Source organism: Phyllobates terribilis, unplaced genomic scaffold (assembly GCF_046119375.1).
Source record: "Phyllobates terribilis strain yellow unplaced genomic scaffold, ASM4611937v1 Scaffold_279__1_contigs__length_2497574, whole genome shotgun sequence".
NCBI lineage: Eukaryota > Metazoa > Chordata > Amphibia > Anura > Dendrobatidae > Phyllobates > Phyllobates terribilis.
In genome coordinates this window covers 246,807-390,985 of record NW_027363039.1, presented here as the reverse complement: position 1 = coordinate 390,985, position 144,179 = coordinate 246,807, and the positions used below count along the sequence as shown (strand labels likewise).

The following is a 144,179-nucleotide window of genomic DNA, read 5'->3' as shown; positions in this document are numbered from 1 at the left end:
ATATACAGACTGCTCCTGAGGGCATGCAGAATAATGTACACCCTGTCCTAGGAGCTTACAATCTAATATACAGTATACAGACTGCTCCTGAGGGCATGCAGAATAATGCACACCCTGTCCTAGGAGCTTACAATCTAATATACAATATACAGACTGCTCCTGAGGGCATGCAGAATAATGCACACCCTGTCCTAGGAGCTTACAATCTAATATACAATATACAGACTGCTCCTGAGGGCATGCAGAATAATGCACACCCTGTCCTAGGAGCTTACAATCTAATATACAATATACAGACTGCTCCTGAGGGCATGCAGAATAATGTACATCCTGTCCTAGGAGCTTACAATCTAATATACAATATACAGACTGCTCCTGAGGGCATGCAGAATAATGCACACCCTGTCCTAGGAGCTTACAATCTAATATACAATATACAGACTGCTCCTGAGGGCATGCAGAATAATGTACATCCTGTCCTAGGAGCTTACAATCTAATATACAATATACAGACTGCTCCTGAGGGCATGCAGAATAATGTACACCCTGTCCTAGGAGCTTACAATCTAATATACAATATACAGACTGCTCCTGAGGGCATGCAGAATAATGCACACCCTGTCCTAGGAGCTTACAATCTAATATACAATATACAGACTGCTCCTGAGGGCATGCAGAATAATGTACACCCTGTCCTAGGAGCTTACAATCTAATATACAATATACAGACTGCTCCTGAGGGTATGCAGAATAATGTACACCCTGTCCTAGGAGCTTACAATCTAATATACAGTATACAGACTGCTCCTGAGGGCATGCAGAATAATGTACACCCTGTCCTAGGAGCTTACAATCTAATATACAGTATACAGACTGCTCCTGAGGGCATGCAGAATAATGTACACCCTGTCCTAGGAGCTTACAATCTAATATACAGTATACAGACTGCTCCTGAGGGCATGCAGAATAATGCACACCCTGTCCTAGGAGCTTACAATCTAATATACAATATACAGACTGCTCCTGAGGGCATGCAGAATAAGGTACACCCTGTCCTAGGAGCTTACAATCTAATATACAATATACAGGCTGCTCCTGAGGGCATGCAGAATAATGCACACCCTGTCCTAGGAGCTTACAATCTAATATACAATATACAGACTGCTCCTGAGGGCATGCAGAATAAGGTACACCCTGTCCTAGGAGCTTACATTCTAATATACAATATACAGGCTGCTCCTGAGGGCATGCAGAATAATGCACACCCTGTCCTAGGAGCTTACAATCTAATATACAATATACAGACTGCTCCTGAGGGCATGCAGAATAATGTACATCCTGTCCTAGGAGCTTACAATCTAATATACAGTATACAGACTGCTCCTGAGGGCATGCAGAATAATGTACACCCTGTCCTAGGAGCTTACAATCTAATATACAGTATACAGACTGCTCCTGAGGGCATGCAGAATAATGCACACCCTGTCCTAGGAGCTTACAGTCTAATATACAATATACAGACTGCTCCTGAGGGCATGCAGAATAATGCACACCCTGTCCTAGGAGCTTACAATCTAATATACAATATACAGACTGCTCCTGAGGGCATGCAGAATAATGTACATCCTGTCCTAGGAGCTTACAATCTAATATACAGTATACAGACTGCTCCTGAGGGCATGCAGAATAATGCACACCCTGTCCTAGGAGCTTACAATCTAATATACAATATACAGACTGCTCCTGAGGGCATGCAGAATAAGGTACACCCTGTCCTAGGAGCTTACAATCTAATATACAATATACAGGCTGCTCCTGAGGGCATGCAGAATAATGTACACCCTGTCCTAGGAGCTTACAATCTAATATACAATATACAGACTGCTCCAGAGGGCATGCAGAATAATGTACACCCTGTCCTAGGAGCTTACAATCTAATATACAATATACAGACTGCTCCTGAGGGCATGCAGAATAATGCACACCCTGTCCTAGGAGCTTACAATCTAATATACAATATACAGACTGCTCCTGAGGGCATGCAGAATAATGCACACCCTGTCCTAGGAGCTTACAATCTAATATACAGTATACAGACTGCTCCTGAGGGCATGCAGAATAATGCACACCCTGTCCTAGGAGCTTACAATCTAATATACAATATACAGACTGCTCCTGAGGACATGCAGAATAATGTACATCCTGTCCTAGGAGCTTACAATCTAATATACAGTATACAGACTGCTCCTGAGGGCATGCAGAATAATATACACACTGTCCTAGGAGCTTACAATCTAATATACAGTATACAGACTGCTCCTGAGGGCATGCAGAATAATGCACACCCTGTCCTAGGAGCTTACAATCTAGTATACAATATACAGACTGCTCCTGAGGGCATGCAGAATAATGTACACCCTGTCCTAGGAGCTTACAATCTAATATACAATATACAGACTGCTCCTGAGGGCATGCAGAATAATGCACATCCTGTCCTAGGAGCTTACAATCTAATATACAATATACAGGCTGCTCCTGAGGGCATACAGAATAATGTACACCCTGTCCTAGGAGCTTACAATCTAATATACAGTATACAGGCTGCTCCTGAGGGCATGCAGAATAATGTACACCCTGTCCTAGGAGCTTACAAACTAATATACAGTATACAGACTGCTCCTGAGGGCATGCGGAATAATGTACACCCTGTCCTAGGAGCTTACAATCTAATATACAATATACAGACTGCTCCTGAGGGCATGCAGAATAATGTACACCCTGTCCTAGGAGCTTACAATCTAATATACAATATACAGACTGCTCCTGAGGGCATGCAGAATAATGCACACCCTGTCCTAGGAGCTTACAATCTAATATACAATATACAGACTGCTCCTGAGGGCATGCAGAATAATGTACACCCTGTCCTAGGAGCTTTCAATCTAATATACAATATACAGGCTGCTCCTGAGGGCATGCAGAATAATGTACACCCTGTCCTAGGAGCTTACAAACTAATATACAGTATACAGACTGCTCCTGAGGGCATGCAGAATAATGTACACCCTGTCCTAGGAGCTTACAATCTAATATACAATATACAGACTGCTCCTGAGGGCATGCAGAATAATGCACACCATGTCCTAGGAGCTTACAATCTAATATACAATATACAGGCTGCTCCTGAGGGCATGCAGAATAATGTACACCCTGTCCTAGGAGCTTACAATCTAATATACAATATACAGACTGCTCCTGAGGGCATGCAGAATAATGTACATCCTGTCCTAGGAGCTTACAATCTAATATACAATATACAGACTGCTCCTGAGGGCATGCAGAATAATGCACACCCTGTCCTAGGAGCTTACAATCCAATATACAATATACAGGCTGCTCCTGAGGGCATGCAGAATAATGCACACCCTGTCCTAGGAGCTTACAATCTAATATACAATATACAGACTGCTCCTGAGGGCATGCAGAATAATGTACACCCTGTCCTAGGAGCTTACAATCTAATATACAATATACAGACTGCTCCTGAGGGCATGCAGAATAATGTACACCCTGTCCCAGGAGCTTACAATCTAGTATACAGTATACAGGCTGCTCCTGAGGGCATGCAGAATAATGCACATCCTGTCCTAGGAGCTTACAATCTAATATACAATATACAGACTGCTCCAGAGGGCATGCAGAATAATGTACACCCTGTCCTAGGAGCTTACAATCTAATATACAATATACAGGCTGCTCCTGAGGGCATGCAGAATAATGCACATCCTGTCCTAGGAGCTTACAATCTAATATACAATATACAGACTGCTCCTGAGGGCATACAGAATAATGTACACCCTGTCCTAGGAGCTTACAATCTAATATACAATATACAGACTGCTCCTGAGGGCATGCAGAATAATGCACACCCTGTCCTAGGAGCTTACAATCTAATATACAGTATACAGACTGCTCCTGAGGGCATGCAGAATAATGCACACCCTGTCCTAGGAGCTTACAATCTAATATACAATATACAGACTGCTCCTGAGGGCATGCAGAATAATGTACATCCTGTCCTAGGAGCTTACAATCTAATATACAGTATACAGACTGCTCCTGAGGGCATGCAGAATAATGCACACCCTGTCCTAGGAGCTTACAATCTAATATACAATATACAGACTGCTCCTGAGGGCATGCAGAATAAGGTACACCCTGTCCTAGGAGCTTACAATCTAATATACAATATACAGGCTGCTCCTGAGGGCATGCAGAATAATGTACACCCTGTCCTAGGAGCTTACAATCTAATATACAATATACAGACTGCTCCAGAGGGCACGCAGAATAATGTACACCCTGTCCTAGGAGCTTACAATCTAATATACAATATACAGACTGCTCCTGAGGGCATGCAGAATAATGCACACCCTGTCCTAGGAGCTTACAATCTAATATACAATATACAGACTGCTCCTGAGGGCATGCAGAATAATGCACACCCTGTCCTAGGAGCTTACAATCTAATATACAGTATACAGACTGCTCCTGAGGGCATGCAGAATAATGCACACCCTGTCCTAGGAGCTTACAATCTAATATACAATATACAGACTGCTCCTGAGGACATGCAGAATAATGTACATCCTGTCCTAGGAGCTTACAATCTAATATACAGTATACAGACTGCTCCTGAGGGCATGCAGAATAATATACACACTGTCCTAGGAGCTTACAATCTAATATACAGTATACAGACTGCTCCTGAGGGCATGCAGAATAATGCACACCCTGTCCTAGGAGCTTACAATCTAGTATACAATATACAGACTGCTCCTGAGGGCATGCAGAATAATGTACACCCTGTCCTAGGAGCTTACAATCTAATATACAATATACAGACTGCTCCTGAGGGCATGCAGAATAATGCACATCCTGTCCTAGGAGCTTACAATCTAATATACAATATACAGGCTGCTCCTGAGGGCATACAGAATAATGTACACCCTGTCCTAGGAGCTTACAATCTAATATACAGTATACAGGCTGCTCCTGAGGGCATGCAGAATAATGTACACCCTGTCCTAGGAGCTTACAAACTAATATACAGTATACAGACTGCTCCTGAGGGCATGCGGAATAATGTACACCCTGTCCTAGGAGCTTACAATCTAATATACAATATACAGACTGCTCCTGAGGGCATGCAGAATAATGTACACCCTGTCCTAGGAGCTTACAATCTAATATACAATATACAGACTGCTCCTGAGGGCATGCAGAATAATGCACACCCTGTCCTAGGAGCTTACAATCTAATATACAATATACAGACTGCTCCTGAGGGCATGCAGAATAATGTACACCCTGTCCTAGGAGCTTTCAATCTAATATACAATATACAGGCTGCTCCTGAGGGCATGCAGAATAATGTACACCCTGTCCTAGGAGCTTACAAACTAATATACAGTATACAGACTGCTCCTGAGGGCATGCAGAATAATGTACACCCTGTCCTAGGAGCTTACAATCTAATATACAATATACAGACTGCTCCTGAGGGCATGCAGAATAATGCACACCATGTCCTAGGAGCTTACAATCTAATATACAATATACAGGCTGCTCCTGAGGGCATGCAGAATAATGTACACCCTGTCCTAGGAGCTTACAATCTAATATACAATATACAGACTGCTCCTGAGGGCATGCAGAATAATGTACATCCTGTCCTAGGAGCTTACAATCTAATATACAATATACAGACTGCTCCTGAGGGCATGCAGAATAATGCACACCCTGTCCTAGGAGCTTACAATCCAATATACAATATACAGGCTGCTCCTGAGGGCATGCAGAATAATGCACACCCTGTCCTAGGAGCTTACAATCTAATATACAATATACAGACTGCTCCTGAGGGCATGCAGAATAATGTACACCCTGTCCTAGGAGCTTACAATCTAATATACAATATACAGACTGCTCCTGAGGGCATGCAGAATAATGTACACCCTGTCCCAGGAGCTTACAATCTAGTATACAGTATACAGGCTGCTCCTGAGGGCATGCAGAATAATGCACATCCTGTCCTAGGAGCTTACAATCTAATATACAATATACAGACTGCTCCAGAGGGCATGCAGAATAATGTACACCCTGTCCTAGGAGCTTACAATCTAATATACAATATACAGGCTGCTCCTGAGGGCATGCAGAATAATGCACATCCTGTCCTAGGAGCTTACAATCTAATATACAATATACAGACTGCTCCTGAGGGCATACAGAATAATGTACACCCTGTCCTAGGAGCTTACAATCTAATATACAATATACAGACTGCTCCTGAGGGCATGCAGAATAATGCACACCCTGTCCTAGGAGCTTACAATCTAATATACAGTATACAGACTGCTCCTGAGGGCATGCAGAATAATGCACATCCTGTCCTAGGAGCTTACAATCTAATATACAATATACAGACTGCTCCTGAGGGCATGCAGAATAATGCACACCCTGTCCTAGGAGCTTACAATCTAATATACAATATACAGACTGCTCCTGAGGGCATGCAGAATAATGCACACCCTGTCCTAGGAGCTTACAATCTAATATACAGTATACAGACTGCTCCTGAAGGCATGCAGAATAATGTACACCCTGTCCTAGGAGCTTACAATCTAATATACAATATACCGAATGCTCCTGAGGGCATGCAGAATAATGCACACCCTGTCCTAGGAGCTTACAATCTAATATACAATATATAGGCTGCTCCTGAGGGCATGCAGAATAATGCACACCCTGTCCTAGGAGCTTACAATCTAATATACAATATATAGGCTGCTCCTGAGGGCATGCAGAATAATGCACACCCTGTCCTAGGAGCTTACAATCTAATATACAATATACAGACTGCTCCTGAGGGCATGCAGAATAATGCACACCCTGTCCTAGGAGCTTACAATCTAATATACAATATACAGACTGCTCCTGAGGGCATGCAGAATAATGCACACCCTGTCCTATGAGCTTACAATCTAATATACAATATACAGACTGCTCCTGAGGTCATGCAGAATAATGTACACCCTGTCCTAGGAGCTTACAATCTAATATACAATATACAGACTGCTCCTGAGGGCATGCAGAATAATGTACACCCTGTCCTAGGAGCTTACAATCTAATATACAATATACAGACTGCTCCTGAGGGCATGCAGAATAATGCACACCCTGTCCTAGGAGCTTACAATCTAATATACAATATACTGACTGCTCCTGAGGGCATGCAGAATAATGTACATCCTGTCCTAGGAGCTTCCAATCTAATATACAGTATACAGACTGCTCCTGAGGGCATGCAGAATAATGTACACCCTGTCCTAGGAGCTTACAATCTAATATACAATATACAGGCTGCTCCTGAGGGCATGCAGAATAATGCACATCCTGTCCTAGGAGCTTACAATCTAATATACAATATACAGACTGCTCCAGAGGGCATGCAGAATAATGTACACCCTGTCCTAGGAGCTTCCAATCTAATATACAATATACCGAATGCTCCTGAGGGCATGCAGAATAATGCACACCCTGTCCTAGGAGCTTACAATCTAATATACAATATATAGGCTGCTCCTGAGGGCATGCAGAATAATGCACACCCTGTCCTAGGAGCTTACAATCTAATATACAATATACAGACTGCTCCTGAGGGCATGCAGAATAATGTACACCCTGTCCTAGGAGCTTACAATCTAATATACAATTTCTGAATGTAGCTTAGCGAGGGGTGGTTGCGGTGGAGCGCGGTCACAGGAGGCCTGTGTCGGCGGGCCCTGGGCTCTCATAAGATGTTGGCGCCGGTGAGCAGAGTAGCTTTTCCCATTCATTGCCCTGCAGTAGGCTTTGGGAAAATGGACGCTTGAGGCGGCGCATGTATCTCCCGAGATCTCAATCTGCACATGCGTCACCTCCAGCAGCCATTTTCCCAAAGCCTACTGCAGGGCAATCTATAGGAAAGGGGACTCTGCTCACCGGCGCTGACATCTTATGAGAGCCCAGGGCCCGCAGCATCGCCCCACTCCTGTCGTCGCCGACTGCCTAAAGCAGTGGCCCTGCCTCCTGTTACCCCGCTCCACCACCGCCGCCCCCTGGTAACCTACTGTTAAACGGACTATAAGAGGCACCACCATTTTATTTAAAAAAATTATTTTCCACCCCAAAATTTGGGGTGCGTCTTATAGTCTGCAAAATATGGCAATGGCAATGCAAGTCTATGCGCTTGTGGAAAAATTGGACCGCGCTTTGACATCGGAGTGTGGTGCGATTTTCACCGACTTGCAGAAGGGAGAAGGTGAGAAACCTTTTCTTTCTCCTCTCCATGTCCGAGAAAACCTGATACCACTCTGATGAAAGTCTGATCAGAGTCTGTCCCTCTATTATACCAGGTGCCGCTGCTTCAATTCTGCTCTTGATTTCCTGTGGTTCCAGTTCTGGTCTTCCTGCTGCCATCAAGCCACGGCGTTCTCCGTTGTTTCTGCTCGGCCATCCTGCTGCGCCGCCGTCATCTGTCCGTGCTTCATTACTGCTGCTCATCTGAACTAGGTGAGACATAACACCTATCATTACAAAAAAGAGGATTCAATGATAGGTCCTATTTAAGGAATCATCCTGATGCACAAGAGAGAACACGTCGCTCAGAGATGTTTGCTGAGATTATTTTAGGGGTAAATGATGAAGTTCTAAACTTCACCACAAACTCCCCACAGCTACACAATGTGTGAACAGGGCCTTAGTGCTAAGTGAAGAGCTACCTACATAGACTTGTCTTCCTCAAGATGCCGCCTCTGGGACACAAGATGGTTCAGGATTAGAACTTTACACATTCTGTACCAACTGTGATGTCATGTGATATCTATGATGTCATGTCCCCTGTGATGTCATGTCCCCTGTGATGTCATAATAACTGCCACTGCTGTGTTATGTATCGAGTTTCCAACATCAAGGAAGAGTTGAATTAATAAAACGAAATCACCGGCTGCAAATAACCACCGGCCTCATTATTAATTGAGTCATGACGCAGATAATAACCGAAACATTTCCACTCTTTTATTCTAATCCGCATCATCTACTGCTCTATGACCTAAAGGGAAACACCGGCGCCATCCTGCAACTCCTGATCACCATAAACCGTCAGCTCCCGGTCACTCCTGATCCAGCAGGACCATGAGAGCGGATAATGGAGAACTGGACCAGTCTGCTATTAAATGGATGTTCTGAAAACGCTAGGTTCTGACAACATTAATGGCAAAGCTGCCCAAAAATGGAGCCAAATGGGGGGGTGTCAGTCGGCGCTCCCCTTTCTATATGCTTTTATTACAGCACATGGGTGTCATAGAGGGCAAAGCCAGCCGATTGCTGAGGGTCTTCAAGACCAGTGATACATGATCAGGTGATCGCCAGCAAGTCCTCATTCAGGGAAGGGTTTGTCCAGATTGGTAGCCCCTGTTAGGCCGGGCTCACACTGCTTTACTAAAGCCCCCAAATGATTTTCCATGGAATCTGCTCAATAACATTTTTTTGTAAATCATAGACTCATTCTAACAATCCCAGCACGGGACACAGGATCCAGCGCCATCTGCTGAGATTTTCAGGTTAATGATGCAGTTCTGAATCCCACTACTAGCCCCCCATCTATACAATGTATGAGTGAGGTCATAGGTGAAGAGTTCCCGACCTGGACTTGTCACCTTCCAGCAGTCAGCCTGGAATGACACAAGATGGCTCAGGAGTTACACTCTGTACATTCTATACCAATTGTGATGTCATAGGATGTCTATGATGTTTATGTGCTTTGTGATGTCATCAGAACTGCCTGTTTAACCCCTTCCAACCCAATGACATACTTTGATTTTGTGAACAGGTTATTTGGATGCAACAGCGCAGACAATGAAGGGACAATAGTAATCATCCAAAACTATAACTATAGGGACACATACACACACAGCTGAAACCAGAAGTTTCCATACACTATATAAAAAGACGCAGGTTTTTCTCAATATCTGACATGAAATCAGAATAAACCTTTCCCGTTTTAGGTCAATTAGGATTTTACCATCATTTTTAATATTTGCCAAATGCCAGAATAATGATAGAGAGAGAAGGTTTTCAGGCATTTTTATGACTTACTGATTCCAGTGATTCAGTTCCAGGTGCGATATCACAGTGTTCAGGATCCAGCAGGATGGATCAGTGTTCTGGTCAGTATGAGGAGTGATCCGCTGTCTGCAGCTGGAGAGATTCAGTGACCCGTGCACTGCTCTCCCGGGATGTCTAATGCTGGGAGGAGCAGTCAGCAGCACTCAGCGCACTAGCACATGACATGCTGCAAGCACGGCAGCTCACACGTGTCACTGATTACTATTCACCGCTCCTCCCAGCATTAGACATCCCGGCAGAGTACGGGAGTCACTGGATCTGTTCTGCTGCAGTGCAGACAGCAGCTCACTTCAGGGACCGACTGATCGCTGTTCAATAATGCTGGATCTCTGCCTCTGCGATACCGCACCTGGAGCAACCAGGGAGAGCGGTGCTGCTGCTGGTAAGTCTAATAGTGATTGGCAGCATCGCAGCCAATCAGTGTTAGTTTTGTTTGTGGCCTCTTCCCCGTGTTAACAGCAGAGCTGAGGTAATGAGCCATGATGTGCTGAGTAACAGCGCTCCTCCCTAACTGTGTCCCAGGCTGACAGTGAGAAGCACAGGGAGATGGATGGCTGCCTGCTACATCACTCACCAAAGGTCAGATATATGTAGCTGAGCAGGATTATCACATAACTAAGTGACCCCCATCAACACCAACAGTGAGGGGCTTTACTCATTGGTGATAGAGGGTGAGAGGGCTCAGTCACTAAGGGAGGATTTCCCTCAATGTTTTGCTTCACCCCTGACTGACTGAGCCTCCCCTGTATTACCCCTGAGTGCCCCTGTATCAACCCTGACTGATGCCCACCCTGTACCACCCCTGACTGATATAATGTCGCCATTTTGGTATAATGTCCCCCATCCTGGGCTCCATGCTATAACCATGTCCCCCTTCTGGTATAATGTCCGCCATTCTGGTGTAATGTCACTCATCCTGGTATATTGTCCCCATCTTAATATAATGTTCCCAGCCTGGTATCTTATCTCCCATCCTGATATAATGTCCTTCATTCTGATATAATTTCCCCATCCTGATATAATGTCCTTCATTCTGATATAATTTCCCCATCCTGATATAGTGTCCGACATCCTGATATAGTGTCCGCCATCCTGGTATAAGGTCCGCCATCCTGATATAATGTCTGCCATCCTGATATAGTGTCCGCCATCCTTATGTAATGTCCGCCATCCCAGTGTAATGTCCGCCATCCTGGTATAAGGTCCGCCATCCTGGTATAAGGTCCGCCATCCTGGTATAAGGTCCGCCATCCTGGTATAAGGTCCGCCATCCTGGTATAAGGTCCGCCATCCTGGTATAATGTTCCCCAGCCGGTAGCTGACTTCTGCGGGCCGCCAACACCTGCTGCTTGCCTCTGATTGGCTGGCAGCATGTCTTGAAGTGCAGGGAGCCGGCGGGTCTCTGCGTCACAATACATTTCAGCAGAATGTGTGTCAGAGAATGCACATCCAGGTGAAATTGGTGTCGTCGGGCCACACACAAGCATGGGTCTGGTCCCGGTTGTACCCTCTATGACCGCGATCATTACGCCCCTGCTTGTTTTGTATGTTTTAATATAACAGTAACAGTATTGCAGTATATAGTGGAAATAATGATCCCATATGAATCCAGCCTAATGCTGGATATCACAGGAATATCAAGATGGCTGCGCACAGCTGAATGGTCACCATACAGGCACATGCCCGCTGTATGTTGCGTGTGCACAGCTGAATGGTCACAATACAGGCACATGCCCGCTGTATGTTGCGTGTGCACAGCTGAATGGTCACCATACAGGCACATGCCCGCTGTATGTTGCGTGCGCACAGCTGAATGGTCACCATACAGGCACATGCCCGCTGTATGTTGCATGTGCACAGCTGAATGGTCACCATACCGGCACATGCCCGCTGTATGTTGCGTGTGCACAGCTGAATGGTCACCATACAGGCACATGCCCACTGTATGTTGCATGTGCACAGCTGAATGGTCACCATACCGGCACATGCCCGCTGTATGTTGCGTGTGCACAGCTGAATGGTCACCATACAGGCACATGCCCGCTGTATGTTGTGTGCGCACAGCTGAATGGTCACCATACAGGCACATGCCCGCTGTATGTTGCGTGTGCACAGTTGAATGGTCACCATACAGGCACATGCCCGCTGTATGTTGCGTGTGCACAGCTGAATGGTCACCATACAGGCACATGCCCGCTGTATGTTGCGTGTGCACAGCTGAATGGTCACCATACAGGCACATGCCCGCTGTATGTTGCGTGTGCACAGCTGAATGGTCACCATACAGGCACATGCCCGCTGTATGTTGCGTGTGCACAGCTGAATGGTCACCATACAGGCACATGCCCGCTGTATGTTGCGTGTGCACAGCTGAATGGTCACCATACAGGCACATGCCCGCTGTATGTTGCGTGTGCACAGCTGAATGGTCACCATACAGGCACATGCCCACTGTATGTTGTGTGTGCACAGCTGAATGGTCACCATACAGGCACATGCCCGCTGTATGTTGCGTGTGCACAGCTGAATGGTCACCATACAGGCACATGCCCGCTGTATGTTGTGTGCGCACAGCTGAATGGTCACCATACAGGCACATGCCCGCTGTATGTTGCGTGTGCACAGCTGAATGGTCACCATACAGGCACATGCCCGCTGTATGTTGTGTGTGCACAGCTGAATGGTCACCATACAGGCACATGCCCGCTGTATGTTGCATGTGCACAGCTGAATGGTCACCATACCGGCACATGCCCGCTGTATGTTGCGTGTGCACAGCTGAATGGTCACCATACAGGCACATGCCCACTGTATGTTGCATGTGCACAGCTGAATGGTCACCATACAGGCACATGCCCGCTGTATGTTGCGTGCGCACAGCTGAATGGTCACCATACCGGCACATGCCCGCTGTATGTTGCATGTGCACAGCTGAATGGTCACCATACAGGCACATGCCCGCTGTATGTTGTGTGCGCACAGCTGAATGGTCACCATACAGGCACATGCCCGCTGTATGTTGCGTGTGCACAGTTGAATGGTCACCATACAGGCACATGCCCGCTGTATGTTGCGTGTGCACAGCTGAATGGTCACCATACAGGCACATGCCCGCTGTATGTTGCGTGTGCACAGCTGAATGGTCACCATACAGGCACATGCCCGCTGTATGTTGCGTGTGCACAGCTGAATGGTCACCATACAGGCACATGCCCGCTGTATGTTGCGTGTGCACAGCTGAATGGTCACCATACAGGCACATGCCCGCTGTATGTTGCGTGTGCACAGCTGAATGGTCACCATACAGGCACATGCCCACTGTATGTTGTGTGTGCACAGCTGAATGGTCACCATACAGGCACATGCCCGCTGTATGTTGCGTGTGCACAGCTGAATGGTCACCATACAGGCACATGCCCGCTGTATGTTGCGTGCGCACAGCTGAATGGTCACCATACAGGCACATGCCCGCTGTATGTTGCGTGTGCACAGCTGAATGGTCACCATACAGGCACATGCCCGCTGTATGTTGCGTGTGCACAGGTAAATGGTCACCATACAGGCACATGCCCGCTGTATGTTGCGTGTGCACAGCTGAATGGTCACCATACAGGCACATGCCCACTGTATGTTGCGTGTGCACAGCTGAATGGTCACCATACAGGCACATGCCCACTGTATGTTGCGTGCACACAGATGAATGGACACCATACAGGCACATGCCCGCTGTATGTTGCGTGTGCACAGCTGAATGGTCACCATACAGGCACATGCCCGCTGTATGTTGCGTGTGCACTGCTGAATGGTCACCATACAGGCACATGCCCGCTGTATGTTGCGTGTGCACAGCTGAATGGTCACCATACAGGCACATGCCCGCTGTATGTTGCATGTGCACAGCTGAATGGTCACCATACAGGCACATGCCCGCTGTATGTTGCGTGTGAAGTGGTCTCCACTCCTGAGCCAACTCCGCACACGTGGACCCTGCTGTGGACGTACTGGTACTGTATGTTCATGTGTGCCAAGGGATTAATATATTTCTAATTGATTTTATGTATGTTCCTGGGGACAGGAGCACCCTGGCACTCGCTGTCTTAAAAAAGGCGCGGAACAAATGCATTCATATTAAAACCATTTTTAGTTGCATAAAAAGTTGCAATTTGTGCAAAATTATATTACTATGCAACATTTGACCCACTGGATGTCAGCTCTTTTTTAGCATTGAGACGTGTGCTACCATGCTTAAAATGTTCTGCTTAAATAATTTGCACCAAATGTATCATTAGTGACGAAATTTGATAAATATGGAATAATGGAGTTGAAGTGAGTACAAAAGATTTTGCTCAAATTCTGCCATTTTTGATAAATGTGAACCATTGTATTTTTATGTTACACCACAATACTAGCATATTTTATCTCACAATTGGTGGGCTTGTATTATTTCTATGTAGTTACATATTGGGCCCCAGGAACAATTTCCTCTGGTGGGCCCGAGGCTCAGCAGTACGAGGCTGCACCTGAGTATGGAGCTAGCATTGGAGAGCCCCCCTCTGCTCTGCGATCTTGCCCCTCTGTCTGATACACTGTGACTGGCAGCCGCCTACAGGCCTGTGTCTAGTGTCTCTGAGGGGGCAGCAGCCACCTACAGGCCTGTGTCTAGTGTCTCTGAGGGGGCAGCAGCCGCCTACAGGCCTGTGTCTAGTGTCTCTGAGGGGGCAGCAGCCGCCTACAGGCCTGTGTCTAGTGTCTCTGAGGGGGCAGCAGAAGCCTACAGGCCTGTGTCTAGTGTCTCTGAGGGGGCAGCAGCCGCCTACAGGCCTGTGTCTAGTGTCTCTGAGGGGGCAGCAGCCACCTACAGGCCTGTGTCTAGTGTCTCTGAGGGGGCAGCAGCCGCCTACAGGCCTGTGTCTAGTGTCTCTGAGGGGGCAGCAGCTGCCTACAGGCCAATGTCTGGTGTCTCTGAGAGGGCAGCAGCCGCCTACAGGCCTGTGTCTAGTGTCTCTGAGGGGGCAGCAGCCGCCTACAGGCCTGTGTCTAGTGTCTCTGAGGGGGCAGCAGCCGCCTACAGGCCTGTGTCTAGTGTCTCTGAGGGGGCAGCAGAAGCCTACAGGCCTGTGTCTAGTGTCTCTGAGGGGGCAGCAGCCGCCTACAGGCCTGTGTCTAGTGTCTCTGAGGGGGCAGCAGCCGCCTACAGGCCTGTGTCTAGTGTCTCTGAGGGGGCAGCAGCCGCCTACAGGCCTGTGTCTAGTGTCTCTGAGGGGGCAGCAGCTGCCTACAGGCCAATGTCTGGTGTCTCTGAGGGGGCAGCAGCCGCCTACAGGCCTGTGTCTGGTGTCTCTGAGGGGGCAGCAGCTGCCTACAGGCCTGTGTCTAGTGTCTCTGAGGGGGCAGCAGCCGCCTACAGGCCTGTGTCTAGTGTCTCTGAGGGGGCAGCAGCTGCCTACAGGCCTGTGTCTAGTGTCTCTGAGGGGGCAGCAGCCGCCTACAGGCCTGTGTCTAGTGTCTCTGAGGGGGCAGCAGCCGCCTACAGGCCTGTGTCTAGTGTCTCTGAGGGGCAGCAGCAGCTGCCTACAGGCCTGTGTCTAGTGTCTCTGAGGGGTCAGCAGCCGCCTACAGGCCTGTGTCTAGTGTCTCTGAGGGGGCAGCAGCCGCCTACAGGCCTGTGTCTAGTGTCTCTGAGGGAGCAGCAGCCGCCTACAGGCCTGTGTCTAGTGTCTCTGAGGGGGCAGCAGCCGCCTACAGGCCTGTGTCTAGTGTCTCTGAGGGGGCAGCAGCCGCCTACAGGCCTGTGTCTAGTGTCTCTGAGGGGGCAGCAGCCGCCTACAGGCCTGTGTCTAGTGTCTCTGAGGGGGCAGCAGCTGCCTACAGGCCTGTATCTAGTGTCTCTGAGTGGGCAGCAGCCGCCTACAGGCCTGTGTCTAGTGTCTCTGAGGGGGCAGCAGCCGCCTACAGGCCTGTGTCTAGTGTCTCTGAGGGGGCAGCAGCCGCCTACAGGCCTGTGTCTAGTGTCTCTGAGAGGGCAGCAGCTGCCAACAGGCCTGTGTCTAGTGTCTCTGAGGGGGCAGCAGCCGCCTACAGGCCTGTGTCTAGTGTCTCTGAGGGGGCAGCAGCCGCCTACAGGCCTGTGTCTAGTGTCTCTGAGAGGGCAGCAGCTGCCAACAGGCCTGTGTCTAGTGTCTCTGAGGGGGCAGCAGCCGCCTACAGGCCTGTGTCTAGTGTCTCTGAGGGGGCAGCAGCCGCCTACAGGCCTGTGTCTAGTGTCTCTGAGGGGGCAGCAGCCGCCTACAGGCCTGTGTCTAGTGTCTCTGAGGGGGCAGCAGCTGCCTACAGGCCTGTGTCTAGTGTCTCTGAGGGGGCTGCAGCCACCAACAGGCCTGTGTCTAGTGTCTCTGAGGGGGCAGCAGCCGCCTACAGGCCTGTGTCTAGTGTCTGAGGGGGCTGCAGCCGCCTACAGGCCTGTGTCTAGTGTCTCTGAGGGGGCAGCAGCCGCCTACAGGCCTGTGTCTAGTGTCTCTGAGTGGGCAGCAGCCACCTACAGGCCTGTGTCTAGTGTCTCTGAGGGGGCAGCAGCCGCCTACAGGCCTGTGTCTAGTGTCTCTGAGTGGGCAGCAGCCGCCTACAGGCCTGTGTCTAGTGTCTCTGAGGGGGCAGCAGCCGCCTACAGGCCTGTGTCTAGTGTCTCTGAGGGGGCAGCAGCCGCCTACAGGCCTGTGTCTAGTGTCTCTGAGGGGGCAGCAGCTGCCTACAGGCCTGTGTCTAGTGTCTCTGAGGGGGCTGCAGCCACCAACAGGCCTGTGTCTAGTGTCTCTGAGGGGGCAGCAGCCGCCTACAGGCCTGTGTCTAGTGTCTCTGAGGGGGCAGCAGCCACCTACAGGCCTGTGTCTAGTGTCTCTGAGGGGGCAGCAGCCGCCTACAGGCCTGTGTCTAGTGTCTCTGAGGGGGCTGCAGCCGCCTACAGGCCTGTGTCTAGTGTCTCTGAGGGGGCAGCAGCCGCCTACAGGCCTGTGTCTGGTGTCTCTGAGGGGGCAGCAGCCGCCTACAGGCCTGTGTCTGGTGTCTCTGAGGGGGCAGCAGCAGCCTACAGGCCTGTGTCTAGTGTCTCTGAGGGGCAGCAGCAGCTGCCTACAGGCCTGTGTCTAGTGTCTCTGAGGGGTCAGCAGCCGCCTACAGGCCTGTGTCTAGTGTCTCTGAGGGGGCAGCAGCCGCCTACAGGCCTGTGTCTAGTGTCTCTGAGGGGGCAGCAGCCGCCTACAGGCCTGTGTCTAGTGTCTCTGAGGGGGCAGCAGCCGCCTACAGGCCTGTGTCTAGTGTCTCTGAGGGGGCAGCAGCCGCCTACAGGCCTGTGTCTAGTGTCTCTGAGGGGGCAGCAGCTGCCTACAGGCCTGTGTCTAGTGTCTCTGAGGGGGCAGCAGCAGCCTACAGGCCTGTGTCTAGTGTCTCTGAGGGGGCAGCAGCATTCTGCCACCCCTCTCACACAGCTCCAACAAGCGCCTGGGGCAAGATGCTCATCTCACCTCATGACAGAAGCAGCCCTGGTTGACATATAGAGAATGAGTAGAAGGAATGATGGTGCAGAGAACCAGTACAGTACAGACCAAAAGTTTGGACACACCTTTTCATTTTAAGATTTTTCTGTATTTTCTTGACTATGAAAATTGTACATTCACACTGAAGGCATCAAAACTATGAATTAACATGTCTTGAAGCTCATCAAGAGAATACCAAGAGTGTGCAAAGCAGTCATCAAAGCAAAAGGTGGCTCCTTTGAAGAACCTAGAATATAAGACATATTTTCAGTTGTTTCACACTTTTTTGTTAAGTATATAATTCCACATGTGTTAATTCATAGTTTTGATGCCTTCAGTGTGAATGTACAATTTTCATAGTCAAGAAAATACAGAAAAATCTTAAAATGAGAAGGTGTGTCCAAACTTTTGGTCTGTACTGTATATACAATGTGTGTACATTTCAATTCCACTACATTGCAGTCTATGAGGATCCGGGAATCTGCTCCATTCTGGACATTGGAGATGATTTTTTGAGGAACATCACTGTAGAAACTGAACTGTCTAGAATGGAGAAGCTGCAGAGAGATCATCAAGAGATCCACTCCGATCCAGTCACCTCCCCAGTGATCAGCGAGAGGGAGACGCTAAAATGAGGTCCTCAAAAACATGTGACTACAGTGAGGCCTCAAAAACTCAACTCCAATCCAGTCACCTCAGCAGTGAACCGTCTAGAGGGGAGATGCTGGAATGAGGACCACAAAGTATCCCCCCGATCCAGCCACTTCAGGGGTGAGCCGCCTAGAGAGGAGCTGATAAAATGAGGCCACAAAAAATCACCTCCAAACTAGACGCAACCATAAACTATAAAGTTATTATAATGGTGAAGGAGCTGTGATGAGGCTGCGGTCATGTGACAGTGATGACGTCACCGCAGCTCCTCCCCCTCAGGGGTCATTGCCCCGCCCAGATCTGCAGATGATCCCGGCGCAGTCGCTCCTCCGGCTCCTCCTCCCTCTGACGTCACATAGTGGCCGCTTTCTCCAGTGATGAGGATTTCTCTGCTCCCGGAGGTTCTGTAAGTCCAGTAGTCTCATCAGGTCCACATCTATAGTAAGTTCATCTGTTTCCCCAGTCAGGGCTCGCTCTCACTTGTGATTAAATCGGATGAATGCAATCAGATAAAACATCAGACTCCATTGTACCCATTTAGTCCTATGTTTCTCTGCTCAGTGCTGTTTTTTTTTCCAGCTCCGATCGGATTGCGATCGGGCTGGAAAAAAATCGCAGCATGGTGGATTAGGATCGCACGCATCTATATAATCTACGGGTGCGTGTGAAACATCGCACTGCACTCAGATACCACCCGAGTGCAGTGCGATTCCCACCAATGCCAGCACCAGAGGAGATGGAGATAGTGATTTCCGCGTCCCCTCCGCAGCCGTGCGAGAGGATCAGAGCATGGAGCACTGACATTCGGCTCCCGCTCGCAGCAGAGCAGCAGTGAGTGTCATTAGCATATCGCATCGGGGGGTCTCGCATCGCATACCGTACGCTAGTGGGACCCCGGCCTAAGAGATACGTCTGTGTCTTGTATAGCAGAGCGGAGTTGTACAGATACCTGTCTTTACGTAGGCTCAGGTTCTCCCGGGTGCGACTCAGCCTCAGCATCCTCCCGCGCCATCTCCTCCTCTCCATGTTGTTGTGCAGAGTTCTCGGCGCCATCTTGTGATGAGGGTCTGGCGAATTTTTCATATTTTATTTATTATTTTTTTTCTATTTTTTTAATTTTAAAATTTTTTATTAAAATGTTCTAATGCTGATAATTTAGTCGTCCGTTCAGATATTAAAATATTCACCCAATGACAAATGAAAGCAATTCTAAACCCATAACCCTTCTATGACCTGATCACTGTCTACATACTGAAAAAACAATGAGTATACCGACATTATCACAACATAAGAGCCGAAGCCACAAATAGTAATGTGAAAGCTTCTTCCCCGGAATCCAATGTTGCTCTATCCATAAAAAACCTTCATCAAATCTCAACTTCATTCCTGACCCCGATCATTTCTATAACCATAGATGTGTTAGTGCACAATGCGGTATCTGCGCTCCAGCGAGACCACCGTGTCTGTACTGTCTGCAAGAAGAAAGAAGAGAAAGGGAACATTTGTCCCCCAGCTCTACTGACGGACTCACATTATACTCTAGATTCAGGCCTTTAGGAGACAGACGATTTACAGTCAATATCCAGAAGGCTTCCCTCCTTAATAACCTTCTCTTAATGCCGCCTCCTCTCCGAGGAGCACTCACTTGTTCTATCACCTGGTATTTTGTCTCAGACAACGATATCTACGGACTTTCTCAAAATATCCACAAGTGAATTCAGGAGACGTGACTGGGAAAAGAATCCAAAAGGTGAGTCTCCTATGAACTTCATGCTGCAACTGTAATGGAATACTGTGGAGAAAAACGCCTATCGCGAGGACTGCGAGTCCATCTGCGCCCCACTCTGTTTTCAGAGGATGGGACTTTCTGCGATCAATTCGAGCAGATTAATAAGTGTTCCCTGGATTTAGTCTTGTTGACTGCTGATAGACTGCAGGCAGCAGATACAGATTTAAAAGTGGAGATTGCGAAAAATGTAAAATAAACAATATATAAATTAGGTCAATAATTTTTCCTTCCCATTTATGATATACAGAGGAGAATTAGAATGTGTTGTGGGTGAATTATGATATATGTTTTTTAGACTTTGGTGCGTATAGTTAAATGGTACGATGATTATTATCTTACTTGTTTTAACTTCTGCTTTCTCACATCTCGCCCGCCCTTTAACACATTCTGTGCACTCTCTCCATATCCACCCCTCCCTTCTCCCCTCCCTTATGTATAACTCTGAGGCTCTACTGATATTTCTCACCCCCTCCAAACCATCCACTACCTCCATACAGCACTCAAAACGTTCATACAAATTATTGCACCACCTGCTCTTTCTCTTTTTTTTCTCCTTCTCCGAGTTGCTGGTGACATCTCCCCCAATCCTGGGCCTCCCTGCACTAGCATGCACCACTCTCCTCCAGCTGCATATAGAAATCCTGCTAATCTTATTAACATTCAGTGCATGCCCTCTCCTATTGCTTTCCATTGTGCTCTCTGGAACGCACGGTCTGTGTGTAACAAACTAACTTACACTCACGATTTTTTCCTCTCTAATTCCCTTAACCTTCTGGCTATTACAGAAACCTGGATCCAGCATTCAGACACCACCGCAGCTGCTGCTCTCTCATTTGATGGCCTGAAATTTTCACATATGGCCAGACCAGAGAATAGACAGGGTGGAGGTGTTGGTTTGCTCCTTTCACCACAATGTGCTTTCCAGGTCACCACCCACCCCGGTTCCCTCACTTATGTTTCCTTCCTTTGAAGTCCACACCGTCAGACTCTTCAAACCCTTCTCCCTGTGAGTGGCAGTTGTATATCGCCCTCCAGGCTCCTGCCGCCAGTTCCTGGATCACTTTGCCAACTGGCTTCCTCACTTTCTATCCTGTGACATCCCCACCATCATCATGGGAGACTTTAACATCCCCATCAATGATCTCCTCTCCCAATCTGCCTTTCATCTACTTTCTCTAACCTCCTCATTCGGCCTCTCACAGGTTACTAACTCTCCTACACATGAAGACGCGAATACTCTGGACCTGGTTTTCTCCCGTCTCTGCTTGCTGCATGACTTTACTAACTCCCCTCTCCCACTCTCGGACCACAACCTTCTTTTCTTCTCTGTCAAGAACTGTCTCCTCACCCGGGACACCCCCACTTACCTCACTTATAGGAATACACGTACCATTAATACGCAGCAGCTTATGGACAATCTCCACACATCTTTAGCCCCCATCTCCTGCCTCTACTGTCCAGACTTGACATTGTCACACTACAATAATACACTGAAGAGCGCCCTAGATGAAGCAGCACCTTCTACACGCAGAAAGACCCGACACAGACAACGGCAGCCCTGGCACACAATGCAAACACGTTTTCTTCAGTGTTGCTCAAGGTGTGCTGAGCGTCAGTGGAGAAAATCTCTTTTAGCAGAGGACTTCATCCACTATAAATTCATGCTCAAAACCTATAACTCTGCCTTTCATCTGGCCAAACAATCCTACTTCACCACCATCATCACTTTACTGTCCAACAATCCAAAATGACTTTTTGAAACCTTACACTCCCTCCTGAAACCTAATGCACAGGTCCCCACCACCAACCTCAGCGGGGAGGAACTGGCCACTTATTTCCTAGAAAAAAATCAACCACATCCATCAGGACATCTCAGCCCAATCTCCTCAGTGCCTGGATCCCCTTCCCTGCCGCACTTCAAGCTCACTAGCCATCTTTGAGCCTGTTACAGAAGAAGAAGTTACCCAGCTCCTCACTTCTTCTCAACCTACAACCTGCAACAGTGACCCCATTCCTTCACATCTCCTGCAGTCTCTCTCACCGGTGGTCACCACTCACCTGACTAAAATATTTAACCTCTCTCTTTCTTCAGGTATCTTTCCCTCCTCATTTAAACATGCCATCATAACCCCTTTACTTAAAAAGCCATCCCTGGACCAGAACTGCACTGCTAACTACAGACCTGTCTCTAACCTTCCTTTCATCTCTAAACTCCTGGAATGCTTGGTCCACTCCCGTCTAATCCGCTATCTCTCAGATAACTCTCTCTTCGACCCTCTACAATCTGGTTTCCGCTCCTTACACTTCACTGAAACTGCCCTCACTAAAGTCTCTAATGATCTACTAACAGCTAAATCCAAAGGTCACTGCTCCCTGCTGATTCTCCTGGATCTCTTGGCTGCATTTGACACTGTGGATCACCAGTTCCTCCTCACTATGCTCCGGTCTATCGGCCTCAAGGAAACCGTTCTCTCCTGGTTCTCCTCCTTACCTCTCCTTCACTGTATCTTTTGCCGGCTCCTCTTCCTCTTCTCGTCCCCTTACTATCGAGGTCCCGCAGGGCTCAGTCCTAGGCCCCCTCCTCTTCTCTCTATACACAGCCCCTATTGGACAAACCATCAGCAGATTTGGGTTCCAGTATCATCTCTATGCTGATGACACCCAACTATACACTTCTTCACCTGACATCACCGCTAACCTAATACAAAATACCAAGGACTGTCTGTCCGCTGTCTCTAACATCATGTCCTCCCTCTATCTTAAACTGAATCTCTCCAAAACTGAACTTCTTGTGTCTCTCCCCTCTACTAACCCAACTCTACCTGACATTGAAATTACCTTGGATGGTTCAACCATAACTCCCAGCAGCACGGCCGCTGCCTTGGAGTCATATTCGACACTAACCTTTCCTTTACTCCCTATATCCGATCACTCACTCGCTCTTGTCACCTGCATCTTAAAAACATCTCCAGAATCCGACCTTTTCTCACCTTTGAAACTGCTAAAACTCTTACTGTCGCTCTTATTCACTCTCGTCTGGACTACTGCAACTCTCTTCTGATTGGTCTCCCTCTTACCAAACTTTCTCCTCTCCAATCCATCCTGAATGCGGCAGCCAGGGTCGTATTTCTGTCCAGCCGCTTCACCGATGCCTCCATCTTGTGCGAGTCATTACACTGGTTGTCCATTCGCTACAGGGTCCAATATAAACTCATCGCTCTCACCCACAAAGCTCTCCACAGTTCTGCACCGCCTTATATCTCCTCTCTCATCTCTGTCTATCGCCCTACACGTGCCCTCCGTTCTACAAAGGACTTAACATCCCCCATAATCCGAACCTCGCACCTCCGTCTCCAAGACTTCTCTCGTGGTGCGCCAGTTCTCTGGAATGCTCTACCCCAGACGATCCGACTGATGCCTAGCCCCCATGTCTTCAAGAGCGCTTTAAAAACCCATCTCTTTAAACAAGCCGACCACCTCAACAACTCAGTAAACCAACTTTCCCCTGTTCCCTCCTTCTAAATATTATTCAGAATCTGCTCCCTACTCTTCATCTGTCTCCTCACCCTCCATGCACGCGATAACTGCACTCGATACTTGATTATTGCACTTATACATACGGGCTGATGACCAGATCATGCAGCTTTATATGAAAATCCCTATTTATTATAATTGTCAGACCTGAAATAACAAGCACTTTTCACCTACTGTGTCCCCCCATTCCCTTGTAGATTGTAAGCGTGCGGGCGGCCGGACCCTCGCTCCTAATGTAACTGTTTACACTGTCTTACCTTGTATTGAATTTATTGTCTGTACATGTCCCCGCTTAATTGTAAAGTGCTGCGGAATATGTTGGCGCTATATAAATAAAACTTATTATGGTTTTTTTTGCATTTCCTATATACGCCTATATATATATTTGTGGCAATGTGTATTGGTGTAAAATTAAATATTTTATTTGATAGTTAATATATTTTGTTATGGACGTTTTTTCATCTTTGTGTATATACACGGCTCAAAAAAATAAAGGGAACAGTGAAATAACACATCCTAGATCTGAATGAATGAAATATTCTCATTGAATACTTTGTTCTGTAGAAAGCTGAATGTGCTGACAACAAAATCACACAACAATCATCAATGGAAATCACATTTATTAACCAACGGAGGCCTGGATTTGGAGTCACCCCCAAAATTAAAGTGGAAAAACACACTACAGGCTGATCCAAGTTTGATGTAATGTCCTTAAAACAAGTCACAATGAGGGTCAGTATTGTGTGTGGCCTCCACGTGCCTGTATGATCTCCCTACAACGCCCGGGCATGCTCCTGATGAGGCTGAGTATTGTGTGTGGCCTCCATGTGCCTGTATGATCTCCCTACAACGCCCGGGCATGCTCCTGATGAGGCTGAGTATTGTGTGTGGCCTCCACGTGCCTGTATGACCTCCCTACAACACCTGGGCATGCTCCTGATGAGGCTGAGTATTGTGTGTGGCCTCCACGTGCCTATATGACCTCCCTACAATGCCTGGGCATGCTCCTGATGAGGCTGAGTATTGTGTGTGGCCTCCACGTGCCTGTATGACCTCCCTACAACGCCTGGGCATGCTCCTGATGAGGCTGAGTATTGTGTGTGGCCTCCACGTGCCTGTATGACCTCCCTACAACGCCTGGGCATGCTCCTGATGAGGCCGAGTATTCTGTGTGGCCTCCACGTGCCTGTATGACCTCCCTACAACGCCTGGGCATGCTCCTGATGAGGCCGAGTATTCTGTGTGGCCTCCACGTGCCTGTATGACCTCCCTACAACGCCCGGGCATGCTCCTGATGAGGCTGAGTATTGTGTGTGGCCTCCACGTGCCTGTATGACCTCCCTACAACGCCTGGGCATGCTCCTGATGAGGCTGAGTATTGTGTGTGGCCTCCACGTGCCTGTATGACCTCCCTACAACGCCTGGGCATGCTCCTGATGAGGCCGAGTATTCTGTGTGGCCTCCACGTGCCTGTATGACCTCCCTACAACGCCCGGGCATGCTCCTGATGAGGCTGAGTATTGTGTGTGGCCTCCACGTGCCTGTATGACCTCCCTACAACACCTGGGCATGCTCCTGATGAGGCTGAGTATTGTGTGTGGCCTCCACGTGCCTGTATGACCTCCCTACAACGCCTGGGCATGCTCCTGATGAGGCTGAGTATTGTGTGTGGCCTCCACGTGCCTATATGACCTCCCTACAATGCCTGGGCATGCTCCTGATGAGGCTGAGTATTGTGTGTGGCCTCCACGTGCCTGTATGACCTCCCTACAACGCCTGGGCATGCTCCTGATGAGGCTGAGTATTGTGTGTGGCCTCCACGTGCCTGTATGACCTCCCTACAACGCCTGGGCATGCTCCTGATGAGGCCGAGTATTCTGTGTGGCCTCCACGTGCCTGTATGACCTCCCTACAACGCCTGGGCATGCTCCTGATGAGGCCGAGTATTCTGTGTGGCCTCCACGTGCCTGTATGACCTCCCTACAACGCCCGGGCATGCTCCTGATGAGGCTGAGTATTGTGTGTGGCCTCCACGTGCCTGTATGACCTCCCTACAACGCCTGGGCATGCTTCTGATGAGGCTGAGTATTGTGTGTGGCCTCCACGTGCCTGTATGACCTCCCTACAACGCCTGGGCATGCTCCTGATGAGGCCGAGTATTCTGTGTGGCCTCCACGTGCCTGTATGACCTCCCTACAACGCCTGGGCATGCTCCTGATGAGGCTCAGTATTGTGTGTGGCCTCCACGTGCCTGTATGACCTCCCTACAATGCCTGTGCATGCTCCTGATGAGGCTGAGTATTGTGTATGACCTCCACGTGCCTGTATGACCTCCCTACAATGCCTGGGCATGCTCCTGATGAGGCTGAGTATTGTGTGTGGCCTCCACGGCCCTGTATGACCTCCCTACAACACCTGGGCATGCTCCTGATGAGGCTGAGTATTGTGTGTGGCCTCCACGTGCCTGTATGACCTCCCTACAATGCCTGGGCATGCTCCTGATGAGGCTGAGTATTGTGTGTGGCCTCCACGTGCCTGTATGACCTCCCTACAACGCCTGGGCATGCTCCTGATGAGGCTCAGTATTGTGTATGACCTTCACGTGTCTGTATGACCTCCCTACAACGCCTGGGCATGCTCCTGATGAGGCTCAGTATTGTATGTGGCCTCCACGTGCCTGTATGACCTCCCTACAATGCCTGGGCATGCTCCTGATGAGGCTGAGTATTGTGTGTGGTCTCCACGTGCCTGTATGACCTCCCTACAATGCCTGGGCATGCTCCTGATGAGGCTGAGTATTGTGTGTGGCCTCCACGTGCCTGTATGACCTCCCTACAATGTCTGGGCATACTCCTGATGAGGCTGAGTATTGTGTGTGGCCTCCAGGTGCCTGTATGAGCTCCCTACAACGCCTGGGCATGCTCCTGATGAGGCTGAGTATTGTGTGTGGCCTCCACGTGCCTGTATGACTTCCCTACAATGCCTGGGCATGCTCCTGATGAGGTTGCGGATGGTCTCCTGTGGGATCTCCTCCCAGACCTGGACTAAAGCATCCGCCAACTCCTGGACAGTCTGTGGTGCAACGTGACGTTGGTGGATGGCGCGAGACATGATGTCCCAGATGTGCTCAATCGGATTCAGGTCTGGGGAATGGGCGGCCAGTCCATAGCTTCAATGCCTTCATCTTGCAGGAACTGCTGACACACTCCAGCCACATGAGGTCTGGCATTGTCCTGCATTAGGAGGAACCCAGGGCCAAACACACCAGCATATGGTCTCACACGGGGTCTGAGGATCTCATCTTGATACCTAATGGCAGTCAGGCTACCTCTGGCGAGCACATGGAGGGTTGTGCGGCCCTCCAAAGAAATGCCACCCCACCCCATTACTGACCCACTGCCAAACCGGTCATGCAGAAGGATGTTGCAGGCAGCAGATCGCTCTCTGCGGCGTCTCCAGACTCTGTCACATGTGCTCAGTTTTAACCTGCTTTCATCTGTGAAGAGCACAGGGCGCCAGTGGCGACTTAGCCAATCCTGTTGTTCTGTGACAAATGCCAAGCGTCCTGCACGGTGTTGGGCTGTGAGCACAACCCCCATCTGTGGACGTCGGGCCCTCATACCACCCTCATGGAGTCGGTTTCTAACCTTTTGTGCAGCAGACACATGCACATTTGTGGCCTGCTGGAGGTCATTTTGCAGGGCTCTGGCAGTGCTCCTCCTGTTCCTACTTGCACAAACGAGGAGGTAGCGGTCCTGCTGCTGGGTTGTTGCCCTCCTATGGCCCCCTCCACGTCTCCTGGTGTACTGGCCTGTCTCCTGGTAGCGCCTCCAGCCTCTGGACACTAATCTGACAGACACAGCAAACCTTCTTGCCACAGCTCGCACTGATGTGCCATTCTGGATGAGCTGCATTACCTGAGAAACTTCTGTGGGTTGTAGAGTCCGTCTCCTGCTACCACGAGTGTGAAAGCACAACCAACATTCAAAAGTGACCAAAACATCAGCCAGAAAGCATTGGTACTGAGATGTGGTCTGTGGTCCCCACCTGCAGATCCACTCCTTTATTGAGGGTGTCTTGATAATTGCCAATAATTTCCATCTATTGTCTATTCCATTTGCACAACAGCATGTGAAATTGATTGTCAATCAGTGTTGCTTCCTAAGTGGACAGTTTGATTTCACAGAAGTTTGATTGACTTGGAGTTATATTCTGTTGTTTAAGTGCTCTCTTTATTTTTTTGAGCAGTGTATACTGTATTTTTCAGACCATAAGACGCACCTAGGCTTTAGAGGAGGAAAATAAAAAAATAAAAATTTAAGCAAAAAATGTGGTCATGATGCACTTTTAAGGGGGAGGGGGTCTTCTGCTGACACTGGTATAGGGGTAATGTCCCCCAATTCTGCCAATATCCCCCATCCTGGTATATATGCCGTCCCCCTTCCTTTTATATGTGGTCTCCATCCCCATCCTGGTATGCATGGCACCCTTCATACCTATCCTGATATGCATGGCTCCCTCATCCTTATCCTGGTATGCATGGCACCACTCATTCCTAATCCTAGTATGCATTGCACCCCTAATCCCTATCCTGGTATGCATGGCACCCCTCATCCCTGTCCTGGTATGCATGGCACCCCTAATCCCTGTCCTGGTATGCATGGCACCCCTAATCCCTATCCTGGTATGCATGGCACCACTCATCCCAAATCCTAGTATGCATTGCACCCCTAATCCCTATCCTGGTATGCATGGCACCCCTCATCCCTGTCCTGGTATGCATGGCACCCATAATCCCTATCCTGGTATGCATGGCACCCCTAATCCCTGTCCTGGTATGCATGGCACCTCTCATCCCTGTCCTGGTATGCATGGCACCCCTGATCCCTATCCTGGTATGCATGGCACCCCTAATCCCTGTCCTGGTATGCATGGCACCCCTCATCCCTGTCCTGGTATGCATGGCACCCCTCATCCCTATCCTGGTATGCATGGCACACCTAATCCCTGTCCTGGTATGCATGGCACCCCTCATCCCTGTCCTTGTATACATGGCACCTCTCATCCCTGTACTGGTATACATGGCACCCCTAATCCCTGTCCTGGTATGCATGGCACCCCTCATCCTAGTCCTGGTATGCAAGGCACCCCTCATCCATGTCCTGGTATGCAAGGCACCCCTCATCCATGTCCTGGTATGCATGGCACCCCTCATCCCTGTCCTGGTATGCAGGCACCCCTAATCCCTATCCTGGTATGCATGGCACCCCTCATCCCTGTCTTGGTATGCATGACACCCCTAATTCCTGTCCTGATATGCATGGCACCCCTCATCCCTGTTCTGGTATGATTGGCACCCCTCATCCCTGTTCTGGTATGATTGGCACCCCTAATCCCTGTCCTAGTATGCATGGTCCCCCTAATCCCCATCAAGCTGCACATAAAAAATAAATAAACACTCCTACTCACCTCTCTTCTCTCTCCTCCAGCGCTGCGTCCTGTCTGCCTGCACTGATCTCTCCATGTGAGCCGAGCATGACGTCACTGCCATGCGCGGCTCACAAGGAGAGATCAGCTGCCGGAAGTCACTGCTCCCCACGCCGGGTCTGTGTGCGCGAGAAGCAGTGACTTCACTCTCCTTCATAGCCGGCACACAGTGGAGCCGCGATGCTCATTAAAGGGCATGAATATTCACCCCCTCCCCACGCCCATGGGCATGGAGAGAGGTTGAATATTCATGCCCTTTAACAGCGGGTACAGGAGATAGCCGGCAGCAGCCGCAGCGCGGCTACACTGTATACCGCTATTATGGAGCATGAATATTCAGTGCTACCCACGCTCATGGTCGTGGGGAGCAGTGAATATTCATTTTCTTTAGCAGCGGGGACAGTGTAGACTGCAGCGGGCGGCTGCTGCCTCCTGTGCCCACTCCTCCACCGATACTGCTCCCCCCACACCCCACATAAATATACACACCCCCCAACATTCGGACTATAAGACGCACCCCCCATTTTCCTCCAAAATTTTGGAGGAAAAAAGTGCGTCTTATGGTCCGAAAAATACGGTATTTTATATAATGAGACTAATATGATTATATGAATGTTTGTAGTTTTCTTCATTTTTTATTTCATTGTGATGTCATTTCCTTGTTTTCTTTCTATATAAATGTTGTATTTCTATGTGATTGCCCACAATTGACAAAAGCTCTGGAGGAGCTGAAACGTTTTGCAGATTTGCGGATGTGGAATAAATGATTGACTACAGGTGAGTGCCGGGATCTCTTTCCTTTCCCCCTCCATTACTAACCTGAGGGCTTGAAGACAGCTGTGTTTTTTGACAAATCACAGCTGTCATCAACCCTAACCACCATTACCCCGATCGCCACCGCACCAGGGCAATCGTCAAGAGCCGTGCAAAGCACCTGAATTGGTGCGCCATTTCTGAGGTGGCTGAGGGCTGGTATTTTTAGGCTGGGAAGGGCCCAGTAACCGAGGACCTTCCCACCCTGATAATATCCGCTCACAGCTGTCTGCTTTACCTTTACTGGTTATCAAAAATAGGGAGGACTCCACATCGCTTTTTAATTTATTAGCTAAACACAAGTACAGTAAACTCCACACACAGGGCACTAATTATATATCTCACGGATATCTATCATCTATCTCGATCTTTGCACATCTAACACCTAAATATCTGTCATTTCTATTCTGCACTCTCTTCCGGCACGTGTCACACAGACGTGTGTGCGGATGTCACACTTTATGTCATCTGTGTGCAGGGCGTACTGACGTCCGAGCTGCCGGCAAAAAACGGACATGTCCGGTCCGTGTGACCATGTGCGCAGCCTATAGATTATAATGGGTGTACGTGTGTGTCTCCGGTACGTGTGAAGGGGGCCTAAAGGGTATGAGCACTTCTAGTATGAATTACCAGTAGGGGGCGTGAGCACTTAAAGTGCCTAGGGCAGCATGAATGCCAGATACGGCCCTGAGCACAGCCCTAATAAAGTCATTAGAGCTGCAGATAAAGGGGGCTCGATCACAGCTCTGGATAGTGGGTTGTATGAGCCGGAGGTTATGAACATGGATGACGATACTAATATATGCCGCACTCTAGATGGAGATCCTACTAATTCATACAATACCCCCTTACATTGTCTTTTGGAGGAGGGTTTGGTATCGGCTGTACTTAATGCCAAACAAATAGAACGATTAAAGGAAAATCACCCACAATGTCCAATATTTCATACATTACCGAAAACCCACAAAGAAGGAAACATCCATCAGTCTAGAGATACATTCAATACTGGCTGCAGAGAAGATTCCTATAATATAGTGAATATTACCAGAAAACATTTACCTATGTTATACACTGACAAGGATCCAGCAACAAGAAAGACAACTGACACGTGGAGGACAAACACCAAAGGTTTCATTGAATGTGGGAGAAATAAATGTGGTTTGTGCAAGTCTGTGCACAAAGCAAAAATGTCTGCATCTACTAACCATAATAAACCCTATAATATCCGACATCTCATTAGTTGTAGCTCCACACGTCATTGACACCATACAATGTGAAGCTTGTCTGCTGCAATATGTGGGGGCACGGTCAGACCCTTACGTCACCGCATTGGGGGACACGTTAGGGACGTTCTTGGCCCCACAACACGTAATACATCTGCAGCATCACAACATCTCGTACAACACAATAGGGATTAATCACTTTACAGTTGTGGGTATTGAATATGTCACCAGACCAGCTAAGGGGGGAGATTGGTATAAAAGTACACCCCAGAGAAGCCTTGTGGATTCTGGAATTGGACTCCAGATTCCCCAGTGATATGAAGCTTCGTTCAGACCTTGTATCCATTTACTGAATTGTGTTTTTTCCTCTTTTATAGTAATTATACATAATATACACATTATAGATGCAGACACTTCATTCTTCTATTGCACGGATGCTTTTTGTTGTGGACATATGATCATCCATAGGGGTAATGTAGACATACTTGCACATGTCCATTTGGGGCTGGGGGTCTCCGCTGTGCATTAGACCCTATGATGTGTATAAGAATCCGGTTACTGGTGATTTATTATGTCATGAAGAAGAACTGAACACAAATACCAGGTAGAAACGCTGAGATGTTTTGCTCCTATCTGTTTTTTAATGTTTCCATTATTTTAATTTGATTTGTTCAATAAAAGTTTTTGGTTTTATTCACACTGGAAAACAAGTGCTGGATTATCAGTAACTTTCTTTGTCCCGTCCATTCCTTCCCAACTGTGATTTCTCATCCAAGCATTGAGAGATGAGCTGAAAGCAGACATATTTTTCTATAGAGGAATGGCAGACATGGGTGTTGTCCACATAGAAAGCCTCTCCTAAATCCCATACACAAAAAAGCCGCCCTACAATCTGCCAGGACACATGCGGAAACATATGAAGCCTCCTGGGACTTTATACTCTGGAGTGATCAGACCAAGATAAAGGGTTTTTTGGAACTGATGGCTTCAAAACTTTATAACATTGAAGAGGTGAGGAATACAATGAGAACGCATGGTGTCTACAGTGAGACCTGGTGGTGGCCGTGTCCTTATGTGCGGCTGCATGAGGAGCTACAGGTCATTGATGGTATCTTGAATTCACAGATGTTCTGCTCTATAGTGACAGAGAAGATGCTGCCATCACTCTGTTCCCTTGGTAGGCCACTGCTGCATTTCTGAAGAACAGGGTGACAGTGATTCAGTGGCCAAGTGTCTCCTGATCTGAACCCAACCAAACACCTATGGGGAATTCTGAAGAGACAAGTTGTCATCGCTCCATCCAGCATCCAGGCTCTAAGAGCTCGTTATCGAAAAAGAGATAAAAGATAGATGTTGTATTGTCACTAACTTGTTCATTCCAGGCCTAGAAAACTTGGGGACGTCTTTTAAAATTATGGAGGCCATACAAAATAATAGATGTAGTAGCCTTTGATGTGGGGTGTACTCATTTTTGCATCAACTAATTTGAGTAAAACTGAAGATTTTGTAATGAGAGTTATATTATTACCCTTACTTTCATGTTTTGATTACAAAAAAATGTTCTATGAAATTCAGTGTTGGCAAAATTGTAGAAATTGATCTTGTGTTCAGTGAGCTATTAAATAAAATCTTACTCATCAAAGGGGGTGTACTCATTTATGCTGAACAATGTTTATTAAACTTTATAAAACACAGTGAACATAATTACACTTTCTTTCCCGTATGACTTCTCTCATGTTTTACAAGGTGCGATTTATGTATAAAAGATTTCCCACATTCTGAACATGAATACGGCTTCTCTCCTGTGTGACTTCTCTCATGCTGCACAAGATACATTTTTTTTAGAAAGCATTTCTCACAGAATGAACATGTATACGGCTTTTCTCCTGTGTGAATTCTGTGATGTTTAACAAGATCCAATTTATATATAAAACATTTCCCACATTCTGAACAAGAAAATGGCTTTTCTCCTGTATGAATTCTGTTATGTGCAGCAAGAATTGATTTACGCATAAAAGACTTCCCACATTCTGAACATGAATACGGTTGTTCTCCTGTGTGAATTCTGTGATATTTAACAAGATCTGATTTATAACTAAAACACTTCCCACATTCTGAGCATGAATATGGTGACTTTCCAGTATGAATGCTCTGATGTCTACTAAGATGCCCTTTATTTCTGAAGGACTTCTCACATAGTGAACATGAAAATGTTTTTTTCTCCTGTGTGATTTCTCTGATGTCTAATAAGATTCCCTTTATTTGTAAAGCATTTCCCACATTCTGAACACGAATATGGCTTCTCTCCTGTGTGAATTCGCTGATGTGGAATAAGACTCCTTTTATCTGTAAAGCATTTCCCACATTCTGAACATGAATACGGCTTTTCTCCTGTGTGAGTTCTCTGATGTCTAACAAGATCTGATTTAGCTGTAAAGCATTTTCCACATTGTAAACATGAAAACGGTGTCTCCCCGGTGTGAATTCTTTGATGTATAACAAGCTCTGATTTACTTTTAAAACATTTCGCACATTCTGAACAAGAAAATGGCTTTTCTCCTGTATGAATTCTCTTATGAGCAGAAAGATTTGATTTAAGCATAAAAGATTTCCCGCATTCTGAACATGAATACGGCTGCTCTCCTGTGTGAATTTTCTCGTGTATCACAAGTGTTGATTTCTCTGTAAAGCATTTCCCACATTCTGGACATGAATATGGCTTTTCTCCTGTGTGAATTCTGTGATGTTTAACAAGATCTGATTTATAACTAAAACACTTCCCACATTCTGAACATGAATATGGCTTCTCTCCTGTGTGAATTCGCTGATGTGGAATAAGATTCCCTTTATCTGTAAAGGACTTCCCACATTCTGAACATGAATATGGCTTCTCTCCTGTGTGAATTTTCTGATGTGTAATAAGACTCCCTTGAAATGTAAAGCATTTCCCACATTCTGAACAGGAATATGGCTTCTCTCCTGTGTGAGTTTTCTGATGTCTAATAAGAGCCCTTTTATCTGTAAAGCATTTCCCACATTCTGAACATGAATATGGCTTCTCTCCTGTGTGAATTCTCTCATGTCTAATAAGACTCCCTTTACCTGTGAAGGACTTTCCACATTTTGAACATGAATACGGCTTTTTTCCTGTGTGAATTCTTTGATGTTTAACAAGGTCTGATTTACTTCCAAAACATTTCCCACATTCCGAACATGAAAATGTCTTCTCTCTTGTATGAATTCTCTGATGTCTAATAAGATCCCCTTTCTGTTTGAAGGACTTCCCACATTCCGAACATGAAAATGGCTTTTCTCCTGTGTGAATTCTTTGATGTTTAACAAGCTCTGATTTACTTCCAAAACATTTCCCACATTCCGAACATGAATATGGTTTCTCTCCTGTGTGAATTCTCTGATGTGTAATAAGATCCCCTTTATGTTTAAAGGACTTCCCACATTCCGAACATGAAAATGGCTTCTCTCCTGTATGAATTCTCTCATGTATAACAAATTGTGATTTATATGTAAAGAATTTCCCACATTCTGAACAGGAGTATGGCTTTTTACCTTTGTGTTTTCTGTGTGTTAAAAAATCTGAGCTTTTTGTAAATTTCTTGTCACACTGAAATCTTGAATCCACTTTGCCACCTGGACTTTTGGTAATAATGTGAGATTGCTCAGGAGATGATTCCTCATGATTAGGAGGATTATAAGAAAGTGAAGTGCTGTGAAGTCCAGGAGGTCCATGAAGGGTGATGAGGTTTCCTCCATTAGAGTGCTTCATGATATCTTCTTTTTTACAGTTTAGTGATGAACCGTTATTCTCACAAGGATTTCCTATCAGGATGAAAGATAAATTAGATGTGAGTTTTTTCTTCAACAAAAAAGAGATTTCTGAATGTATTTTCTGGATCTCACAATGAAGACCCTCGTCAGTGAAAGTACCGGTAATAAGGAATCATAGAATCATAGAATGGTAGAGTTGGAAGGGACCTCCTCGGTCATCTGGTCCAACCCCCTGCTCAAAGCAGGATTCACTAGATCATCTCAGACAGATGTCTGTCCAGCCTCTGTTTGAAGACGTCCATTGAAGGGGAACTCACCACCTCTCGTGGCAGCCTGTTCCACTCATTAATCACCCTAACTGTCAAAAAGTTTTTTCTAATATCTAATCTGTGTCTCCTCCCATTTAGTTTCATCCCATTGCTTCTAGTCTTTCCTTGTGCAAATGAGAATAAAGATGATCCTTCTACAATGTGACAGCCCTTGACATATTTGTAGACAGCTATTAAGTCTCCTCTCAGTCTTCTTTTTTGCAAGCTAAACATTCCCAAATCCTGCAACCGTTCCTCATAGGACATGGTTTGCAGACCAGTCACCATTCTGGTCGCTCTTCTCTGAACTTGCTCCAGTTTGTCTATGTCTTTTTTAAAATGTGGTGCCCAAAACTGTACACAGTATTCCAGATGAGGTCTGACCAAAGAGGAGTAAAGACCGATAATGACTTCACGTGATCTAGACTGTATGCTTCTGTTAATACATCCCAGAATTGTATTTGCCTTTTTTGCTGCTGCATCACACTGTTGACTCATGTTCAGTCTATGATCTATTAGTATACCTAAGTCTTTTTCACATGTACTGTTGCTTAGCTCTATTCCTCCCATTCTGTATATGCTTTTTCCATTTTTATTGCCCAGATGTAGTACTTTGCATTTTTCCCTGTTAAAAACCATTCTGTTGGTTGCTGCCCACTGCTCCAGTTTATTTAGGTCTTTTTGAATCCTCTCTCTCTCTTCTCTAGTATTAGCTATCCCTCCTAGCTTTGTGTCATCAGCAAATTTAATCAGTTTACCCTCAATTCCTTCATCTAAATCATTGATAAAGATGTTGAACAATACAGGTCCCAGGACGGAGCCCTGTGGTACCCCACTTGAGACATTCATCCAGCTGGATGTGAAGCCATTTACAACCACCCTTTGAGTCCGATCACTAAGCCAGTTATGAATCCACCCAACAGTTGCCTGGTCCATTGCATACTTGGTCATTTTTTCAATAAGGATGGTGTGAGATACTTTGTCAAATGCTTTGCTGAAGTCAAGATATACTATATCTACAGCATTTCCCTGATCCACCCAGTCAGTGATTCTGTCATAGAAGGAAATTAAGTTAGTCTGACATGACTTGTTAGTTACAAACCCATGCTGACTCTGGTTAATCACTTCATTCTTATCCATGTACTTACATACATGTTGTTTAATAATTTGTTCAAAGATCTTTCCTGGTATAGAAGTCAGACTCACCGGCCTATAGTTCCCTGGGTCCACCTTCTTCCCCTTTTTGAAGATAGGAACAACATTTGCTCTTCTCCAGTCTTCTGGGACTTCTCCTGTTCTCCAAGAATTTTCAAAGATTATGGAGAGTGGTTCTAAAATTTCTTCTACGATCTCCTTCAGTACTCTGGGGTGTAATTCATCTGGACCTGGAGACTTGAACTCATTTATGTTAGCTAAATATTCCCTCACAATCTTTCTGTTTACAGATAACTTGGATTCCTCTATTCCTTTAAAAGGACAGTGAAGATCAGTTGATGTTACATTTTCTTTCTGAGAGAAAACAGATGCAAAATAGGAATTAAAAAGTTCGGCCTTCTCAACATCCTCTCTTACCATTTCTCCATTTTCATCCTGTAAAAATCGTATAGCATCTTTGACTTTTCTTTTACTTTTGACATACCCCCAAAATCCTTTTTTATTGCTTTTGACATCTCTTGCAAGCCTTAATTCATTGTCAGCTTTAGCTACCCTGATACGTGCCCTGCAGGAACTGCAGACTGCATTATAATCTTCTTTAGATATGCCTCCCTCTTTCCATTTAATAAATAATAATAATAATAATAATAATAGTTTATTTTTATAGCGCCAACATATTCCGCAGCACTTTACAAATTTTAGGGGGGACTTATACAGACAATACAGAATAAGCATATCTCATATCGAACGGAGTGAGGGCCCTGCTCGCGAGCTTACAGTCTATGAGGAAGTGGGGGAGACACAAAAGGTAAAAAGTACATATATTGTATAATGCAGCCTTGATATACTGAATAGGATAAATAATAATACATGGACTGGTCGCCAGCCAGTATGTGTGCAGTCCTGACAGAGGCTTTTATGTGCATGGTTGGTTTGAACCCGAAGTTGAAGAAGATTTTAATATGGGGGAAAGCTGGGATGGACAGAGTGTGTTTAGGTGATACGCCAGTCTAAAGAAATGTGTTTTTAGGGTTCGCTTGAAACTGTGGGTATTGGGAATTAATCGAACTGTCCTGGGTAGTGCATTCCAGAGAATTGGCGCAGCACGCGAGAAATCTTGGAGACGGGAGTGGGAAGTTCGGATTATGGAGGATTTTAGTTTCAAGTCATTTGCAGAACGGAGGGCACGTGTAGGGTGGTAGACTGAGACAAGGGAGGAGATGTAGGGGGGTACTGAAGCATGGAGCGCTTTGTGGGTAAGCGTGATAAGTTTAAAACGAACTCTATATTGGATGGGCAACCAATGCAATGACTGGCACAGGGAAGAGGCATCTGAGTAGCGGTTGGCGAGGAATATGATCCTGGCTGCTGCGTTCAGGACGGATTGGAGAGGGGAGAGTTTAGTAAGAGGGAGACCGATTAGTAGAGCGTTGCAATAGTCAAGACGAGAATGAATAAGAGCGACAGTAAGAGTTTTTGCCGAGTCAAAGGTGAGAAAAGTCCTGATTCTTGAGATGTTTTTGAGGTGTAGATGACATGAACGAGCGAGTGATTTGATGTGAGGAGTGAAAGAAAGATCTGAATCAAAAATGACCCCAAGACAGCGGGCTTGTAGCTGGGGAGTAATGGTTGAGCCACAAACGGAGATGGCAATATCGGGCACAGGTAGATTAATGGAGGGAGGAAAGACGAGTAGTTCAGTTTTTGACAGATTCAGTTTTAGGTAGAGGGAGGACATAATGTTAGACACAGCAGAAAGACAATCACTGGTCTTTTGTAGTAATGCAGGGGTGATGTCCGGAGCAGAGGTGTATAATTGGGTGTCATCAGCATAGAGATGGTACTGAAAACCGAATCTACTGATTGTTTGTCCAATAGGAGCGGTGTATAAGGAGAAAAGAAGGGGGCCTAGGACTGATCCTTGAGGAACCCCGACAGTAAGAGGAAGTAGGGAGGAGGAGGAGCCGGCAAAAGACACAGAGAAGGAGCGGTCAGAGAGATAAGAGGAGAACCAGGAGAGAACCGTGTCCTTGAGGCCAATAGTGCGGAGCATAGTGAGGAGGAGCTGGTGATCCACAGTGTCAAATGCTGCAGAGAGATCCAGGAGAATCAGCAGGGAGTAGTGACCATTAGATTTAGCTGTTAGTAGATCATTAGAGACTTTAGTGAGGGCAGTTTCAGTAGAATGTAAAGAGCGGAAACCAGATTGTAAAGGGTCAAGAAGAGAGTTGTCTGAGAGATAGCGGATTAGACGGGAGTGGACCAGGCGTTCCAGGAGTTTAGAGATAAAGGGAAGATTGGAAACAGGTCTGTAGTTGGCCGTGCAGTTCTGGTCGAGGGATGGTTTTTTAAGTAATGGTTGTATGCTGGCGTGTTTAAAAGAAGAGGGAAAGATACCAGATGAGAGGGAAAGGTTGAAAATTTTAGTTAGGTGAGAGGTGACAGCTGGAGCAAGGGACTGAAGGAGATGTGAGGGAATAGGGTCGCTGGTGCAGGTGGTAGGGCGAGAAGATGCAAGGAGCCTGATCACTTCATCTTCCGTGACTGGTTCGAAGTCAGAAAATGAGCAAGATACAATGTGGCGGGGGGGAGCATGCATAACATTTGGGGATTGGGAGAAAATTTCCTGTCGGATATGGTCAATTTTTTCTTTGAAATAGTTAGCCAGATCGTCAGCGCTGAGGTCGGTGGTCGGGGCCTGTGCTGTTTGATTGAGGAGAGAATGAAACGTGTCAAAGAGTCGTTTAGGATTATTGGAAAGTGAGATGATGAGGTTGTTAAAGTAGGTTTGTTTGGAGAGGTGAAGGGCAGAGTTATATGTTTTCAGCATAAATTTATAGTGGAGGAAATCTTCGGGCAGATTTGATTTTCTCCACAGCCGTTCAGCGCACCTGGAGTACCTCTGGAGAAGACGTGTTTGAGGCGTGTGCCAGGGTTGTCGCCGTCTATGCCGAATTGTTCTTTGTGTAGGAGGTGCGGCTTCATCCAGGGTGCATAGCATTATTTTGTTATAATGCTTCAATGCAGATTCGGGACATGAGAGGGAGGAGATTGGGGCCAATGATGATTGCAACCTTTTTATAAATTTCTGGGTGTTAATGGCGCGTAAATTTCTATAAGTGTGGACGGTGGGAGTGTCTTGAGTAGAGTCACAGTTCTTGACAGAGAATGAAAGAAGATTATGGTCAGAGAGTGGAAGGGGAGAGTTAGTAAAGTCATGTACTGAGCAAAGCCGGGAGAAGATCAGGTCCAATGTGTTCCCGTCCTCATGTGTAGGAGAATTAGCAAGCTGTGAAAGGCCGAAGGAGGAGGTTAATGATAAAAGATGCGTGGCAGATGGGGAAAGAGGATCGCCAATTGGGATGTTAAAGTCTCCCATGATTATCGTGGGGATGTCGCAGGATAGAAAATTTGTAAGCCAGGCAGCAAAGTGATCCAGGAATTGACGGGGGGGACCTGGGGGGCGATAGACAACCACCACTCGCAGGGAGAAGGGCCGGTAGAGTCTGACTGTGTGGGCCTCAAAGGACGGGAAGATAAGGGAGGGTACAGGGGGGATAACCTGAAAAGTACATTTTGTTGAAAGAAGCAGACCAACACCTCCACCTGATCTGTTGTCAGGTCGCGGGGTATGAGAGAAATGTAGGCCACCATAGGAGAGAGCTGCAGCGGCGGTGGTGTCCGACTGCTGGATCCAGGTTTCAGTGAGAGCCAGAAGGTTGAGGGAATTAGAGAGGAAAAAGTCATGGATATAAGAGAGTTTATTACAAGCTGAGCGTGCATTCCAAAGGGCACAGTTGAATGAGACAGAAGATATGCAGGGAATATTAATGAGATTAGCAGGGTTTCTGAATGTAACAGGGAAAGAGTTAGTGTTATTATTACTGGAGGGTCCTGGGTTGGGAGAAATATCACCTGCGACTAATAGAAGGAAGATACAGAGAGTGAGCAGATGATTGAGTGATTTGTGAGAGCGTTTCCTGCGTTGTATGGTGGGAATGAATGGATCTGCGTGGTATAACATTGTGAAGAGAGCATGACAACTGTACATAGGAGAAGAGAGGAGTGAGGGATTAATATGGATGAAGTGTGCCGCATTTGTGGGTGAACGGTGAATGTGGATGATTGTAGCAACCAGAGTATAAATGGCACAGATACAAATGGTGAATACTGTTTGCCAAAAAGATGACCTGGAAGCAAGTTTGTTTAATTGTCTTGCATGTCTTACCTGTCTCCTGCCCTGTCCAACTGCCATTTTCTAACTGCCAGGGCACTTTGCTAAATTATGGCACTTCGATAAAGTATGCATAAATGCTATATGCATAAATGCCCCCGCATAAATGCCTCCCCTTAACTAAGTCTCAATATATAGGGACGTATCTGCTTAGATCTGCACAGATTTAACTCATTAACAATCAATCACTAGCTTAAAAGACAACAGGAGACCATAAAGTGCAGGGAAAAAAAAAAAAAAAAAAACAGACTAGTAAACTCGGCATGGATCATAAACTCTTAAAGTAAGTGTGATGACCTTTAAGTATCATGGAATAAAAAAGCTAGAGGAGTGAAAAAATATATACCAGAAATTGATAGGCTGCAGAGCATTGCATGGAGATATAATGCAGTTTTCAGGACAGATCACACAAGCAGTGAAAAATATATACCAGAAATTGATAGGCTGCAGAGCATTGCATGGAGATATAATGCAGTTTTCAGGACAGATCACACAAGCAGTGAAAAATATATACCAGAAATTGATAGGCTGCAGAGCATTGCATGGAGATATAATGCAGTTTTCAGGACAGATCACACAAGCAGTGAAAAATATATACCAGAAATTGATAGGCTGCAGAGCATTGCATGGAGATATAATGCAGTTTTCAGGACAGATCACACAAGCAGTGAAAAATATATACCAGAAATTGATAGGCTGCAGAGCATTGCATGGAGATATAATGCAGTTTTCAGGACAGATCACACAAGCAGTGAAAAATATATACCAGAAATTGATAGGCTGCAGAGTATTGCATGGAGATATAATGCAGTTTTCAGGACAGATCACACAAGCAGTGAAAAATATATACCTGTAAGAAGAGAAGAAAGATGAATATTAGCAATGCCATTTTCTAACTGCCAGGGCACTTCGATAAAGTATGCATAAATGCTATATGCATAAACATTTCTTTCTTTCTTTTTAGCATGTGTTTAAGTTCTGTGTTCATCCATCCTGGTTTCCTTAAATGCTTCCCATTCTTCCTACTTTTCGGGATTGTTAACGATTGTGCTTTGAGAATCTCATTTTTAAAAATTTCCCATCCTTCCTGGACATTTTTGTCCTTAAGGACATCCAGCCATTGGATCCCTCCTATTCTCTTTCTGAGTCTCTTAAAATCTGCCTTTCTAAAATCTAACCTTGAAGTTTGAGTCTTCACATGTCTTCCTCCTCTAGTTATCCAAAATTCTATAATAGCATGATCGCTGCCTCCTAGGGTCCCAGCCACCTTTACCTCCTCAACCATTTCCTCCCTGTTTATAAGGATTAGATCCAAAGTAGCAGATCCCCTTGTTTTCTCCCCTACCTTTTGGAAGATAAAGTTGTCAGCAAGAGAGGATAAGAATTTGCTTGACCTGTTAGTTTTACTTGAGAGAGATTCCCAACAAATGTCTGGATAGTTGAAATCTCCCATGACCACTACGTCATATTTTTTGGAGAACTTGGTCATTTGATACATAAAGAGTTCATCCATATCTTCAGCTTGCCCAGGTGGCCTGTAGTAAATGCCTACAATGGTGTCCTTTCCGTTGTTCTCTCCTTGTATTCTTACCCAAACAGTTTCCACAGAACTCCCAGTCTCTGAAGCTTCAATCTCTGTGCAGATATACGCTTTTCTAACATACAATGCAACACCTCCTCCTCATTTATCAAGTCTGTTTCTTGCAAATAAGTTGTATCCTTTTAGCCTTTTATTCCAATCATGTGTATCGTTCCACCAAGTTTCAGTGATTCCAATGACATCATATTCCTTTTCCTGCATTAGTAGTTCCAATTCTCCTTGTTTGTTGCCCATGCTTTGTGCATTTGTATAAAAACATTTTAGTTTGTGATTGGTTTCTCTTCCTCCCATATTTTTATTATTTAAATTGTTTTGTCTTTGTTCTTCCTTTCCACTTCCAGTAGCAGAGATCTCAATAGTATTTGTCAGCTGTATGGCTTTTTCGGGCCTTTTGCTTCCCTTCCCACATTGTTCTAGTTTAAAGCTCTTCTGATGAGTGTAGCAAGGCGACTTCCAAATACATGCTTTCCAGTCTTCGTAAGGTGCACCCCATCTCTAGCAAGTAGTCCATCGTATAGGTAATTCATCCCGTGATCCAGAAATCCAAATCCTTGTTGACGGCACCATCGACGTAGCCAGTTGTTCACCTGTAGAATCTTATTCCACCTCATTGTTCCATGGCCATCCACTGGGAGGATGGATGAGAAGACCACTTGCGCTCCCAATTCTTTCACTTTCTTGCCTAAGTCTTCAAAGTCACTGCAGATGGTTTCCAGGTCCTTTCTTGCGGTGTCATTTGTCCCCACATGTATTAGCAGGAATGGGTAGTGATCTGTAGGTCTGAAGAGTCTTGATATCCTGTCAGACACATCTTTAATTTTTGCTCCTGGAAGACAGCACATTTCTCTTGAGGTTATGTCTGGTCTGCAGATAGCGGCCTCTGTTCCTCTTAACAGGGAATCCCCCATGACCACCACTCTCCGTTTTTTGTTCACAACATTCTTCTTTCTCCATCCAGGAGGATTCTGAGGGCTTACAAGGTTATTCATTGCTGGCAAAGTCTTATTTTGCTGTATTTCTTCATGGTTCTCCTGCGTGAGAGCCTGGTACTGGTTCCTGAGCAGTATGGGTGCTGACTGCCTCTCGATCCTCCTGCTTCTCTGGGTCACATGCTTCCATTCCTCTGTTTCGTCAGGTGCAGTTCGAATTTCTTCTCTTTCTGAATCATGAAGAGATAATTCTGCTCTGTCTAAGAACTCTTCACCTTCCTTAATGATTTTCAACGTAGTTAACCTCTCTTCTATATTTTGCAACTTTTCCTCCAACAGGGACACAAGCTTGCATTTCTGGCATGTGAAGTTTGGCTTTTCCACTGGCAAGTCTGTGAACATGTAGCAGGATATGCAGCTCACCAAATGGCTCCTGGACTCTTCCATGTTCTTATTGTTAATGTTCTGAAAACAGTGAAAAAGGCTTAAAAAAAAAGCTTCAAAATGCGCGCGCCGGTAGACGCGCGGTTTACCGATGTCCTCTTTTCAGCTCCAACAGCCAAAATCCAGTGTTCTTTGAGCTCGCGGAGACACTTCACTTACCCCAAAATGCAGTGGGAATATGCAAATTATCTCCTCAGGACTCCTCCCCTGGTTTACCGATGTCCTCTTTTCAGCTCCAACAGCCAAAATCCAGTGTTCTTTGAGCTCGCGGAGACTCTTCACTTACCCCAAAATGCAGTGGGAATATGCAAATTATCTCCTCAGGACTCCTCCCCTGGTTTACCGATGTCCTCTTTTCAGCTCCAACAGCCAAAATCCAGTATTCTTTGAGCTCGCGGAGACTCTTCACTTACCCCAAAATGCAGTGGGAATATGCAAATTATCTCCTCAGGACTCCTCCCCTGGTTTACCGATGTCCTCTTTTCAGCTCCAACAGCCAAAATCCAGTGTTCTTTGAGCTCGCGGAGACTCTTCACTTACCCCAAAATGCAGTGGGAATATGCAAATTATCTCCTCAGGACTCCTCCCCTGGTTTACCGATGTCCTCTTTTCAGCTCCAACAGCCAAAATCCAGTGTTCTTTGAGCTCGCGGAGACTCTTCACTTACCCCAAAATGCAGTGGGAATATGCAAATTATCTCCTCAGGACTCCTCCCCTGGTTTACCGATGTCCTCTTTTCAGCTCCAACAGCCAAAATCCAGTGTTCTTTGAGCTCGCGGAGACTCTTCACTTACCCCAAAATGCAGTGGGAATATGCAAATTATCTCCTCAGGACTCCTCCCCTGGTTAGGGGAGGAGTCCTGACAGGAGGACAACTACATGCCATAACATTAACACAATGATGGGTAAAGTGAATGACACTTATAAACTGGTGACATTGGCACAAGTCAGGGGTGGCAGAGATTAGACAGCAAATAGTTATTTAAGTGGTAATTACTGATGACAGGTTCCCTTAATGTACCTCCGGTGCCATTTCACTCTCTCTTCGTATCTTGCCCTTAGTATAGAAAAGTGTCCACGCAATTAAAGAAGTTGTCCACTACTATTAAAAATTCCCCCAATGTAATTAACCCGTTGAGAGAAGATTTTTTCTAATTACCTAGCTTTGTCTTTATTGCCTGTGAGCGGCGCTATTGCTGGCCACTCACCGGCATCACGCGACCCCCGGCCTCAGCCGGCTCTTGCTTCCCCTGATGTCACGTCAAGTGAGGCGTGACTCGGTGATGCGATCCCCGCGGTGGACGCCGGGCTGTGGGTGGGGTTTCCCCGCGCGTCACACCCAGCATCCACCGCGCACTTTCCCAATGAATGCAAGGTAATTGTGATTCACAAAATGTTATACAATTGAACGGTGAAAAAAAAAAAAATTACATTTTTACCACTATAATGTTATTTTATCCCCAGATTTTACATTTTCACAAGGGAAAATGGGTAAAAATGACCACATAATTTTATACAATTTCTGCTGAACGGGGCGATACCCCATATGTGGCTGTACTGTACTGCTTAGCCACATGGCGAGACTCGGGAGGGACGGAGCGCTATTTGACTCTTGGAGAACAAACTTTAGTAGAACAGTTTGCAGACTCCATATACAGAGCCCCTAAGTGGCAGAAGAGCAGAATCCCCCCTCAAGTGACACCAGTTTGGAAATTACACCCCTATGGAAATGTATCTACAGGTGTAGTGATGAATTTGACTCCATGGGTGCTTTCCAGAAACGAGCAGTAATGGATGTTGTGAAGTGAAAATGCAAATATTCCCTTATAGTGGCCAGTACATTGTAGTGTCCGGTACATTGTAGTGCCCTTACGTTGTAGCGCCCAGTACATGATTCCCAGCTAGTGCTTTCTGGAGAAATAAATTGTCTCTCCTCGCTACAGTAATGCCAAACATGTGGATGGTAACTGCACACTGTGGGGCTCAGGAGGAGGGGGCATTTGGATTTGGGAGCGCAGATGTCACTGGATTTCTTTAAGTGGGAGCCAAGTCACTTTTCCAGAGCCTTTGCGCTACCAGTAATATGGACACCCCCTATATTACTGTTTACAGATGATGAACCTGAGTGGGGACTTGTTTTTTGTGGGTTGAGTAGAAGCTCTTAATGGTGGCATTTTGGGGTACAGAACATTTTGGAGCATATTTATCCTCTGCTGTACGCTGAACACTTACAGTGGGTACGGGAAGTATTCAGACCCCTTTAAATTTTTTACTCTTTGTTTCATTGCAGCCATTTGGTAAATTCTAAAAAGTTCATTTATTTTTCTCATTATAGTACACTCTGCACCCCATCTTGACTGAAAAAAAGCAGAAATGCAGACAATTTTGCAAATTTATTAAAAAAGAAAAACTGAAATGTCACATGGTCATAAGTATTCAGACCCTTTGCTCAGACACTCATATTTAAGTCACATGCTGTCCATTTCCTTGTGATCCTCCTTGAGATGGTTCTACTCCTTCATTGGAGTCCAGCTGTGTTTAATTAAACTGATAGGACTTGATTTGGAAAGGCACACACCTGTCTATATAAGACCTCACGGCTCACAGTGCATGTCAGACCAAATGAGAATCATGAGCTCAAAGGAACTGCCCAAGGAGCTCAGAGACAGAATTGTGGCAAGGCACAGATCTGGCCAAGGTTCCAAAAGTATTTCTGCATTACTCAAGGTTCCTAAGAGCACAATGGCCTCCATAATCCTTAAATGGAAGAAGTTTGGGACCACCAGAAGTCTTCCTAGACCTGGCCGTCCAGCCAAACTGAGCAATCGTGGGAGAAGAGCCTTGGTAGGAGAGGTAAAGAAAAACCCCAAGATCACTGTGGCTGAGCTCCAGAGATGCAGTAGGGAGATGGGAGAAAGTTCCACAAAGTCAACGATCACTGCAGCCTGACACCAGTCGGGCCTTTATCGCAGAGTGGCCAGATGGAAGCCTCTCCTCAGTGCAAGACATATGAAAGCCTGCATAGAGTTTGCTCAAAACACATGAAGGACTCCCAGACTATGAGAAATAAGATTCTCTGGTCTCATGAGACGAAGATAGAACTTTTTGGTGATAATTCTAAGCGGTATGTGTGGAGAAAACCAGGCACTGCTCTTGACCTGCCCAATACAATCCCTACAGTGAAACATGGTGGAGGCAGCATCATGCTATGGGGGTATTTTTCAGCTGCAGGGACAGGATGACTGGTTGCAATTGAAGGAAACATGAATGCAGCCAAGTACAGAGATATCCTGGATGAAAACCTCTTCTAGAGTGCTCTGGATCCCAGACTTGGCCGAAGGTTCACCTTCCAACAAGACAGTGACCATAAGCACACAGCTAAAATGACAAAGGAGTGGCTTCAGAACAACTCTGTGGCCATTCTTGACTGGCCCAGCCAGAGCCGTGACCTAAACCCAATTGAGCATCTCTGGAGAGACCTGAAAATGTCTGTCCACCAACGTTCACCATCCAACCTGACGGAACTGGAGAGGATCTGCAAGGAAGAATGGCAGAGGATCCCCAAATCCAGGTGTGAAAAACTTGTTGCATCATTCCCAAGAAGACTCATGGCTGTACTAGCTCAAAAGGGGCTTCTACTCAATACTGAGCAAAGGGTCTGAATAATTATGACCATGTGATATTTCAGTTTTTCTTTTTCAATAAATTTGCAAAAATGTCTGCATTTCTGTTTTTTTTTCAGTCAAGATGGGGTGCAGAGTGTACTATAATGAGAAAAAAATGAACTTTTTAGAACTTACCGAATAGCTGCAATGAAACAAAGAGTGAAAAATTTAAAGGGGTCTGAATACTTTCCGCACCCACTGTATATCGGGGTTTCCATCTAAATCTACAAAATACATGATTCAGATGACACCCCCGAGGGATCCATTCAGTATAATGAGGCAGCAGAGTTACACCGGACTCCGTCTAGCCTCTGGTCGACTGCGCTTTTATGCACGCTGAAAAAGATGGACATCACTGGATCATAGGCCAGACGGCGTCCACAGCGCCTCATTATACGGAATCTTCCCCCGGGGTTCTGTCCGAATCGCAAGCTCAGTCATTTATATGGCAGCATGAGACTTGTGTAAGAATAATACGAAAATAAAAGATGGAAGTAATATTAAAAAACACAATTAGGAAAATTAAAAATGTGCTTATTAAATCATTAAGACGAGGTGTGAATGCGGCCCAGTTATTCATCGGTGCGCAACCGGACTCTGTACAGGAGCAGCCGCGCCATCACCGGACGCTTCTGCTGTGATGTGGACGGCGGATAAAGCTTCACTGCACCGGAGACTTCATACAATATCACACACCGGTCATCATCAGGCGCCGCTAATCATAGTCACATGCCAATCATCATCGTCATACGCCAGTCATCATCATCACACGCCGCTAATCATAGTCACATGCCAATCATCATCATCATACGCCAGTCATCATCATCACACGCCGCTAATCATAGTCACATGCCAATCATCATCGTCATACGCCAGTCATCATCATCACACGCCGCTAATCATAGTCACATGCCAATCATCATCGTCATACGCCAGTCATCATCATCACACGCCACTAATCATAGTCACATGCCAATCATCATCGTCATACGCCAGTCATCATCATCACACGCCGCTAATCATAGTCACATGCCAACCATCATCGTCATACGCCAGTCATCATCATCACACGTCACTAATCATAGTCACATGCCAATCATCATCGTCATACGCCAGTCATCATCATCACACACCGCTAATCATAGTCACATGCCAATCATCATCGTCATACGCCAGTCATCATCATCACACGTCACTAATCATAGTCACATGCCAATCATCATCGTCATATGCCAGTCATCATCATCACACGCCGCTAATCATAGTCACATGCCAATCATCATCGTCATACGCCAGTCATCATCATCACACGCCGCTAATCATAGTCACATGCCAATCATCATCATCATACGCCAGTCATCATCATCACACGCCGGTCATCATCATCACACGCCGCTAATCATAGTCACATGCCAATCATCATCGTCATACGCCAGTCATCATCATCACACGCCACTAATCATAGTCACATGCCAATCATCATCATCATACGCCAGTCATCATCATCACACGCCGCTAATCATAGTCACATGCCAATCATCATCGTCATACGCCAGTCATCATCATCATCACACGCCGGTCATTATTACACACCTGTGGAAACATCTACAGGAATCTCCTCCTTCACGTCGCTCACACACGGCTGATCCCCCCTCGTCATCGCTTCTTCTTCTGTCTCGTCCTTCACTTTATTCTTAGTTGGATCTTCCTCCTGATATATCAGATGTAACAATCAGCACAATACAAGAAACCACCAAAATCTGTGACATCTATGACCTCGATCAGAAATGTCCCCCCATATACAGATCCGGTACAGGGCTCAGCACCGTCTACCTGATGACTCTCCGGGATGTTGTGATTCTCCTCTGGACAGTCCTGGGGATACAGAGGACGGGGACATCTCTCTGGTGGATTTCTTTCCATGAGTCCATCTGTAGGAAACACATAGTGACAGAATACAGTGACATGTAAAAGTTTGGGCACCAATGGTCAAAATTACTGTTATTGTGAACAGTTAAGTTGAAGATGAAATAATCTCTAAACGGCCTAAAGTTACAGATGACATTTCCTTTGTATTTTAGGCAAAACAATAAATAATAAACTATATATATTTTCATCTTTTACATTTAAAAAAAAATTCAATAAGGGAAAATGGGCAAATGCAAAAGTTTTGGCACCCGGCAAGGTTAGCACCTAGTAGCGCCCCCTTTTGAAAGTATCACAGCTTGTAAATGCTTTTTGTAGCCAGACAATAGTCTTTCAATTCTTGTTTGAGGGATTTTCATTCATTCTTCTTTGGAGAATTCTTCCCGTTCTGTGAGATTCTTGGGTCGTCTTGCATCCTCTGCTATTTTGAGGTCTAGCCACAGATTTTCAATGATGTTCAAATCAGGGGACTATGAGGGCCATTGTAAAACCTTCAGCTTGCGCCTTTTGACGTGTGTTTAGTATCATTATCATTTGCCATCCTCTTTTCACCTCCAGCTTTTTTGCAGATGATGTTATGTTTGCATCAAGAATTTGCTGAAATTTCTTGGAATCCATTCTTCCCTCTACCCGTTCCCTGTGCCATTGGCTGCAACACAACCCCAAAGCAGGATTGATCCACCACCATGCTTAATGGTTGGCGACATGTTATTTTCCTAAAATTCTGTGCCCTTTTTTCTCCACACAACTTTGATCATTGCTCTATTTTAACCTCATCGGTCCACAAGACTTGTGTCCAAAATGCATCAGACCTTCTTAGATGTACTTTTGCATACTTCTGACGCTGAATTTCATGGTGAGGTCACAGGAGAGGTTTTCTTCTGATGACTCTTCCATGAAGGCCATATTTGTGCAGGTGTCTCTGAAGAGTACAACAATGTACCACAACTCCAGAGTCTGCTAAATCTTTCTGAAGGTCTTTTGCAGTCAGGCGTGGGTTCTGATTTGCCTCTCTAGCAATCCTACTGAAAATTAATTTGGTCTTCCAGACCTTATCTTGACCTCCACTGTTTCTGTTAACTGCCATTTCTTTATTACATTTTGAACCGAGGAAAGGGCAACTTGAAAACGCTTTGCTCATAGCCTTCTCCTGCTTTGTGGGCCTCCACCATTTTCAGAGTGCTAGACAGCGGATTAGAAGAAGCCATGGCTGCTGTTTTTTGGCACATTGTTAGAGTAGGCTGTGTTTTTATAACGCTGGCCTTTCCTAACGATCATAGTGAACGAGCCCTAACCCTAACAGGCTAAGTAAGGTCCGAATCATTGGTCAAAGTTATCTGAGCACACAAATGTCCAAGGATAATACAAAGGAAATGTGTCATCTTTAACTTTAGGTCTTTTAGAGATCATTTCATCTTCAACTTGCTTAACTGTGCAACAATAACAGGAATTTTGACCAGGGGTGCCCAAACTTTTACATGCCACTGTAGATTGTGTCATGTGATCATGAGATGATGGGAGTAGTAGTAGATGACCACAGAACCGACATGACAGTCTCCCCTCCTCACCCTGATCGGCCCATATTGCGGTCGCCTCTTGCTCTCCATGTATAACCTCAACCTTAATATCAATCAGATCTTCACCCTAAAAAGAACATTGTAAGATGAGCTCAGGTCCCATCACTTTATGGTCAGATGTTGTGGGGACTTCAGTGTCATCTACCTGATGATCCTCCGGGATGTTGTGATTCTCCTCTGGACAGTCCTGGGGATACAGAGGACGGGGACATCTCTCTGGTGGATTTCTCCTCCTGGATCCATCTGTGGAGACACACAGACTGAATACATGACCTGCCGTGTATCTGTCTATATATAAGACTCGTCTCTCAGAAAAGGTAATTCTATGTTTATGTATCAGGGAATAAATTACATTGTTGTGGTCCTCACCCCCGGTACCGAGGACCCAGCACATTGTGGGCCTCAAGTATGAAGTGATAATCAGCGAGGCCAAAGCCTAATGCTCTCTGCTCTGCACTCGGAGGATGAGGACCCTGAGGAGAGGGACAGAGAAGACCCTCGTCAGTCAGATGGAGGAGCCGTACTAAGAAACAACTTCTCCAAGTCTCGTCTCCACCAGGGATGGAACCACAGAGGAGCTGGAGAAAGCTCCACATTTCCATCCATCGGTTTCTTCTCTCCTAATTCACTGTATGGAGATTGGGGGAAGGACGGTGACCATTTACCAGTGATTGTATTTTTGAGAGCTCATGATGTCACCATGAGGACACGGCCTCCCTCCTGGACAGGATCCTCTGGGATCACTCAGAGGAGAGAACCTGATCTATTAAAAGACGGGTTACCGTGTCTTTCTTCTTCTTTAAATAGAGATAAATCTCAACATCCGCCTCGGTATAAACACTAAAATAAGCAGCAAGTTCTGCGCTTGTCTCTAAAGGAGGAAAAAAGGGCACATGTACGACTAACGTACGAAGTCACAGAACCCGGAAGGACGGTGTTGTGGGGAGCATCCGGTACACAGAGGTTGGTGCCTATCAATGTGTAGAAAGGACAACTAGAGAGCCGGCATCGGGGTCATGGGCGCTTACTGATGCACACGGGGAGCCAAGGAGAGATTGTCTGGTCAGACTCCACAGAAAAGCTCCATAATACATATTCTTCTGAACAAACATCCCTTTAAGGGAGACTTACAATTATTATTACCACCACACCAGGATCTCAGATTGAAGTCCCCATTAATTTTGCTTTGTCTCCCAAAATTAGAACAAATGTTTTTGTATAAAATATATATATATATTTATTTATTTACACACACACATACATTATTTTGCCAAATAATAAAATATATACATATAGTACAGACCAAAAGTTTGGACACACCTTCTCATTTAAAGATTTTTCTGTATTTTCATGACTATGAAAATTGTACATTCACACTGAAGGCATCAAAACTATGAATTACCACATGTGGAATTATATACTTAACAAAAAAGTGTGAAACAACTGAAAATATGTCTTATATTCTAGGTTCTTCAAAGTAGCCACCTTTTGCTTTGATGACTGCTTTGCACACTCTTGGCATTCTCTTGATGAGCTTCAAGAGGTAGTCACCAGAAATGGTTTTCACTTCACAGGTGTGCCCTGTCAGGTTTAATAAGTGGGATTTCTCGCCTTATAAATGGGGTTAGGTCCATCAGTTATGTTGTGCAGAAGTCTGGTGGATACACAGCTGATAGTCCTACTGAATAGACTGTTAAAATTTGTATTATGGCAAGAAAAAAGCAGCTAAGTAAAGAAAAACGAGTGGCCATCATTACTTTAAGAAATGAAGGTCAGTCAGTCCGAAAAATTGGGAAAACTTTGAAAGTATTATAAGAAACTCATTGATGGTTACCGGAAGCGGTTGTTCGCAGTTATTTTGACTAAAGGTTGTGCAACCAAGTATTAGGCTGAGGGTGTCAATACTTTTGTCCGGCCCTTTTTTGGAGTTTTGTGTGAAATGATCAATGATTTGATTTTTTCTTCATTCTCTTTTGTGTTTTTTCCTTGCAAGCAAATTAAATGAAGAGAATAAGACCAAAGAATTTGTGATTGCAATCATTTTCAGGAAGAAACTGAGTACTTTTGGCCAGCACTGTATGTACGCCTATATATATATTTGTGGCAATGTGTATTGGTGTAAAATAAAATATTTTATTTGATAGTTATTATACTTTGTTATGGACGTTTTTTCATCTTTGTGTATATACACTGCTCAAAAAAATAAAGGGAACACTGAAATAACCCATCCTAGATCTGAATGAATGAAATATTCTCATTGAATACTTTGTTCTGTACAAAGTGGAAAAACACACTACAGGCTGATCCAACTTTGATGTAATGTCCTTAAAACAAGTCAAAATGAGGCTCAGTATTGTGTGTGGCCTCCACGTTCCTGTATGACCTCCCTACAACGCCTGGGCATGCTCCTGATGAGGCTCAGTATTGTGTGTGGCCTCCACGTGCCTGTATGACCTCCCTACAACGCCTGGGCATGCTCCTGATGAGGCTGAGTATTGTGTGTGGCCTCCACGTGCCTGTATGACCTCACTACAACGCCTGGGCATGCTCCTGATGAGGTTATGGATGGTCTCCTGTGGGATCTCCTCCCAGACCTGGACTAAAGCATCCGCCAACTCCTGGACAGTCTGTGGTGCAACGTGACAACGGTGGATGGAGCGAGACATGATGTCCCAGATGTGCTCAATCGGATTCAGGTCTGGGGGAACGGGCGGCCAGTCCATAGCTTCAATGCCTTCATCTTGCAGGAACTGCTGACACATTCCAGCCACATGAGGTCTGGCATTGTCCTGCATTAGGAGGAACCCAGGGCCAACCACACCAGCATATGGTCTTACAAGGGGTCTGAGGATCTCATCTTGGTACCTAATGGGAGTCAGGCTACCTCTGGTGAGCACATGGAGGGCTGTGCGCCCCTCCAAAGAAATGCCACCCCACACCATTACTGACCCACTGCCAAACCGGTCATGCTGAAGGATGTTGCAGGCAGCAGATCGCTCTCCACGGCGTTTCCAGACTCTGTCACGTCTGTCACATGTGCTCAGTGTGAACCTGCTTTCATCTGTGAAGAGCACAGGGCGCCAGTGGCGACTTTGCCAATCCTGGTGTTCTGTGGCAAATGCCAAGCGCCCTGCACGGTGTTGGGCTGTGAGCACAACTCCCATCTGTGGACGTCGGGCCCTCATACCACCCTCATGGAGTCGGTTTATAACCGTTTGTGCAGCCACATGCACATTTGTGGCCTTCTGGAGGTCATTTTGCAGGGCTCTGGCAGTGCTCCTCCTTGCACAAAGGTGGAGGTAGCGGTCCTGCTGCTGGGTTGTTGCCCTCCTATGGCCCCCCACATTTCCTGGTGTACTGGCCTGTCTCCTGGTACCGCCTCCAGCCTCTGGACACTACGCTGACAGACACAGCAAATCTTCTTGCCACAGCTCGCATTGATGTGCCATCCTGGATGAGCTGCACTACCTGAGCAACTTCTGTGGGTTGTAGAGTCCGTCTCATGCTACCACGAGTGTGAAAGTACAACCAATATTCAAAAGTGACCAAAACATCAGCCAGAAAGCATTGGTACTGAGATATGGTCTGTGGTCCACACCTGCAGAACCAATCCTTTATTGAGGGTGTCTTGATAATTGCCAATAATTTCCATCTATTGTCTATTCCATTTGCACAACAGCATGTGAAATTGATTGTCAATCAGTGTTGCTTCCTAAGTGGACAGTTTGATTTCACAGAAGTTTGATTTACTTGGAGTTATATTCTGTTGTGTAAGTGTTCCCTTTATTTTTTTGAGCAGTGTATATTTTATATAATGAGACTAATATGATTATATGAATGTTTGTAGTTTTCTTCATTTTTTATTTCATTGTGATGTCATTTCCTTGTTTTTTTTCTATATAAATGTTGTATTTCTATGTGATTGCCCACAATTGACAAAAGCTCTGGAGGAGCTGAAACGTTTTGCAGATTTGTGGATGTGGAATAAATGATTGACTACAGGTGAGTGCCGGGATCTCTTTCCTTTCCCTCTCCATTACTAACCTGAGGGCTTGAAGACAGCTGTGTTTTTTGACAAATCACAGCTGTCATCAACCCTAACCACCATTACCCCGATTGCCACCGCACCAGGGCAATCGTGAAGAGCCGTGCAAAGCACCTGAATTGGTGCGCCATTTCTGAGGCGGCTGAGGGCTGGTAGTTTTAGGCTGGGAAGGGCCCAGTAACCGAGGACCTTCCCACCCTGATAATATCCGCTCACAGCTGTCTGCTTTACCTTTGCTGGTTATCAAAAATAGGGAGGATTCCACATCTCTTTTTTAATTTATTAGCTAAACACAAGTACAGTAAACTCCACACACAGGGCACTAATTATATATCTCACGGATATCTATCATCTATCTCGATCTTTGCACATCTAACACCTAAATATCTGTCATTTCTATTCTGCGCTCTCTTCCGGCACGTGTCACACAGACGTGTGTGCGGATGTCACACTTTATGTCATCTGTGTGCAGGACGTACTGACGTCTGAGCTGCAGGCAAAAAACGGACATGTCCGGTCCGTGTGAACATGTGCGTAGCCTATAGATTATAATGGGTGTACGTGTGTGTCTTCGGTACGTGTGAAGGGGGCCTAAAGGGTATGAGCACTTTTAGTATGAATTACCAGTAGGGGGCGTGACCACTTAAAGTGCCTAGGGCAGCATGAATGCCAGATACAGCCCTGAGCACAGCCCTAATAAAGTCATTAGAGCTGCAGATAAAGGGGGCTCGATTACAGCTCTGGATAGTGGGTTGTATGAGCCGGAGGTTATGAACATGGGTGACGATACTAATATATGCCGCACTCTAGATGGAGATCCTACTAATTCATACAATACCCCCTTACATTGTCTTTTGGAGGAGGGTTTGGTATCGGCTGTACTTAATGCCAAACAAATAGAACGATTAAAGGAAAATCACCCACAATGTCCAATATTTCATACATTACCGAAAACTCACAAAGAAGGAAACATCCATCAGTCTAGAGATACATTCAATACTGGCTGCAGAGAAGATTCCTATAATACAGTGAATATTACCAGAAAACATTTACCTATGTTATACACTGACAAGGATCCAGCAACAAGAAAGACAACTGACACGTGGATGACAAACACCAAAGGTTTCATTGAATGTGGGAGAAATAAATGTGGTTTGTGCAAGTCTGTGCACAAAGCAAAAATGTCTGCATCTACTAACCATAATAAACCCTATAATATCCGACATCTCATTAGTTGTAGCTCCACACGTCATTGACACCATACAATGTGAAGCTTGTCTGCTGCAATATGTGGGGGGCACGGTCAGACCCTTACGTCACCGCATTGGGGGACACGTTAGGGACGTTCTTGGCCCCACAACACGTAATACATCTGCAGCATCACAACATCTCATACAACACAATAGGAATTAATCACTTTACAGTTGTGGGTATTGAATATGTCACCAGACCAGCTAAGGGGGGAGATTGGTATAAAAAGTACACCCCCGAGAAGCCTTGTGGATTCTGGAATTGGCCTCCAGATTCCCCAGTGATATGAAGCTTCGTTCAGACCTTGTATCCATTTACTGAATTGTGTTTTTCCCTCTTTTATAGTAATTATACATAATATACACATTATAGATGCAGACACTTCATTCTTCTATTGCACGGATGCTTTTTGTTGTGGACATATGATCGTCCATAGGGGTAATGTAGACATACTTGCACATGTCCATTTGGGGCTGGGGGTCTCCGCTGTGCATTAGACACTATGATGTGTATAAGAAGCCGGTTACTGGTGATTTATTATGTCATGAAGAAGAACTGAACACAAATACCAGGTAGAAACGCAGAGATGTTTTGCTCCTATCTGTTTTTTAATGTTTCTATGATTTTAATTTGGATTTTTCAATAAAAGTTTTTGGTTTTATTCACACTGGAAAACAAGTGCTGGATTATCAGTAACTTTCTTTGTCCCGTCCATTCCTTCCCAACTGTGATTTTTCATCCAAGCATTGAGAGATGAGCTGAAAGCAGACAATGTTTTCTATAGAGGAATGGCAGACATGGGTGTTGTCCACATAGAAAGCCTCTCCTAAATCCCATACACAAAAAAGCCGCCCTACAATCTGCCAGGACACATGCGGAAACATATGAAGACTCCTGGGACTTTATACTCTGGAGTGATGAGACCAAGATAAAGGTTTTTTTTGGAACTGATGGCTTCAAAACTGTATAACATTGAAGAGGTGAGGAATACAATGAGAATGCATGGTGTCTACAGTGAGACCTGGTGGTGGCCGTGTCCTTATGTGCGGCTGCATGAGGAGCTACATTTCATTGATGGGATCTTGAATTCACAGATGTTCTGCTCTGTAGTGACAGAAAAGATGCTGCCATCACTCTGTTCCCTTGGTAGGCCACTGTTACATTTCTGAAGAACAGGGTGACAGTGATTCAGTGGCCAAGTGTCTCCTGATCTGAACCCAACCAAACACCTATGGGGGATTCTGAAGAGACAAGTTGTCATCGCTCCATCCAGCATCCAGGCTCTAAGAGCTCGTTATCGAAAGAGAGATAAAAGATAGATATAGTATTGTCACTAACTTGTTCATTCCAGGCCTAGAAAACTTGGTGCCGTCCTTTAAAATTATGGAGGCCATACAAAATAATAGATGTAGTAGCTTTTGATGTGGGGTGTACTCATTTTTGCATCAACTAATTTGAGTAAAACTGAAGATTTTGTAATGAGAGTTATATTATTACTTTCATGTTTTGATTACAAAAAAAATGTTCTATGAAACTTAGTGTTGGCAAAATTGTAGAAATTGATCTTGTGTTCAATGAGCTATTAAACAAAATCTTACTCATCAAAGGGGGTGTACTCATTTATACTGAACAATGCTTATTAAACTTTATAAAACACAGTGAACATAATTATACTTTCTTTTCCGTATGACTTCTCTCATGTTTTACAAGGTGTGATTTATGTATAAAAGATTTCCCACATTCTGAACATGAATACGGCTTCTCTCCAGTGTGAATTCTGTGATGTTTAACAAGATCCAATTTATATATAAAACATTTCCCACATTCTGAACAAGAAAATGGCTTCTCTCCTGTATGAATTCTGTTATGTGCAGCAAGAATTGATTTACGCATAAAAGATTTCCCGCATTCTGAACATGAATACGGCTTCTCTCCTGTGTGAATTCTGTGATGTTTAACAAGATCTGATTTATAACTAAAACACTTCCCACATTCTGAGCATGAATATGGCGACTTTCCAGTATGAATGCTCTGATGTCTACTAAGATGCCCTTTATTTGTGAAGGACTTCTCACATAGTGAACATGAAAATGTTTTTTCTCCTGTGTGATTTCTCTGATGTCTAATAAGATTCCCTTTATTTCTAAAGCATTTCCCACATTCTGAACACGAATATGGCTTCTCTCCTGTGTGAATTCGCTGATGTGGAATAAGACTCCTTTTATCTGTAAAGGACTTCCCACATTCTGAACATGAATATGGCTTCTCTCCTGTGTGAATTCTCTGATGTTTAATAAGACTCCAGTTATTCGTGAACGACTTTCCACATTCTGAACATGAATACGGCTTCTCCCCGGTGTGAATTCTTTGATGTATAACAAGGTGTGATTTACTTTTAAAACATTTCGCACATTCTGAACAAGAAAATGGCTTTCCTCCTGTATGAATTCTCTTATGAGCAGAAAGATTTGATTTAAGCATAAAAGATTTCCCGCATTCTGAACATGAATACGGCTGCTCTCCTGTGTGAATTTTCTCGTGTCTCACAAGTTTTGATTTCTCTGTAAAGCATTTACCACATTCTGGACATGAATACGGCTTTTCTCCTGTATGAATTCTCTTATGAGCAGAAAGATTTGATTTACGCATAAAAGATTTCCCACATTCTGAACATGAATATGGCTTCTCTCCTGTGTGAATTTTCTGATGTGTAATAAGAGTCCTTTTATCTGTAAAGCATTTCCCACATTCTGAACATGAATATGGCTTCTCTCCTGTGTGAATTCTCTCATGTCTAATAAGACTTCCTTTACCTGTGAAGGACTTTCCACATTTTGAACATGAATACGGCTTTTCTCCTGTGTGAATTCTCTGATGTATAACAAGCTGTGATTTTTCTGGAAAGCACCTTCTACATTGTAAACATGAAAAAGGTTTTTCCCCGGTGTGAATTCTTTGATGTTTAACAAGGTCTGATTTACTTCCAAAACATTTCCCACATTCCAAACATGAAAATGGCTTCTCTCCTGTGTGAATTCTCTCATGTATAATAAATTGTGATTTATAGGTAAAGAATTTCCCACATTCTGAACAGGAGTATGGCTTTTTACCTTTGTGTTTTCTGTGAGTGAAAAAATCTGAGCTTTTTGTAAATTGCTTGTCACACTGAAATCTTGAATCCACTTTGCCCCCTGGACTTTTGGTAATAATGTGAGATTGCTCAGGAGATGATTCCACATGATTAGGAGGATTATAAGAAAGTGAAGTGCTGTGAAGTCCAGGAGGTGCAGGAAGGGTGATGAGGTTTCCTCTATTAGAGTGCTTCCTGATATCTTCTCTTTTACAATTTAGTGATAAACCGTTATTCTCACAAGGATTTCCTGTAAGGAGGAAAGATAGATTACATGTGATTTTTTCAAGAACACAAAAAGGATTTTTAAATGTTTTTTATGGATCTCACAATGAAGACCCTCGTCAGTGAAAGTACCGGTAATAAGGAGGACAACTACATGCCATAACATTAACACAATGACGGGTAAAGTGAATGACACTTATAAACTGGTGACATTGGCACAAGTCAGGGGTGGCAGAGATTAGACAGCAAATAGTTCTTTAAGTGGTAATTACTGATGACAGGTTCCCTTAATGTACCTCCAGTGCCATTTCACTCTCTCAAGCTTTGTATCTTGCCCTTAGTATAGAAAAGTGTCCACGTAATTAAAGAAGTTGTCCACTACTATTAAAAATGCCGCCAATGTAATTAACCCGTTGAGAGAAGGTTTTTTCTAATTACCTAGCTTTGTCTTTATTGGCTGTGAGCGGCGCTATCGCTGGCCACTCACCGGCATCACGCGACCCCCGGCCTCAGCCGGCTCTTGCTTCCCCTGATGTCACGTCAAGTGAGGCGTGACTCGGTGATGCGATCCCCGCGGTGGATGCCGGGCTGTGGGTGGGGTTTCCCCGCGCGTCATATCCAGCATCCACCGCGCACTTTCCCAATGAATACAAGGTAATTGTGATTCACAAAATGTTATACAATTGAACAGTGAAGAAAAAAAAATTACATTTTTACCACTATAATGTTATTTTAGCCCCAGATTTTACATTTTCACAAGGGAAAATGGGTAAAAATGACCACATAATTTGTTATACAATTTCTGCTGAACGGGGCAATACCCCATATGTGTCTGTACTGTACTGCTTAGCCACATGGCGAGACTCGGGAGGGACGGAGCGCTATTTGACTCTTGGAGAACAAACTTTAGTAGAACAGTTTGCAGACTCCATATACAGAGCCCCGAAGTGGCAGAAGAGCAGAATCCCCCCTCAAGTGACACCAGTTTGGAAATTACACCCCTATGGAAATGTATCTACAGGTATAGTGATGAATTTTACTCCATGGGTGCTTCCCAGAAACGAGCAGTAATGGATGTTGTGAAGTGAAAATGCAAATATTCCCTTATAGTGGTCAGTACATTGTAGTGTCCGGTACATTGCAGTGCCCTTACGTTGTAGCGCCCAGTACATGATTCCCAGCTAGTGCTTTCTGGAGAAATAAATTGGCTCTCCTCGCTACAGTAATGCCAAACATGTGGATGCTAACTGCACACGGTGTGACCCAGGAGGAAGGGGCATTTGGATTTGGGAGCGCAGATGTCACTGGATTTCTTTAAGTGGGAGCCAAGTCACTTTTCCAGAACCTTTGTGCTTCCAGTAATATGGACACCCCCTATATTACTGTTTACAGATGATGAACCTGAGTGGGGACTTGTTTTTTGTGGGTTGAGTAGAAGCTCTTGGTGGCATTTTGGGGTACAGAACATTTTAGAGCATATTTATCCTGTGCTGAACACTTACAGTGGGTACGGGAAGTATTCAGACCCCTTTACATTTTTCACTCTTTGTTTCATTGCAGCCATTTGGTAAATTCGAAAAAGATCATTTATTTTTCTCACTAAAGTACACTCTGCACCCCATCTTGACTGAAAAAAAGCATAAATGCAGACAATTTTGCAGATTTATTAAAAAAGAAAAACTGAAATATCACATGGTCATAAGTATTCAGAGCCTTTGCTCAGACACTCATATTTAAGTCACATGCTGTCCATTTCCTTGTGATCCTCCTTGAGATGGTTCTACTCCTTCATTGGAGTCCAGCTGTGTTTAATTAAACTTATAGGACTTGATTTGGAAAGACACACACCTGTCTATATAAGACCTCACAGCTCACAGTGCATGTCAGACCAAATGAGAATCATCAGCTCAAAGGAACAGCCCAAGGAGCTCAGACACAGAATTGTGGCAAGGCACAGATCTGGCCAAGGTTACAAAAGAATTTCTGCATTACTCAAGGTTCCTAAGAGCACAGTGGCCTTCATAATCCTTAAATGGAAGAAGTTTGTGACCACCAGAAGTCTTCCTAGACCTGGCCGTCCAGCAAACTGAGCAATCGTGGGAGAAGAGCCTTGGTAGGAGAAGTAAAGAAAAACACCAAGATCACTGTGGCTGAGCTCCAGCGATGCAGTAGGGAGAAGGGAGAAAGCTCACAAAAGTCAATGATCACTGCAGCCCTCCACCAGTCGGGCCTTTATGGCAGAGTGGCCAGATGGAAGGATCTACTCAGTGCAAGACATATGAAAGCCCGCATAGAGTTTGCTCAAAAACACATGAAGGACTCACAGATTATGAGAAATAAGATTCTCTGGTCTGATGAGACGAAGATAGAACTTTTTGGTGATAATTCTAACCGGTATGTGTGGAGAAAACCAGGCACTGCTCATGACCTGCCCAATACAATCCCTACAGTGAAACATGGTGGTGGCAGCATCATGCTATGGGGGTATTTTTCAGCTGCACGGACAGGATGACTGGTTGCAAATGAAGGAAACATGAATGCAGCCAAGTACAGAGATATCCTGGATGAAAACCTCTTCCAGAGTGCTCTGGACCTCAGACTTGGCCCAAGGTTCACCTTCCAAAAAGACAGTGACCCTAAGCACACAGCTAAAATGACAAAAGGAGTGGCTTCAGAACAACTCTGTGACCATTCTTGACTGGCCCAGCCAGAGTCCTGACCTAAACCCAATTGAGCATCTCTGGAGAGACCTGAAAATGGCTGTCCACCAACGTTCACCATCCAACCTGATGGAACTGGAGAGGATCTGCAAGGAAGAATGGCAGAGGATCCCCAAATCCAGGGGTGAAAACCTTGTTGCATCATTCCCTAGAAGACTCATGGCTGTACTAGCTCAAAAGGTGCTTCTACTCAACACTGAGCAAAGGGTCTGAATAATTATGACCATGTGATATTTCAGGCTTTTTTTTTTAATAAATTTACAAAAATTTCTACATTTCTGTTTTTTTTTCAGTCAAGATGGGGTGCAGAGTGTACTTTAATGAGGAAAAAAATTAACTTTTTCAATTTACAAAATGGCTGCAATGAAACAAAGAGTGAAAAATTTCAAGGAGTAAGAATACTTTCCGCACCCACTGTACATCGGGGTTTCCATCTAAATCTACAAAATACATGATTCAGATGACACCCCCGAGGGATCCATTCAGAATAATGAGGCAGCAGAGTTACACCGGACTCCGTCTAGCCTCTGGTCGCCTGTGCTTTTATGCACGCTGAAAAAGATGGACATCACTGGATCATAGGCCAGACGGCGTCCACAGCGCCTCATTATACGGAATCTTCTCCCGGGGTTCTGTCCGAATCGCAAGCTCAGTCATTTATATGGCAGCATGAGACTTGTGTAAGAATAATATGAAAATAAAAGATGGAAGTAATATTAAAAAACACAATTAGGAAAATTAAAAATGTGATTATTAAATCATTAAGAAGAGGTGTGAATGCGGCCCAGTTATTCATCGGTGCGCAACCGGACTCTGTACAAGAGCAGCCGCGCCATCACCGGACGCTTCTGCTGTGATGTGGACGGCGGATAAAGCTTCACTGCACCGGAGACTTCATACAATATCACACACCGGTCATCGTCAGGCGCCGCTAATCATACTCACATGCCAATCATCATCGTCATACGCCAGTCATCATCATCACACGCCACTAATCATAGTCACATGCCAATCATCATCATCACACGCCAGTCATCATCATCACACGCCGCTAATCATAGTCACATGCCAATCATCATCGTCATATGCCAGTCATCATCATCACACGCCGGTCATCATAGTCACATGCCAATCATCATCGTCATATGCCAGTCATCATCATCACACGCCGGTCATCATAGTCACATGCCAATCATCATCGTCATACGCCGCTAATCATAGTCACATGCCAATCATCATCGTCATACGCCAGTCATCATCATCAGGAGCCGCTAATCATAGTCACATGCCAATCATCATCGTCATATGCCAGTCATCATCATCACACGCCGGTCATCATAGTCACATGCCAATCATCATCGTCATATGCCAGTCATCATCATCACACGCCGGTCATCATAGTCACATGCCAATCATCATCGTCATACGCCGCTAATCATAGTCACATGCCAATCATCATCGTCACACGCCAGTCATCATCATCACACGCCGCTAATCATAGTCACATGCCAATCATCATCGTCATACGCCAGTCATCATCATCACACGCCGGTCAACATAGTCACATGCCAATCATCATCGTCATACGCCAGTCATCATCATCACACGCCGCTAATCATAGTCACATGCCAATCATCATCGTCATACGCCAGTCATCATCATCACACGCCGGTCATCATAGTCACATGCCAATCATCATCGTCATACGCCAGTCATCATCACACACCGCTAATCATAGTCACATGCCAATCATCATCGTCATACGCCAGTAATCATCATCACACGCCGCTAATCATAGTCACATGCCAGTCATCATCGTCATACGCCAGTCATCATCATCATCATCACACGCCGGTCATTATTACACACCTGTGGAAACATCTACAGGAATCTCCTCCTTCCCGTCACTCACACACGGCTGATCCCTCCTCGTCATCGCTTCTTCTTCTGTCTCGTCTTCCTCTTTATTCTTAGTCGGATCTTCCTCCTGATATATCAGATGTAACAATCAGCACAATACAAGAAACCACCAAAATCTGTGACATCTATGATCTCGATCAGAAATGTCCCCCCATATACAGATCCGGTACAGGGCTCAGCACCGTCTACCTGATGACTCTCCGGGATGTTGTGATTCTCCTCTGGACAGTCCTGGGGATACAGAGGACGGGGACATCTCTCTGGTGGATTTCTTTCCATGAGTCCATCTGTAGGAAACACACAGTGACAGAATACAGTGATAAGTAAAAGTTTGGGCACCAATGGTCAAAATTACTGTTATTGCGAACAGTTAAGTTGAAGATGAAATAATCTCTAAACGGCCTAAAGTTAAAGATGACATTTCCTTTGTAGTTTAGGCAAAACAATGAATAATAAATTATATATATTTTCATCTTTTACATTTAAAAAAAATTCAATAAGGGAAAATGCAAAAGTTTTGGCACCCGGCAACGTTTGTACCTAGTAGCGCCCCCTTTTGAAAGTATCACAGCTTGTAAATGCTTTTTGTAGCCAGACAATAGTCTTTCAATTCTTGTTTGAGGGATTTTCATTCATTCTTCTTTGGAGAATTCTTCCAGTTCTGTGAGATTCTTGGGTCGTCTTGCATCGTCTGCTATTTTGAGGTCTAGCCACAGATTTTCAATGATGTTCAGATCAGGGGACTGTGAGGGCCATTGTAAAACCTTCAGCTTTCGCCTTTTGATGTGTGTTTAGTATCATTATCATTTGCCATCCTCTTTTTACCTTCAGCTTTTTTGCAGATGGTGTTATGTTTGTATCAAGAATTTGCTGAAATTTCAAGGAATCCATTCTTCCCTCTACCCGTTCCCTGTGCCATTGGCTGCAACACAACCCCAAAGCATGATTGATCCACCACCATGCTTAATGGTTGGCGAGATGTTCTTTTCCTAAAATTCTGTGCCCTTTTTTCTCCACACAACTATGATCATTGCTCTATTTTAACCTCATCGGTCTACAAGACTTGTTTACAAAATGCATCAGACCTTCTTAGATGTACTTTTGCATACTTCTGACGCTGAATTTTATGGTGAGGTCGCAGGAGAGGTTTTCTTCTGATGACTCTTCCATGAAGGCCATATTTGTGCAGGTGTCTCTGAAGAGTACAACAATGTTCCACAACTCCAGAGTCTGCTAAATCTTTCTGAAGGTCTTTTGCAGTCAGGCGGGGGTTCTGATTTGCCTCTCTAGCAATCCTACTGAAAATCTGCTTGGTCTTCCAGACCTTATCTTGACCTCCACTGTTTCTGTTAACTGCCATTTCTTTATTACATTTTGAACCAAGGAAAGGGCAACTTGAAAGCGCTTTGCTCATAGCCTTCTCCTGCTTTGTGGCCTCCACCATTTTCAGAGAGCTAGACAGCTGCTTAGAAGAAGCCATGGCTGCGGTTATTTTGGCACAATGTTAGAGTAAGCTGTGTTTTTATAAAGCTGGAAATTTGAATCACCTGGCCTTTCCTAACGATGATAGTGAACGAGCCATAACCCTAACAGGCTAAGTAAGATCTGAATCATTGGTCAAAGTTATCTGAGCACACAAATGTCCCAGGGTAACTCAAAGGAAATGTGTCATCTTTAACTTTAGGTCTTTTTGAGATCATTTCATCTTCAACTTGCTTAACTGGTCACAATAACAGGAATTTGGCCAGGGGTGCCCAAACTTTTACATGCCACTGTAGATTGTGTCATGCAATGATGGAAGTAGTAGTAGATGACCATAGAACCGACACGACAGTCTTCCCTCCTCACCCTGCTGATCGGCCCATATTGCGGTCGCCTCTTCTGCTCCATGTATAACCTCAACCTTAATATCAATCAGATCTTCACCCTAAAAAAGAACAATGTGAGATGAGCTCAAATCCCATCACTTCATGGTCAGATGTTGTGGGGTCTTCAGTGTCATCTACCTGATGATCCTCTGGGATGTTGTGATTCTCCTCTGGACAGTAATGGGAATACAGAGGACGGGGACATCTCTCTGGTGGATTTCTCCTCCTGGATCCATCTGTGGAGACACAGAGACTGAATATATGACCTGCCGTGTATCTGTCTATGTGGCACCCCAGGGGTCTGGTTACCACAGTAATAGAGATATTATGTCTGAGAGCAAGTGGGAGGTTTCTCTGGTCAGGAGCCCTAAGCATGCAACATGGCCCACCCAGACCTGGGAGGGGAGGAATCTGCCCTTATAAACTGGGTCTGGGGCGGGATTAGTGAGTGAAGTCCCAGACAGAGACGCAGCCAGGTCTGGAGAACAGCAGACACAGGGAAAGTTACAACAGGAGCTCTGTAGGAGCAGGAGCGAGTGCCAGAGGCTGGAAGCTAGAAAGCTCGCCTTGGCTGAAGACACTAACCTGGACACGGAGTCCGAAGCTGTGGGGACATCCAGGTCCAGCAGCAGAATCCAACCGGCAGGGGATTCCATGTCCTCTGGCCTTAGAAACCCGAAGGCATGGTCACAAGCAAGGGACCAGCACCGCCATCGTGAAGCGGAGGCTAACGGAAGGCCCCAAGTCACAGGCCATACGGGTGAGCACCACACGGTATACTCAGGGACGTGGGCTACTTCTACCCGCATAGAGCAAGGTAGCCAGGAAAGAGTGCAGATAGTCGGGGAGGCCTACAACTCCACCTGGCCAGGGGAGATCCTGCTTGATCACAGACTGACCAGGCCCCTACTGCTAACCAGTACTCCCGGGAGGGTCTGCCTTATACCATCAGTAAAGACCCTGAACTGCACCACACGTCTCTGTGTTTCATCGCCGCACCAGCACCATTACTACTGGGACGCTCACACCATCACTCCCATCATCCACACTAGCTGCCCTGAGGCAATACTTCTCCCGTGGGGAGTTATCCCATACTCAGCTGCGCAAACAACATCAGCCTCAGCGGTCGGCAGCGCAGCGGCGGTCCCCACTGACCGCAATCCACGGGTGGCGTAGTCGGACATTTGTTATTACCTAAGACTGCCACTGGTTTGACCGCCCTGGGGACGGACCGGGTCACCACCACACTGAGACTACAACCCCCAGCGATCCGGCTCCGGGTATCCCCTGCACAGCACAGGCCCAGGGGGCGCGTCAACTTTGGCGTAGTCGGCAGGATTTCGTGCCCGCAACCACCGGGTACTGCGTGCCTGAAAAAGACTTTTGAACTTACCTGTGGCGAAGTTTCCCGCCGTCCGGAGTCGTTTCCCGCCATCGGACGCCATCTTGGACCGTTTCCCGCCTTCTTCCCGCCATCCGCAGCTGCTTCCCGCCTTCGGACGCCATCTTCGGGACGCCGCGCGGGAAGAAGAGGGGCGTGGACGCCGAAAGCGCGCGAGATCCGAAGCTCCACCCCACGCTCCGACGCTGCGTAAGGTCCTGGAAGGGAGGAAGAGCGACGCTGACGTCATCGGAGCGCGACGCCAGGTCCTCTACCCCGACGATTGATTGCGGAGCCGCGGCCTACGGAAGAAGAGCATCGCAAGGTAGGCCACGGTCCACTAGGGGGGAAGGAGGATGTCGGACACCGAGGGGAGCTCCACCGCCACACCGGCCACCAGCGCAACCGCTGCAGCGGTCATGCCATTCACCATGCCTTATATCCCGGGGGCAACCTGGCTACCCCAGTACTCAGGGGAGTCACATACCCTGAGTGACTTTAGGGAAAGACTTGATAGCCTCTTCCAGGTATACCCCCTCACAGAAGAGCAAAAAGTAAGCATTCTGGTGGCCCAGTTAATCGGGGCAGCCCAAAGGGAGATAAAGTCCTGGTCACCTGGGAAGAAGAGGACTGTCAGAGAGATACTAGCCCGGCTGAAAGACACATTTGATACCCGCACCTCAGCCGAAATAAAGCTCAGATTTTACGGGTGCAAACAATGGGCACATGAAAGTATAAGAGACTATGCTCTAAACCTACAAGAGGCCCTGAGAGCCATTAAGCAGGCAGACCCTGACAGCGTGGGAAATGAAGACAAGTTGCTGACCGAACAATTTATTGAGGGTCTACTGTGCAATGCCCACCGAACCCAGTTGCGGGCAATGGCTTTACAGGACCCTGACGTGGACTTTGCACAGTTCAAGGACAGAGCCATCCGGGTGCTCCGAGAACCAGCACCAGGTGGCGCTGTGACCCACAGGCGCCCTGCTATCACTTATCACCAGGACGCGGCGCCCTTGTCTGCAGGGCCTGTGGGAGCTGATGCACAGGCTTTGAACAATAACCCGGCAACAGACCAGCACCATCAGGTCCAAGAACTGACTAAGAGCGTTGCCGCGCTAACCAGAACTGTGCAGTCTTTACAGGTCTCTTCTCCAGGAAAGATCCAGCTGGCATCTGGACCGGAGGACGTCCCGTGGCGCCGACTGAGGAGGACCCCACCGGCCAGAGGAAGACCCAGCGACAGATACAACGAGGACGGACGACCCATCTGCCGCCGCTGCGATCAACCTGGACATATGGCAAGGTACTGTCATTTAAACGGGCACAACCTGGGGTAGAGGGCCAATCCCCAGGCATAAGATCATCAGGCCCATCAAACTGGCGTGACAAATACGTAGGGGGACGTCCGGTCTTGCCCGTGGTACTGGATGGCATTCCTATGAGTGCCCTACTAGACACCGGGTCACAGGTCACCACCATCCCGTACGTGCTCTTCAAGCGGTACTGGAATGACACGGACATAACCCGCTACCCAGATGACGACCTGACATTATCGCCAGCAATGGTCAGCCCGTGCCACAGATAGGATTTAAGGAAATGACCATCAAGGTCGGTAAAGTTGAACTGCCGGCACAAGGACTTATCATTGTGGACATTGACTGTCGCGAGAGTCACCCAAAAATCACCCTAGGTACTAACGTAATTGAAAACTGTCTTGCAGAGGTGATTCTTATTTTGCAACAGGTTGCCAAGAACGCCAGTTCCAGCCAGCAGCGTGTGCTCCAGAAAGAGATCCGGGCACTGATGAAGCGGCAACAAGTGGAACTATCTGGTGGTGAGATAGGTAGCGTGAGAATGTGTGACCCGTTCCCTATTGCCATGCCCCCAAAAAGTGAGATGATGATTTGGTGCCGGGCAGCTATTGGTCTAAGAGGTAGAGACTACCAAGCAATGGTAGAACCCGTCTACTCAGACAGTAGGCCCACCATTTTGACAGCACGGGGGGTGGTCGATGTACGCCATGGGAGGGTGCCCGTCCGCATCATAAATATCGGGGAGAGAGAAGTACACCTGCCCCGGTATGCCACGCTAGCCAAATTGTTCACCATCAACCAGAACTCTGTACAGGCCGTGGAACCCTTGCCTCCATCTCAACCAGAGGAAGGTAGAATCATAGAATCATAGAATGGTAGAGTTGGAAGGGACCTCCTGGGTCATCTGGTCCAACCCCCTGCTCAAAGCAGGATTCACTAAATCATCTCAGACAGATGTCTGTCCAGCCTCTGTTTGAAGGCGTCCATTGAAGGAGAACTCACCACCTCTCGTGGCAGCCTGTTCCACTCATTAATCACCCTAACTGTCAAAAAGTTTTTTCTAATATCTAATCTGTGTCTCCTCCCATTTAGTTTCATCCCATTGCTTCTAGTCTTTCCTTGTGCAAATGAGAATAAAGATGATCCTTCTACAATGTGACAGCCCTTGACATATTTGTAGACAGCTATTAAGTCTCCTCTCAGTCTTCTTTTTTGCAAGCTAAACATTCCCAAATCCTGCAACCGTTCCTCATAGGACATAGTTTGCAGACCAGTCACCATTCTGGTCGCTCTTCTCTGAACTTGCTCCAGTTTGTCTATGTCTTTTTTAAAATGTGGTGCCCAAAACTGTACACAGTATTCCAGATGAGGTCTGACCAAAGAGGAGTAAAGACCGATAATGACTTCACGTGATCTAGACCAGGGTTCCCCAACTCCAGTCCTCAAGGCCCACCAACAGGCCATGTTTTCAGGATTTCCTTAGTATTGCTCAGGCAATAATTCCATCACCTGTGCAATACTAAGGAAATCCAAAAAACATGACCTGTTGGTGGGCCTTGAGGACTGGAGTTGGGGAACCCTGATCTAGACTGTATGCTTCTGTTAATACATCCCAGAATTGTATTTGCCTTTTTTGCTGCTGCATCACACTGTTGACTCATGTTCAGTCTATGATCTATTAGTATACCTAAGTCTTTTTCACATGTACTGTTGCTTAGCTCTATTCCTCCCATTCTGTATATGCTTTTTTCATTTTTATTGCCCAGATGTAGTACTTTGCATTTTTCCCTGTTAAAAATCATTCTGTTGTTTGCTGCCCACTGCTCCAGTTTATTTAGGTCTTTTTGAATCCTCTCTCTCTCTTCTCTAGTATTAGCTATCCCTCCTAGCTTTGTGTCATCAGCAAATTTAATCAGTTTACCCTCAATTCCTTCATCTAAATCATTGATAAAGATGTTGAACAATACAGGTCCCAGGACGGAGCCCTGTGGTACCCCACTTGAGACATTCATCCAGCTGGATGTGAAGGTAACGGCTCTAAGAAACCAATGGAGGACTGGTGTCAGCAACTGCATTTGGGTGCTGACTCCACTCCCTCACACCAAAAACAGGGAGTCTATCGGGAGGTTCAAGAGTACGAAAGAGTGTTTAGCAAACACCCGTTAGACTTTGGGCGAGTAAAGGGGGTAGAACATCACATCCCAACCGGAGACCATCCTCCCATAAAAGAGAGATACCGACCCGTACCCCCTGCACACTATCAACACGCCAAGGGGATGCTAAAAGTCATGAAGGAGGCTGGGGTAATTAGGGACAGCTGTAGCCCTTGGGCAGCTCCACTAGTCTTAGTGAAAAAGAAAGACAACACCATGAGAATGTGTGTAGACTACAGGAAGGTCAACCGTATCACACACAAAGATGCGTACCCGTTACCAAGGATAGAAGAGTCCTTAGCTGCATTAAAATCTGCTAACTTCTTCTCTACTTTGGATCTCACTAGCGGGTACTGGCAGGTTCCTGTAGCAGAGGCGGACCGGGAGAAGACCGCATTCACCACCCTGATGGGACTCAGCGAATTTAACTGTATGCCGTTCGGGCTCTGCAACCTTCCAACGGTTGATGGAATGCTGTCTGGGACACCGGAACTTCGAGATGGTCCTGTTATACCTGGACGATGTCATCGTCTATTCTAAGACCTATGAGGACCATCTGGAACACCTGGCAGAAGTGTTTGAAGCCCTGGCAAACTATGGCCTAAAGGTAAAACCCTCAAAGTGTCATCTACTGAAGCCAAAGGTACAGTACCTGGGACACGTGGTGAGTGCTGACGGAGTAACCCCCGACCCTGACAAGATCACCGTAATTAAGGACTGGCCATGACCATCCAGCATAAAGGAAGTGCGGCAGTTCCTCGGGTTGGTAGGCTACTACCGAAGATTCATTCCCGGTTTTACCAAGAAGGCAGCTCCTATGCAGGACCTCCTGATAGGCCAGTCCAGGAAGGCCAAAAACCAGAAGCCACCCTTCAAATGGGAAAAGCTGGAAGAGGAGTCATTCCGCCAGCTGAAGATGGCCCTCACGGGGGATGAAATCCTGGCGTACCCTGATTACAGCCAGCCCTTTATCCTCCACACGGACGCAAGCAACATCGGGCTAGGGGCCGTACTGTCCCAGATCCAGCAGGGGAGAGAACGGGTAATTGCTTACGCCAGCCGAAAACTGCGACCCACGGAAAGAAACCCTGAGAATTACAGCTCGTTCAAGCTAGAGTTCCTGGCAGTGGTGTGGGCAGTAACCGAACGTTTCAAGCATTACCTTGCCTCTTCCAGGTTCACCGTGTACACGGACAACAACCCGTTGACACACCTGGACACTGCAAGACTGGGTGCCCTGGAGCAGAAATGGATGGCCCGCCTGTCCAATTTTGAGCTCACGATCAAGTACCGGGCAGGACGCTCCAATACCAACTTGGACGCCCTGTCCAGATGCCAAACCTACCGGACGAAGGGGAGGATCCAGAAGAATTGGAAGAGATCGAACTCCCTGCGTTTCACAGTCATGGGATTACCCAGTATTCCCACCGTGTGAGGGGCTAGCGATCCGCTACGTTCAACCCCTTACCCCACTACAACTGGGCGGAGACACAAGACAGCGACCCCGCAGTCCGTCTGGTGAAGGAGATGCTGACCCAGGCTGACGCCCGCCTGGACCCAGACGCTCCGGAAGAGACCAAGCAACTGTGGACGGAGAAGAGCAGACTGTTTCTCTACAAGGAGAAGTTGTGCCGCAGATTGGTCAATTCCCGGACACATGAACTGATCTGGCAGGTGGTGGTACCGAGACGGGACGCAGCTATGGTGCTGGAGGCCTACCACAATGGGGCAGGGCACTTCGGATGGAAGAAGCTGGAGTTCCTGCTGCGTGAACGGTTCTACTGGATAGGCATGAGAGGAGCCATTGAGAGGTGGTGTAGAGACTGTGGCCCGTGCAATCTAAGAACAAGGGACCGTGCCAGCCAGAGGACTCCCCTGCAGCCCATCATCACCAGGCAGCCGCAGGAACTGGTCGCTCTGGACCATGTTAAACTGGCTCCAAGCAGAAGCGGGTATGTCTACGCCTTAACCATCGTGGATCACTACTCCCGGTTCCTGGTGGTGGTCCCTGTCAAAGACCTGACGGCTCAGTCAGCAGCCAGAGCCTTCCAGCTGCACTTCTGTCGCCCACACGGGTACCCGGACCAAGTGCTGACGGACCAAGGACCAGCCTTCGAAGCGGAGGTCTTCCAGGAGTTCTGCAACCTGTATGGCTGCAAGAAGATAAGAACAACGCCCTATCACCCCCAAACCAATGGACTCTGCGAGAAGATGAACCAGGTGGTGATAGATCTGCTAAAAACATTGCCCCTGGAAGAACGCAGTCTGTGGCCTGAGAAACTGCCCGATCTGGTGGACCTGTATAACCACATCCCGGTAGGTTCCACCAACTGTACCCCGGCTTACCTAATGCGAGCAAGACCTGGTAAGCAGCCTGTTGACCTGAATATGGGAGTCCTGACACCCGAGGACACCTCGCCAGAAGCAGACTGGGATACAGAACGGCAGCAGCAGTACCGGAAAGTACAGGAGAGCGTCGAGCGAAGTCTCTGTCAATCAAGAGAAAGGCAGGAGAGGACTTACAACCAACATGCTCCCGCTGTTCCCTTGGTACCTGGAGAGCAGGTCTTGAAAAGAAAAAGGCGGCTCCATAAGTTGGATGACCAGTGGGAAAAGGACCCGTACACCGTACTGCCCTCAAGCCACAATAATCCAAAGGTGTACGTCATCAGTAAGGATGGAGGAGAGACCACAGCCACTGTCTCCAGAGACCACCTGAAAAAGTGCCCCGAGAAGTTACAAAGCACGGATGAAGATCAGGAAGACCCTCAACCCGTAGAGGAAAAGGAGGAAATGATCAGCACCGTACTCGGAGACTTTCCCTGGTCCTGGACAAAAGTAAACAACGCTATCGTGGTGCCCGTCCTCACCTTTCTCCAGCTAGCCCCTCAAGTGCTTACAGAAGACCAGGTAGAGCTGGAAGAGCAGCCGGCCCAGGAGGCAGAAGAATCCACACCAGCAGCCCAGGAGAATCAACCCTCTGCTAGTAGTGAGCCTGCCGTGCCCCTAGTGAGCCAAAGAGTGCGCAGAAAGCTGCCCAGCTTCCCATAACACCTCCTACACCCTGTAGTGCAGGACCAGTTAGTGAGCTCCGTAGGTCCACTAGAGTCACTAGAGGTCAAATGCCCGCGCGCTGGAGAATATAAGTAATGCACTGTGAATTTACCTGTTTCTTGAAAATATTTATGGTTTATGTTTGTTGCTGGTTATTAATTATGTTTCTCAGTTAACCTGCAGATTTATTTGGACTAACAGGTTATGGACACTGGATAACCGGAACAATTTTGTAGATAGTTGCACCTTGGTGCCTCTTGCGAAGACGGCCGCGGAAGAGAAAACCTGTCTGGCGTGGCCTACTTGCGGCCCAAAGTAGCTAGCTCCAGCCTTGCAGCCACGCCCAAGGCCAACGCAAGGGGTTTGCTTTGAACAGGTCCCCTACTTCGCTTAAAACTTCACCTTGGGTGATATGGACACCCGGTTGCAGACACGCCGTGACCTTTAAAGAACTAAAGCTTCCTGTAAATATGTTATTGTATTATTGTTATACCCTGCATTTATGTTTCTTTAAAAAAAAAAATGTGTTTAGTCCCAGAGTACTAAAATTTACAAGGGGGGAATGTGGCACCCCAGGGGTCTGGTTACCACAGTAATAGAGATATTATGTCTGAGAGCAAGTGGGAGGTTTCTCTGGTCAGGAGCCCTAAGCATGCAACACGGCCCACCCAGACCTGGGAGGGGAGGAATCTGCCCTTATAAACTGGGTCTGGGGCGGGATTAGTGAGTGAAGTCCCAGACAGAGACGCAGCCAGGTCTGGAGGACAGCAGACACAGGGAAAGTTACAACAGGAGCTCTGTAGGAGCAGGAGCGAGTGCCAGAGGCTGGAAGCTAGAAAGCTCGCCTTGGCTGAAGACACTAACCCGGACACGGAGTCCGAAGCTGTGGGGACATCCAGGTCCAGCAGCAGAATCCAACCGGCAGGGGATTCCATGTCCTCTGGCCTTAGAAACCCGAAGGCACGGTCACAAGCAAGGGACCAGCACCGCCATCGTGAAGCGGAGGCTAACGGAAGGCCCCAAGTCACCGGCCATACGGGTGAGCACCACAAGGTATACTCAGGGACGTGGGCTATTTCTACCCGCATAGAGCAAGGTAGTCAGGAAAGAGTGCAGATAGTCGGGGAGGCCTACAACTCCACCTGGCCAGGGGAGATCCTGCTTGCTCACAGACTGACCAGGCCCCTACTGCTAACCAGTACTCCCGGGAGGGTCTGCCTTATACCATCAGTAAAGACCCTGAACTGCACCACACGTCTCTGTGTTTCATCGCCACACCAGCACCATTACTACTGGGACGCTCACACCATCACTCCCATCATCCACACTAGCTGCCCTGAGGCAATACTTCTCCCGTGGGGAGTTATCCCATACTCAGCTGCGCAAACAACATCAGCCTCAGCGGTCGGCAGCGCAGCAGCGGTCCCCACTGACCGCAATCCACGGGTGGCGTAGTCGGACATTTGTTATTACCTAAGACTGCCACTGGTTTGACCGCCCTGGGCACGGACCGGGTCACCGCCACACTGAGACTACAACCCCCAGCGATCCGGCTCCGGGTATCCCCTGCACAGCACAGGCCCAGGGGGCGCGTCATCTATATATGAGATCCGTCTCTCAGAACCGGTAATTCTATGTTTATGTATCTGGGAATAAATTACATTGTTGTGGTCCTCACCACCGGTACCGAGGTCCCAGCACATTGTGGGCCTCAACTATGAAGTGATAATCAGCGAGGCCAAAGCCTAATGCTCTGCACTCGGAGGATGAGGACCCTGAGGAGAGGGACAGAGAAGACCCTCGTCAGTCAGATGGAGGAGCCGTACTAAAAAACACAACTTCTCCAAGTTTCGTCTCCGGGGATGGAACCACAGAGGAGCTGGAGAAAGCTCCACATTTCTATCCATTGGTTTCTTCTCTCCTAATTCACTGTATGGAGATTGGGGGAAGACTATTTACCAGTGATTGTTTTTTTGAGAGCTCATGATGTCACCATGAGGACACGGCCTCCCTCCTGGACAGGATCCTCTGGGATCACTCAGAGGAGAGAACCTGACTTCCTCCTATTAAAAGACGGGTTACCGCGTTTTTCTTCTTCTTTAAATAGAGATAAATCTCAACAGCCTCCTCGGTATAAACACTAAAATAGGCAGCAAGATCTGCGTTTGTCTCTAAAGGAGGAAAAAAGGGCAAAGGGCACATGTACGGCTGACGGATGAAGTCACAGAACCCGGAAGGACGGTGTTGTGGGGAGCACCCGGTACGCAGCGGTTAGTACCTATCAATGTGTAGAAAGGACAACTAGAGAGCAGGCACCGGGGTCATGGGCGCTTACTGATGCACACGGGGAGCCAAGGAGAGATTGTCTGGTCAGACTCCACAGAAAAGCTCCATAATACATATTCTTCTGAACAAACATCCCTTTAAGGGAGACTTACACTTATTACCACGCCAGGATCTCAGATTGAAGTCCCCGTTATTTTTGTTTTGTCTCCCAAAATTAGAACAAATGTTTTTGTTTTATAAAAATAAATCTATCTATCTATCTACATACATATATATACACACACACACACACACACACACACATATATATATTATTATTTGGCATTTTCACGTCAGGATTTATTGCACACGGTAAACGCCAAAAGAAAAAAACACATCAGAAACACCTCCCCAAAACTGCAATGAAAAAACAATGATCAAAAAAAGTCACCAATAAAAAGGTCAACGGCCATTCAAGAAGAGAAGCCCTCACACAGCTCCGATAACGGAAGATAAAGTGATGGGTGTCAGGAACAGTTCTGAAAATGGCAGCGACATCGTTCTTACCGCCCAATAAATGCTGAGAAACAAAACCCAAAAAGCCAGAAGCCCGACCACGACTGATGACGACATTGAGCCTGACCGATTCAGAGGGACGGACGAGCGACAGCGGATTAGAGGGAAAATCATCAGTAAATTAACCCCGACTCTGCTGAGTAACGATCAGACTCCGGTACCAAAAGAAATCATAGGAGAGAACGGACAGAAGCGCTGGGACATCTGCAGACAAAAGGTGACCGATGCTCTAAGGAAGGTGAAAGATTCAGAAAGAAACCGCCGAGGACGAAGACTGAAGACTGATGAAGACGACAGCGGAGAAACCGCGACTCACAGATCAGAAGAGAAGAATCAGGGAATGAAAGCTGTGAGAAAATGTAGAGAAAACCAGAGCAAGTCTGGAGAAAAATCATCTATTATAGGACGAGGCCGAGAGACGTCATCACATCCACCGGAGCCAACAAGAGTCTCCTCTCACCTGGTGATGTCAGAGGCCGGAGCTCCTCCATCATCACCTCCTGGTACCGATCCTGGTGTCCTTCTAGATACTCCCACTCCTCCATGGAGAGATAGACAGCGACGTCCTGACACCTTATAGGAACCTGACAACAACAACACCGTCATCACCCAGAATCCTCCAGTGCTGTTCTGTATAACGTCTCAGCAGTCAGCTCTCCGGTCATCACCCAGAATCCTCCAGTGCTGTCCTATATAATGTCCCAGCAGTCACCTCTCCAGTCATCACCCAGAATCCTCCAGTGCCATCCTGTATAATGTCCCAGCAGTCACCTCTCCGGTCATCACCCAGAATCCTCCAGTGCTCTCCTGTATAATGTCCCAGCAGTCACCTCTCCGGTCATCACCCAGAATCCTCCAGTGCTGTCCTGTATAATGTCCCAGCAGTCACCTCTCCGCTCATCACCCAGAATCCTCCAGTGCCGTCCTGTATAATGTCCCAGCAGTCACCTCTCCGCTCATCACCCAGAATCCTCCAGTGCCATCCTGTATAGTGTCCCAGCAGTCACCTCTCCGCTCATCACCCAGAATCCTCCTGTGCCGTCCTGTATGATGTCCCAGCAGTCACCTCTCCGGTCATCACCCAGAATCCTCCTGTGCCGTCCTGTATAATGTCCCAGCAGTCACCTCTCCGGTCGTCACCCAGAATCCTCCAGTGCTGTCCTGTATAATGTCCCAGCAGTCACCTCTCCGGTCATCACCCAGAATCCTCCAGTGCTGTCCTGTATAATGTCCCAGCAGTCACCTCTCCAGTCATCACCCAGAATCCTCCAGTGCTGTCCTGTATAATGTCCCAGCAGTAACCTCTCCGCTCATCACCCAGAATCCTCCAGTGCTGTCCTATATAATGTCCCAGCAGTCACCTCTCCGCTCAGCAGCTCAATCATCTTGTTGCTGAGCTCTAGGATCTTCTTCCTCTTCCTCTCATGTATCGGGGGGTGCGGGGGAGGCTCTGTGATGGGGTCTGGGCTCCGCCCTCCTGACTCCTGGAGATGGATGATGGGAGTCACACCCTCCCCCGGTGTCTTCCTCACTATTGTGTAATCCTGTGTATGGAGAGAGACACGTAGGGAGAAGAATTCCTTCCCGACTCCAGATCTGACAATCAGTAGAAATCCCGGGATCAATAACCGTCTCCAGTAATCTGGGGCTATAACCTGGAATATTATTACACTCAGGACAGACATCCAGGCCCCTCTACAGCTCTTATAGGGAATCCCCATGACAACTCCTCCTGGCAGAGAGCTGCACACAATCACTGCTCTTACAGTAAAGAATCCTTCTCTTCCTCTTCTGGATTTCCTCTTCCCGATGTCGGACTTGTTACATAACACAATAAAGCTGATAGAAATGTAGAGGAGTTACCTCTCCGCTCAGCAGAGAGATGATCTCCAGGGTGAAGTGTAATAATCTTCTGGTGGTCTCGTCCTCGTCCATCCTCGGGGGGTCATTCAGGAGAAAGAGGGATGAACACTGGATCAGCTGGAGGGATCTCGTCCTGCCGGCGTCTTCATGATAAAGGAGAAGATGGAGATCACAGGGGACGATATAACGACAATCACTGAATTCTGCCGCAAATATCCGACATTTATCAGGAAGAATCTGGAGGAAAAGCTCCACCGCAACCTCCTCCGCTGATCTGACCGCTCATTATCAGCCTCGTAGGAGGTCGGTCACCGTGGTAACTACAGCGCCAGCAGAGGACGGTCACCGTGGTAACTACACCGCCAGCGGAGGACGGTCACCGTGGTAACTCCACCTCTAGTGGGGGGCGGTCACCGTGGTAACTCCAGCGGGGGCGGTCACCGTGGTAACTCCACCTCCAGCGGGGGACGGTCACCATGGTAACTCCACCTCCAGCGGGGGATGGTCACCGTGGTAACTCCACCTCCAGCAGAGGATGGTCACCGTGGTAACTCCACCTCCAGCGGGGGACGGTCACCTGGTAACTCCACCTCCAGCAGGGGACGGTCACCGTGGTAACTCCACCTCCAGCGGGGGACGGTCACCTGGTAACTCCACCTCCAGCGGGGGCGGTCACCATGGTAACTCCACCTCCAGCGGGGGACGGTCACCGTGGTAACTCCACCTCCAGCAGGGGACGGTCACCGTGGTAACTCCACCTCCAGCGGGGGCGGTGAGGTGAGGAGGAGCCGCTGCACATCCCCCATACAACACTGAGGAGCCGCAGTCACATGGAGCAGGAGCCTCCACAGGAACAGCTCTGATCTCACCCCACACTCTCCTCTCACAGATTCACCACAAACCCTCCCTGTAATCTCACCGGAATGGCGGGAAGCGGAAACCTGCTGCTGGCTGATACCAGAGAGCAAGAGCTGCACACAACCAGGACGGAGCTGCTGCACTGAGAGCGGGAGGACCTGTGGTGACGTCACCGCCATGTGATCAGGGGGGCGGGGCTCAGGAGAGAGGTGGTGAAGGACCTTTGGTGACGTCACCGCCATGTGATCAGGGGGCGGAGCTCAGGAGAGAGGTGGCGAAGGACCTGTGGTGACGTCATCGCCATGTGATCAGGGGGCGGGGCTTCGGGTGGTGATTGGCTCTCGCAGTGTTTCCTCACAGACTGTAATGAGTCTATAATCTATAGGCAGCGTCTAGATTGGAGTTGATTTCTGGAAGGGGAGGAGTGATTTCATTCTATCATGACGTCACCGGAAGGGGCGGGGCCTTCTCAGTCCAGTGGACACTATTCCATCGTGCAGCTGCAGCAGTGCACATTGTGCCGGGACAGGAGGATGGTGATGAGGAGCTCGTGTTCAGCCTTCTGCTGTGAGGATTGAGGTGAGAAGAACTGACCATGTGAATAAATGTTGTAGAGGCATAAAGGGGTCAGTGTGGGTGGTGTGAGGAGGCATCCAAGGGGCTGGTGTGAGGGGGTATGTAGAGTGGCATCCAGGGGGCTGTGTGGGTGGTGTGAGGGGGTATGTAGAGGGGCAACCAGGGGGCTGTGTGGCTGGTGTGAGGGGGGTATGTAGAGGGTCAACCAGGGGGCTGTGTGGGTGGTGTGATGGAGTATGTAGAGGGGCATCCAGGGGGCTGTGTGGCTGGTGTGAGGGGGTATGTAGAGGGGCATCCAAGGTGCTGTGTGGCTGGTGTGAGGGGGCATGGGGTATGTAGAGGGGCATCAAGGGGGCTGTGAGGGGGTATGTAGAGGGGCATCCAGGGGGCTGTGTGGCTGGTGTGAGGGGGTATGTAGAGGGGCAACCAGGGGGCTGTGTGGGTGGTGTGATGGGGTATGTAGAAGGGCATCCAGGGGGCTGTGTGGCTGGTGTGAGGGGGCATGGGGTATGTAGAGGGGCATCAAGGGGGCTGTGAGGGGGTATGTAGAGGGGCATCAAGGGGGCTGTGAGGGGGTATGTAGAGGGGCATCCAGGGGGCTGTGTGGCTGGTGTGAGGGGGTATGTAGAGGGGCATCCAGGGGGCTGTGTGGCTGGTGTGAGGGGGTGTGTAGAGGGGCATCCAGGGGGCTGTGTGGCTGGTGTGAGGGGGTATGTAGAGGGGCATCCAAGGTGCTGTGTGGCTGGTGTGAGGGGGTATGTAGAGGTGCATCCAAGGTGCTGTGTGGCTGGTGTGAGGGGGGTATGTAGAGGGGCAACCAGGGGGCTGTGTGGGTGGTGTGATGGGGTATGTAGAGGGGCATCCAGGGGGCTGTGTGGCTGGTGTGAGGGGGCATGGGGTATGTAGAGGGGCATCAAGGGGGCTGTGAGGGGGTATGTAGAGGGGCATCAAGCGGGCTGTGAGGGGGTATGTAGAGGGGCATCCAGGGGGCTGTGTGGCTGGTGTGAGGGGGTATGTAGAGGGGCATCCAGGGGGCTGTGTGGCTGGTGTGAGGGGGTATGTAGAGGGGCATCCAGGGGGCTGTGTGGCTGGTGTGAGGGGGTATGTAGAGGGGCATCCAGGGGGCTGTGTGGCTGGTGTGAGGGGGTATGTAGAGGGGCATCCAGGGGGCTGTGTGGCTGGTGTGAGGGGACATGGGGTATGTAGAGGGGCATCCAGGGGGCTGTGTGGCTGGTGTGAGGGGGCATGGGGTATGTAGAGGGGCATCCAGGGGGCTGTGTGGCTGGTGTGAGGGGGCATGGGGTATGTAGAGGGGCATCCAGGGGGCTGTGTGGCTGGTGTGAGGGGGCATGGGGTATGTAGAGGGGCATCCAGGGGGCTGTGTGGCTGGTGTGAGGGGGCATGGGGTATGTAGAGGGGCATCCAGGGGGCTGTGTGGCTGGTGTGAGGGGGCATGGGGTATGTAGAGGGGCATCCAGGGGGCTGTGTGGCTGGTGTGAGGGGGCATGGGGTATGTAGAGGGGCATCCAGGGGGCTGTGTGGCTGGTGTGAGGGGGCATGGGTATGTAGAGGGGCATCCAGGGGGCTGTGTGGCTGGTGTGATGGGGTATGTGGAGGGCATACAGGGGGCTGTATGGCTGGTGTGATGGGGCATGGGGTATGTAGAGGGGCATCCAGGGGGCCTTATGGCTGGTGTGAGGGGGCATGGGGTATGTAGAAGGGCATCCAGGGGGCTGTGTGGCTGGTGTGAGGGGGCATGGGGTATGTAGAGGGGCATCCAGGGGGCTGTGTGGCTGGTGTGAGGGGGCATATAGAGGGGCATCCAGGGGGCTGCGTGGCTGGTGTGAGGGGGCATGTAGAGGGGCATCCAGGGAGCTGTGTGGCTGGTGTGAGGGGGCATGTAGAGGGGCATCCAGGGGGCTGTGTGGCTGGTGTGAGGGGCATCCAGGGGGCTGTGTGGCTTGTGTGAGTGAGCATGTAGAGGGGCATCCAGGGGGCTGTGTGGCTGGTGTGAGGGAGCATGTAGAGGGGCATCCAGGGGGCTGTGTGGCTGGTGTGAGGGGGCATGTAGAGGGGCATCCAGGGGGCTGTGTGGCTGGTGTGAGGGGGCATGTAGAGGGGCATCCAGGGGGCTGTGTGGCTGGTGTGAGGGGGCATGTAGAGGGGCATCCAGGGGGCTGTGTGGCTGGTGTGAGGGGGCATGTAGAGGGGCATCCAGGGGGCAGTGTGGCTGGTGTGAGGGGGCATGTAGAGGGGCATCCAGGGGGCTGTGTGGCTGGTGTGAGGGGGCATGTAGAGGGGCATCCAGGGGGCTGTGTGGCTGGTGTGAGGGAGTATGTAGAGGGGCATCCAGGGGGCTGTGTGGCTGGTGTGAGGGGGTATGTAGAGGGGCATCCAGGGGGCTGTGTGGGTGGTGTGAGGGGGGTATGTAGAGGGGCATCCAGGGGGCTGTGTGGGTGGTGTGAGGGGGGTATGTAGAGGGGCATCCAGGGGGCTGTGTGGGCGGTGTGAGGGGGTAAGTAGAGGGGCATTCAGGGGGCTGCGTGGTTGGTGTGAGGAGGCATGGGCTGTGCATGTACAGGGGCATCCAAGGGCCTGCGTGGCTGGTGTGAGGGGGCATGGGCTGTGCATGTAGAGGGGCATCCAAGGGCCTGCGTGGTTGGTGTGAGGAGGCATGGTCTGTGCATGTAGAGGGGCATCCAAGGGCCTGCGTGGCTGGTGTTAGGGGGCATGGGTTGTGCATGATGTACAGGGGCATCCAAGGGCCTGGGTGGTTGGTGTGAGGAGGCATGGGCTGTGACTTACAGGATCCATCGGTCGTGGTCTGTGACGTCTTGTAGATGTGATCGGCACCTTAGTTACAGGATCCATTGGTCGTGGTCTGTGACGTCTTTTAGATGTGATCGGAGCCTTAGTTACAAAATCCATCGGTCGTGGTCGGAGCCGTCTTATAGATGTGATCGGAGCCTTAGTTACAGGATCCATCGGTCGTGGTTGGTGACGTCTTGTAGATGTGATCGGAGCCTTAGTTACAGGATCCATCGGTCGTGGTCTGTGACGTCTTTTAGATGTGATCGGAGCCTTAGTTACAAAATCCATCGGTCGTGGTCGGTGCCGTCTTGTAGATGTGATCGGAGCTTTAGTTACAGGATCCATCGGTCGTGGTCGGTGACGTCTTGTAGATGTGATTGGAGCCTTAGTTACAGGATCCATCGGTCGTTGTTGTTGACGTCTTGTAGATTTGATCGAAGCCTTAGTTACAGGATCCGTCGGTCGTTGTTGGTGACGTCTTATAGATGTGATTGGAGCCTTAGTTACAGGATCCGTCGGTCGTGATCGGTGACATCTTGTAGGTGTGATCGGAGCCTTAGTTACAGGATCCATCGGTCGTGGTCGGTGTCGTCTTGTAGATGTGATTGGAACCTTAGTTACAGGATCCATCGCTTGTGGTCGGTGACATCTTGTAGATGTGATCGGAGCCTTAGTTACAGGATCCATTGGTCGTGGTTGGTGACGTCTTGTAGATGTGATCAGAGCCTTAGTTTCAGGATCCATCGGTTGTGGTCGGTGACGTCTTGTAGATGTGATCGGAGCTTTTGTTACAGGATCCATCGGTCATGGTTGGTGACCTCTTGTAGATGTGATCAGAGCCTTAGTTACAGGATCCATCGGTCGTGGTCGGTGACGTCTTGTAGATGTGATCGGAGCCTTAGTTACAGGATCCATCGGTCGTGGTTGGTGATAGCCCTTCGAAGAAGAGCTAATTTGGATTGAGATAATTATCTGTAAATCTGTCGGCCATTTTTGGTTCAAATTAGATAAATAGAATCAATACGATGCATCAGAGAAAAGAGAATAACAAACAGCCAGTGTCTGAGTGTACAATTATACCTGAGTCTCAGAAGCACAGTCACATATCTTTATTACAACAACAGAGAAGGGGAAGGTCTTTACAGGCTTTACATTACCTCTTGCTGCAGATATTTTAATTGGGGAAAGAAAGCATTTTAATTGAAAATAATAAAATTGTAATTATGGAAACATCTGCAGATGTCCTTGAAACTAAAACTCTCTCTATCCAGTTAACTGTACTTAAAAAAACAGAGGAAATTGTAACAGAAACACAGCGCTACACCCTGTGTTATCGCTTTTTTGAATAACACTTATAAAACTAATATTAAAATTATCAAATATATAGGTAGATTTGTGTAAAATAATAATCAAAGTATAAATATTTACCACAACAATTCCTCCCTTTTTATTATTTACAGATAATTTATCCATCAGCTACTTCCCCATGCTATGGGATCCTGCAGGGGACAGATCCCGTTCACTGAGAGATACAGTGGGTACGGAAAGTATTCAGACCCATTTAAATTTTTCACTCTGTTTCATTGTAGCCATTTGGTAAATTCTAAAAAGTTCATTTTTTTTCTCATTAAAGTGCACTCTGCACCCCATCTTGACTGAAAAAAAACTGAAATGTAGAAATTTTTGCAAATTTATTAAAAAAGAAAAACTGAAATATCACATGATCATAAGTATTCAGACCCTTTGGTCAGACACTCATATTTAAGTCATATGCTGTCCATTCCCTTGTGATTCTCCTTGAGATGGTTCTACTCCTTCATTGGAGTCTAGCTGTGTTTCATTAAACTGATAGGACTTGATTTGGAAAGGCACACACCTGTCTATATAAGACCTCACAGCTCACAGTGCATGTCAGACCCAATGAGAATCATGAGCTTAATGGAACTGCCTGGCCAAGGTTACAAAAGAATTTCTGCATTACACAAGGTTCCTAAGAGCACAGTGGCCTCCATAATCCTTAAATGGAAGACGTTTGGGACCACCAGAAGTCTTTCTAGATCTGGCCGTCCACCCAAACTGAGCAATCGTGGGAGAGGAGCATTGGTGAGAGAGGTAAAGAAGAACCCCAAGATCCCTGTGGCTAAGCTCCAGAGATGCAGTAGGGAGATTGGAGAAAGCTCCACAAAGTCAACGATCACTGCAGCCCTCCACCAGTCGGGCCTTTATGGCGGAGTGGCCCAACGGAAGCCTCTCCTCAGTGCAAGACATATGAAAGCCCGCATAGAGTTTGCTCAAAAGCACATGAAGGACTCCCAGACTATGAGAAATAAGATTGTGTGGTCTGAAGAGATGAAGATAGAACTTTTTGGTGATAATTCTAAGCGGTATGTGTGGAGAAAACCAGGCACTGCTCATCACATGCCCAATACAATCCCAACAGTGAAACATGGTGGTGGCAGCATCATGCTATGGGGGGGTGTTTCAGCTGCAGGGACAGGACGACTGGTTGCAATTGAAGGAAACATGAATGCAGCCAAGTACAGAGATATCCCGGATGAAAACCTCTTCTAGAGTGCTCTGAACCTCAGACTTGGCCGAAGGTTCACCTTCCAACAAGACAATGACCCTAAGCACAAAGCTAAAATAACAAAGGAATGGCTTCAGAACAACTCTATGACCATTCTTGACTGGCCCAGCCAGAGCTCTGGCTATGGGTATTATTATTTCTATTGTAACCCTAATTTTGGTGCATACTTCCTACTGAGGCTGTTAAATCTTACCCAAATATACAGGGTGGTATCTTGATGGTATGGTGTGGTTAATGGGGTACAAAGATAGTGGGGCCATTCTTCATCAATGGAATCCTCAATGCCACTGGATATCTGAAATTGCTCCATGATGATGTGTTGCCCTCTTTATGCACTGAAGATGGCACGTTCCCTTGAGTTTTTCCAACAAGATGGTGCACCACCACATTATGAGTGTCAGATCCGAGAATTCCTACATGACCAGTTTCCTGGAAAGTGGATTGGTCATCGTGGGCCAGTTGAATGGTCACCAAGGTCTCCCGATCTGACACCCTTAGACTTTTATCTTTGTTTTCATCTAAAGGCAATTGTCTATGCTGTGAAGATACGAGATGTGCAGCATCTGAAACAAATACTGGAAGCCTGTTCTAGCATTTCTTCTGTGGTGTTGCTATCAGTGTGTCAAGAGTGGGAGAATAGGGTTGCATTGACAATCCAAGACAATGGGCAGCACTTTGAACACATTTTATAAGTGGTCATAAACTTGTAAAAAACTCATGAAAGAATAAAGTTATGTTAAAACCAAGCACACCGTCTGATATCGGACATATATGGTCTAATTAACACTCCCCGGGGGGATCCACCTCCTAAACACTCATACATGACTAAGTGGGAGAGGTTTCTGGGAAAGGAACTAACACTGCGGTGTTGGCAGTCCATCTGGGATAAAGCATCCAAAACCTCTCTTTGCACTTTGTACAAGGAGAACCAATTATAAATTAATGATGTTTTAGGATCATACCCCTGAACTATTACACAAATTAAACCCCTCTGTCCCGGATGGATGCTGGCGCTGCGGAGCTGCTAAGGGGTCCCTTATCCACATTTTCTGGACATGCCCGATCCTGACCCCATTATGGGGAAATGTCAGATCCCTCCTGCGGGAAGTATTGTTCACTGAAATCCCTCTAGACCCGGCTATATATTTATTAAATGTTACTCCAAGAGGGATGGGTAAAAAGTCCTCAAAGCTGCTTCTACACATCCTAACAGCAGCTAGATGCCTCATAGCTCTTCATTGGAAAAAAACGCTCCCCCCCCTCTAATAGAGATCTACTAAGTAGAATTGTGGATATACGAAGAATGGAACACCTGACGGCAGTAATAAACGCCAAATTAGATGTATTCAATAAGGTGTGGGGACCATGGGACTATTAATGGGCCCAATTTAATACCTGATATTTGTTCAAGGAAAGGAGAACAGAGTTTACTGCTGAAATCTTCCAGTATTTTGCCTTATTACCCTTCCCCTTCCCCCTGTTGTTTTCCTGTCTGTGTCATAAAGGTTAGTAGTGTTTCTGAAATTGTAAACCAATATAGATTATAGCAAATGATTGAGTAAGCGAGCAGCTCCTACAGTTACACCAACTATGGAAATATTCAGCTCCTCGTATAATAGTGCATGGACTAAACACTGTTTATTAGGAGTCTGCAAGTAGAACGCAGATAAGTGTATGATCCATAGCGGATTTCCAACATGCTCTATTAATTTCAGTTTATGCCTTATTTCTTTGGTTCTATTGTTAAGCTTATACATTTTCAATAAAATTTACAGTATTAAAAAAAAACAACCAAGCACACCATTGTTTTTCTTATGAAATTCTCAATAAGTTTGATGTGTCACATGACCCTCTTCCCATTGAAAAAAAAATAAAGTTGGATCCAAAATGGCCGAATTCAAAATGACCGCCATGGTCACCACCCATCTGGAAAAGTTTCCCCCTCCCATATACTAATGTGCCACAAACAGGAAGTTGATATCACCAACCATTCCCATTTAACTTGGGTATATCCATATAAATGGCCCACCCTGTAGTAACTCATACACACATATATTTACCTGTGTTATCCATATTGGATATATTGGGGCCCCCTGTATATGGACATGGTGTCGCTTGACTTGATCCATTTTTCCCATGCTTTGTTGTTTCTACTATATACTTTACACTATTGTCATTTTAATAAGAATATTTTCTAATAAAATCTATTTTATGCCATAATTACTCATGTTTCTCCTTTACGATATCTTGCTGTTTGAGTTGGCTTCTTTGTGATTTGGGCCCGGCCTTGCTTTAACGGTTCCTTATTCCACTTTGTATACAATATGTTGGTCTTTTTTTGTTTAGAAATATGGGGACATGGTTGTCCCTGGGTGAGTGTGGGGTGCTGTAGTTTGGGCCGTATGCTGTGGAAGTCTTTACTCACTTTCATCCTTGGTTCAGACGGGTTCAGATCTTCTGCGCTTTGAATAAAAGACGACACAGTTCTTTAAAAACAAAACAGTCCAGTTTACTTGTTCAGCACGGCCTTAGAAACAGGGGATTACAGGTACAACACTTGTTGCAAAACATGGCATTCACAGATGGTAAAACACAGTCTTAATCCCCACACGGTGCTAATCACGGTGTGACTCGTACCTAGGGGAAACTGCCTCTGGACTTTCTCGTGGAGAAGTTCCTGCTTCACTCCACGGCTCCCAATACCTAACTCTAGCAGGGACTACCTTGCTCCTGAGGCTCCCTAGTCCAGGCACGTCCGTTACTGCCTATCGCCTGGAAGAGGCCAGGATCCACAAATTGACCTTTAGAGTATAGATTATACTGTGGTGTGCCCGTTCCTTTTAATCTTCCTGGTTTCTCCCACATACACGGTTCTCTCTTCTTCTCTGTCCTTCCTCACTCACTGCTACTTCTTAAATAACCAAGATGGCCAAATCTCACTCCCAGAGATCCCTCAGTCTCTAGCTTGTCACTGAGGACAGCCCCAAAACTAGTTAACCCTGTGTCCCACTGACATAAGGGTACTGTAGTATCAAACAGTACCTCTCCTGCCATCTAATGCCCATACCTGAAAATAACACCTTTTCAGATGACTAAAACACGCATAGAATTACTAAAACAGTACAGTTCTACAGGGGAGTGGAGTAGACATCCCCCACACAACCCGCACAATATGACAGTGTATCAGAGGATATTGGGCTACGGGTGCATATCCAGTAGTTCTTAGGACAGTCTTTATAAACTGTGTCTCAAAGCAGGACTTGGTGATACTTATGAGTTTGTTGTCCCAGTCCTCTCCTCTTTTTTTACGTCATTGAGAGTTAGGGCAAGGGATGCAATTGCCATCAGAATGGTCCAAAGGGGCAGGGTCATCATCTTTGCTGCTGCCGGGGATCAAGACCATTTTCCAGTGGCTGGCATTGATCCAAGTATCTTTGCTTTGGAGGTTGACAGAAATAGCAGTGGTCAGTACTTAAAATGGCTCACTGTATCTGGGTTCATTAGTCTCCTCATATGTCTCTTGACCACGACCCAGTCTCCTGGTACCAGTGTGTGTGCCATTTATACAGTTGAGGTCTGGGATGGAGGAAAAAACACGGTTGTGAGTAACAGTCAGATGTTTGTGCAACTCCACGACATATTCAGTGAGTGACCTGTATGAGATCGGCAGCTGCTGCTGGAAATACAAGATCCCGACCGACTAGGGAACACCTTTTATGAGTAAGGTGATGAGGGAGTTCCGCAAGGTCCTACAAATCTCCCAACTGAGAACTTCAGTGTACCATTCTCAGACAGATGGCCTGGTGGAAAGATTTAATAAAACATTGAAGAGTATGCTAAGGAAGGCCATAGAACAGGATGGTAGAGACTGGGACTGTCTCTTACAGTATCTGTTGTTCTCCATCCGAGATGTTCCACAGTCATCTACGAGGTTCTCGCCATTCGAACTTCTGTATGGCCGACATCCACGAGATCTCCTGGATATAGCCAAGAAAACCAGGGAAGCTGAGGTCACGCCCCACAGAAGCATCATCGAGCATGTGACACTGATGCAGCAGAGGACCGAGAAGGTGATGCCCATCGTAAAAGGTCATCTCTTGCAGGCACAAGAAGCTCAGGCCAGGTTCTACAACCGGTCAGCCAGAGTGAGGAAATTCAGTACCAGAGACCAAGTGCTCGTGTTAATTCCTACTGTAGAGAGTAAGTTCTTGGCCAAATGGCAAGGGCTGTATGAGGTGGTGGAGAAGCTTGGTTATGTGAAATACAAGGTTCATCAACCAGGACGACGTAAGCAGTACCAGATATACCACTTCAACTTCATCAAGCCGTGGCAAGACAGGGAGGCTGTGGAAGCTCTAAGCTTGCTGGGCAAGCCTGAAGGTGACGTTGGAGGAGTCGCAATAGCGGAAACGCTAACGAAGGCCCACAAACAGCAGTGTCGGGAGTTATTGCAGAAGAACCGGGATCTGTTATCGGAATTGCCGGGCTGCACAAGGGTCATAGAACACAAGGTTCTGACAGAGCCACCTGTGCGGGTGAACTTGAAGCCCTATCTGATTCCTGAGGCCCAACGAGAGTTGATCTCCAAAGAGGTGGCTGGTACGCTGAAACTCGGTGTCATTGAAGAATCCAAGAGCGGTTGGTCGAGCCCGATCATCTTGGTCCCAAAGCCCGATGGTGAGTGGAGATTTTGCAACGACTATCGGAAGTTGAATGAAGTCTCCAAATTCGATGAATATCCCATGCCACGCGTCGACGAGCTGATCGAGAGGCTTGGGACAGCAAGGTACATAACCACCTTGGATTTGATGAAGGGATATTGCAGATCCCCATGGCACAGGGAGCCAAGGAGAAGACTGTGTTTTCCACGCCGGATGGATGCTTCCAGTATATCCAGATGCTGTTTGGACTGCAAGGGGCCCCTGCAACCTTCCAGAGAGTTATGGATTGAATTCTTGCACCCCATAAACAATACGCTGCGGCATACCTGGACAATATTGTTATCGTCAGCTTGGACTGGCAGAGTCATCTGGAAAAAGTCCAGGTGGTGTTTGAAGGCGGGGTTTTGAATAAACCCGAAGAAATGTGCTATGGGGAAAGAAGAAGCCAACCAAATCAGTAAAGTGGAGGCAATCTAAACCTGGCCGAGACCCCTGTCAAAAAAACAGGTTAGAGCCTTCCTGGGGATCGTGGGATACTACAGAAGGTTCATCCCAAACTTCGCCATGATGGCCATACCCCTGAATGACCTTCTTAAGGGGACAAAATCAGCCATGGACTGCAAAGGCGGAGACGACCTTTAAAGAAATGAAAGTGGGTCTGTGTAGGCAACCGGTCATTGTTGCCTCTGACTTCAAGAGAGTTTTTACTCCAGACAGATGCCTCAGATGTGGGTTTAGGAGCTGTCCTTTCCCAAGAGATACACGGGGAGGAGCACCCTGTCCTCTACCTGAGTAGGAAGCTGTCCTCCTGCGAGAAAAATTATGCGGTCATAGAGTAGGAGTGCTTGACCATAAAGTGGGTGGTGTAAACGTTGTGGTACTATCTGCTAGGTCGAAAATTTAGACTGGTATCCGACCAAGCCTCACTCGGATGAGGGAAACAAAAAGGAAAAATGCCAAGGTCACCCGCTGGTTTTTAGCCCTACAGTATTTCAACGATCATGTAGAACATAGAGCAGGGAAGCTACATGGTAATGCTGATGCCCTCTCGAGAATCCCCTGTCTAGTGGTAGAAGGTGCCAAGCCCCACGGCTTTAGGCAGAGGGGGGAGGTATGTAAGGTGGCTAATGGTCACATAATCTATGGGAAGTATGTGTCACAGAGATGGCTGGTCTCTGTGATGCAGCCCGGAGTGTTTCTCTAGTGTACCCACGCACTAAGAGGACTAATTGGTGCACCTGGGAGCCGGCTTACGGGTTGTTAGGAGAGAATGGACGGGTCCAACAACCCACATACCTCACCTCTGGGTGTGGTTAACAGCCTATAAAATGGAGGCTATTTGGCACATTGTCTGTGTGTTTGGAGGGAGAAGGCCTTCTGTGTGTGGTTGGCTCCTGACCGAGCCAGGATACTGGACATTACACAACCTTTGTGCCCACAGGACTGATTAAGCAGAGACCTGCTAAGGACACTTTACTTTGTCTGAACTAAAGGCTGTTTGTTTTCTTTTTCTTGCTTGTCTGTTTATGAAGCAATAAACCGACATGGACTCTTAAAGGAACATGCTCACTGTTTTCCTCCCTTCGCATCCAAGTGAGTAAAACCCCTATAAGAGGTAGACTTGCTGGTGTGTTTTGGATCATTGTCCTGCTGCATAACCCAAGTTTGCTTCAGCTTGAGGTTACAAACAGATGGCCGGACATTCTCCTTCTGGAATTTTTGGTAGACAGCAGAATTCATGGTTCCATTTATCACAGCAAGTCTTCCAGGTCCAGAAGTAGCAAAACAGCCCCAGACCATCACACTACCACCACCATATTTTACTGTTGGAATGATGTTACTTTTCTGAAATGCTGTGTTACTTCTACGCCAGATGTAATAGGACATACACCTTCTAAAATGTTACATTTTTGTCTCGTCAGGGCACAGAGTATTCTCCCAAAAGTCTTGGCGATCATCAAGATGTTTTCTGGCAAAACTGAAATGAGCCTTTATGTTCTTTTTTCTTAGCAATGGTTTTCGTCTTGGAACTCTGCCATGCATGCCATTTTTGCCCAGTCTCTTTCTAATGGTGGAGTGAACACTGACCTTAACTGAAGCAAGGTGTGGCAGTAATCAGCCCTGTGTGTGGCTAGAGAAATTGTACTCAGCTTCCCAAAGATGTTATAAACCACAGTTAACTTATGTTTTATGGGGGCAATCGCTTTTTCACACAGGGCCCTGTAGGTTTGGATTTCTTTGACCCTTAATAATAAAGATCTTCATTTGAAAACTTAATTTTGTGTTTACTTGTGTTATCTTTGTCTTTTATTTAAAATTGTTTTGTGATCTGAAACATTTAAGTTTGACAAACATGCAAAAAAAAAAAGAAATCAGGAAGGGGGCAAATACTTTTCACAAGACTGTAAAATTTTTTGGACTAACTGCTATGTGTGGTGGAAAACAAACACTGGGGGTACATGGGGTGCAGGCTGTATATGGGCAGGGCATGTTGGGCTATACGCTGCATGTGGGGGATACATGGAGTGCAGGCTGTATATGGGGTGCTGCCTGTATGGGGAGTACATTGGGGTGGTGAGTAAATGAGGATGTTGGCTGTGTGGTGAATACATGGCACGTTGGCTGTGTGGGGGGTACATGGTGCGCTGGCTGTGTTGTGAGTACATGGCACGTTGGCTTCTCATGGGGTGCTGGCTACATAGGGTGTTAACTGGGTAGTGACTACATAGGGTGTTTGCTGTGTGGGGGTACATGGGATGTTTGCTGTTATGGTTGGTACATGGGGTGCTGGCTGCATGGGGAGTACATGGGGTGCTGGCTGTATTTGGGAGGTACATGTGTTACTAGCTGTGTGATATAGCGACATAAATGAGGGGAAGCTAAGTGCTCCTAAGTGGAGCTGAATATTCAGTAAGGGCACAGTATGGGAGGCTGTATATAGGAGGGACATTATGTAGGCACAATATGGAGGGAGTACAGTGTGAAGATGGGGCACAGTATGGAGAGGGCGCATTGTGGGGAGGGGCACTGAAGATGGGACAGAGTGGAGGCTATAGGTCATAACGTAGGTATAGTGTGTAGGATGGACAGTGTATAGGTCATAGTTGTTAAGGGGCGATGGTGTGGTGGATATCTATAATATAACGGGAGATGCGTGTCTCTGTCTGAAGCCTTTATAGACTGCGCAAGCGCGACACGCCTGTGCAATCTGGCTCCAGACAGAAGACCGCATGGAGCCGTTACAGGTAAGAAGAGTGTGTGGCGTCGGAGATCACGGTATGCGTAGACACTGAATGCATACCGCGATCTCCGGCGCCATACTTACATACTTACCTGACCAGTAGGAGTGTTGCCGCGGCGCCTCTCTTTGCCGGAGACTGGTGCAGGAGTGAGGCGTCGGAATCGGCGCATGCGCATAGCGCTATCCGGCGCCATTTTACTGAAGACACATTTGCAGTGTGTCTTCAACAAAATGGCGCCAGACAGCGGGGTATGGGCACGCGCGTACTCCGGTGCCACACTCCTACCCCGGCCTCCGGCAGAACAGGACACCTCAGCGCTGGAGCACAGGGAAGAAAGGTGAGTACAAGTGTTTATTTTTTGTATGTGTGCAGCGTGAAAGGGATGAGGGGTACCATACATACCAGGATTGGGGTGTGAGGGGGCCACACATACCAGGATTGGGAGGATGAGGGGTACCATGCATACCAGGATTATGGGGTAAGGGGACCATACATACCAGGATCGGGGGGTGAGGGGACCATGCATACCAGGATGAGGGGTACCACACATACCAGGATTGGGGGGTGAGGGGACCGTGCATACCAGGATTGGGGGGTGAGGGGACAATGCATACCAGGATTGGGGGGTGAGGGGTACCACCCATACCAGGATTTGGGGGTGAGGGGTACCACACATACCTGGACTGGGGGGTGAGGGGACCATGCATACCAGGATGAGGGGTACCACAAATACCAGGATTGGGGGGTGAAGGGACCATGCATACAAGAATTGGGGGGTGAGGGGACCATGCAAACCATGATTGGGGGATGAGGGGTTCCATGCATACCAGGATTGGGGGATAAGGGGTTCCATGCATACCAGGACTGGCGGGTGAGGGGACCATGCATACCAGGATGAGGGGTACCACAAATACCAGGATTGGGAGGTGAGGGGACCATGCATACCAGGATTGGGGGGTGAGGGGACCATGCATACCAGGACTGGGGGGTGAGGGGACCATGCATACCAGGATTGGGGGGTGAGGGGTGCCATGCATACCAGAATAGGGATGAGGGGTACCATACATACCAGGATAGGAATGCAGGGTACCATGCATACCAGGATAGGGATGAGGGGTGCCATGCATACTAGGATGAGGGATTGGGTGCCATGCATACCAGGATGAGAAATGGGGTGCTATGCATACCAGGATGAGGGGTACCATACATATCAGGATTGGGGGATGAGTGGTGCCATGCATACCAGGATGAAGGACTGGGTACCATACATACCAGGATTGGGGGATGAGGGGTGCTATACATACCAGAATTGGGATGAGGGGTGCCATGCATACCAGGATAAGGGATGGGGTGCCATGCATACCAGGATTGGGATGAGGGGTGCAATGTATACCAGATTTGGAATGAGGGGTGCCATACATACCAGGATTAAGAATGAGGGGTGCCATGCATACCAGAATTGGGGATGAGGGGTGCCATGCATACCAGGATTCAGATGAGGGGCGATGCATACCAGGATAGGAATGAGGGGTACCATGCATACCAGGATTGGGGATGAGGGGTGCAACGCATACCAGGATAGGGATGTGGGGGGGGGCCATGCATACCAGGATTCAGATGAGGGGCCATGCATACCAGGATAAGGATAAGGGGTACCATGCATACTAGGATGTGGGTGAGGGGCCCATGCATACCAGGATGAGGGATATCATACATACCAGGATAGGGAAGAGGGATGGGGTACCATGCATACCAGGATAGGGATGAGGAGTACCACACATACCAGGATTGGGGATGAGGGGTGCCACGCATACCAGGATTGGGGATGAGGGGTGCCACGCATACCAGGATTGGGGGTGAGGGGTGCCATGCATACCAGAATTGGGGGTGAGGGGTGCCATGCATACCAGGATTGGGGGTGAGGGGTGCCATGCATACCAGGATTGGGGGTGAGGGGTGCCATGCATTCCAGGATTGGGGATGAAGGGTGCCATGCATTACAGGATAAGGATGAGGGGTGCCATGCAAACCAGGATAGGGATGAGGGGTGCCATGCATACCAGGATAGGGATGAGGGGTGCCATGCATACCAGGATAGGATGGAGGGGACAGGAGGGGGGAAGCACAAATACCAGGAGGGGGGCAGCACATACCTGCATGGGAGACCATATACCTATAAAAATGCTCGCCACCTGGGCGTAGAACAGGTTCAATAGCTAGTAGTATATAAGGGAGGATGGTGTGGAGGCAATATTTTATAGGAGAGGAGGCCATGTATCATAAGAGGGACAGTGTGGATGTCATTTTTTGTGTATGGAGCACAGGGAGGCGCTATTATTTATTCAGGGGCACAGCACAGGCTTAATTACGGCACAGCAGGGGCAGCTATTTTTATTCAGGCGGCATTATAATGACACTTTTATTATTAAGGGCACTGTGTCGACATGTGCTGCCGAAGACTGAAGAAAAGAACATCTGTTGAGACGAGCTGCAGATGTAAAAACTTACCCTGGAATCAGGGTCAGATGAAGAAGAAAAGGATGTGAGCAACCAGAGAAGACGTCTCCTATAAGGTACCGGGATCTAAGGCTGCATTTACAATGGACAAACGCGGCACCTAAATGCCCCCTGACTGGTTATATTGAGCCGATCAGCAGTCGTTTAATCGCCTGTGAACCTTATTATGATGGTTCTGTGCGCCCAGAATAGCATTGTCCTCGGCAGCACGTTTACACAGGATGATCTGCTGCCCAGAACAGGAATATTTAAGCTTAATGATTTCACCTGATGAACTAATGTTTTGCTCGTACATCGGGTGACTGTCAGCCGGTTTAGATCGGCCGATCAGTATCCGATTATTGGCCGGTGTAGATGCACCTTAAAGAGTCGCCCTGAGCAACGGTTCCCCCAGAATTCCAAAGAATCCATGTAACCAGCCTCGCCCCTATCTGAACCTAGCGGCGTGCGTGTAACATTGGTGGCCCGTACGGGGAGTCCTGAGCAGGAATTAGCGTGTAGAGGGAGAAGAGGAAAACTGGAAAAAAACAGCAGCACAGCAGCTCAACTCTACTCTGCTACACCAGTTAAAGGGGACCAGCCCTAAAGAAAACTCACTAGCAGCAATGGATGTGGAAATACAAATGGACAGAATTAGTGAGCTGCTTTTTCAGTTAACCTGTGAAAAATTGAGAACAGTAGCAGAACATATAAAGATGTCAGAAGAACAGATTTCTAAAGCACACAACCGCAGACAACTGTTAGCTGCCATTAATTAAAAAATGGATGAGCTGGGGGAGAAAGAAGCTGAAGACGTCATGGGGACTGTCCTCCAGGAACTAACACAGTTTCTAACCAGGTTGAAGTTGGAGGATGGAGGGACAGCACCAAATACCAAAAGCGGGAATCTCTGTCCGCAGACTGAACTACAGGTATTGGAAGAACTAGTAGACTACCTGGTAAAACCACCCATCTTGGGATATCCTGATTTCAATTTACCATTTGTTCTTCATTGTGACGCCTCTCAAGTTGGACTGGGAGCTACCCTGTATCAGCATCAAGATGGAAAAATGAGAGTGACTGGTTACGGTTCTAAAACGTTGACAGACGCCGAGAAGAATTACCATCTAAATTCCGGAAAATTGGAGTTCCTGGCATTGAAATGGGCTATCTGTAAACAATTTAGAGATTATCTCTACTATAGCAAAGAGTATGAGGTATACACTGACAACAACCCTTTGACCTATGTCCTTACTACAGCCAAACTGAATGCAACGGGTCAGAGATGGGTCGCTGAACTAGCTGACTTCAATTTCAGCATCAAGTACAGGCCAGGAAAATGCAATGCGGATGCTACCCGTACACAAATCGCAGAAAAGAGAGGTAATATTGTACAGTAAAAAATACATTTTAATCGGCCCTGGAGAGTTTTTTTCGGACGTGGCAACAACAAACTGATGTATTCAACAACAATGAACACTCATCTCCAGATGATGATACCTTGCACCTGTCCATATTGCAAATGGAGCTAACAGCGGTATCAATAGGGAATAAGATAGATTTTTACAAATATTTTGCAGCACGCAGTATAAGGTAATAACACCTGGCTGTATCGGTGTAATATGCTATCCATACTGCGATAGCTCACCCATAAACAAATTTCAGATAAGAGAGGTAATTTTGTAGAATATGGAATCAATTTGAATTGGCCTTTCCATTATTAAATATAAAAATAGTGAAAAAAACAAGACAAAACAAGCCAAACAAAGTTGGCAAGAAAAAGAGGGTATATATATTATTATGTAAACCAAACAGAAAAAAATACCCAGTAAAATTTAACTTTTAATAATTAACATTAAAGGTGTACTAAATAGTCCAAATGGGACAAAAACATAACTACACCTATCAATAAAAACATATATGGGGAAGGATAGTCAGGGTAGAAAAAATATGTATGCAATCAGACTTACCCTAAATAACCCTTGTGGGATGGAATACCCTACCTACCAGCGGAGTATTTTCACCCTAACGATACGAGTTGGTGTCACCGCTTCATGGAGGCTGTCCCTAACCTGTCCCTAGATCTCCCTAAACAAACACACAGATGACAAAGTTTGACCAGCATCGAATACAATCATGTCATAATTGACATGCTAAATATCACACAACATGTATGTAAATAGGGAAAAAAAAAAAAAAAATGCAAAGACAGAGGAAATGTTATCCCCTAAATATAACAGGGAACAGGACCTAGCCTCCCAACACTAGTATATATAAGTGGGAGCCCCACAATAGCCACTCACAGGATCCCACACAATTAGACAGAAATACACTGGTCAAAGACAAGTAAATGGACTTATCTGGTCTCTAGTCCATCTGGGGGTCCCGACAGATGTCTTAGAAGATAGTTCTTTAGGCCCTTTGATAGGTGACTATATAGTCCCAATCACAGGATAAATTCACACTTGTGGACTTCACACAAAATTTTCAGTCGAGCCGGGCATCCACTTTCTTGGTCACTCAGGGTGATATAGACCCAGCAGCAAACAATGTCCCTTTTAAAGTAGTCCCAATGCGTTTCGCCCCCTCCTCGATCCAGGGTTCATCAGGGGACAAACCAAATGTTAGAGGAGAAAGACCATAGTTGTTGCACTGATAATAAGTGCTTCCATGCTGGAATATAGCCGTGCCTGGAACAACAAACAACACCATATATTTATACCTCCTCTCAAGATAATGTGTGCCAATTCATTCAAAATTCCCCCGGAAGAAGATCTCCATTGATTGCGGTCTCTTCCGGTATACCCTGGAGGTGAACCGCAAAGCTGCGTTCCATAATTTGTATAGTCCTATAGTCGCGCGTTGGTGTATATTACGTAACTTCCGGTTGCGTAATTGCGGTCACCTCTGGTGTTACCCTGGAGGTGGAACGCAAGCTGCGTGCCATAGTTTATATGATTCCACAGTTGCGCAGTACATCGTAGGGCGCACTTAAAGCTAATGCCACATGACTCACATTGTGACGTATATCGCGTCACTTCCGGTAATACCATGGTGATGAACCGCAAGCCTCATTCAACCACGAGACCACGGTAACCACGGGAATTGGACGCACACAGCGTTCTACATAAAGATGTCAGTCTATGTCTAATAGACTCTCTCTTTCTCGATATGGCAGTATTCGCTGCAATAACAGAACAGCAGACATTCCCATCATAAAGATGGCAGAGCGCACAAAGTTGCAAGTGTAAAACTTCTCAATAGAAAAATCTTCGAAACGCTTGTATCATAAGGGGGAGTCAATCCTACCCCCAAGAGGGAGGTATTAAATATACCATAATAAGTACTGACAAGTCCATCACAATAAAGCACATGTACATGAGTACCTATATAGTAGACCATCCACTGTCAATAGGCAGCGTGTTGTAAGAAAATGCAGTTTTAACCCAATGTCAATCATAACATATGGAGTATGAATAAATAGTCCCAATCAATCAGTAAAAAAGATACAGTTACTGGGATCGAATACAAATAGAAATCCATTCAAGAGGCCAAAAATGATTTCATCCGTTAGGGCTAGTCAGAAAAAGAGGCTAAACAAAGCTAGAGAAATTCAGGTGTTCATTAATGCCTCCAGGGTTCAAAGATTCAAGCCAGAAAATCCATCTGGATTCCCGCTATAAAATCCTCCTATTCCAGTCGCCCTGGCGAACTGAGGGGCTAACAACTTCGATTGAGCGGAACGTAATAGATTTAAGATCTCCTCCATGAGCAATGTTCACATGTTTCGCTCGGGGTGTGTCTCTTTTATTTCTAATATCCCCCAGATGTTCACCAATGTGAACTTTAAATTGTCTCTTAGTTATTCCCACATAGTCTTTTGGACAGGTGCATGTGCACATGTAGACAACGCCCATAGTTTTGCAATTGGCAGAATGTTTGTTCCTATACGTGCGTCTGGTTACCGCACTCTGAAAGGTATCTGAAGGCGAGACGTATCTACAGAAACTACATTGGCCACACCTAAAAGTGCCCACTGACCTTCTATCCAGCCAGGTGCCCTCTTTTTTAGGTGGAACAAAGTGGCTATGTACAAGATGGTCTATAACTGATCTGCCTCTCCTACAGGTCACTGATGGATAGTCCGTAATCCACTTAGATACATCAGGGTCAGTCCTTAAAATGGCCCAGTGTTTTCTCAAAATTGTCATAATCCTTGGATGTTGATCATCATACGTCCTGATTAATCTAGTCAGAGGAGTCTGTTCAGACCTGGCTCGGGGTACCAGCAGTTTAGACCTATCCTGTTTCAAAGCATGATTATATGCTTCATTAACCACCTTAATCGGATAGTTTCGATCAATGAATCGTTCCTTCAAGTCCTTTGCTCTATGGAGAAAGTCTGACTCAGAGGAACAATTTCTCCTCAGTCTTAAAAATTGACCTTTAGGGATTCCCTGTTTTAAGGGGGTAGGATGATAACTCCCCCATCTTAGTAGACTATGTGCCGCTGTCGGCTTCCTAAAGATAGATGACCTCAGGGAACCAGATCCATCAACTGAAATAATAACATCCAAAAAGGCAATTTTATTGCCACCAATCTCATAGGTGAATTTTAGGCCAAGATTATTTATATTAAGACGCTGTATAAACCTAATGAAGGACGCTTGGTCCCCAGTCCAGAGGACGAGGATATCGTCAATGTAACGGCCCCATATTGATAGGTGTAGTTATGTTTTTGTCCCATTTGGACTATTTAGTACACTTTTAATGGTAATTATTAAAAGTTACATTTTACTGGGTATTTTTTTCTGTTTGGTTTACATAAATGTAAAAATAGAAGTTCCAGTGGAGATCCAACAGTAAATGAAGATTAAGTTTATTCACAAAGTAGTTAAACGGCAGCAACACGACCAGCTAGTGTGAATACCAACGCGTTTCCACCACCTAAGGGGAATCATGTATTTATCGTCATGTGCATGCAATAACTAATAGTATGGGGAATAATACCTGACTGCAGTGATAAATATTTTAGATTAAATCCTGCCTCACGTTCAGACCTAGCAGCACCCTGGTGCCGAGTTGGAAGATCCAATAGGATTCTCGGTTTAATACCATTCTTCTGTAATTGCCACCTCTGCTAGATTTATGGACTTTATCAATAGCTCTAAATTTGAGTCCTGACAAATCACCCTTATGTACAGTATATTAACAAAATGACGAGATACTGCAGAGATCAGAGAGATGTTAATAGCTGTTGTGCTGGTTGCATCCAACATACTGAACGCGGCCCTGAACACAATCGACTAAGACTATGTGCCCACCATGCAGAAATGCTCCGGAGTTTTCCTGAGCGTTTCTGCATCTCCCTGGCAGAAAAAACGCATGCGGATTGTACATGCGGATTGTACATGAGGATTGTACATGCGGATTGTACATGCGGATTATACATGAGGATTGTACATGAGGATTATACATGCGGATTATACATGCGGATTGTACATGTGGATTGTACATGTGGATTGTACATGAGGATTGTACATGCGGATTGTACATGAGGATTGTACATGCGGATTGTACATGCGGATTATACATGAGGATTGTACATGCGGATTGTACATGCGGATTGTACATGAGGATTATACATGCGGATTGTACATGTGGATTGTACATGTGGATTGTACATGCGGATTGTACATGCGGATTGTACGTGCGGATTGTACATGCGGATTGTACATGCGTTTTTCCTGCCAGGGACATGCGGATGTGAAGCGTTCTTCACATGCATTTCTGCTTGCGGGTTGACAAGCGATTGTAGCATCACTTGGAAAGTGCTTGTTAACTTGGTCACACTATAGAAATCCATTTATATAATGTGACCGTAAAAGAATGTTTAAAAATGAAAAATAAATCTATACTTCCCTCTGATGGCCCCCGCAGTCTTGCTTCTCTCCGTTCTCCCTTGCCGGCACATCGCGGTACACTGAAGGACCTGCCGACGTCAGCGTCGCGTGACCCGTCACATGACTATGACGTCAGCGCAGGTCCTCCAGTCCACCGCGATGTGCCGGCATGAGAGGAGGAGCGCAGCGGGGGCCGTCAGAAGGTAAATATAACATTTATTTTTTATTTTATTCTTTCTTTTACAGGTTCTATGGTACCCGGGTCCGGAGGAGAATCTCCTGTCCTCTATACCCGGGTACCATCCGCACATTGAACACATGTATTCCGCATGTCCTTATCTAGTGAAGCGGATTCCACGCGTTCTAATGCAAATCAATGGCGGCAAAAATGCAGCTCTTCCGCAAAATAATTGTTAGTGCTGCGTATTTTTCCACAATGATAATCCGCAGTGGAAATTTCCGCATCATGTGCACAGCACACGCGGATTATCATTGGGGAACATGGCGGACCTTCTACCAAGTGTTTTTTTAAGCGTTTCTGCAGCGTTTTTGCCCCTGCGGAAACGCTTAAAAACCGCATCGTGAGCACACAGCCTAAGTGAACCACACCCGGTGTAATTCATAAACTGCTGAATATGGTGCGTTTTATTAGTGGAAAAGGAAGTGGATTCGTTACCTTTTAATACATCTAGTCCGGCCGCACTGGAAATATCCTTTTAAGCACAGCCATGTCTCTGAGATCTGCAGCTGAATTGATGGATCCGTGCTAGGAGCCAATACAGAGTCAGTAGTGGGTAGTGTTGAGCGATACCTTCCGATATCGGGAAATATCGGATCGGATTGGATCGGACCGATACCGAAAAAGTATCGGATATCGCCGATTCCGATACCGGAAACCAATGCAAGTCAATGGGACATAAATATCGGAATTAAAATAAACCCTTTCTTTCCTTGTAGGTTATTTCTACATGAAGGAAAACAACTAAGAATAATGTAGAATGTATTGGGGGAGGTGGGGGAGACAATAAAGGCATAGAGGTTTAGCCCAGTCAAATGGAATAGCAGGAATTAATATTTTTTTATTATGTTCTGAGTTACGGAAATATTAACTATGTTAAGTATTTTTATATTTTGTCAGATATTTATGTTTCACTACTTCCATGCTCTTCACCTTCTTTTTTACTTCTCCCACACTTTCTCCTTCATCATCCTCAGCATCTTTTTCATCCACTTCTTCTTCACCTTCTTCTTCTTCACCTTCTTCGTATTATTCTTTTTTTTACATTCTTCATATTCTACTTCTTCATCTTCTTCATATTCTTCTTCTTCATCATATTCTTATTTGTGACAGGCATTCCTGTAGTTGTTATCTATAAAAGGTTGGACATTACACCTTTCGTTCTGCCCGTCACAAAAGATTTACAACAGGATTTGTCCGCGTTCAGTTTGGCCTGCAGCAGCAGGTCTTTTCCAGGGGCACCACGAGGAGGAACGGACTCACCCCCATACACTGCTTAGTCATCTTCTGCTTATAATTTAGATATTATCTTTTGCTCTGATTTTTAGTCTTATGCTTAATGTTCTTCCGCTTTTTGTTCTGCAGCTTCTTGTATTTCTGCTTCTTGGTTTTCTGTCTCTTGTTTTTCTGTATCTTGGTGCTTGTCTTCTCTTCTTTGTCTTCTTGGTCAACTTCTTCAGGGTCATCTTCTTGGTCTTCTTCGGGGTGGTCTTCAGGGTCGTCGTCTTCGGGGGTCCTCGTCTTCGGGGTCCTCGTCTTCTTCGGGTTGGTCTTCTGGGTCCTCGTCTTCGGGGTCCTCGTCTTCTTCGGGGTGGTCTTCAGGGTCCTCGTCTTCTTCGGGGTGGTCTTCAGGGTCCTCGTCTTCGGGGTGGTCTTCAGGGTCCTCGTCTTCAGGGTCATTGTCTTCGGGGTCCTCGTCTTCTTAGGGTTGGTCTTCAGGGTCCTCGTCTTCAGGGTCCTCGTCAGGGAGATCCAGAGTGATTACCAAGAACCATTTCAAAAAGCTTGAACTTGGAAATGTAGCAGAAGGTACAAGAAAGCTGAGGAACTACCGAGGACCAGCTGACGGTACTGGAACCCGGATGGATAGCAGAAGGTACAAGAGCCAATGGAACTACCGAGGACCAGCTGATGTTACTGGAACTCGGTTACTAAGCAGGAGGTACCTGTGCCAGAAAGCACTACCAAGGACCAGCAGACGTTGGTGGAACTTGGATACCGAGAAGGAGGCACCTAATCCAAAGGCACTGCCGAGAACCAGCTGACGGTACTGGAACCCGGATGGGTAGCAGAAGGTACAAGAGCCAATGGAACTACCGAGGACCAGCTGATGTTACTGGAACCCGGATGGGTAGCAGAAGGTACAAGAGCCAATGGAACTACCGAGGACCAGCTGATGTTACTGGAACTCGGTTACTAAGCAGGAGGTACCTGTGCCAGAAAGCACTACCAAGGACCAGCAGACGTTGGTGGAACTTGGATACCGAGAAGGAGGCACCTAATCCAAAGGCACTGCCGAGAACCAGCTGACGGTACTGGAACCCGGATGGGTAGCAGAAGGTACCCATGTAAAAAAAAAGTTCAAGGCCGCGAGCCGGCCGCAGTTACCAAAACCCACAGTCCTACAGAGGGTGCTTGTCCTATTGGCACTATGGAACCAGCCTTCATTGCCAGATCCCGCAGCCCACATAGGAGTCACCTAAACTGCAGGCACCATAGAGTCGGCTAACCCGACCGCAACACGACAGGACAACGCATTGGAGGCAAAGTGACGTTGACACTACCCGGAAACAGCTGGCGTGCTGGAACCAGGCTGGGCAGGAGGGAGTACCCGTGCCAAAGACACTGCCGAGAACCAGCTGACGGTACTGGAACCCGGATGGGTAGCAGAAGATACAAGAGCAAATGGAACTACCGAGGACCAGCTGACGGTACTGGAACCCGGATGGGTAGCAGAAGGTACAAGAGCCAATGGAACTACCGAGGACCAGCTGATGTTACTGGAACTCGGTTACTAAGCAGGAGGTACCTGTGCCAGAAAGCACTACCAAGGACCAGCAGACGTTGGTGGAACTTGGATACCGAGAAGGAGGCACCTAATCCAAAGGCACTGCCGAGAACCAGCTGACGGTACTGGAACCCGGATGGGTAGCAGAAGGTACCCATGTAAAAAAAAAGTTCAAGGCCGCGAGCCGGCCGCAGTTACCAAAACCCACAGTCCTACAGAGGGTGCTTGTCCTATTGGCACTATGGAACCAGCCTTCATTGCCAGATCCCGCAGCCCACATAGGAGTCACCTAAACTGCAGGCACCATAGAGTCGGCTAACCCGACCGCAACACGACAGGACAACGCATTGGAGGCAAAGTGACGTTGACACTACCCGGAAACAGCTGGCGTGCTGGAACCAGGCTGGGCAGGAGGGAGTACCCGTGCCAAAGACACTGCCGAGAACCAGCTGACGGTACTGGAACCCGGATGGGTAGCAGAAGATACAAGAGCAAATGGAACTACCGAGGACCAGCTGACGGTACTGGAACCCGGATGGGTAGCAGAAGGTACAAGAGCCAATGGAACTACCGAGGACCAGCTGATGTTACTGGAACTCGGTTACTAAGCAGGAGGTACCTGTGCCAGAAAGCACTACCAAGGACCAGCAGACGTTGGTGGAACTTGGATACCGAGAAGGAGGCACCTAATCCAAAGGCACTGCCGAGAACCAGCTGACGGTACTGGAACCCGGATGGGTAGCAGAAGGTACCCATGTAAAAAAAAAGTTCAAGGCCGCGAGCCGGCCGCAGTTACCAAAACCCACAGTCCTACAGAGGGTGCTTGTCCTATTGGCACTATGGAACCAGCCTTCATTGCCAGATCCCGCAGCCCACATAGGAGTCACCTAAACTGCAGGCACCATAGAGTCGGCTAACCCGACCGCAACACGACAGGACAACGCATTGGAGGCAAAGTGACGTTGACACTACCCGGAAACAGCTGGCGTGCTGGAACCAGGCTGGGCAGGAGGGAGTACCCGTGCCAAAGACACTGCCGAGAACCAGCTGACGGTACTGGAACCCGGATGGGTAGCAGAAGATACAAGAGCAAATGGAACTACCGAGGACCAGCTGACGGTACTGGAACCCGGATGGGTAGCAGAAGGTACAAGAGCCAATGGAACTGCCGAGAACCAGCTGGCGGTGCTGGAGCCCAGGGTAAATACTAAAAACAGAAGAGCCAGAGGTGTATTTGGAGGAGGTTTTAAATCCGTACTACAGTGGATGTGGACAAAGCAGGAGAATTTGCCGGACACACAGCTGGGGATCAGCTGACGTTACTGAATCCCAATAACACTGGAGCAAGCGTTGACTGTGCAGACGGCACTTCTGAGCAGCAACTAGCGGTATTGGAGCCCAGGGTAAATACTAAAAACGGAGGAGCCAGAGGTGTAATTGGAGCAAGTTTTAAATAAGTAGCACAGTGAATATGGACAGAGCAGGAGAAATTGCCGTGAACACAGCAGGGGAACAGCTGACGTTACCGAACCCCAATAACACCGCAGCAAGTGTTGACTGTGCAGACGGCACTTCCGAGCGCCAACTGGCGGTGCTGGAGCCCAGGGATAAGAATGAAAACAGAGGAGCCAGAGGTGTAATTGGAGCAACTTTAAAATCTGTAGTAGTGAGAATGTGGACAGAGCAGGAGAAATTGCCGTCCGCACAGCAGGGGAACAGCTGACGTTACTGAACCCCAATAACATGGTAGCAAGTGTTGACTGTGCAGACAGCACTTCCGAGCGCCAACTGGCGGTGCTGGAGCCCAGGGATAAGAATGAAAACAGAGGAGCCAGAGGTGTAATTCGAGCAACTTTAAAATCTGTAGTAGTGAGAATGTGGACAGAGCAGGAGAAATTGCCGTCCGCACAGCAGGGGAACAGCTGACGTTACTGAACCCCAATAACACGGCAGCAAGTGTTGACTGTGCAGACAGCACTTCCGAGCGCCAACTGGCGGTGTTGGAGCCCAGGGTAAATACTAAAAACGGAGGAGCCAGAGGTGTAATTGGAGCAAGTTTTAAATAAGTAGCACAGTGAATATGGACAGAGCAGGAGAAATTGCCGTGAACACAGCAGGGGAACAGCTGACGTTACTGAACCCCAATAACACGGCAGCAAGTGTTGACTGTGCAGACGGCACTTCCGAGCGCCAACTGGCGGTGCTGGAGCCCAGGGATAAGAATGAAAACAGAGGAGCCAGAGGTGTAATTCGAGCAACTTTAAAATGTGTAGTACAGTGGATTTGGACAAAGCAGGAGAAATTGCCGTCCGCACAGCAGGAGAACAGCTGACGTTACTGAACCCCAATAACACGGCAGCAAGTGTTGACTGTGCAGACAGCACTTCCGAGCGCCAACTGGCGGTGTTGGAGCCCAGGGTAAATACTAAAAACGGAGGAGCCAGAGGTGTAATTGGAGCAAGTTTTAAATAAGTAGCACAGTGAATATGGACAGAGCAGGAGAAATTGCCGTGAACACAGCAGGGGAACAGCTGACGTTACTGAACCCCAATAACATGGTAGCAAGTGTTGACTGTGCAGACGGCACTTCCGAGCGCCAACTGGCGGTGCTGGAGCCCAGGGATAAGAATGAAAACAGAGGAGCCAGAGGTGTAATTCGAGCAACTTTAAAATGTGTAGTACAGTGGATTTGGACAAAGCAGGAGAAATTGCCGTCCGCACAGCAGGAGAACAGCTGACGTTACTGAACCCCAATAACACGGCAGCAAGTGTTGACTGTGCAGACGGCACTTCCGTGCGCCAACTGGCGGTGTTGGAGCTCAGGGATAATACTGAAAACAGAGGAGCCAGAGGTGTAATTGGAGCAACTTTAAAATCTGTAGTAGTGAGAATGTGGACAGAGCAGGAGAAATTGCCGTCCGCACAGCAGGGGAACAGCTGACGTTACTGAACCCCAATAACATGGTAGCAAGTGTTGACTGTGCAGACAGCACTTCCGAGCGCCAACTGGCGGTGCTGGAGCCCAGGGATAAGAATGAAAACAGAGGAGCCAGAGGTGTAATTCGAGCAACTTTAAAATCTGTAGTAGTGAGAATGTGGACAGAGCAGGAGAAATTGCCGTCCGCACAGCAGGGGAACAACTGACGTTACTGAACCCCAATAACACGGCAGCAAGTGTTGACTGTGCAGACAGCACTTCCGAGCGCCAACTGGCGGTGTTGGAGCCCAGGGTAAATACTAAAAACGGAGGAGCCAGAGGTGTAATTGGAGCAAGTTTTAAATAAGTAGCACAGTGAATATGGACAGAGCAGGAGAAATTGCCGTGAACACAGCAGGGGAACAGCTGACGTTACTGAACCCCAATAACACGGCAGCAAGTGTTGACTGTGCAGATGGCACTTCCGAGCGCCAACTGGCGGTGCTGGAGCCCAGGGATAAGAATGAAAACAGAGGAGCCAGAGGTGTAATTCGAGCAACTTTAAAATGTGTAGTACAGTGGATTTGGACAAAGCAGGAGAAATTGCCGTCCGCACAGCAGGAGAACAGCTGACGTTACTGAACCCCAATAACACGGCAGCAAGTGTTGACTGTGCAGACAGCACTTCCGAGCGCCAACTGGCGGTGTTGGAGCCCAGGGTAAATACTAAAAACGGAGGAGCCAGAGGTGTAATTGGAGCAAGTTTTAAATAAGTAGCACAGTGAATATGGACAGAGCAGGAGAAATTGCCGTGAACACAGCAGGGGAACAGCTGACGTTACTGAACCCCAATAACATGGTAGCAAGTGTTGACTGTGCAGACGGCACTTCCGAGCGCCAACTGGCGGTGCTGGAGCCCAGGGATAAGAATGAAAACAGAGGAGCCAGAGGTGTAATTCGAGCAACTTTAAAATGTGTAGTACAGTGGATTTGGACAAAGCAGGAGAAATTGCCGTCCGCACAGCAGGAGAACAGCTGACGTTACTGAACCCCAATAACACGGCAGCAAGTGTTGACTGTGCAGACGGCACTTCCGTGCGCCAACTGGCGGTGTTGGAGCTCAGGGATAATACTGAAAACAGAGGAGCCAGAGGTGTAATTGGAGCAACTTTAAAATCTGTAGTAGTGAGAATGTGGACAGAGCAGGAGAAATTGCCGTCCGCACAGCAGGGGAACAGCTGACGTTACTGAACCCCAATAACATGGTAGCAAGTGTTGACTGTGCAGACAGCACTTCCGAGCGCCAACTGGCGGTGCTGGAGCCCAGGGATAAGAATGAAAACAGAGGAGCCAGAGGAGTAATTGGAGCAACTTTAAAATGTGTAGTACAGTGGATGTGGACAAATCAGGAGAAATTGCCGTCCGCACAGCAGGAGAACAGCTGACGTTACTGAACCCCAATAACACGGCAGCAAGTGTTGACTGTGCAGACGGCACTTCCGAGCGCCAACTGGCGGTGCTGGAGCCCAGGGATAAGAATGAAAACAGAGGAGCCAGAGGTGTAATTGGAGCAACTTTAAAATCTGTAGTAGTGAGAATGTGGACAGAGCAGGAGAAATTGCCGTCCGCACAGCAGGGGAACAGCTGACGTTACTGAACCCCAATAACATGGTAGCAAGTGTTGACTGTGCAGACAGCACTTCCGAGCGCCAACTGGCGGTGCTGGAGCCCAGGGATAAGAATGAAAACAGAGGAGCCAGAGGTGTAATTGGAGCAACTTTAAAATCTGTAGTAGTGAGAATGTGGACAGAGCAGGAGAAATTGCCGTCCGCACAGCAGGGGAACAGCTGACGTTACTGAACCCCAATAACACGGCAGCAAGTGTTGACTGTGCAGACGGCACTTCCGAGCGCCAACTGGCGGTGCTGGAGCCCAGGGATAAGAATGAAAACAGAGGAGCCAGAGGTGTAATTCGAGCAACTTTAAAATGTGTAGTACAGTGGATTTGGACAAAGCAGGAGAAATTGCCGTCCGCACAGCAGGAGAACAGCTGACGTTACTGAACCCCAATAACACGGCAGCAAGTGTTGACTGTGCAGACGGCACTTCCGTGCGCCAACTGGCGGTGTTGGAGCTCAGGGATAATACTGAAAACAGAGGAGCCAGAGGTGTAATTGGAGCAACTTTAAAATCTGTAGTAGTGAGAATGTGGACAGAGCAGGAGAAATTGCCGTCCGCACAGCAGGGGAACAGCTGACGTTACTGAACCCCAATAACATGGTAGCAAGTGTTGACTGTGCAGACAGCACTTCCGAGCGCCAACTGGCGGTGCTGGAGCCCAGGGATAAGAATGAAAACAGAGGAGCCAGAGGAGTAATTGGAGCAACTTTAAAATGTGTAGTACAGTGGATGTGGACAAATCAGGAGAAATTGCCGTCCGCACAGCAGGAGAACAGCTGACGTTACTGAACCCCAATAACACGGCAGCAAGTGTTGACTGTGCAGACGGCACTTCCGAGCGCCAACTGGCGGTGTTGGAGCTCAGGGATTACAGTTCAGGTGGTAGAAACATGAACAGAACAGGAGACCTGGATACTGTTGCCAACCAATTATTTATTCTGGAAGAGGACTGGCAAATTCATGAGAGATCCAGGCCTTGTTCATTTTGAGAAAAGTAAGCCGGTCAACGTTATCGGAGGATAGTCGCATGCGACGGTCTGTTAGTACACCACCTGCGGCACTAAAGACGCGTTCCGATAATACACTAGCAGCAGGGCAAGCTAGCACCTCCAGTGCATACTGACTAAGCTCTGGCCATGTATCCAGCTTACAGACCCAAAACTTGAAGGGAGAAGAGCCGTCTGGGAGTACACTAAGAGGGCAAGACATGTAGTCTGTCACCATCTGACGGAAACGTTGCCTCCTGCTGACTGGAGCTGTCTGTGATGGTGTAGACATTTGTGGCGGCGGGGACACAAAACTTTGCCACATTTCGGCCATACTGGTCTTGCCTTGTGCTGAGGCGCTGCTTCTGCTCCCTCTTTGTGCAGAGCTTCCTCCACTGCCTCGACGCACTGAGCTGCTTTGTAAAGCACTAGCAGCACTGCTCTCGGTTGGAATGGAGAACATGATGGAATGCACCAGTGCGTCTTGGTACTCCCGCATTTTACGCTCCCGGTTCAATGGTGTTATGAGGCTTTGTAAGTTGTCCCGGTAGCGAGGATCTAGGAGGGTGGACACCCAATAATCAGCCGTGTTGAGAATGTGGGCGATGCGGCGGTCGTTTCTGAGGCACTGCAGCATGAAATCAACCATGTGCTGCAGACTGCCAACTGGCCAAGAAACGCTGTCCCCTGCTTGAGGCGTGATCTCTGCCTGCTCTGCATCACCCCACCCTCGCTCTAGATACTGACTACTAGAGCATTGTGTACCTCCCTCCTCTGGACAGATGTCTTCCTCATCCATTGACTCCTCCTCATCCTCCTCACAAAGTGTCCCCTGCCTAGGCCTTTGTGAGGAACCACGTTGCGCAGACTGTAGAGAAGCAGATGGCATTTGTGACTCCTCATCCTCCACCTCTTCCAAAACCTCGTCCCTTAGTGCTTGCAGTGTTTTTTCAAGCAGGCAGATAAGGGGGATAGTCATGCTGACTAGTGCATCATCTGCACTCGCCATCTGCGTGGAATAATCGAAGGCACGCAAAACGTGGCAAATGTCCTTCATAGAGGCCCACTCAGTGGTGGTGAAGTGTGAACGGCGCGCACTGCGACTTGTTTGCGCCTGCTGCAGCTGGTACTCCATTACTGCTGCCTGCTGCTCACACAACCTCTCCAACATATGTAACGTTGAATTCCACCTGGTGGGTAGGTCACATATGATGCGATGTTCCGGAAGACATAATCGGCGCTGCAGAGCTGCAATGCGTGATCTTGCATTGCTGGAACGCCGCAAGTGAGCGCACTCTATGCGGACCTTGTGAAGCAGTGCATCAAGATCCGGATAGTCCCTCAAAAAACTCTGCACGACCAAGTTGAGCACATGTGCCAGACATGGGATGTGAGTGAGGTTGCCTAGGCCCAGAGCTGCCACCAGATTTCGGCCATTGTCACACACTACCATGCCTGGCTGGAGATTCGCTGGCACAAACCACACGTCACTCTGCTGCTTGATGGCATTCCAGAGCTCCTGCGCTGTGTGGCTTCGATTCCCCAAAGAAATTAATTTTAATACGGCCTGTTGACGTTTGGCCACGGCTGTGCTCATATCGGTCATCATAACAGGTAACCGTTCACGGGTCGATGTGGAGGTAGACCGTGACGGCTCCTGCAGCGTTGATTCAGAGGAACTGGAGTATGAGGAGGAGTCAATGTGTACAGACTGGATTCCTGCAATCCTTGGAGTTGGCAGAACACGTACAGCGCCACTCTCAAGATCTGTACCCGGCTCCACAACATTTACCCAATGGGCAGTGAGGGAAAGGTATCGTCCCTGTCCATGCTTACTGGTCCACGCATCAGTGGTCAGGTGGACCTTGCTACTGACGGCGTTTTGTAGCGCATGTTTAATTTTTCCCTCCACATGATGTTGCAGGGCAGGGACGGCTTGCCTGCTGAAATAAAAGCGGCTGGGCACGTTGTATTGTGGGACTGCCAATGCCATAAAGTTACGGAATGTGTCAGTCTCCACCAGCCTGAATGATAGCATTTCAAGGGCCAGTAGTTTAGCAATGCCAGCATTCAGAGCCTGTGCTCGGGGGTGGTTTGCCGAGTATGGGCGCCTTTTCTCCCATGCCTGTGCTAACGATGGCTGTAGACTGGCCTGGGAGTGTGAGGATGACTGGGAAAGTGGTGCTGTGGGTGGAATTACACTGTGTCTCTGTACAACAGTGCCAGAGATTCTTCCATGGCGATCCTGTGAGGAAGCCGAACCAGCTGTGTGTGAGCTGGAGGAAGAGGCTACAACACGAGCTGAAGAGGTGGTAGGTGGCGCTGTAGGTTGGCCTAGGTCTTCAGTGTGTTTGTGTAACTCCACCACGTGCTTGGTCCGCACATGTTTCCACATATTTGTGGTATTGAGGTTGCTGACACTTTTCCCTCTTTTCACCTTCTGATTACACAGCTTGCATTTGACAAAGCAAATGTCATCTGCAACTGTGTCAAAAAAGGACCAGGCACTGCAAGTCTTGGGAGCGCCCGCTTTGGATTTTGGAAGAGCCATGCTCCTAATGGGTGCCGAAGTGGAGGCTACAGGCAACCAAGTCTGCCCCCTCCCTCTCCCTCCTTTTTGGGCCGTTCGGGGAATCTCTTCCTCAGAGCTGCTCCCACCACCTTCCTGTCCCTCACGCCATGATGGGTCAAGGACCTCATCATCTACACCACCCTCTTCAAACAACTGCTTCTCCTGGGTAGTCTCGACAGCACAGTACGCACCAGAAAGTGGCACCTGAGTCTCATCATCAGATGCGTACTGAGGTGTGCTGCTGACCATAGGCACTGGCCCACCCGCCTCTTCAGATTCAGAGAGACAAAACGGTTGCGCATCACTGCATACTACCTCTTCTTCAAATTCTCGAATTCTGCTTGGCTGGCCCCCTCTTTCCAAGCCAAGAGATTCAGAGAACAGAAGTAGAGATGGCTCCTGTCCAGGGCTCTCTGACTGCCTGGGCAATTTGGCAGGTGGTGAAGAGACAGATGGGTGCTCTTCAGTGCTCAGGACCTGAGAGGATCTGGAACTAATTGAAGTCGATGCGTTAGCTGCCATCCATCCGACAACGGCTTCAATTTGGTCCTCGCGCAGCAGTGGGGTACGGCTAGCTCCTACAAAGCTGCGCATAAAGGACTGTTCCCTGGTAAAACTGGGGGATGCTGAGTCACTGGTGCCCGCAGCAGGCACAGAATCCCCACGTCCTCTCCCTGCAGGCACAGAATCCTCACGTCCTCTCCCTGCAGAAACTCCACGCCCACGCCCACGACCACGACCACATGCCTTACTCCCTGCCTTCTTCATCTTGGTAGACTGATAAAGATAGGCAGAAAAGTACTAAGGGCTTAGTGTGCTTATTCCTGAACAGCTGCTAACAGGTATAAGAAACACGAATTTTATAAAGTGTGGACTAGACTTTAATATGAGCTAATGTGGCCTACACAACTGTAAAGTGGAGTGTTTGGTGAACTTTATTTAGGTTTTTTTTGTCACAAAAAGACACTGGATGTGCCTAAAGATGTAATAACGATAGTATCACAAACTTTTTGTAGCTATTACAATGTAGGAAGGTAACCTACAATGCAATAGATGAGGCTGCAAAAAATAGGCTAATACTAATCTGGCTGGGGCTGCAGGGCCCAATGCTGCAGAAAGGCTCCTCTATCTACTCCTATATAGTGTGTTTGGAATCAATTTAGCTGAATATGGATGGAACCACCACACTAATAGGAGATATCAGGAAAAATTATGAATTGGCAATAAAGGACAATGTATGAGGCAGTGACACACACTGAGTGCACTACAACCAGACGGGGTTGAAGCACACACTACAGGGTGAGCTGCACTCACACACCAGACCTTGCAGACAGCGGTGAACAGTACAGATGCAGAGCACTGTGCACTAGTGCTGCAAGACGGAAAAAAATTTCTCTATCTACTCCTATATAGTGTGTTTGGAACCAATTTAGCTGAATACAGATGGAACCACCACACTAATAGGAGATATCAGGAAAAATTATGAATTGGCAATAAAGGACAATGTATGAGGCAGTGACACACACTGAGTGCACTACAACCAGACGGGGTTGAAGCACACACTACAGGGTGAGCTGCACTCACACACCAGACCTTGCAGACAGCGGTGAACAGTACAGATGCAGAGCACTGTGCACTAGTGCTGCAAGACGGAAAAAAATTTCTCTATCTACTCCTATATAGTGTGTTTGGAACCAATTTAGCTGAATACAGATGGAACCACCACACTAATAGGAGATATCAGGAAAAATTATGAATTGGCAAAAAAGGACAATGTATGAGGCAGTGACACACACTGAGTGCACTACAACCAGACTTGGCTGAAGCACACACTACAGGGTGAGCTGCACTCACACACACAGACCTTGCAGATAGCGGTGAACAGCACAGGGAACTGTGCACTAGCACTGCAAGGCACAGTGATTTAGAAAGTAGCTTGGGTAAAGCAGTATAGAGCAAATAGGTAGCTAAAACTGTCCCTCAGAACAACAGCGTCCTATCCCTAACTGAATTCACAGCAGAGTGAGCTCAAAATGGCGGCGGTGGCTTTTATAGTGCATCATGACATCATTTCAGCAGCCAATCACAGCCATGCCATTAGTTAAGATGCCTACATGCCTAACAGGATGTGCCCACACTTCTTAGGATCCTCATTGGCTGAATAAAATGAAAATGTCTCATTGCATTATGGGAACTTCCGATTCCGGTATACGATATTGCAATAGTATCGGAATTAAGTATCGGAATTCCGATACCGCGAATATCGGCCGATACCCGATATTTCAGTATCGGAATGCTCAACACTAGTAGTGGGGTCTCCTGGGGGTAGATCTCATGTGATTCTCTTTTAGGACACGTGACAATGTTTCATCTTGTTCTCGTACCGGTAAATATTTCTTCATTATTCTAACCCCATTATAATAACTGGGACTATACTCCGTGGATAATGTAATGACATTATTGGTAGCGGCTGTCGTGCATTATATTATGTGTGAATATGGGATATTATATGTTGTATGCTTCCTTCCCGCAGATACTATACTCCGGCTCCATTTAACTCTTTCCATGCAGGACTCTTTTTTTCCTATAGGACTCATGAGATTTGTATGCAGACCCTGATGGTAACAGTTTCCTGGCTCCTCAGCTAAGTACAGGTGTGATGTAATTATCATAATTAACCTGTTACATTCATTGGTCGCCATTAACATGGGACTTGTGTATTTGTTCCTTGTAAATAGCACCACTGTGTTTTCAGCAGAGAGCCCTGAGTAAGACCCCTCAGGGGGTGGGAACACTTTGGTGTTCACACTAGCTGGTCGTGTTGCTGCCGTGTATTGTAACTACTTTGTGAATAAACTTCATCTTCTGTTACTTTTGGATCTCTGCTGGAACTTGTATTGTTACATTTGCTGTTCAGGCCGGTCCCGGGACTTCTGAGCGGATCCCTGCAGCTGTGTCCTGGATACTACTTACTGCTGAGCTCATCTTCCATTCCCCCTCCTCCCTGCATATATCATTCCCATTATTAAGGAGTGGGTCTCCTCCACATTTATTGTGTATATGTTATAATACCCCCGGTGGCACTAAAAACCATCTCTGACAAAACGCCAGCGGCCTGGACCTCCAAGGCGTAGAGAGCCAGTTCATGCCACTTGTGTAGCTTGGATACCCAATAGCTGTAAGGCACAGAGGAATCACAGAGGACGTTGGTACGGTCGGCAAGGTACTCCTTCAGCATCTTCCAAAACTTTTCCCTTCTTGTCAGAGTACCTCACGAATCAGGGCCTAGGCGCTCGGAGGGTCTGAGAAAACTGTTCCAGACCTTTGACAGTGTTTCCCTGTCTCTGGTTTGTGTCTCCCTCACCTGTACTCCTTGGTTATCCAACAAAATGTGACCTCTGCTACCAGCGTTGTCAGATAATTCTTCATCAAGGGCCTTCTGGTACTGCAACATTTTAATAGACTTCTCTGCCAGACTAGAACGTTCTCCTTGTAGCGCGGGTCTACACTGTGTTCCAAATTATTATGCAAATAATATTTTCTCAGATTTTCCCAAATTTCCTATATGAATTGCAGTAATTGTAATTTTCCAGTCAAATAACTATTAGAGTACAATTGAAAGGTTTTTGTACAAACTGCCTATGATAACAGGATATTTTTTAAAAAATAAAACACTCAAACTGCACTCAAAATGCATGTTCCAAATTATTATACACAGCAGAGTTTTCAACCTTCATTTTAATAAAGAACAAAAAAATGGTCATTTTTGAAATTATAAGCATTAGCAGGTTATTACACACTGAAATCAAACAGTTTTCAACTCAAAACTTTATTCTAGGTGATGTTACATTTGCACATAGGACCCCTTGTTCGAAAGGAGCTTCTGAACTCTCTCATCAATTGAATTTGTCAGGTTTTGGATGGTTTCTGCTTCAATTGTTTTGCATGAGGACAGAATACCCTCCCAGAGCTGTTGCTTAGATGTGAACTGCCTCCCGCCATCATAGACACTCCTTTTGATGAAGCTCCAGAGGTTTTCAATGGGGTTGAGGTCAGGGGAGCATGGGTGCCACACCATAAGTTTGTCCCCTTTTATGCCCATAGCAGCCAGAGATGCAGATGTGTTATGTGCAGCATGAGACGGGGCATTATCATGCATGAAAATGATCTTGCTGCAGAATGCACGGTTCTTCTTCTTGAACCATGACAGGAAGTGCTGTTTGAGCAACTCAACATACATTATGGAGTTCATCTTTACCCCTTCAGGGATCCTAAAAGGGCCGACAATCTCTCTCCCCATGATTTCAGCCCAAAACATTACTCCACCTCCTCCTTGTTAGCGCCGTAGCCGTGTTTGCATGGGGTGTCCATCAACCAGCCATCCTCCACTCCATCCATCTGGACCATCGAGAGCATTTCATCCAAAACCTGACAAATTCAATGGACGAGAGAGTTCAGAAGCTCCTTTCGAACAAGCGGTCCTATGTGCAAATGTAACGTCACCTAGAATAAAGTTTGGAGGTGAAAACTGTTTGATTTCAGTTTGTAATAACCTGCTAATGCTTATAATTTCAAAAATGACCATTTTTTTGTTCTTTATTAAAATGAAAAGGTTGAAAACTCTGCTGTGCCTAATAATTTGGAACATGCATTTTGAGTGCAGTTTGAGTGTTTTATTTTTTAAAAAATATCCTGTTATCATAGGAAGTTTGTACAAAAACCTTTCAATTGTACTCTAATAGTTATTTGACTGGAAAATTACAATGACTGCAATTCATATAGGTAATTTGGGAAAATCTGAGAAAATATTATTTGCATAATAATTTGGAACACAGTGTAGAAGTGTGACCAACCAGTGATTACTGTTGCTCAAAATGCATATAACGAGAGGGTCACGGGAAAGGCAGCAGAACATAAAGTCAGCCATGTGTGCCAGACTGCCAACAGTCAAGACTTCCCTGTCCTCACCAAGAGGACGACTGTCCATGTTCTCCTCATCACTCTCCCTCTTCTCGGGCCATCCAAGTTGAATAGACGGTACGAATGTGGTGTGGGTAGTACCGTCTGAGCACTGAAACCCAGCTCCTGATCTTCTTCTTTCTCCTTATTATCACCCAATCCACATTGAGATGAGATAAGGCTGGGCTGTGTAGCATCACCCTGTATAGTTCCTTGCTCCATCTCATTGTGCTCTGCCTGCAAAGCCTCCTCTTTAATTGTGAGCGAGTGTTTCAGGAAGCAGAGAAGCGGGATGGTGATGCTAATTATGGAGTCATCACTGCTCACCATCTTGGTTGAGTCCTCAGTTTTGGAGGACGCCACAGATGTCAGACATCCATGCCCACTCATCAGCTCTTATGTGCGGAGGCTGACCTGAATACCGACGGGCGTGTTGAAGCTGGTACTCAACAACTGCCCTCTGTTGCTCACAAATCTTTCCCAACATCTGCAACGTTGAGTTCCAATGCGTGGGCAGTGCAAGCTGTAGCTGACTTTCTAAAATGGGCACACGCAGTGTACTTTCACAAGGAGCTCTGGCAGATCTTGGTAGGTTTTGAGAAACCACTGAACCACTAATTTGAGCACATGGGCCAGGCATGGTACGTGTGTGAGATTGCCAAGCCTCAGATCCGCCATCAGGTTCTGGCCATTGTAACACATGACCATGCCTGGCTGTAGGTTCAGTGGTGAGACCCACAGATCTGCCTGCTCTGTTACAGCTTTCAACAACTCTGCAGCAGTGTGCCGTTTGTCACCTAAGCATATTAGCTTCAGCAGAGCATGTTGCCGCTTGGCCGTGGCAGTGCTTCCAGCTTACGACTGATGTGGTCATTTCGGATATGCAGGCTGAAGAGAAGGAATAGGTGGAGGAGCTGTAGAATGTGTGGGCAACCCTGATTGCCCCAGGGCTCGCAATCCTCAGCGTCGGGAGGACGCATTCCATCCCAGGGTCCGACTGGGTCCTGGCTTCCACAGTATTAACCTAGAGTGCAGTCAGTGAGATGTACCGTCCCTGGCCACAAGCACTTGTCTATGTGTCTGTGGTTAGGTGGACCTTCCCAGTAACTGCGTTGGTGAGGGCACGGGTAATATTCTGGGACACGTGCTTGTGTAAGGCCGGGACCACAAACTGGGAGAAATAGTGGCGGGTGGGGACCAAGTACCGAGGGATGGCCACAGCCATGAGGTTGCGGAAAGCTTCCGTCTCCACGAGCCTAAAAGGCAACATTTCCAGTGCAAGCAGTCGAGAAATGTGGCAGTTTAGCATTGTGGCCTGAGGGTGGTTGGCTGCGTATTTGTGCTTGCGTTCCAAGGGCTGGGGTAGGGACAACTGAACGCTGCACTGGGACAAGAACGTGGTTGCTGATGGTGGTGGTTGCAAGTGTGCAACGACAGGTGCAGGGCGGGAGACATCTTCGCCTGGTCCATAGACAGGGGATTGTCATGCACGCACAACAGTGGAACAGGTAGTGGTGTCACCCGCAGACACTGTTGCTGGACCCTGGCGCTCTGCCCAACTAGTCGGGTGCTTTGCTGTCATGTGCCTGAGCATGCTGGTGGTAGTCAGGCTGGTAGTTTTGCTGCCCCTGCTGATGCTGGCATTGCAGATGTTGCAAATGGCCTTTTTTGGGTTAACTGGACAGTCTTTAAAAAAAGAGCAAGACTCAGGAAGACCTAGCAGTTGGACTGGCAAAATCCACTTCCCCGTCCCTTGCCACACGCCTTGCCAACTTTAAATGGAGTATAATATTTGTCACATTCCAAAAAATGTCTGTATTATTACTGCAGTAATATAGGATCATGTCTAATGACCACAGTTTTAGGTAGTGGCCTAATAGATATGCTAATGGTCAGCGACCAAGTGTGAATAGGTTTGAACACACAACTGGCAGGCTTTAAATGGAGTATAATATCTGTCAAACAGGAGAAAAAAGAAACCAGTTTACCCACACTTCCTGGCGTCCTGAAGCATGGACCTCAAGGGACCACTTGCGTTAGAAGGAAAAATACAAAATATTCCAGCTTCTGTCATGCGCAAAAAGATTTTAATGGTAAAATGGAAATTCCATCATGAAAAAAGGCAAAGAAACGCGTTTCAAACGCAAGCCTGCGTTCTTAGTCAAAGCTATACCTGGAATTAACATGCGTGATTACATATAAAAGGCCCTCCAATACAATTCAAGATTGTCTTTTGTATTGGTAGTTTAATCGTGTGATTTCAATCAAGATAACGTCACATAATAAAGTCATCAATAGATAAACCCCAATATAAAACTACACAAATAAGAAAGTACAAAAATATATATATATTATTGTACTTACTTGTGTAGTTTTATATTGGGGTTTTTCTATTGATGACTTTATTATGTGACGTTATCTTGATTGTCTTTTGTATTGGTAGTTTAATCATGTGATGTCAATCTTGAATTATATTGGTGGGTCTTTTATATATAATCATGCATGCTCACTCACCTGTGCAATACTAAGGAAATCCTGAAAACATGGCCTGTTGGTGGGCCTTGAGGCCTGGAGTTGGGGAACACTGCCCTAATAGATAAGCTATTGGTCAGCGACCAAGTGTGAATAGGTTTGAACACACAACTGGCAGACTTTAAATGGAGTATAATATCTGTCACGTTCCCAAAAATGTCTGGATTATTACAGCAGTAATATCTGACCACCTGAGATGATGGACAAGTTTCTGTTCTTCCACAATACAGCAATGCTATTCAAATCAACCAAATCTGGCTGTATGCTGCTAACAAGCAAATGGAGCAGTAAAAATGGTGTATTATATTGCTTTCACCAAAATTATCAGGATTAAGAGCAATAAGAATATTAGCCCTGATATCTAGGACTATGGATATGAGTAACAGCAGCAGAAAGAACATGCAAAGGATCCTATTGTGTTGTATACGCTCTCCACAAACTCTGCCTGCCTAACTCCTGCTATTACCAGGATTAATATTCAGTAGCATTAGTCTTTAGAAGGACTGTTAGTGTGGATTTGTAATGCTGTGGAATACCTCACTAAAACAACCGCCAATTCTCTCCCTCGCTCAGCAGCACCTCTCCCTACACTGTCTGATTCCACAGTAACTGTGTCGAGCATGGCGGCGCCAGGTCTTATATAGACCCAATGACACTATGCGGCCAGCCAATCACTGTAATGCCACAACCAACATGGCTGAGGCATTACCGTGGCTGGCAGGCAATCTCTGCATGTTAATTGGCTGTCTAACACCAAACATGCAGGGAGAGGACTCAGGCTCCAGCCTGAGCATTCAAAATATGCTCGCCGAGTACCAAACATCTCGAGTACTGAGATTCTCTGGCTAGTAGCGAATAGTGGCGAGCATGCTCACTCATCACTAATTAACCTTACTTTCAGGTTTTGATTCTACAAAATTTTCTATGAAATTCAGTGTTGGCAAAATTTTAGAAATTGTTCTTGTGTTCAGTGAGATATTAAATAAAATTTATCAAAAGGGGTGTACTCATTTATGCTGAGCAATGTTTATTAAAATTGATGAAACACAGAGAACATAATTACAGTTTCTTTCCTGTTTGACTACTCATGTTTTACAAGATATGATTTATGTGTAAAAGATTTCCCACATTCTGAACATGAATACGGCTTCTCTCCTGTGTGACTTCTCTCGTGGCTCAAAAGACTTGATTTTTTTTTGTAAAGCATTTCTCAAAGTCAACATGAATACGGCTTCTCTCCTGTGTGAATTCTCTGATGTACAAGAAGTATTGATTCATCTCTAAAGCTTCTTCCACATTGTAAACAAGAAAACGGTTTCTCCCCGGTGTGAATTCTTTGATGTCTAACAAGATCTGATTTACTTCTAAAACATTTCCCACATTCTGAACACGAATATGGCTTCTCTTCTGTGTGAATTCTTTGATGTTTAACAAGATCTGATATATTTCTAGAACATTTCCCACATTCTGAACATGAATATGGCTTCTCTCCTGTGTGAATTCTTTGATGTCTAATAAGATTCCCTTTGTCTGTAAAGCATTTTCCACATTCTGAACATGAATACGGCTTCTCTCCTGTGTGAATTTTTTGATGTCTAATAAGACTCTTTTTATCTGTAAAGCATTTCCCACATTCTGAACATGAATACGTCTTCTCTCCTGTGTGAATTTTCTCGTGTCTCACAAGTTTTGATTTCTCTGTAAAGCATTTCCCACATTCTGGACATGAATACGGCTTTTCTCCTGTATGAATTCTCTTATGAGCAGAAAGATTTGATTTACGCATAAAAGATTTCCCACATTCTGAACATGAATACGGCTTCTGTCCTGTGTGGATTTTCTGATGTATAATAAAACTCCCTTTATCTGAAAAGCATTTCCCACATTCTGAACATGAATATGGCTTCTCTCCTGTGTGGATTTTCTGATGTCTAACAAGATGTGATTTATTTGTAAAGCACCTTCCACATACTAAACATGAAAAAGGCTTTTCTCCTGTGTGAATTCTTTGATGTTGAACAAACACTGAATTGTCTATAAAACATTTCCCACATTCTGAACATGAATATGACTTCTCTCCTGTGTGAATTTTCTGATGTTTAATAAGATTCCCTTTATGTCTAAAGCATTTCCCACATTCTGAACATGAATATGGCTTCTCTCCTGTGTGAATTTTATGATGTCTAATAAGGCTCCCTTTATCGATGAAGGACTTCCCACATTCTGAACATGAATATGGCTTTCCTCCTGTGTGAATTCTCTCATGTATAACAAATTGTGATTTATATGTAAAGCATTTCCCACATTCTGGACAGGAGTATGGCTTTTCTCCTTTGTGTTTTCTTTGTGTCTGAGCTGAGCTTTTAGTAAGTTGCTTGTCACACTGAAGTCTTATATCCACTTTCTCACCAGGAATTGTGGTAATAATGTGAGATTGCTCAGGAGAGGGTTCCTCATGATTAGGAGGATTATAAGAAAGTGAAGTGCTGTGAAGTCCAGGAGGTACAGGAAGGGTGATGAGGTTTCCTCCATTAGAGTGCTTCCTGATATCTTCTTTTTTACAATTTAGTGATAAACCGTTATTCTCACAAAGATTTCCTATAAGGATGAAACATAGATTTGTGTTAAAGAAAAAAATCATATCCAAAGAGATTTCTAAATGTATTTTCTGGAGCTCACAGTGAAGACCCTCGTCAGTGAAAGTACCGGTAATAAGGAGGACAACTACATGCCATAACATTAACACAATGACGGGTAAAGTAAATGACACTTATAATCTGGTGACATTGGCACAAGTCAGGGGTGCCATAGATTAGACAGCAAATAGACAGGTCATAAAGAGAACCTGTCATCAGGAATTAACCCCTTAATGTAGCACCAGTGCCATTTCCCTCTCGTAGCAAGCTTCCTATCATGCCCTCAGTGTAGAAAAGTGTCCACTCAATGGAGTTTTAATATTTCAGTACCGAATGCAAATGAGATTGATTAGTCACAAAGGTGGCCGTACATCCAGGAGCAGTCGAGCTCCGGCCACCGTAATCATGTCCACAGCATGCATAAGAGCATAATAGGAAACCTCAGAAGACTGCAATAGTGCTGAAGGTACATTAACCCCTAAAGGACCAAGATACTTTGCTCGTTATGTGGGTTAAAGACCCGGCCTCATTTTACAATTCTGACCAGCATCACTTTATGTGGTAATTCACTGTATCCCACTGATTCTGAGACTGTTTTTTTCGTGATAGATTGCACTTTATGTTAGTGGTAAATTTTGGTCGTTATTATTTGCCTTTAATTATGAAAATATAAAAAAAAAACTGGCAAGTTTTTTTTAGTAATTTGTAATTTTCAACCTGTGAATTTTTATGCCCTTAAACCAGAGAGTTATATCACACAAAATAGTTAATAAATAACATTTTCCACATGTCTACTTTACATCAGCATCATTGATGAAACTTGTTAGGAAGTTAGAAGAGTTAAAAGTTTATCATTTCTCATTTTTTTCCAACAAAATTTACAAAACCATATTTTTTAGGGAAAACATCACATTTAAAGTGACTGAGGGTCCTGTGATAGAAAATACCCAAAAGTGACACCATTTTAAAAACTGCACCCCTCACAGTCCTCAAAACCACATTCAAGAAGTTTATTAACCCTTTAGGGGCTTAACAGGAATTAAAGCAATGTGGAAGGGAAAATTTTTTCCACAAAAATGTTATTTTAGCTCCAAATTTTTAATTTTCAGAAAGGTAGCAGGAGAAAATGGACCATAACATTTGTTGTACACTTTCCCCTGAGTATGTCAATGCCCCATATGTGGAGGAAAACTACTGTTTGGGTGCACAGCAGGACTCAGAAGGGAGGGAGCGCCATTTGAAGTTTGGAGTGGCTGATGTAGATAGCGGACGCCATATCGCATTTAGAGTCCTTGATGTGCCTAAACAGAAGGAACCTCACACAACTGACCCCATTTTGGAAACTAGACCCCTCAAGGAATTTATCTAAAATGTATGGTGAGCATTTTGAAACCACAGGAGTTTCACAGAATTTTAAAAAATTGGACCGTGAAAGTTAAAAAAAAAATTTTTTCTCCAAAAAATTTTATTTTGGCCACAAATTAATCATTTTCACAAATACATTATCTAGGGGTGTAGTGAGCGTTTTGACGCCATATGTGTTTCACAAAATGTTATACCATTGAACGGAGAAGACACAAAAAAATTATTTTTACCACTATAATGTTGTTTTAGGCCCACATTTTACATTTTCACAAGGTGAAATGGGTAAAAATGACCACATAATTTGTTACACAATTTCTGCTGAACTATATGTGGCTGTACAGTACTGCTTAGCCACATGGCGAGACTCGGGAGGGGAGGAGCGCTATTATTATTTATTTATATAGCGCCATTGATTCCATGGTGCTGTACATAAGAAGGGGTTACATACCAAATACAGATATCACTTACAGTAAACAAACTAACAATGATAGACTGGTACAGAGGGAAGAGGACCCTGCCCTTGTGGGCTTACATTCTACAGGAGCGGGGAAGGAGACAGTAGGTTGGGGGGTTGCAGTAGCTTCGGTGTTGTTGAGGAGGCAGCGGGTCATGGCAGGCTGTAAGCTTGTTTGAAGAGATGGGTTTTCAGGTTCCGTCTGAAGGGTCCAAATGTGGCGGATAATCAGACGTGTTGAGGCACAGACTTCCATAGGATGGGGGATATTCGGGAGAAATCTTGGAGGCGATTTGGCGAGGAAAGAATAAGTGTGGAGAAGAGAAGGAGGTCTTGCGAGGACCGGAGATTACGTAAGGGAATGTATCGGGAGATTAGGGGTAAGGGAATGTATCGGGAGATTAGTTCAGAGATGTACGGAGGAGAGAGGTTATGGATGGCTTTGTAGGTCAGTGTTAATAGCTTGAACTGGATACGTTGGGCAATTGGGAGCCAATGAAGGGATTTGCAAAGGGGGGTAGCAGAGGGGTGATGAGGCGAGAGATGGACCAGTCGCGCAGCAGAGTTAAGGATGGACTGGAGGGGTGCGAGAGTGTTGGCAGGTAGGCCACAGAGGAGGATGTTGCAGTAGTCGAGGCGGGAGATGATGAGGGCATGCACAAGCAGTTTAGTAGATTGAGGGTTGAGGAAAGGACGGATTCTGGAAATATTTTTGAGCTGGAGGCGACAGGAGGTGGCGAGAGCTTGGATGTGGGGTTTGAAGGACAGGGCAGAGTCAAAGGTTACTCCGAGGCAGCGGATTGTCGGTACAGGGGAAGCGTGATGTCCTTTATTGTGATAGAAAGATCAAGTGGGAAAGATATGCGAGTTGGGGGAAAGATGATGAGTTCAGTTTTGTCCACACTGAGCTTGAGGAAGCGAGAGGAGAAGAAGGAGGATATGGCTGATAGACACGCTGGGATTCTGGACAGCAGAGAGGTGACGTCTGGGCCAGAGAGGTGACGTCTGGGTGTCATCAGCGTACAGATGGTACTGGAAGCCATGGGATTTTATGAGCTGTCCCAGGCCAAGAGTAAAGATTGAGAAGAGAGGGGGCGGGATGAGGAGGTAGTTTGTGAGTGGGAGACGCTAAATATGCAGTTAGAAAGGTATTAGGAGATCCAAGATAGGGCAAGGTCTTTGACGCCAAAGGAAGAGAGGATCTGTAGTAGGAGGCAGTGGTCAACTGTATCGAAAGCAGAGGACAGGTTAAGAAGAAGGAGTACAGAGAATTGTCTGTTAGCTTTGGCTGTAAGCCATTGGTGATTTTGGTAAAAGCAGTTTCTGTGGAATGGTGGGGTGGAAGCCGGATTGTCGAAGAGAGAGTTAGATGAGAAGTGGGAGGAAAGTTTAGCGTGAACAAGTTGCTGAAGAAGTTTGGAGGCAAATGAGAGGAGCGATGTGGGGCGATAGCTGGACAAGGCGGTTGGGTCGAGGGATGGCTTTTTGAGGATGGGCATGATTGTGGCATGTTTGGAGGCAGCGGGGAAGGTACCAGAAGTTAGTGATAGGTTGAAGAGATGGGTTAGGGAGGAGGTGGGAAGGGATGGGGTTGAGTGCACATGTGGTGAGGTGTGATTTGGAGAGGAGACGAGTAAGGTCTCTTTCCGTGATGTTGGAAAGGGAGGTTATGGGGGAAGAACAATGGTGTGGAAAACAAATGGATTGTGGTGGTTGGGCAGTAAAGACTTGCCGTGTTTGGTCAATCTTGTTTTTGAAGTGTGTGGCAAACTCCTCAGCAGAGATGACGGAGGTCGGAGGGGGAAGTGGAGGGCAGAGGAGAGAGTTAAAAGTGTTGAATAACTGTTTGGGGTTGTAGAACAGGGAAAATATGAGGGTTGTGAAGTAGGCCTGTTTAGCAGAGGTGAGTGCTGATTTGAATGCGAGTGTTGCTTGTTTGAATGCAGTGAAGTCATCTTGAGAATGTGTTTTTTTTTTCAACACTGCTCTGCTACCCTGCACGCTTGATTGGAGCTGTTTAGTGAGGTTTTTATGCCAGGGTTGCCTATTGACTTGTCATGCTCTGCCATGCATAAGAGGGGCAACCGAGTCAATAGCTGATGCGAGAGTGGCATTGTAGAAAGCGGTGGCGCTGTTTGTGTTATGGAGTGAAGATATGGATGTCAGTGGTAGAATAGAGTCAGAGAGTGTGTGAGTGTCTAGATGTACAAGGTTTCTGAGGGGGTGTGCTAGTTGCTGGACAAGGGTGACAGGTGACGAGGACAGGGATGAGAAAGTGAGATGGTGGTCAGATAGGGGAAGGGGGGAGGTTGTAAGGTTAGATAGGTCATCTGATTGTTCTTCAAATTTTTTATTAGAGTTATTAATTTTTCGAAGTCTTAAAAATTGACTGTAAGGCAGTCCGCGTTTTGCATGATACGGATGATAACTATTAAAATGTAATAACATATTAGTGGCAGTGTCTTTCCGAAACGATTCTGTCACAATAGTACCTTCCTGAATGGATACATGCATGTCTAAAAAATGTAACTCATGACCTCCAAAAGTAGAGGTGAACCTCATATTTTCTAAATTCTCTGAGTTAAGGAGCGTCACGAATTCTTCAAATTGCACTCTTGTCCCAGCCCATACCAAGAAAATGTCATCGACATATCTATGGCATGCCTTAATATATCTCAGGTAAGGATTAACACCACAATTTTTATGGACTTTAGGCAGCTATGCAAAACGCGGACTGCCTAACAGTCAATTTTTAAGACTTCGAAAAATTAATAACTCTAATAAAAAATTTGAAGAACAATCAGATGACCTATCAAAAAGATTTCTTGATAGAGGTTATCCCATGCAAGAAGTAAATTCAGCTCGCGCGAAAGCCGATAAAAAAACTCAAAAAGAATTATTAAAAGGACAAAAAAGATCAAAAATTCATTCTAACCTTCAAATTTAGTCCAATGTCAGATATAATTAAAAAAAGCTATTAATAATAATTGGCATCTTCTGGAGAGTGATAAAGATCTGACGGAAAGAGCCAGCAAAAAAAACAATAGTTTCCTATAGACGGAGCTGCAATCTGAGACCTCCTGGTGCACAACAGATTCCAGGAGGATTCTGTTAACTGGTTGGAAAGTGGTTTCTCCAAAGGGAACTGTAAGTGTGGGCATTACTCCTTCTGTAAATTTCATAGAATCGATAAATCTTTTAGAATAGGACCTTTACACACACAGTCAAGGACTTTATTTCTTGTAGAACGAATTATGTAGTTTACATAATTACATGTCCCTGCCAGTTTTATTATATTGGCAAAACCATTAGACCTTTATTTGTTTGGTTCAGGGAACACTATAATTCTACAGTATCAAAGAAAGGTTCCCCTAGATTAATCCAGCAAATCTCTGAATGCCATAATGCCGACCCGACTGTGCTACGTTTTGCAGGGTTAGAACATGTTAGACCGCCAAGGGAAGGGGGAGACCGCAAAAAAATACTATTGCAACATGAGGCTAGATGGCTATTAAATTCTGAAGCCCAGGGCCCATTAGGATTGAATGAGAAGGTAGATCTGTCAGTTTTCTTATGATACCGCTATTTTTTTGTTTGTTTCATCTTATAATGTGTTTTCAGCTTAATGATGGAAAATGTTTTTATGCATATCATTATGTTTTAATTTATTCACATATGTGTTTGTATTGGTTTAAAAGGAAGTGAACAGGTGTGTCACTTACTTTGGACCGGGTGAAGCGCCGGAAGGCAGCGAAACGGCCGTCGTCCCCCCTTTTTTCCTCTCCCCCGCACACCCTCCGGGGTCTCAGTCCAATGCTGCATGCTGAAATGCTCCGCACACAAAAATAAAGGAACGTTTTAAAGAAGACTGGGTGAGTGCTGCCTTTCCTTCTATCCTTGTTTGAGACAACATTACACAGTCTCACCCTTCACTCACCCCTCCTGGGATAGAACAGCTGCGACTTTGGAAACTTCCAGGGCCGACTACCTCAACCAGTGGCTTCCCGTTTCTGGCGGGTCTCCACAGAGAGAAGGTAGCGGTAAGCTTAGGAAGCTAGTAGTCCATCAAGGTACAAGGCCAGGTGACCCGAGGGTCCCACCCTGACTTTTCTGAGAGTTTCCATTAGGCCAGATGAGCGGTGGGTCCCAATCTGGCTTCTTTGAATGGCTCCATGGGTTCCAGGCGACTGGTGGGTCCCTCCTGGTAACCCCAAACAACATATCCATGGGGCCAAGTGACTTCATCTTCCCAACCTGGTCTCCCCAAATGTATCCTTGTTCTCTGATGGTCAATGGAGCAGAGATCCGTATCTTTCCAGTCAGGGATGATACCCTTATGCCGGAGTCATGTAGAATCCAAATCTGTGTCGCTTTAAATGGAGCTGCCATGCTACCCATCTACTGTCCTGAAGGATGTCTCTCATTCTCATTTCTGATTCTCTGCTTCAAGACTAACTACTACAGAAGCACATGTCCCTTAACAATAGCTACAGTTGTCTGTGCAAGTACACATTCACAGGTAAGGTGTTACGGAGGGCATTGTTTGAGCTAATCAATTTACATAGTTGGTATCACAGGCGGGTCTTGTAAATAAACATCTAGTTGCCTTTTAGTGCAACATGTCTTTAGCATAGTAAACATCCTTGTTTCCAAACGAATAGAAGTTAATATTCAGGGTTATACAAATACTGGTCTGTTCTAATTGACCAGGCACATAAATACACAAACATTTACAAGTCAACACCAAGATAATAGTGTATTCATTTATTTATTTTACTCACTTATATAGTTCCATTAATTCCACAGCGCTTTACAGACATTATGGGCACTGTCCCCATTGGGGCTCATAATATAAATTCCCTATCAGGATGTCTTTGGAATGTGGGAGGAAACCAGAGAACCTGGAGTAAACCCAAGCAAACACGGGGAGAACATACAAACTATTTGCAGATGTTGTCCTTGGTGGGATTTGACCCCAGGGCCCCAGCGCTGCAAGGCAGCAGTGCTAACCACTGAGACACTGTGACTTAACAAATCTAATCATCTGGTAATTAAAATTTTAAGCTGTATCGTCACAGCGCCCATACAATGTAGTGCCCAGTACACAGTAGCGCCCGGTATACTGCAGTGCCTAGTACATTATGCTCAGCTTGTGCTTCTGGAGACACGCACCCTGTAAATTAAGTGGGCTCTCCTTGCTACAATAATGCAAAACATGTGGACGCTAACTTGTGGTTTAAGCATACTGTGGGGCACAGGAGGAGAGGATATTTAGATGAGCAGATTTTGCTGGATTTCATTAGGTGGGAGCCACGTCACATAATGTGGACACCCTATGCTTTTGTTAATATGATGAACCAGAGTGGGGACTTGTTTTTCGTGGGTTGAGTAGAAGCTTTTATTGGTGGCATTCTGGGGTACAGAACATTTTAGATCACATTTATCCTGCGCTCTACGCTGAGCACTTACATCAGGGTTTCCATCTAAATCTTCAAAATACGTGATTCAGATGACACCCCCAAGGGATCCATTCACTATAATGTGGCAGCAGAGTTACACCGGACTCCGTCAGACCTCTGTTCAGCTGTGTCCTTCTTTTCAGAGATGCACAAAACTGTGCTAACGGCTCTTTTACGCACGCTGAAAAAGGCGGAGAATGCCAAATCCAGGTCAGACGGGGTCCACAATGCCTCCATCTGCCTCATTACAGGGAATCTTCTGCCAAAGGTTCTGTCTGGATCACAAGCTCAGTCATTTATATGGCAGCACGGGACTTGTGTAATAAAAATATGGAAGTAATATTAGAAGTCATATAATTAGGAAAATTAAGAATTTGATTCCTAAATCATCAAAAACAGGTGTGGAGGCGGCCCCGTTAGTCATCTGTGCGCATCCAGACTCTACAGGAGCAGCCGCGCCATCACCGGACTCTTCTGCTGTGATGTGGACAGAGGATAAAGCTTCACTGCAACAGGGACTCACACACCGGTCATCATCATCATCACACGCCGGTCATTATTACACACCTGTGGAAACATCTACAGGAATCTCCTCCTTCCCGTCACTCACACACGGCTGATCCCCCCTCGTCATCGCTTCTTCTTCTGTCTCGTTCTTCACTTTATTCTTAGTCGGATCTTCCTCCTGATATATCAGATGTAACAATCAGCACAATACAAGAAACCACCAAAATCTGTGACATCAATGACCTCGATCAGAAATGTCCCCCCATATACAGATCCAGTACAGGGCTCAGCACCGTCTACCTGATGATCCTCCGGGATGTTGTGATTCTCCTCTGGACAGTCCTGGGGATACAGAGGACGGGGACATCTCTCTGGTGGATTTCTCCTCCTGGATCCACCTGTGGAGACACAGAGACTGAATACATGACCTGCCGTGTATCTGTCTATATATGAGACTCGTCTCTCAGAACCGGTAATTCTATGTTTATGTATCAGGGAATAAATTACATTGTTGTGGTCCTCATCCCCGGTACCGAGGTCCCAGCACATTGTGGGCCTCAAGTATGAAGTGATAATGAGCGAGACCAAAGCCTAATGCTCTCTGCTCTGCACTCGGAGGATGAGGACCCTGAGGAGAGGGACAGAGAAGACCAGATGGAGGAGCCGTACTAAGAAACACAACTTCTCCAAGTTTCATCTCCACCAGGGATGGAACCACAGAGGAGCTGGAGAAAGCTCCACATTTCCATCCATCGGTTTCTTCTCTCCTAATTCACTGTATGGAGATTGGGGGAAGGACGGTGACCATTTACCAGTGATTGTATTTTGAGAGCCAAAAAAAACCCACGAGTTAATGTGTTTTTATTCCTTTTTAAATAGACCTAAATCTCCACATCCACCTCGATATAAACACTAAAATAGGCAACAAGTGCTGAAAAGTTCTGTGTTTGTCTCTGAAGGAGGAAAAAAGGGCACATGTACGGCTGACGGATGAAGTCTCCGCACCCGGAAGGACGGTGTTGTGGGGAGCACCCGGTACGCAGCGGTTAGCGTCTATCAATGTGTAGAAAGGACAACTAGAGAGCAGGCACCGGGGTCATGGGCGCTTACTGATGCACACGGGGAGCCAAGGAGAGATTGTCTGGTCCAATGCCACAGAATCTTTTTAACCCAAAAAATATATTCAAAAAACAAACCCAGAAGTTTGGAATCGCTGTACCTGTTCTGACCTGGAAAATCGCCACAAGGTCGTTCTTACCGCCCAATAAATGCAGAGAAACAAAAAACAAAATATAAATGTGGAATTGCATTTTTTTTTTTTACTAACTGTCTCACCTCAGCTGGATTTTTTTTTCCCGTTTTCAGCACATTATATGGTAAAATGCACAATTTGTGCTGCAAAAAAAACACAGAAGATGTCAAACATCTGTGCTTAGAAAATAGAAATGTTCTGGCTGATGGAAGGAGAGGAAAAAAAAAATGAAAAAAATGGAAATTTTCCCCAACAGGATGGGGTTGAAACTTTGCTATTGACTCCTATGATTGCAGCCTCCTGTAGGTGGCGCTAGAGACCCCGTTCTCTGCATATCTTATTTCCCATGGGGAATTGCATGGTCTATAACTCTCCATACTCAGAATCTCCGCTCTCCTCCAGGAGACACATTCCCCCTATAGAGAGGAGTGCGCGGTGATCAGACCTTCTCCTCCAGGAGACACATTCCCCCTATAGAGAGGAGTGCGCGGTGATCCGATCTTCTCCTCCAGGAGACACATTCCCCCTGTAGAGAGGAGTGCGCGGTGATCCGATCTTCTCCTCCAGTGCGGAAAGTTCTGTGCTTCTCCGCCTGCAGAGCGAGTGGTGAATAGACGCGGGGGCCGAGAACTGCTGGAGCCTCCATGTCCGGCTCTGGGGGGGGGGGATCGGCTCCACCACGCTCCATCTTCATGTCAGGACTCGTGTTTCGGGGTCTGAGGGACGGTCCGGTGCCGATATTTATCCAGGACTTTGTGCTCAGTACGGAGAAAGTGATTTGTCACAAAGAAGAAGAATGAACGGAGGAGACCAAGGAAGGTCACACAAGTGTCAGCCAAGAGGGAGGAGCCGGACGCCCGACCACGACTGATGACGACATTGAGCCGGTACCGATTATGAGGGACAGCGGATTAGGGGGAAAATCATCAGTAAATTAACCCCGACTCAGCTGAGTAACAATCCACGACAGACTCAGGAACCGAAAGATCTCACAGGAGAGAACGGACAGAAGCGCTGGGACATCTGCAGACAAAATGTGACCGATGCTCTAAGGAAGGTGAAAGATTCTGAAAGAAGCCGCCGAGGACGAAGACTAAAGACTGATGAAGACGACAGCGGAGAAACCGCGACTCACAGATCAGAAGAGAATAATCAGGGAATGAAAGCTGTGAGAAAATGTAGAGAAAACCAGAGCAAGTCTGGAGAAAAATCATCTATTATAGGACGAGGCCGAGAGACGTCATCACATCCCCCGGAGCAAACAAGAGTCTCCTCTCACCTGGTGATGTCAGAGGCCGGAGCTCCTCCATCATCACCTCCTGGTACCGATCCTGGTGTCCTTCTAGATACTCCCACTCCTCCATGGAGAGATAGACAGCGACGTCCTGACACCTTATAGGAACCTGACAACAACGACACCGTCATCACCCAGAATCCTCCAGTGCCGTCCTGTATAATGTCCCAGCAGTCACCTCTCCGGTCATCACCCAGAATGCTCCAGTGCCGTCCAGTATAATGTCCCAGTAGTCACCTCTCCGCTCATCACCCAGAATCCTCCAGTGCTGTCCTGTATAATGTCCCAGCAGTCACCTCTCCGCTCATCACCCAGAATCCTCCAGTGCTGTCCTGTATAATGTCCCAGCAGTCACATCTCCGCTCATCACCCAGAATCCTCCAGTGCTGTCCTGTATAATGTCCCAGCAGTCACCTCTCGGGTCATCACCCAGAATACTCCAGTGCTGTCCTGTATAATGTCCCAGCAGTCACCTCTCCGGTCATCACCCAGAATCCTCCAGTGCTGTCCTGTATAATATCCCAGCAGTCACCTCGCCGCTCATCACCCAGAATCCACCAGTGCTGTCCTGTATAATGTCCCAGCAGTCACCTCTCCGGTCATCACCCAGAATCATCCAGTGCTGTCCTGTATAATGTCCCAGCAGTCACCTCTCCGGTCATCACCCAGAATCCTCCAGTGCTGTCCTGTATAATGTCCCAGCAGTCACCTCTCCGGTCATCACCCAGAATCCTCCAGTGCTGTCCTGTATAATGTCCCAGCAGTCACCTCTCCGGTCATCACCCAGAATCCTCCAGTGCTGTCCTGTATAATGTCCCAGCAGTCACCTCTCCGGTCATCACCCAGAATCCTCCAGTGCTGTCCTGTATAATGTCTCAGCAGTCACCTCGCCGCTCATCACCCAGAATCCTCCAGTGCTGTCCTGTATAATGTCTCAGCAGTCACCTCTCCGCTCATCACCCAGAATCCTCCAGTGCTGTCTTGTATAATGTCCCAGCAGTCACCTCTCCGCTCATCACCCAGAATCCTCCAGTGCTGTCCTGTATAATGTCCCAGCAGTCACCTCTCCGGTCATCACCCAGAATCCTCCAGTGCTGTCCTGTATAATGTCCCAGCAGTCACCTCTCCGGGCATCACCCAGAATCCTCCAGTGCTGTCCTGTATAATGTCCCAGCAGTCACCTCTCCGGTCATCACCCAGAATCCTCCAGTGCTGTCCTGTATAATGTCCGAGCAGTCACCTCTGCAGTCATCACCCAGAATCCTCCAGTGCTGTCCTGTATAATGTCCCAGCAGTCACCTCTCCGGTCATCACCCAGAATCCTCCAGTGCTGTCCTGTATAATGTCCCAGCAGTCACCTCTCCGATCATCACCCAGAATCCTCCAGTGCTGTCCTGTATAATGTCCCAGCAGTCACCTCTCAGGTCATCACCCAGAATCCTCCAGTGCTGTCCTGCATAATGTCCCAGCAGACACCTCTCCGCTCATCACCCAGAATCCTCCAGTGCTGTCCTGTATAATGTCCCAGCAGTCACCTCTCCGGTCATCACCCAGAATACTCCGGTGCTGTCCTGTATAATGTCCCAGCAGTCACCTCTCCGCTCATCATCCAGAATCCTCCAGTGCTGTCCTGTATAATGTCCCAGCAGTCACCTCTTCGGTTATCACCCAGAATCCTCCAGTGCTGTCCTGTATAATGTCCCAGCAGTCACCTCTCCACTCATCACCCAGAATCCTCCAGTGCTCTCCTATATAATGTCCCAGCAGTCACCTCTCCGCTCATCACCCAGAATCCTCCAGTGCTGTCCTGTATAATGTCCCTGCAGTCACCTCTCCGCTCATCACCCAGAATCCTCCAGTGCTGTCCTGTATAAAGTCCCAGCAGTCACCTCTCCGCTCATCACCCAGAATCCTCCAGTGCTGTCCTGTATAATGTCCCAGCAGTCACCTCTCCGCTCATCACCCAGAATCCTCCAGTGCTGCTGACGCGCCCCTGGGCCTGTGTCGCACTGCGCTGCGCATGCGGGAGCTTACCCGGAGCCGGATCTGTGGAGGGTTGTAGTCTCGTGGCGGTGACCCGGTCCGTGCCCAGGGAGTCAAACTAGACGGCAGTCCATTAGTAGTAAATGGTTGATGACTACGCCACCCGTTGAGTGCAGCCAGGGGGCTGCTGCTGCAGGGCAGACCGCTGAGGCCGATGGTGGGATTGTGCAGCGTGATAGTATAACCCCCAACGGGAGGGGTATGGCCTCAGGGCAGCCGACGTGGATGATGGGGGTAGCAGGAACCACTCAGAGACGGTACGGTGTAGTTCAGGGTCTTTACTGGTAACAACAAAAGACCCTCCCGGAGTACTTGCTAGCGGATGGGGCCTGGTCAGTCCTTGAGCAGATGGGATCTCCCCTGGCCAGGCGTAGTTGTAGGCCTCCCAAACTGACTGTACTCTTCTGGCTACCTTGCTAGGAGCTGATGTAAGTAGCCCACGTCCCTGAGTGTACCGTGTGGTGCTCACCCGTATGGCCGGTGACTCGGGGCCTTCTAATGGCTTCCGCTCCACGATGGCGGTGCTGGTCCCACGCGTGTGACCGTGCCTTCGGGCTTCTGGGCCAGAGGACCTGAAATCCCCTGCCTGACGGATTCTGCTGCTGGGCAGGAATTAGTCCCCACAGCCTCGGACTCCGGGTCCGGTAAAAAGTCTTCTTAGTCAGGGCGAACTCTGCAGCTGCCAGCCCCTGACTCCTTGTAACTGCTGTTTCTTCCTATGCTGTCTCTACTTCTTCTCTTCTTCTACTCACTCACCCTGCCTCAGCCCCAGGTTTATATAGGGGAAGTTCTTCCCCTCCCAAGACTGGGCAGGAGGTGTGGCATGCACAGGACCCTTGACTAAAGGACCTCCCACCTGCTCTCAGACATAACATTACGTTACTGTGGCAACCAGACCCCTGGGGTGTCACATTCCCCCCTAGTAAAATTTAGTACTCCGGGACTAAACACATTTAGAAAACATAACAAGGCAAAACATTAATAATACAATAAGAAAACACATAAAGATGGTTACGGCGTGTCCGCAACCGTGTGCAGTCTCTAAAGAAAGCAAGGTGTCCATTTCACCAACACAGGGAGACGTAACCAGGTAGGGGTCTGTTCTACCCCGAGTCCTTGACAGTCTTTAGTCCATCCTGGGTTACGCTCCAACTATATACAAGGATTCCCGGTAAATCCACCAAGGATTCCTAAAAACAACTAGAAATACAAAATTACACACAAGCAACTATAGACAGGTAAACATTATAAAATAGCTTAAACATTTAGATCCTCCAACGTGCGGGTAACTGGCCTCTAGTGGCCCTAGTGGACCTACGGAGCTGACTGTCTGGCCCTGAACTACAGGGTGTAGGAGCTGTCAAGGGTAAACTGGGCAGCTGTCTACCGGCTCTTTGTCTCACTAGGGGTACGGCAGGCTCACTATAAGCAGAGGGTTGATTCTCCTGTTCTACTTGTGTGGAGTCTTCTGCCTCCTGGACCGGCTGTTCTTCCAGCTCTACCCGTTGCTCCGTAGGTTCTTGGGATGATGGTTGGAGGAAGGTGAGTACGGGTACCACAACTGCACCATTGACTTGAGTCCAAGACCGAGGGAAGTCCCCGAGCACGGTACTAACCATATCTTCCCTTTCTCCCACGGGTCGATGGTCTTCTTGTTCCTCTTCAGGGTTCCTCAGTTGTTCGGGACACTTCTTCAGGTGGTCCCGGGATACAATGGCTGTGGTTTCCCCTCCGTCTTTACTGATGGTACAGACCTTCGGGTTCTCGTGGCTTGAGGGCAGTACGGTGTACGGGTCCTTCTCCCACTGGTCATCCAACTTGTGGAGCCGTCTTTTCCTCTTCAAGACCTGCTCTCCGGGTACCAGGGGAACAGCGGGAGCATACTGGTTGTAAGTCTTCTCTTGTCTTTCCCTAGCCTGACAGAGACTTCGCTCCACGCTCTCCTGTACTCTCCGGTACTGCTGCTGCCTCTCTGTGTCCCAGTCTGTTTCTGGTGAAGTGTCCTCAGGTGTCAGGACTCCCATTTCCAGGTCAACAGGTAACTTACCAGGTCTCGCCCTCATTAGGTAAGCCGGGGTACAGTTGGTGGAACCTACCGGGATGTGGTTGTATAGGTCCACCAGATCGGGCAACTTCTCAGGCCACAGACTGCGTTCTTCCAGGGGCAATGTTTTTAGAAGATCCATTACCACCTGGTTCATTTTTTCACAAAGTCCATTAGTTTGCGGATGGTAGGGTGTCGTCCTTATCTTCCGGCAGCCATACAGATTGCAGAATTCCTGAAAGACCTCCGCTTCAAAGGCAGGTCCCTGGTCCGTCAGCACTTGGTCCGGGTACCCGTGTGGACGGCAGAAGTGCTGCTGGAAGGCTCTAGCTGCTGTTTGAGCCGTTAAGTCCTTGACGGGGACGACAACCAAGAACCGGGAGTAATGATCCACGATGGTTAACGCGTAGACGTAGCCACTTCTGCTTGGGGTCAGTTTTACATGATCCAAGGCTACCAGTTCCAACGGTTGCCTGGTGACGATGGACTGCAGGGGAGTCTTCTGGCTGGCTCGGTCCTTCCTTCTCAGGTTGCACGGGCCACAATCTCTGCACCACTTCTCGATGGTTCCCCTCATGCCTACCCAGTGGAACCGCTCGCGCAGCAGGAACTCCAGCTTTTTCCACCCAAAGTGTCCAGCTCCGTCGTGGTATGCCTCCATCACCATGGCTGCGTCTCTTCGTGGCACCACTACTTGCCAGAGTAATTCATGCGTCCGGGAGTTAACCATTCTGCGGCACAACTTCCCTTTGTAAAGGAACAGTCGACTCTTCTCTGCCCATAGTTGTTTGGCTTCCTCCGGAGCGTCTGGTTCAAGGCGAGCCTCCGGCCGAGTCAGCATCTCCTTCACCAGTCGGACGGCAGGGTCGCTGTCTTGCGTTTCCGCCCAGTTGTAGTGGGGTAAGGGGTTCAACGTAGCAGCCTGCTTACCCCTTACCCGGTGGGAATACTGGATAGTCCCATGACGGTGGAACGCAGGGAGTTCAACTTCTTCCAGTCCCTCCGGATCTTCTCCTTCGTCCGGCAGGTTGGGCATCCTGGACAGGGCATCCGCGTTAGTATTGGAGCGTCCTGCCCGGTATTTGATTGTGAACTCGTAGTTGGACAGACGGGCCATCCACCTCTGCTCCAGGGCACCGAGTCTTGCCGTGTCCAGGTGTATCAACGGGTTGTTATCCGTGTATACGGTGAACCGGGAAGAAGCGAGGTAATGCCTAAAGCGCTCGGTGACTGCCCATACCACGGCCAGGAACTCTAACTTAAATGAGCTGTAATTCTCGGGGTTCCTTTCGGTGGGTCGCAGTTTTCGGCTGGCATAGGAGATTACTCGTTCTCTCCCCTGTTGAATCTGGGACAGTACGGCTCCTAGCCCGATGTTACTGGCGTCGGTGTAGAGGATGAAGGGCTGGCTATAGTCCGGGTACGCCAAGATTTCATCCCCCGTGAGGGCCATCTTCAGCTGGCGGAAGGACTCTTCTTCTAGCTCTTCCCATTTGAAGGGCGGCTTCTGGTTCTTGGCCTTCCGGGACTGGCCTATCAGGAGGTCCTGCATAGGCGCTGCCTTTTTGGTGAAACCGGGAATAAACCTTCGGTAGTAGCCTACCAACCCTAGGAACTGCCGCACTTCTTTTACGCTGGAGGGGCTTGGCCATCCCTTAATTGCGGTGATCTTATCGGGGTCGGGAGCCACTCCGTCAGCGCTCACCACGTGTCCCAGGTATTGCACCTTTGGTTTCAGGAGGTGACACTTGGAGGGTTTCACCTTTAGGCCGTAACTCGCCAGAGCTTCGAACACCTCCGCCAGGTGTTTCAGGTGGTCCTCATAAGTTTTGGAGTATACGATGACATCGTCCAGGTACAACAGGACCGTCTCGAAGTTTCTGTGGCCCAGACAGCACTCCATTAATCGTTGGAAGGTTCCTGGGGCGTTGCAGAGTCCGAACGGCATGCAGGTGAACTCGCTAAGTCCCATCGGGGTGGTGAATGCGGTCTTCTCCCGGTCCGCCTCTGCTACAGGAACCTGCCAGTACCCGCTAGTGAGATCCAAGGTAGAGAAGAAGTTAGCAGATCTTAAAGCAGCCAATGACTCCTCTATCCTTGGTAAGGGGTACGCATCCTTGTGTGTGATACGGTTGATTTTCCGGTAATCTACACACATCCTCATGGTGTTGTCTTTCTTTTTGACTAAAACTAGTGGGGCTGCCCAGGGGCTACAGCTATCCCGGATTACCCCAGCCTCCTTCATGTCTCGAAGCATCCCCTTGGCGTGTTGGTAGTGTGCAGGGGGTACGGGTCGATACCTCTCTTTTATGGGAGGATGATCTCCCGTGGGGATGCGGTGTTCTACCCCCTTGACCCGCCCAAAGTCTAACGGGTGTTTACTAAACACTCTCTCATACTCTTGAACCACCCGATAGACTCCTTGTTTCTGATGTGAGGGAGTGGAATCAGTACCCAAATGTAGTTGCTGACACCAGTCCTCCATGTCTTTCTTAGAGCCGTTACCTTCCTCCGGGTGAGATGGAGGCAAGGGTTCCACAGATTGTATAGAATTTTGATTAGTGGTATATAATTTGGCTAGCGTGGCATACCGGGGCAGGTACACTTCCCTCTCCCCGATATTTATTATGCGAATGGGCACCCTCCCATGGCGTACATTGACCACCCCCCGTGCTGTCAAAATGGTGGGCCTACTGTCTGAGTAAACTGGTTCTACCATTGCCTGGTAATCTCTTCCTCTCAGACCAATAGCTGCCCGGCACCAAATCATCATTTCACTTTTTGGGGGCATGGCAATAGGAAAAGGGTCACACATTCTTACGCTACCAATCTCACCGCCGGAGAGTTCCACTTGTTGCCGTTGCATCAGTGCCCGGATCTCTTTCTGGAGCACCCGCTGCTCGCCGGAGCTGGCGTTCTTGGCAACCTGCTGTAAAAGGAAAATCACCTCTGCAAGACAATTTTCAATTACGTTAGTTCCTAGAGTTATTTTTGGGTGACTCTCATGTTTATCAATATCTACAATGATCAGTCCCTGTGCGGCCAGTTCGACTCTACCGATTTTGAGGGCCACCTCTTTAAATCCGATCTGTGGCACGGGCTGGCCATTGCTGGCGATGATACTCAAGTCGTCGTCAGGGTAGTGGGTAATATCCGAGTCATTCCAGTACTGCTTGAAGAGCACGTACGGGATGGTGGTGACCTGTGACCCGGTATCCAGTAGGGCACTCATGGGAATGCCATCCAGTACCACAGGCAAGACTGGACGTCCTCCCACATATCTGTCGCGCCAGTTCGATGGGCCTGGTGATCTTTTTCCTGGGGGTTGGCCCTCTACCCCAGGTTGTGCCCGTTTAAAGAACAGTACCTTTCCATATGTCCGGATTGATTGCAGTGGCGGCAGATGGGTCGTCCGTCCTCGCTGTATCGGTCACTGGGTCTTCCTCTGGCCGGTGGGGTCCTCCTTGGTCGACGCCACGGGATGTCCTCCGGTCCGGATGCCAGCTGGATCTTCCCTGGGGTGGAAACCTGTAAAGACTGCACAGTTCGGGTTAGCGCAGCAACGCTCTTAGCTAGCTCTTGGACCTGATGGTGTAGGTCTGGAGCCGGGTCATTGTCCAAAGCCTGCGCATCAGCTCCCACAGGCCCTGCTGACAAGGGCGCCGCCTCCTGGTAGTAAGTGGTAGTGGGGCGTCTGTGGGTCACAACGCCACCTGGTGCCGGTTCTCGGAGCACCCGGATGGCTCTGTCCTTGAACTGTGCAAAGTCCAGATGGGGATCCTGTAAGGCCATTGCCCGCAACTGGGTTCGGTGGGCATTGCAATATAAACCCTCTATAAATTGTTCAGTCAACAGCCTGTCCTCGTTTCCCACCCCATCAGGGTCGGTCTGCTTTATGGCCCTCAGGGCCTCTTGTAGGTTTAGTGCATAGTCCCTTATACTCTCATGCGCTCGCTGCTTGCACCCGTAGAATCTAAGCTTAATCTCGGCTGAGGTGCGGGTATCAAAGGTGTCCTTCAGCCGGGTTAGTATCCCTGCGACAGTCTTCCTCCCAGGTGGCCAGGATTTTACTTCCCTTTTGGCTGCCCCGGTTAGTTGGGCCACCAGGATGCTCACTTTTTGCTCTTCTGTGAGGGGGTACACCTGGAAGAGGCTATCCAGCTTTTCTCTAAAGTCATGCAGGGTATGTGACTCCCCTGAGTACTGGGGTAGCCAAGCTGCTCCCGGGATATAGGGCATGGTGAAGGGCATAACTGCAGCAGCGGTAGCGCTGGCGGGGGTTGGGGCAGTGAAGCTCTCCTCCGTATCCGACATCTTCCTCCCCCCTAGTGGACCGTGGCCTACCTTGCGATGATCCTCTTCCGTAGGCCGCGGCTCCGCAGTGGATCGTCAGGGTTGAGGACCTTCCGTCGCGCTCCTGTGACGTCGGCGTCTACTGGGCTCCTTCCAGGACCTTACGCAACGTCCGGACGTGAGGCGGGGCTTCAGTTCTCGCGCGCTTTCAGAGTCCACGCCCCTCTTCTTCCCGCGCGGCGTCCCCAAGATGGCGTCCAACGGCGGGAAAACTCCACGGATGGCGGGAAGAAGGCCGAAGATGGCGCCGGATGGCGGGAAACTTCACCGATGGCGGGAAGAAGGTAGAAGATGGCGCCGGATGGCGGGAAACCTCCACGGATAGCGGGAATCTTCACCACTGGTAAGTTTGAACAGTCTTTGCTTTTCAGGCACGCAGTACCCGGTGGTTGCGGGCACGAAATCCTGCCGACTACGCCAAAGTTGACGCGCCCCTGGGCCTGTGTCGCACTGCGCTGCGCATGCGGGAGCTTACCCGGAGCCGGATCTGTGGAGGGTTGTAGTCTCGTGGCGGTGACCCGGTCCGTGCCCAGGGAGTCAAACTAGACGGCAGTCCATTAGTAGTAAATGGTTGATGACTACGCCACCCGTTGAGTGCAGCCAGGGGGCTGCTGCTGCAGGGCAGACCGCTGAGGCCGATGGTGGGATTGTGCAGCGTGATAGTATAACCCCCAACGGGAGGGGTATGGCCTCAGGGCAGCCGACGTGGATGATGGGGGTAGCAGGAACCACTCAGAGACGGTACGGTGTAGTTCAGGGTCTTTACTGGTAACAACAAAAGACCCTCCCGGAGTACTTGCTAGCGGATGGGGCCTGGTCAGTCCTTGAGCAGATGGGATCTCCCCTGGCCAGGCGTAGTTGTAGGCCTCCCAAACTGACTGTACTCTTCTGGCTACCTTGCTAGGAGCTGATGTAAGTAGCCCACGTCCCTGAGTGTACCGTGTGGTGCTCACCCGTATGGCCGGTGACTCGGGGCCTTCTAATGGCTTCCGCTCCACGATGGCGGTGCTGGTCCCACGCGTGTGACCGTGCCTTCGGGCTTCTGGGCCAGAGGACCTGAAATCCCCTGCCTGACGGATTCTGCTGCTGGGCAGGAATTAGTCCCCACAGCCTCGGACTCCGGGTCCGGTAAAAAGTCTTCTTAGTCAGGGCGAACTCTGCAGCTGCCAGCCCCTGACTCCTTGTAACTGCTGTTTCTTCCTATGCTGTCTCTACTTCTTCTCTTCTTCTACTCACTCACCCTGCCTCAGCCCCAGGTTTATATAGGGGAAGTTCTTCCCCTCCCAAGACTGGGCAGGAGGTGTGGCATGCACAGGACCCTTGACTAAAGGACCTCCCACCTGCTCTCAGACATAACATTACGTTACTGTGGCAACCAGACCCCTGGGGTGTCACATTGCCCTGTATAATGTCCCAGCAGTCACCTCTCCGGTCATCACCCAGAATCCTCCAGTGTTGTCCTGTATAATGTCCCAGCAGTCACCTCTCCGGTCATCACCCAGAATCCTCCAGTGCCGTCCTGTATAATGTCCCAGCAGTCACCTCTCCGCTCATCACCCAGAATCCTCCAGTGCTGTCCTGTATAATATCCCAGCAGTCACCTCTCCGCTCAGCAGCTCAATCATCTTGTTGCTGAGCTCTAGGATCTTCTTCTTCTTCCTCTCATGTATCGGGGGGTGCGGGGGAGGCTCTGTGATCGGGCCCGGGCTCCGCCCTCCTGACTCCTGGTGATGGATGATGGGAGTCACACCCTCCCCCGGTGTCTTCCTCACTATTGTGTAATCCTGTGTATGGAGAGAGACACTTAGGGAGAAGAATTCCTTCCCGACTCCAGATCTGACAATCAGTAGAAATCCCGGGATCAATAACCGTCTCCAGTAATCTGGGGCCATAACCTGGAATATTATTACACTCAGGACAGACATCCAGGCCCCTCTACAGCTCTTATAGGGAATCCCCATGACAACTCCTCCTGGCAGAGAGCTGCACACAATCACTGCTCTTACAGTAAAGAATCCTTCTCTTCCTCTTCTGGATTTCCTCTTCCCGATGTCGGACTTGTTACATAACACTATAAAGCTGATAGAAATGTAGAGGAGTTACCTCTCCGCTCAGCAGGGAGATGATCTCCAGGGTGAAGTGTAATAATCTTCTGGTGGTCTCGTCCTCGTCCATCCTCGGGGTCATTCAGGAGAAGGAGGGATGAACACTGGATCAGCTGGAGGGATCTCGTCCTGCCGGCGTCTTCATGATAAAGGAGAAGATGGAGATCACAGGGGACGATATAACGACAATCACTGAATTCTGCCCCAAATATCC

General features: G+C 47.3%; 1 long non-coding RNA gene and 2 pseudogenes across 1 annotated transcript; 1 reads left to right on the top strand and 2 right to left on the bottom strand.

The window, feature by feature from the left end:
- Positions 1-32,144: 32,144 nt before the first annotated feature.
- LOC141220274 (uncharacterized) lies at positions 32,145-103,280 on the bottom strand (annotated as a pseudogene).
- LOC141220284 (uncharacterized) lies at positions 57,388-131,053 on the bottom strand (annotated as a pseudogene).
- Positions 79,755-92,513, top strand: LOC141220290 (uncharacterized). The gene is made up of 3 exons (XR_012288634.1): positions 79,755-80,084; positions 84,353-84,430; positions 92,063-92,513. It is a non-coding gene; the product is annotated as an uncharacterized lncRNA (long non-coding RNA).
- Positions 131,054-144,179: the final 13,126 nt, after the last annotated feature.